Source organism: Salmo salar, chromosome 06 (genome assembly GCF_965601325.2).
Source record: "Salmo salar chromosome 06, fSalSal1, whole genome shotgun sequence".
NCBI lineage: Eukaryota > Metazoa > Chordata > Actinopteri > Salmoniformes > Salmonidae > Salmo > Salmo salar.
Window position 1 is genome coordinate 56,159,942 of NC_138296.1, and position 144,179 is coordinate 56,304,120.

General features: G+C 43.0%; 2 protein-coding genes and 1 pseudogene across 2 annotated transcripts in view; 1 reads left to right on the top strand and 2 right to left on the bottom strand.

Annotated features, from left to right (window-relative positions):
- LOC106607554 (translocating chain-associated membrane protein 2) overlaps nt 1-10,326 on the top strand; it is a 19,741-nt gene extending 9,415 nt beyond the window's left edge. The window contains exons 7-11 of the mRNA XM_014204593.2: nt 2,779-2,849; nt 6,365-6,469; nt 8,607-8,750; nt 8,931-9,088; nt 9,290-10,326. Of these exons, the coding sequence (XP_014060068.1) occupies nt 2,779-2,849; nt 6,365-6,469; nt 8,607-8,750; nt 8,931-9,088; nt 9,290-9,366 (555 nt within the window). The 3' untranslated portion in view covers nt 9,367-10,326. The remainder of the gene's footprint in view (nt 1-2,778; nt 2,850-6,364; nt 6,470-8,606; nt 8,751-8,930; nt 9,089-9,289) is intronic.
- A 27,543-nt stretch (nt 10,327-37,869) lies between these two features.
- On the bottom strand, nt 37,870-120,057 carry LOC106607552 (protein eva-1 homolog A). The gene is made up of 4 exons (XM_014204590.3): nt 119,524-120,057; nt 75,272-75,415; nt 42,568-42,747; nt 37,870-40,620 (listed from the first exon to the last, which is right to left on the bottom strand). Exons 3-4 carry the CDS (start codon nt 42,650-42,652, stop codon nt 40,232-40,234), a joined length of 474 nt encoding a protein of 157 aa, XP_014060065.1. The 5' UTR covers nt 42,653-42,747; nt 75,272-75,415; nt 119,524-120,057; the 3' UTR covers nt 37,870-40,231.
- LOC106607546 (trafficking protein particle complex subunit 8 pseudogene) lies at nt 106,365-108,908 on the bottom strand (annotated as a pseudogene).
- Nucleotides 120,058-144,179: the final 24,122 nt, after the last annotated feature.

Genomic DNA, 144,179 nt, shown 5'->3' on the forward strand with positions numbered 1-144,179 from the left:
TCAGCATATGTAGGAACTCCTTCAAAACTGTTGGAAAAGCATTCCAGGTGAAGCTGGTTGACAGAATGCAGGCGAGCGAGCACTGGGCATCTTGTTATGACATGGATTATCTCAATGTCTTTGACATTGTCAACTTCAGAAAGTTGGCTTAACGTTGGAACAGCTAGCTAACTAGTTAACAAGCTTGTGCAGAGCGGCACCACAATTTAAATAAAAATATGTAGTTAATAAATCCAATGTTAAACATGATACCTATAGCACCCTTAACTAGTATAGAAAAGGTTTATCCATTCTTTAATATAACACTTCTGAATCAAGCTTTTAACGTCAGTAGGCTCCTAGACTATGCTTTGGAGGGGGAAAGGCCTACACACACACTGGCAAAATATTTCAGCTGGCAGGCAGACACTCGAATTCATTTCTGAGTGAGGGCGTTGCATAGGCACATTTCTTTTACATATATAAACTCAGCAAAAAAAAGATTCACTTTTTCAGGACCCTGTCTTTCAAAGATAATTCGTAAAAATCCAAATAACTTCACAAATCTTTATTGTAAAACGTTTAAACACTGTTTCCCATGCTTGTTCAATGAACCATAAACAGTTAATGAACATGCACCTGTGGAATGGTCGTTAAGACACTAACAGCTTACAGACGGTAGGCAATTAAGGTCACAGTTATGAAAACTTAGGACACTAAAGAGGCCTTTCGACTGACTCTGGAAAAACACCAAAAGAAGCATGCCCAGGTTCACTGCTCATCTGTGTGAACGTGCCTTAGGCATGCTGCAAGGTGGCATGAGGACTGCAGATGTGGCCAGGGCAATAAATTGCAATGTCCATACTGTGAGACGCCTAAGACAGCGCTACAGGGAGACAGGACAAACAGCTGATTGTCCTCGCAGTGGTAGACCATGTGTAACAACACCTGCACAGGATGGGTACATCCGAACATCACACCTGCAGGACAGGTACAGGATGGCAACAACAACTGCCCGAGTTACATCAGGAATGCACAATCCCTCCATCAGTGCTCAGACTGTTCGCAATAGGTTGAGCGAGGCTGGACTGAGGGCTTGTAGGCCTGTTCTAATGCAGGTCCTCACCAGACAACAACGTCGCCTATGGGCACAAACCCACCGTCGCTGGACCAGACGGGACTGGCAAAAAGTGGTCTTCACTGACGAGTCGCGGTTTTGTCTCACCAGGGGTGACTGTCGGGTTTGCGTTTATCGTCAAAGAAATGAGCGTTCCACCAAGGCCTGTACTCTGGAGCGGGATTGATTTGGAGGTGGAGGGTACGTCATGGTCTGGGGTGGTGTGTCACAGCATCATTGGACTGAGCTTGTCATTGCAGGCAATCTCAACGCTGTGCGTTACAGGGAAGGCATCCTCTCTCATGTGGTACCCTTCTTGCAGGCTCATCCTGACTAGACCCTCCAGCATGACAATGCCACCAGCCATACTGCTCGTTCTGTGTGTGATTTCCTGCAAGACAGGAATGTCAGTGTTCTGCCATGGTCAGCGAAGAGCCCGGATCTCAATCCCATTGAGCATGTCTGGGACCTGTTGGATCGGAGGGTGAGGATTGGATCGGAGGGTGTTCCCTCCCCCAGACTTGCAGGTGCCTTGTTCCCTCCCCCAACTTGCAGGTGCCTTGGTGGAAGAGTGGGGTAACATCTTACAGCAAGAACTGTCAAATCTGGTGCAGTCCATGAGGAGGAGATGCACTGCAGTACTTAATGCAGCTGGTGGCCACACCAGATACTGACTGTTACTTTTGATTCCCCCCCTGTTCAGGGACACATTATTCAATTTCTGTTAGTCACATGTCTGTGGAACTTGTTCAGTTTGTCTCAGTTGTTGAATCTTATGTTCATACAAATATTTACACATGTTAAGTTTGCTGAAAATAAACGCAGTTGACAGTGAGAGGACGTTTCTTTTTTGCTGAGTTTATATATTTCCCTTATTACCCTACCACCCCTTCCCATATTGGAGCAAACTAGTGAACAACAACACTTAGGCCTGTATTTCCAGCTTATACATACTATATACATTTTATGGACAGTCTATTTTACATTAGTTTTATTTTGTTTGTTTTTAACTCTTGTCCTTCCTCAACCTCTCCCATATATTTATGATGCCCATCCAGTTTGATTTCTATTTTCCATATCTTTCAAACTGTAATCCTACTCTATTCATAGTTTTATGGGCATGGTATGTTTTACATTAGTTATCTTATTGTTATTAGTCCCAACCTTCAGCTCCATTCAACCCCTTCCCATCTATCTCTTAACACCATCCTTATTGGATTTCTATTTGCCATATATTTTTCAACTGTGATGTGATGTTTCACAAAAGCTCTGAACCTTTCCATTGTCATTGTTTCTACAGAATGTAAATGGAAAATATTTTTGCTAAAAGTATTATTATTTTATTGATCGATTGACTGACTTTTCAGATCATAGACACTCTGTTGCGTTTTTTGGTGGGACTGGAAAAAAAATATCCGGAACGTAAAATAACGTTATTAACTGATTCCCCTGTTTTTAAAGTAACGGTTCTGTTCTGGAACTGTATAGATCACTTTCATTCATGGTTCTGAATCTGTTTCATGACATTTTTGTTATTTTCCAGTGTTCTGTTCCCTGAACCGGTTCCAAACCCTGGCCATTACCACTAAATACAGAATTTTAAAAACCATCAAGTTGTGCCATGGTTCAAAAAAGGTTGGGAACCCACTCCTGATGTGACTGCTCTGTGTTGTTGTCCTCAGGAAGAGGTCCCTCGCCAGCTGCAGTACATCTGTCTCTACCTACTGCACATCTCTGCAGCATACCTGCTCAAGTAAGCACATGTAGAAGCTACAGTTGGGATGTGACAAATGTTCGTTTAAACTGCCATTTAAAAAAAATAAAAAATAAAATAGTTTCTACATGGCATCTTGTAGTCTGGCTCTAGACATGCCATTGACAATGGCTGCATATCAACCGCAATCATTTATGTAATCAGTGCTGTGAAATTTCTCATTCCATCCCTTATCGCACTGCTGCCAGCAACAGGTGGGTCTCACGGTGCCTCCCTTTCAGCATTGCACCTGTACTGCCACTGTAGCTCAATTCTACCCCACAAAGTTTGCATTTCACAACCTTCTTATTTAACTTCTCAAAGCATTGCCATACAGGTCTTCGCTGCTGTCACTTCCCTGTCTCACGCTGCAATTTTTCAATTGTTAACGAGGATGACTTGCTGAGCAAATCATTTGAAAGATGAATATCTCCTAACGTTACAGCATTGTTGTTAGGCATTTGTCGAATGTTTCTTTTTCCCTTGATGATGATCGGGACCTGTTCGTTTTTTGGTAACTGCCCTGTGATTTTAATTATTTTAATGTTTTTCAGTTAGCGTTTCTTTTAAAACGTTAACAATTTCATTTAAACGTGACATCCTTAATAGAAGCACGTGTAAATAAGTGCCTAATATTAGCACAAATGCATATAAAGCATATTTAATCACATGAGCACCCAAAACATAGAAGCATAGATAAGCACATACAGTGCCTTCAGAATGTATTCACACCCCTTCATTCTTTTCACATTTTGTTGTTAGAGCCTGAATTTAAAGTGGATTACATTGAGGTTTTGTCACTGGCATACATACAATACCCCATAATGTCAAAGTGGAATTATGTTTTTCACAATTTCTACAAATTCATTAAAAATGAAAAGCTGAAGTGTCTTGAGTCAATAAGTATTCAACCCCTTTGTTATGGCAAGCCTAAATAAGTTAATGAGTAAAAATGTGCTTAACAAGTCACAAGTTGCATGGACTCTGTGTGCAATATGTGTTTTACATTCATTTTGAATGACTACCTCATCTCTGTACCCCACACATACAATTATCTGTAAGTTCCCTCAGTCGAGCAGTGAATTTCAACCACAAAGACCAGTGAGGTTTTCAATGCCTTGCAAAGAAGGGCACCTATTGGTAGATGGGTCAACAAAAAAAACAGACTTTGTAATATCCTTTTGGGCAATCCCTTTTGAGCATGGTGAAGTTATTAATTACACTTTGGATGGGGTATCAATATACCCAGTCACTACAAAGATACGGGGATTTCACCATGAGGCCGATGGTGACTTTAAACAGTTACAAAGTTTAATGGCTGTGATAGGAGAAAACTGAGGATGGCTCAACAACATTGTAGTTACTCCACAATACTAACAATGGAGTTGTACTTGCTTAAGGACTTCATAACACATGCATAACGTGTACATGGACTTGCTTACCAAGATGACATTGTATGTCCCTGAGTGGCCTAGTTAGTTTTGCCTTAAGTCAGCTTGAAAATCTTTGTCAAGACTTAAATGGCTGTCTAGAAATGATCAACAACCAACTTGACAGCTTAAATATATATTTTTTAAGAATAATGTGCAAATATGGTACAATCCAGGTGTGCAAAACACTTGGAGACTTACCCAGAAAGTGTCACAGCTATAATTGATGCCAAAGGTGATTCTAACATGTATTGGACTCAGGAGTGTGAATACTGTATTGACTCAGGAGTGTGAATTGTTTTTTTGTATTTCATTTTCAATACATTTGCAAAATTGTCTCCAAAACATGTTCTCACTTTGTCATTATGAGGTATTGTGTGTCAACAGGTGAAGAAAAAAAAATATTTAATCCATTTTGAATTCAGGCAGTAACGCAACAAAATGTGGAGTAAGTCAAGGGGTATGAGAACTTTCTGACGGCACTTTACATTAGCATATATAAGCACCTATACCTTAACCTGTTGAGGACAGACGTTCCGCTAGCAGAACCCCGTTCCGCCTGCGGAACCCCTAGCCAACAGCCAATGGCATCGCAAGGTGCGAAATACTAAACCAACTAAAATACCACAATTCAATTTCTCAAACAATCAACTATTTTACACCATTTTAAAGATAAGACTCTCGTTAATCTAACCACATTGTCCGATTTCAAAAAGGCTTTACAGCGAAAGCAAAACATTAGATTATGTTAGGAGAGTACATGGACACAAATAATCACACAGCCATTTTCCAAGCAAGCATATATGTCACATAAACCCAAACCACAGCTAAATGCAGCACTAACCTTTGATCTTCATCAGATGACACTCCTAGGACATTATGTTATACAATACATGCATGTTTTGTTCAATCAAGTTCATATTTATATCAAAAAACAGCTTTTTACATTAGCATGTGATGTTCAGAACTAGCATACCCACCGAAAACTTCCAGTGAATTTACTAAATTACTCATGATAAACGTTCACAAAATACATAACAATTATTTTAAGAATTATAGATACAGAACTCCTTTATGCAATCGCGGTGTCAGATTTTAAAATAGCTTTTCGCGAAAGCACATTTTGCAATATTCTGAGTACATAGCTCGGCCCTCACGGCTAGCTATTTTGACACCCACCAAGTTTGGGACAACCTAAACTCAGAATTACTATTAGAAAAATTGGATTACCTTTGCTGTTCTTCGTCAGAATGCACTCCCAGGACTTCTACTTCAACAACAACTGTTGTTTTGGTTCCAAATAATCCATAGTTATATTCAAATCGCTCCGTTTTGTTCGTGCGTTCAGGTCACTATCCGAAGGGTGACGCGCGAGCGCATTTCGTGACAAAAAAAATCTAAATATTCCATTACCGTACTTAGAAGCATGTCAAACGCTGTTTAAAATCAATTTTTATGCTATTTTCTCATATAATAGCGATAATATTCCAACCGGGCAACGTTGTATTCATTCAAAGGCTGAAAGAAAAAAATTGAATAGTCTCGTGACCGCGCTTCTCCAGTGTCGCTGACCACTTACAAATTCTCCTGCTGTTCTTCGCCCAGAGACAGCAGACACCCCATTCCACTTTCTGGCGGCTTTAGAGAGCCAATGGAAGCCTTAGAAATGTCATGTTACAGCAAGATGCTGTAATTTCGATACAGATGCAACAGAAGGACAACAAATTGTCAGACAGGGCACTTCCTGTATGGAATCGTCTCAGGTTTTGGCCTGCCATATGAGTTCTGTTATTACTCACAGATATATTCAAACAGTTTTAGAAACTTTAGAGTGTTTTCTATCCAAATCTACTAATTATATGCATATTCTAGTTTCTGGGCAGGAGTAGTAACCAGATAAAATCGGGTACGTTTTTTTTTTATCCGGCCGTGAAAATACTGCCACCTATCCCAAAGAAGTTAAGAGCACCTGAGAGTTGCCATATTCATATTTACTCAAAATTTGTACTTGCATAAGGACTTCGTAACCCATGCCTGACCATGTCCTTCTCCCTCACCGCCCCCTCCTCTCCTCCCCTCCCTCAGTTTGAGTCGTGTGGGCCTGGTGCTCCTCTGCCTCCAGTACCTGTCTGAGATGGGCTTCCACATCGCAAGAATGTTCTACTTCACTGATGAGAGCCACCAAAAGATGTGAGTTCATACTTCCAACACCGTGTCCTTGTGCTTAGTGTCCGTCCTGAGATTGTAAGGTTGGGGGGGTTTGATCCCTGGTTGAGTCATACCAAAGACTCTAAAAATGGTGCCCGATGCCTCTCTACTTGGCACTCAGATGGATTTGGGCTAATGGCCTGTGATTGACTATCGACCTGTCCAGGGTGTACTTGTACATCATGCTGCTTCACGTTGCAGAATCAGGAGATAGTGCAGGAACCTATGGCTACTTACTAATACTTCCAACTGCAAAACAACATATGTTGCGGGGTCTACCTTTTTAATGAAGTGCTATTCATATTTTAATGTGATATACAGTTGAAGTCGGAAGTTTACATACACCTTGGCCAAATACATTTAAACTCCGTTTTTCACAATTCCTGACATTTAATCTTAGTAAAAATTCCCTGTCTTAGGTCAGTTAGGATCACCACTTTCTTATTTGAAGAATGTGAAATGTCAGAATAATAGTAGAGAGAATGATTTATTTCAGCTTTTATTTTGTTCATCACATTCCCAGTGGGTCAGAAGTTTACATTCACTCAATTAGTATTTGGTAGCATTGCCCTTAAATTGTTTGACTTGGGTCAAATGTTTCCGGTAGCCTTCCACAAGCTTTCCATAATAAGTTGGGTGAATTTTGGCCCATTCCTCCTGAAAGAGCTGGTGTAACTGAGTCAGGTTTGTAGGCCTCCTTGCCCTCACAGTTTTTCAGTTCTGCCCACACATTTTCTATAGGATTGAGGTCAGGGCTTTGTGATGGCAACTCCAATACCTTGATTTTGTTGTCCTTAAGCCATTTTGCCACAACTTTGGAAGTATGCTTCGGGTCATTGTCCATTTGGAAGACCCATTTGTGACCAAGCTTTAACTTCCTGACTGATGTCTTGAGATGTTGCTTCAATATATCCACATTCTCCTTCCTCGTGATGCAATCTATTTTGTGAAGTGCACCAGTTCCTCCTGCAGCAAAGCACCCCCCACAGCATGATGCTGCCACCCCCGTGCTTCACGGTTGTCCCCATGTGCAGTTGCAAACTGTAGTCTGGCTTTTTTATGGCGGTTTTGGAGCAGTGGCTCCTTCCTTGCTGAGCGGCCTTTCAGGTTAAGTCGATATAGGACTCGTTTTACTTTGGCTATTGATACTTTTGTACCTGTTTCCTCCAGCATCTTCACAAGGTCCTTTGCTGTTGTTCTGGGATTGATTTGCACTTCGCACCAGAGTACGTTCATCTCTAGGAGACTGAACGCGTCTCCTTCCTGAGTGGTATGACGGCTGCGTTGTCCCATGGTGTTTAAACTTGCATACTATTGTTTGTACAGATGAACGTGGTACCTTCAGGCGTTTGGAAATTGCTCCAAAGGATGAACCAGACTTGTGGAGGGCTAGAATTTTTTTTCTGTGGTCTTGGCTGATTTCTCTTGATTTTCCCATGATGTTAAGCAAAGAGGCACTGAGTTTGAAGGTAGGCCTTGAAATACATCCACAGGTACACCTCCAATTGACTCAAATGATGTCAATTAGCCTATCAGAAGCTTCTAAAGCCATGACATAATTTTCTGGAATTTTCCAAGCTGTTTAAAGGCACAGTCAACTTAGTGTATGTAAACTTCTGACCCACTGGAATTGTGATACAGTGAATTATAAGTGAAATAATCTCTCTGTAAACAATTGTTGAAAAGATTACTTGTGTCATGCACAAAGTATATGTCCTAACAGACTTGCCAAAACTATAGTTTGTTAACGAGACATTTGTGGAGTGGTTGAAAAACGAGTTTTAATGACTCCAACCTAAGTGTATGTAAACTTCCGACTTCAACTGTATAAACAGCACTTCATTAAAGGTAAACTATGCAATGTGACATCACCAGACAGTGTGTTGACTTCCTGAAATACAACCTGCCAAGACTCTCACTATTGGTTCTTCCCAATATCTACATTCTTGGCAAATCTCAATTTTGTTGTTTTCTAAAAATGCTGTAAATCTCCCTGATGTGTATAAGGACATCTTATTGCTGACTCTACCTTTAATGGCACTGCATGCCATATGCAACCAATCCTAGCATAATCACAATCCATTTATGTCATGTACTGATGTGTTCGGTGTGTGTCCAGGTTTGACGTGTGGGCGGTGTGCTTTGTGTTCACGCGGATGGTGACCCTTACCCTTATGTTCCTGGCTGTGGGCTTTGGATTGGCCCGCGCCGAAAACCAGGGACTGGACTGGGACTTGGGCAACTTTAACACTGTGCTGATACGGTAAGGGATTTTTGATGGCTGTCTTGAACAGCGTACTTCTATGTCTAATGTACACAAACTGCTCCACACACACACACACACACACACGTGTGCACACTAATACTATGTCTCTCCCTCTCTCACACAAACGCAGACACACCACTCTCTCCCTAACCCTCTCTCTATCATCCCTCTGTATAGGATGACTGTGCTGTTGCTGGTGTGTCTGACCCAGTCCTGGCTCCTGTGGAAGTTTATCCGTTTCCAGCTGAGGCGGTGGCGAGAGTTCAGACACGAACAGGCCTCTAGGAAGAGGGTCGCTGCCAAGCAAACCCCCCGACCTCTTAAGAGAGACTCCCGTGAGTGGACACACACTTTAGAATGGGTTTATAGCACCTCTTATGCCATTGTTCAAGATCAGTAGAGGATTTATGACAAGTTATCAAGTTAGAAGATAGTCAATGGTAAGAGTTGAAGCCATTCTATTGCAGCTAACAATAACATGTTGATTACTATTTGTTAATGTGTGTATGCCCTCCTCTCCTCCCTCCCTCTTACAGTTGGCCAGCATGAAAATGGCGTGATCAAAGCCGAGAATGGAGCATCTCCTCGGCCCAAGAAGATCAAGGCCCCCTAATGTCTCTACCCGGAATGGCTGCCCTAACAGTGGCCCTGATTATATGGCTTATCAATCAGAGGAACAGGAAACTGGTCCCACACGGTTCATCCTCTTCCTGTTTTGCGTGTTCCGGAGGTGACGCGGGGCCTGGGTCTGTCGCTATGGACACAACACGGCTTTAAAAATGCTGGATGAAAATCCAAAACCAAACCCCCCTTGAGCCCTGAACAGACATTTACTCTCTCTCTCTCTACTCTAATATCAGTATTTTTTTTTTTTATACACCCACACCGCCTGCTATGGCCACTCTGTTTTTGGAGCTCCCTTTGTATACAGAACGATGAATATGTTGTTTGTTTGGCACACTGTATGTGTCATATTGAATGTGATGCCTCATACGTTAAGTACTGTACTGGTGTAGTGTTTGTCGAAATGTCACCGCAGCTGATTTTGAGCTCTGTTGTCGCCGTTGAAAGAGCTGGCTTCGCTTTTTGTTTTTAGCATTGGTCGTATTCATTAGGCACCAAATGGATTGAAACATTGAGGCACTATTTGGACTTGTCCAATAAGAAACGCACATTTTCGGTTTCCGTTGATAAATGTTTTGATGTTTCCTGCCCTAATAAATACGACCCTCGTAATGTGGTGCAGGAAGGATGTTGCTGATACTACGGTGGCCCTAGAGGGACATCTAAATGTGCTGGCTTTGATGCTACCCAGTCAGTGATGGGTAGTGTGTAGAATGGGCGGGACAAGGTTGATATTGGACCAATCATGGGGCTCTGGTTAATCCTTGGCACTTTCTTCTGGGTCATGGTCGGTGTTACTCGGACCGCGTTGTGCTCATGCTGTGGTCACTTCACACAAACCATGCCCATCCTGATGACCATGTATGTTGGATAATACCGCATGCCATTCCCATTGTTTTTGTTAAAGAAGTATCTGTTATTACTTAATTAAATAATGCATTTTTCTCAATTGTGGTGGTCTGGACTTATTTTTTACCTTAGATGAATCTTTCAACCATAACTGATGTGTGGTACACTACACACTAAAATATAAAAATAACTGATAATTTGCAATTATCATGATGTGAATCTGTTTTGTATGGCTGTTAAATCCTTGCAACCTCCTTCCTTGCTTCCTCAATGTATCTGATACCTCATTGGAGGAGGACTGAGGGGGGAGCTGGACAGGCAAGGGACAGTTAATATATTTTTTTGCCTTAATGACTCACTAACCACATGAAATACACTGCTCCAAAAATAAAGGGAACACTTAAACAACACAATGTAACTCCAAGTCAATCACACTTCCGTGAAATCAAACTGTCCACTTAGGAAGCAACACTGATTGACAATAAATTTCACATGCTGTTGTGCAAATGGAATAGACAACAGGTGGAAATTATAGGCAATTAGCAAGACACCCCCAATAAAGGAGTGGTTCTGCAGGTGGTGACCACAGACCACTTCTCAGTTCCTATGCTTCCTGGCTGATGTTTTGGTCACTTTTGAATGCTGGCGGTGCTTTCACTCTAGTGGTAGCATGAGACGGAGTCTACAACCCACACAAGTAGCTCAGATAGTGCAGCTCATCCAGGATGGCACATCAATGCGAGCTGTGGCAAGAAGGTTTGCTGTGTCTGTCAACGTAGTGTTCAGAGCATGGAGGCGCTACCAGGAGACAGGCCAGTACATCAGGAGACGTGGAGGAGGCCGTAGGAGGGCAACAACCCAGCAGCAGGACCGCTACCTCCGCCGTTGTGCAAGGAGGAGCAGGAGGAGCACTGCCAAAGCCCTGCAAAATGAACTCCAGCAGGCCACAAATGTGCATGTGTCTGCTCAAACGGTCAGAAACAGACTCCATGAGGGTGGTATGAGGGCCCGACGTCCACAGGTGGGGGTTGTGCTTACAGCCCAACACTGTGGAGGACGTTTGGCATTTGCCAGAGAACACCAAGATTGGCCAATTCGCCACTGGCGCCCTGTGCTCTTCACAGATGAAAGCAGGTTCACACTGAGCACATGTGACAGACGTGACAGAGTCTGGAGACGCCGTGGAGAACGTTCTACTGCCTGCAACATCCTCCAGCATGACCGGTTTGGCGATGGGTCAGTCATGGTGTGGGGTGGCATTTCTTTGGAGGGCCGCACAGCCCTCCATGTGCTCGCCAGAGGTAGCCTGACTGCCATTAGGTACCGAGATGAGATCCTTAGACCCCTTGTGAGACCATATGCTGGTGCGGTTGGCCCTGGGTTCCTCCTAATGCAAGAAAATGCTAGACCTCATGTGGCTGGAGTGTGTCAGCAGTTCCTGCAAGAGGAAGGCATTGATGCTATGGACTGGCCCACCTGTTCCCCAGACCTGAATTCAATTGAGCACATCTGGGACATCATGTCTCGCTCCATCCACCAACGCCACGTTGCACCACAGACTGTCCAGGAGTTGGCGGATGCTTTAGTCCAGGTCTGGGAGGAGATCCCTCAGGAGACCATCCGCCACCTCATCAGGAGCATGCCGAGGCGTTGTAGGGAGGTCATACAGGCACGTGGAGGCCACACACACTACTGAGCCTCATTTTGACTTGTTTTAAGGACATTACATCAAAGTTGGATCAGCCTGTAGTGTGGTTTTCCACTTTAATTTTGAGTGTGACTCCAAATCCAGACCTCCATGGGTTCATAAATTGGATTTCCATTGATTATTTTTGTGTGATTTTGTTGTCAGCACATTCAACTATGTAAAGAAAAAAGTATTTAATAAGATTATTTCATTCATTCAGATCTAGGATGTGTTATTTTAGTGTTCCCTTTATTTTTTGAGCAGTGTATATAATCTTCAGAAATTACTTTGTCAAAGCAACAAGGGTGTACTTACCTTGGTTCATAGTCTGAGGGAAGGGAGTAAGGATGTTCTGTTAGGGAGTAAAGAGGAGAAAAGCTGTAGGGGAGTGATATCTTTTATGACATCAAGAAGAGGGTTCCACTCTGATGTCATCTGAAGAAAGAAGGGAGAGGAATGAGTGTACTGTTGGAGCGGTCTGGTTTATATGCATGCACCCACACACACATCTGATAAAATAATCCCAAATCAAGTATTCCAGGATAATGTGTCACCCTGGCAACAGCTGTTGAAATGTAGGCCCTTACCTGACTGAGGGTCAGCGTGGGTCTCCGCTCCCTGGTCAGCCATCCATAGGCCGATCCTCTGCCTCAAGGAGGTCATGGTGTGAGAGGGGATCTGGTCTGAGATGGACTCCAGGTACTTTAGCATGTAGTGGTCAGCACAAAGCGGTATCTGAAAACTGAGGAAGAGAGACAAAGACAAGGGGTCATAAGAGTGGGCTACCAATGTGGGTGGTTGTACTATGGGTAAAACATTTTGTTGAGATACTTACGAACTGAGGCAACAGGGTTTATAGAATAATATCAATGTTCTCTGTTTCACTCAAACTGTGAAATACATCTGTTTATGGTTGGAAGAAGGTTCTGTTCCAAATGGGCTGAAATGTCAATGAGACAATAATTAATTCGGTTCCAGATCTGCCACGTCAATGGCCATAGGAGTTGGCAAGACAAACAGATCTGGGACTAGGCTAACATGCTGACCACACTAGTCACGTCGCGTGCGTGAGCGTTGCACAATAAATGTACACACGTTATTCAATCATTGCACCCACACTGCTCGCGCGTGCCAACGAGCATCTGAGTTGCCAGGCGCTAAAATAGAAGCTGATTCTATTTGTAACGCAGAACGCGCTGCAAGTCCTGCCTCTCCCATCTCCTCATTGGTTTTTAGAAGCATATACCCACGTGCCATCTTCTCATTGGTTTTTAGTAAGATATACCCACGTGGGTGATTGAAAGATGAACTGAGGTCGGTTGTGGTAATGCACCTTTATTGCCAATCGCCATATGAAGTCCAAAGAAGAAAAAGAAGCCTTGAGAGAGGACTAGAAACGATTCGGTTGACCGTTTTATGTGTGGAGTATATGTCCGACTAGAGGACCTCGTGCATTTCAGGTAAAATAACAACACAATGTTTATATCCCAGGACAAATTAGCTAGCAACAGCAAGCTAGTTAGCTAAATAGGACAAATTAGCCAGCAACTGCAAGCTAGCTAGCTAAATTGCCATAAATATTTAATGCTTTTTGACCTGTCCCCAAATTAATATACAGTTGAAGTCAGAAGTTTACATACACCTTTGCCAAATACATTTAAATTCAGATTTTCACAATTCCTGACATTTAATCCTAGTAAAAATACCCTGTCCCTGTGAAATGTCAGAATAATAGTAGAGAATGATTTATTTCAGCTTTTATTTTGTTCATCACATTCCCAGTAGGTCAGAAGTTTACATACACTCAATTAGTATTTGGTAGCATTGCCTTTCAATTGTTTAACTTGGGTCAAATGTTTCAGGTAGCCTTCCACAAGCTTCCCACAATAAGTTGGGTGAATTTTGGCCAATTCCTCCTGAAAGAGCTGGTGTAACTGAGTCAGGTTTGTAGGCCTCCTTGCTCGCACACGCTTTTTCAGTTCTGCCCACACATTTTCTATAGGATTGAGGTCAGGGCTTTGTGATGACCACTCCAATACCTTCACTTTGTTGTCCTTAAGCCATTTTGCCACAACTTTGGAAGTATGCTTCGGGTCATTGTCCATTTGGAAGACCCATTTGCGACCAAGCTTAAACTTCCTGACTGATGTCTTGAGATGTTGCTTCAACATATCCACATAAGTCTCCTTCCTCATGAGCCATCTATTTTGTGAAGTGAACCAGTCCCTCCTCCAGCAAAACACCCCACAACATGATGCTGCCAACCCGTGCTTCACGGTTGGGATGGTGTTCTTCGGCTTGCAAGCCTCCCTCTTTTTCCTCCAAACATAACGATGGTCATTATGACCAAACAGTTCTATTTTTGTTTCATCACACCAGAGGACATTTTTCCAAAAGGTACGATCTTTGTCCCCATGTGCAGTTGCAATCTATAGTCTGGCTTTTTTATTGTGGTTATGGAGCAGTGGCTTCTTCCTTGCTGAGCGGCCTTTCAGGTTATGTCGATATAGGACTTGTTTTACTGTGGATATAGATACTTTTGTACCCGTTTCCTCCAGCATCTTCACAAGGTCTTTTGCTGTTGTTCTGCGATTGATTTGAACTTTTCGCACCAAAGTACGTTCATCGCTAGGAGACTGAACGTGTCTCCTTCCTGAGTGGTATGACGGCTGCGTGGTCCCATGATGTTTATACTTGCGTACTATTGTTTGTACAGATGAACTTGGTACCTTCAGGCATTTGGAAATTGCTCCCAAGGATGAACCAGACTTGTGGAGGTCCACATTTTTTTTCTGTGGTCTTGGCTGATTTCTTTTGATTTTCCCATGATGTCAAGCAAAGAGACACGGAGTTTGAAGGTAGGCCTTGAAATACATCCACAGGTACACCTCCAATTGACTCAAATGATGTCAATTAGCCTATCAGAAGCTTCTAAAGCCATGACATCATTTTCTGGAAATGTCCATGCTGTTTAAAGGTACAGTAAACTTAGTGTATGTAAACTTCTGACCCACTGGAATTGTGATACAGTGAATTGTAAGTGAAATAATCTGTCTGTTAACAACTGTTGGAATAATTACTTGTGTCATGCACAAAGTAGATGTGCTCACCGACTTGCCAAAACTATAGCTTGTTAACAAGTAATTTGTGGAGTGGTTGAAAAACGAGTTTTAATGACTACAACCTAAGTGTATGTAAACTTTCGACTTCAACTGTACATAACATTTTTTGTTATTAGAGTATTTAATTGCCTTAAAATACAGTTCAATTTATTTTTGTAAGGTAAGAAAATGTGGTGTTTTGTTTGTGATTTTACATTTGTGAATATGAAATTTGGCCAAAAGAATATTGAAATGAATTACATAAAATTGTTTCAGCTTATTTCTATTGTAGGTAAGGAATCCAAGTAGTACATCTCTCCACAATAGTGTAACATCTTCATAAATGTGTTCAATTATAAATTTACTGATGTCTTGCCACAGTTTTCTTACATTAATACAATGTAAAAAAAAAATGCAACACCGTTTCTGGGTGGTCATTACAAAAGGTACAATTTGACTTTATGTTTTTCTTAAACTTCTTCATATAGTGATTGGCAGGATAATATTTATTAATAATTTTAAAGGAAACCTCCTTAATTTTGTTAACAAGTAGGTATGTGTCTGGCAACATCCAAACTTTTTCCCAACAGATATTATCAATAAATCCATTCCAATAAGGCATGACATAAGGTATAGATACAACATCCTGCTGAAACAAGGTTCGTATCACTCTGTTGTTGAATGGACCAAAAGAGAAACAAATCTTTCCTACCGATGAGTCAACAGGGAAGGTAGGCTCTGAGGGTCAGGTCTTTACATGTTCCTGAATAATAAAGCAACACCTGAGGGAATGGCATCTAAAACAATTGCAAAATCTTTAGGTGTTACAGGGACCTTGTAAAGTGATAAGAATTCCTTATAACTAAGTAAAAGACCCTCTGCATTTACCATTTGGCTCACCAATAGGATATTATTTTGGAACCAATATTCTAAAAACAAATAAGTATTTTTATACAATTTATCCCGATTATTCCATATATAATATCTGTGTGGAGAAAAGTTATGCTTATAAATTAAGGACCATGACAAGAAAACCTGCCGATGAAAAGCAGAAAGTTTCACTGGAACTTTGTCAAAATTATAATTGCAAACCAACATGAAGTTAAGGCCACCGGAAGTAGAGAAGACATGAGCATAAAATTCCATATAGAAGTGGGTCTTCTTAGGAATTGTTTATCCAATTGATCTTAAAAGTATTATTTAAGGTAGTAAAGCCCAGAAAATTCAGCCCACCATTCTCATAAGTGTTCATTACAACAGTTTTCCTTATGTAATGGGTACGGTTTCTCCACAGAAAGTTGAAAAGCATCTGGTCTATCTCCTTGCTTATTTTACCATCAAGATATAAAGATAGAGCGCCATATGTTAGTCTAGAGATACCTTCAGCCTTGGTTATTAGGACTCTTCCTTTCAAAGATAAATCCCTCTGTAGCCATTGATTTAGCTTCTTCTGTTTTTTTTACAAGAGGGTTAAAATGTAGTAAGCCTCTAGACTTCTGATCCTTTGTAATGGTTATGCCTAAATATGTAAGTTCTTCTTTCACTGGAATACCATAATATGAAGGTGTCACACAATCTTTGACAGCCATGAGTTCATATTTATTCATGCTAAAATATAGACCAGATGCTTTGGAAAAGGATTGATCAATATGGGAATCGAAATATATATTATCCAGTTGATTTAATCTATATATATTATCCAGTTGATTTAATCTATATATATATTATCCAGTTGATTTAATCTATATATATTATCCAGTTGATTTAATCTCTCTATATTATCCAATTGATTTAATCTATATGTATTATCCAGTTGATTTAATCTATATGTATTATCCAGTTTATTTAATCTATATATATTATCCAGTGATTTAATCTATATGTATTATCCATTTGATTTAATCTCTATATATTATCCAGTTGATTTAATCTATATATATTAACCAGTTGATTTAATCTATATATATTATCTGTTGATTTAATCTATATATATATTATCCATTTGATTTAATCACTATATATTATCCATTTGATTTAATCTCTATATATTATCGAGTTGATTTAATCTCTATATATTATCCAGTTGATTTAATCTAGAGCTTCCGGCGACAGTTCCCCGTCCAGAGCTTCTGGCGACAGTTCCCCGTCCAGAGCTTTCGGCGACAGTTCCCAGTCCAGAGCTTTCGGCGACAGTTCCCAGTCCAGAGCTTCTGGCGACAGTTCCCAGTCCAGAGCTTCCGGCGACAGTTCCCAGTCCAGAGTTTCCGCCGACGTTTCACAGTCCAGAGCTTCCGGTGACGTTTCACAGTCCAGAACCTTTGTCCCGCACCAGAACCGCCTCCGATGCGGGAGGATCCGCGGGATGAGAAGGTTCTTCGTCCTGCACCAAAGCCGCCACCAACATTAGACACCCTCCCTAACCCTCCCTTTTGGTTTCAGGTTTTGCGGCCGGAGTCCGCACCTTTGGGGGGGGGGGGGGGGGGGGGGTACTGTCACGTCCTGACCATAGAGAGCTTGTATTTTTCTATGGTAGAGTAGGTCAGGGCGTGCCTGGGGGGTTTGGTCTAGTTTATTTATTTCTATGTTGGTTCTAGTTTCTTTTTTCAATGTTGTGCTTTTTGTCTAGTTAAATTTTCTATGTTGTGTTCTAGGTTCTTTTTTCGATGTTGGGTTTTTTGTCTAGTTTAAATTTTCTATGTTGTGTTCTAGGTTCTTTTTTCTAGGTTGGGGTTTGCGTATGATTCCCAATTAGAGGCAGCGGGTCATCGTTGTCTCTAATTGGGGATCATATTTAAGTTGTTGTTTTTCCCACTAGTGTTGGTGGGAGATTATTTTGAGTTAGTGTATGTTGCACCTCTTCGTCACGGTTTGTTGTTTTTGTTAATTAGTTTATTGTATGTCTTGCATAGTTTCACAGTTAAATAAAGATGTGAAACGATACACACGCTGCGCTTTGGTCTCATTCAGACGACGACCGTGACAATCTTCTCCTCCCCTGAGAGGCCGGCTGGGGACCTCTGAGAAAGGGAAGTTATCTTAATGATCACCTTTTCCTCCTCAGCTCTTCTGGTCTTAGCAACATTAATACCATATTTTCTAAGTTATTTGGACACGTCAAATTTAAAGAGCCTCCAGTTCTTGCAATAAGATTTTTCTTCACAAGCCCTTTCCCAAAAGTGTGAGAGCAGATCTTTAACCTCAACCTTAACTATATCATTATTTAATAACGAGCTATTTAGCTTCCAGTAGGATGCTCTGCCAAGGTTAGTATCAGGGGTAAATATTTTGATATCAATGTAAATGGGCCTATGGTCTGTGAGGGGAGTAGTACAAATATTTGTAGTAACACACTCACTATCTATACATTCGGATATAAGCCAACAATCTATTCTGGACTGTCTGGAACCTGTTTTTTTACTCCAAGTGGATGATCTGTCGGCTCGGAAACCTCTCTCTCTCTCCATATATCAGTAAGATCAATCTTTTCCATAAAAAGTATTAAACCCAAATTCGGATTGGTTGGGGGCCATCTATCAGTTGAATTATCTATAGTAATGTTAAAGTCCCCTCCTATCAATAATAACGAATTTGGAAATGTAGATAACCAATATGTTTCTTTATACTGTAGATTCAAGCAACTCATCATTCTCATGTTTGGTGTTGTACCCGTAGAAGTTTACAGTAATGAGCGTAATGTCATTGTATCTGATCACAAGACAAATAAAGTGACCAAAGGGGTCACATTCCGAGTGTAGAATATTACCACCAAAGGTATATTTCATTGTAGTGACACCAGCGGAGCGTTCAGATCCATGGGAAAGCCAAATATTGTTGCCCCACTGTGACCTCCAGAAGTTGGCATCAGCCGAAATTGAGTGAGACTCTTGAAAAAAGCTAAAATCTGTTTGAAATTGTTTAGAAAATAAAAATAAGGCCTTGTGCTTCACGTTGTTTCGTAATCCCCTAGCATTAAGAGAAACTATAGACAAAGACAAAACAACAAAGATTGTAGGATGAGTCAAAAACGTAGGAGCAGTGAACGTAAGCAACAACGAACCGAGATCTGCACCATTTAAGTCAACTTAAAGTGAAAATAGCTTATACCATAAACTCTGAGCTAGTTGTTTGAAATTCAACTCAACAGAAAATTATGTTCAAGACCAAACCAAGGGTTCTGTCACGGTTGTCGTAGGGTAAAGTGGACCAAGACGCAGCGGGGAAATGTGCAGTCATCTTCTTTTATTAATCGGACAAAGAAGGTGAACCAAAATAAATACGTACACAAAAAAACACAACGACTAATAACAGGCCGGTAAGGCAACAAAGCTACACCCAGCACAATCTCCCACAAAACACTAAAACAAACACATACCTATATATAGGACCCTCAATCAGAAGAAACTAGAAAACACCAGCCTCCAATTGAGAGTCCAATACCCAATTAACTAAACATAGAAATACCAAGAACTAGACTAAACATAGAAATACATTAACATAGACCAGTGCCCAAAACCCGGAATAATAAATCAAACACCCTACTAAACACACAACCACCCCGAACGGCTCCTGTGCTACACCCCTCCCCAACTAACCTATACTGGAGGTGGCTCAGGCTCAGGTCTTCTTCCACCACCCAACCTGTCCACCCCTGCTGAATGCTCAGGGCTGTAGAGCATCTCTGGGCGGTCGTCGTCGCCGGCCTACTAGCCGCCGCTGATCCCTTTTCCCTTTTCGGTTGGTATGTCTTATTGTTTGCACCTGTTCCTTATTTGTGTCTCTTGATTTATGGTTATTTAAGCCTGTTTAGCCCGCCCAGGTTTGTGCGGGATTATTTTCGTCAGAGTGCTTTTTGTTGGATGTGCTGGCGATCTGCCTGTGTTATTTTCTGTGCGAACTGTGGACCCGTTGTATAGGGGTTGGGCACTTCGTTATTCACGCCGGTTGTGTTGGCGTCGACCGTTGTCGTACAATAAGGAATAAACACATTTTTTCTTACCTCTGCTCTCTGCGCCTGACTCCTACCACCACTCCTAGCAATCGCTGACAAATACATTAACATAGACCAGTGCCCAAAACCCGGAATAATAAATCAAACACCCTACTAAACACACAACCACCCCGAACCACATGAAACAAATACCCCCTGCCACGTCCTGACCAAACTACAATAACAAATAACCCCTTCTACTGGTCAGGACGTGACAGGTTCTCTGTAGTAAGAGAGACTAAAAACCCTCTTTAGTGGAATCAGGAACTATTCTGAGAAATAAAATACAAAATAATAATTGAAATATAAGGGTACCTACTATCTTAAGTGCATATGAAAACTGATCATAAAAAAAAGATAATATTTTGTTTTACATATACACGTTCCTAAGACCTTTTTCACTTGGAAATAAATATTAATAATAATAAAAAAATTGAACAATTACCGTGTGAAGTCAGAGCAGACCTGTATGCCCTTTAACCTCTATGGGCTAGGTGGGACGCTTGCGTCCCACCTACTCAACAGCCAGTGTAATCCCATGGCGCATTATTCAAATTCCTCAAAAATGCAAAAACTTCAATTTTTCAAACATATGACTATTTTACACCATTTTAAAGACAAGACTCTCGTTAATCTAACCACACTGTCCGATTTCAAAAAGGCTTTACAACGAAAGCAAAACATTAGATTATGTCAGCAGAGTACCCAGCCAGAAATAATCAGACACCCATTTTTCAAGCTAGCATATAATGTCACATAAACCCAAACCACAGCTAAATGCAGCACTAACCTTTGATGATCTTCATCAGATGACAACCCTAGGACATTATGTTATACAATACATGCATCTTTTGTTCAATCAAGTTCATATTTATATCAAAAACCAGCTTTTTACATTAGCATGTGACTAGCATGTGACTAGCATTCCCACCGAACACTGCCGGTGAATTTACTAAATTACTCACGATAAACGTTCACAAAAAGCATAACAATTATTTTAAGAATTATAGATACAGAACTCCTCTATGCACTCGATATGTCCGATTTTAAAATAGCTTTTCGGTGAAAGCACATTTTGCAATATTATCAGTAGATAGCCCGGCATCACAGGGCTAGCTATTTAGACACCCAGCAAGTTTAGCACTCACCAAAGTCAGATTTACTATAAGAAAAATGTTATTACCTTTGCTGTCTTCGTCAGAATGCACTCCCAGGACTTCTACTTCAATAACAAATGTTGGTTTGGTTCAAAATAATCCATTGTTATATCCAAATAGCGGCGTTTTGTTCGTGCGTTCAAGACACTATCCGAAAGGGTAAATAAGGGTGACGAGCATGGTGCAATTCGTGACCAAAAAATTCTAAATATTCCATTACCGTACTTCGAAGCATGTCAACCGCTGTTTAAAATCAATTTTTATGCCATTTTTCTCATAAAAAAGCAATAATATTCCGACCGGGAATCTGCGTTTAGGTAAACAGACGAAAGAAAATAAAGCATGGGGTCGACTCGGGCACGCGCCTAAGCCCATAGTACTCTGATCGGCCACTTGCCAAACGCGATAAAGTGTTTCAGCCAGAGGCTGCCTCGATATCGTTCAGCTTTTTCCCGGGCTCTGAGAGCCTATGGGAGCCGTAGGAAGTGTCACGTTAGAGCAAAGATCCTCAGTCTTCAATAAAAAGAGCCAAGATGAAACACAACTTGTCAGACAGGCCACTTCCTGCATGGAATCTTCTCAGGTTTTGGCCTGCCATATGAGTTCTGTTATACTCACAGACACCATTCAGACAGTTTTAGAAACTTTAGGGTGTTTTCTATCCAAAGCCAATAATTATATGCATATTCTAGTTACTGGGCAGGAGTAGTAACCAGATTAAATCGGGTACGTTTTTTATCCGGCCGTGTCAATACTGCCCCCTTGCCCTAACAGGTTAAAACAGTATCATAGTTACTATATACATAAAAAATAAATACAACTTCTTCGTAAGTTTGTAAACAAAATAGGCCTTCTGGTCTGGTTATACAAGAACAAACTAATAAATTGAGGTAGCTGAGTGTTCTGAAACATAGTCACCTGATGCTTGTTAGGTGTCGTTAATCAATACAAGGAAAATGAGAATACCATGGTTGAAACCATCAATCTTTTCCTTCTGGTGAGATTCTAGGGAGGAATATGGATTTCCAAACCATTGCTGAAGCCTCGTCCTCTGACGAAGTAAGCAGCCTTTCCCTCATTTCGTGCTTTCTTGATCATTGGCCACAACTTGTTCCTTCTTTCTATGTCCTCCAGGCTGAGATGCTCGGCGAAACGCAGACCATGGCTCTGAAGGAAGGCGTTCTTCCTAGTAGATAGCATCCCTGTAGATTCTGGCAGCGAAAAGGATGATGATACCCCTTGGTCTTGAATCGTTTTGCTGTTGCTTCTTGCCGAGGCGATGCACAACACGATGGTATCACCAACTTTGTTCTTCTCTGTAGGCATAACTTCTTGGCAGATGCTGATAGCCTCTCGTCGCACATCCTAATTCTCCACCTCTGGCACACTGTAGAGTCTCAGGTTCCATCTTCTTGTGTATTGTTCCAGATCAGTGAGACGTCTATGGTAGACATTGTTATTCTTTTCCATCTTTTCCACACTTTTTCCAACTTTTTCCACTCTCATTTTCACATCCTTGATTTCACCACATGCAAACTCCACAGTCTTTTTCAAGCCTTCGATAACCATGGTGTTAACCATGGTGTTCGCCCCTACCATTTTCTCAATGGCATCAGACATGGAGTTGATGAGTATGGAGAGGGTAGCCCCGATGTCAGAGTTCATGTTTTTTTATTTTTTGTAGGGTGGAGGTTTGCACGGAGTAACCGGTAAAGAGGGGAATTCCTCATATTCAACAGCATTCAAAAGCATGATATTATCTATAGGGCAAGTGTAGTAATGGCAGGTGTCTATAAGCACGTTTCTCTCTTATTGATTAGTAATAGAACGGCTAGTTTCTTCCTTTCTATTTTTGTCACAACTTCGCATGGACATGCCGAAATAAATGATCCAATTCTTATTCCAGTCACAGGAAAGTTCTTATATCTTGAACAAATAAAAACAGTAATAGTAATGACTGTAAACTAGTATTTTTTTCACAATCTTTCTGAAGTGTGGTGCGGAGCTCGGTAAAAAAGCATCTGTTCAAGCCACCATCTTGGCATCTTGGTCAGAGATGGTACATTTTCCATCACCTCCCAAATGACGACGAAGCGAAAAGAAATTGTCTCAAAAACTTTAACTTAAAAAAGCCCCCCAAAAAGTTGTATGTTTGCTTGTTTCACTTTGTTGATAAGACGCCAACGCAGGATAACCCATACCCAACGCTCTTTCTGGGTTATGAGAGGCCACCAGGGAAGAGACGCCGCCTCAGCAGGAGGGTTGATAGACATGTCACAAGAACAGGTATGTCGACTAGTTTTGATATTGCGTGTTTGTCTTCAGTTTTTGTTACTAGAATCTGACTACGATAGCTTCTAGTCAGGGTCTGAAATGAATCTCCTTCATTTCTACCAGCCACTTAAAAAAAAATCTGCCACTTATGAAATCTATGTTTAACGCTTTATAATTGTAAACACTGAGTCAGTGGTAGGCTACCTGACATTAGAAATAAGGTACATATTGTTTAACCTTAATCCATGACTATTCTTAATTTATAATAATATTAATAGAAGAATAACCTATTTATTTTTGAAAATATTAAACCTAGTCTATGTATCCCACTGGGTTTAGAGTGCTTATTTGCAGTAGAGAATAGTCTGATAAACACTATAAGTAAGGCACAGGGAGTTTAATATGTTTTTAAAATTATCCCTAATTTGCTTTTCCAGATCCTTACCCAATAATCTCATTAACTAATCATCTGTATTCATATTCATATTCAACTAATCACCACCTTCAGATGAGCCTGGTGTGGTGGAGGTTTCTGAGTAGCCAGGTCCTATTTCAAAGACCTTACATGATGCCCAAACACAGTGGTCAGACCCAGCAATGGAGGACCCCACCTACTCCAAAGGACCTATCATCACATGACGACTGCACCATCCCCCTGAGAGGTCACTGTCTGGTGCAGATGTTACATTGAAAGATGATGCAGACTCTCTGCTGTACACAGGGATTCCACTATTAAAATTCAACACTCTTGTGTCTTGCTTACAAGATTTTGCCCCCATATCATCAACAATTCTGGTTGTAGACCAAATTCTGTTGACACTAATGAAACTTAGACAGAACTTTGTTATAGCTGATTTAGCAAGACACTTCAAAAGGTCACCCGGGTCAGGTCAGTAAAACATTGAAATTCTGGATAGATGTCATTGCTGAGCACACCAAGGATCTCATTCCATGGCTGCCTCGTGAGACGATAAAGGCTACTATGCCACAGGTTTTCAGGAGAATTTTTCAAACACAATTTATGTTATTGACTGCACAGAAAGTGTTTTGCAGAAGGCAAAAAATCTGGACTCAAGAACTGAATCTTAGTCACTACTATGCCAGTAATACTGTAAAAGATCTAACTGCTCCATCAGGAATGGTTATGTTCATTTCAGAGGCTTATAGTGGGAAATGTAGCGATAGGTTCATAACACAGAACTCAGGGTTTCTCGATCATTTGCGTGCTGGAGATGAGGTGATGGGGACCGTGGCTTCACAATTAGGGACTTGCTAGAGGAACGGAATGTACCCTTCGTCTTACCAGCATTTACATGCAAGCAATACCAGTTGACAAATGAGCAGGTCACTCGCACCCAACGCCTTACTAATGTACGTATTCATGTGGAACGAGCAATAAGATTCTCTCACAAACTGTGCCTATTAGTTTGGTCCCTAAAATTGACAACATACTTAACATTTGTGCAGCTCTTGTAAATCAGAGAAGAGAGCTTATTTCTATCAAATAGACACAATGTCAAACACAATCGACATGACTAAAAACCTGCACCGATTGTTTATGTATTCCAGAAATGTACATCACTTCATTCCTATTAATGACCTGCAAAACATTGTCAGCATTTGTAACATTATTTTATTCCAACTGTAAGCTGTATTTGTTTTAAATCATTGTTTTGTCATTGTTTTGTCAGCTCACACAACTGCCTGTACCAACTTGCCTATTTTAACTGGTTCTGTCCTATGAAAAATTGACTTTGTCCTATGAAAAATAAACTGGTGATACATCATTACACTTTGTTTGTGTAGGTATATCTCGTAATAAATGGATTATCTAATATATTAGTATCTTATGTATTATTTAATATATATATTTATTAAAACAGTACTTCATGAAGTAAGTGCACGCTCAAACTAATTGAATTGTGTATGGCCAGCATATTCAATCTATTGCTCACCCCATTTACTTAAAGAGCTCCAGGTACTTTGGGCAGAGATTTATCTTCTTTTCAGCCTAATCATCAGCCAGCCTAGGTAGCATGTGTAAAAAGTAGAACTTCTTCAGCTGTTGCACATGTGCATCTGTGTAGTCTTTATCAAATGGAATGTCCACTTCCATGTGCTCGCTTGGTGTCAAGATGACCAGCTTGCAGCTCTGTAGGCCCAGGCACATCAATCAAATTTCAATCAAATGTATTTATAAAGACCTTTTTACATCAGCCGATGTCGCAAACTGCTATACAGAAACCCAGCCTAAAACCCCAAACAGAAAGCAATGCAGATGTAGAAGCACCGTGGTTAGGAAAAACTCCCTAGAAAGGCAGGAACCTAGGAAGAATCCTAGAGAGGAACCAGGCTCTGAGGGGTGGCCAGTCCTCTTCTGGCTGTGACGGGTGGAGAATATAACAGTACATGGCCAAGATTTTCAAACGTTCATAGATGACCAGCGGGGTCAAATAATAATAATCATAGTGATTGTAGAGGGTGCAACAGGTCAGCACCTCAGGAGTAAATGTCAATTGGCTTTTCATAGCCGATCATTCAGAGTTAGAGACAGCAGGTGTGTAGAGAGAGAAAGTCGAAAACAGCATGTCCGGGACAAGGTAGCACGTCCGGTGAACAGGTCAGGGTTCCATTGCCGCAGGCAGAACAGTTGAAACTGGAGCAGCAGCACGGCCAGGTGGACTGGGGACAGAAAGGAATCATCAGGCCAGGTAGTCCTGAGGCATGGTCCTAGGGCGCAGGTCCTCCGAGAGAAGAGAGAAAGAGAGAGTTAGAGGGAGCATACTTAAATTCACACAGGACACCGGATAAGACAGGAGAAATACTCCAGATATAACAGACTGATCCTAGCCCCCTAACACATACAGTGAGGGAAAAAAGTATTTGATCCCCTGCTGATTTTGTACGTTTCCCCACTGACAAAGAAATGATCAGTCTATAATTTCAATGGTAGGTTTATTTGAACAGTGAGAGACAGAATAAAAACAAAAGAATCCAGAAAAACGCATGTCAAAAATGTTATAAATTGATTTGCATTTTAATGAGGGAAATAAGTATTTGACCCCCTCTCAATCAGAAAGATTTCTGGCTCCCAAGTGTCTTTTATACAGGTAACGAGCTAAGATTAGGAGCACACTCTTAAAGGGAGTGCTCCTAATCTCAGTTTGTTACCTGTATAAAAGACACCTCTCCACAGAAGCAATCAATCAATCAGATTCCAAACTCTCCACCATGGCCAAGACCAAAGAGCTCTCCAAGGATGTCAGGGACAAGATTGTAGACCTACACAAGGCTGGAATGGGCTACAAGACCATCACCAAGCAGCTTGGTGAGAAGGTGACAACAGTTGGTGCAATTATTCGCAAATGGAAGAAACACAAAATAACTGTCAATCTCCCTCGGCCTGGGGCTCCATGCAAGGTCTCACCTCGTGGAGTTGCAATGATCATGAGAATAGTGAGGAATCAGCCCCGAACTACACGGGAGGATCTTGTCAATGATCTCAAGGCAGCTGGGACCATAGTCACCAAGAAAACAATTGGTAACACACTACGCCGTGAAGGACTGAAATCCTGCAGCGCCCGCAAGGTCCCCCTGCTCAAGAAAGCACATATACATGCCCGTCTGAAGTTTGCTAATGAACATCTGAATGATTCAGAGGACAACTGGGTGAAAGTGTTGTGGTCAGATGAGACCAAAATGGAGCTCTTTGGCATCAACTCAACTCGCCGTGTTTGGAGGAGGAGTAATGCTGCCTCTGACCCCAAGAACACCATCCCCACCGTCAAACATGGAGGTGGAAACATTATGCTTTGGGGGTGTTTTTCTGCTAAGGGGACAGGACAACTTCACCGCATCAAAGGGACAATGGACGGGGCCATGTACCGTCACATCTTGGGTGAGAACCTCCTTCCCTCAGCCAGGGCATTGAAAATGGGTCGTGGATGGGTATTCCAGCATGACAATGACCCAAAACACACGGCCAAGGCAACAAAGGAGTGGCTCAAGAAGAAGCACATTAAGGTCCTGGAGTGGCCTAGCCAGTCACCAGACCTTAATCCCATAGAAAATCTGTGGAGGGAGCTGAAGGGTTCGAGTTGCCAAACGTCAGCCTCGAAACCTTAATGACTTGGAGAAGATCTGAAAGGAGGAGTGGGACAAAATCCCTCCTGAGATGTGTGCAAACCCGGTGGCCAACTACAAGAAACGTCTGACCTCTGTGATTGCCAACAAGGGTTTTGCCACCAAGTACTAAGTCATGTTTTGCAGAGGGGTCCAAAACTTTTTTCCTTCATTAAAATGCAAATCATTTTATAACATTTTTGACATGCGTTTTTCTGGATTGTTTTGTTGTTATTCTGTCTCTCACTGTTCAAATAAAGCTACCATTAAAATTATAGACTGATCCTTTCTTTGTCAGTGGGCAAACTTACAAAATCAGCAGGGAATCAAATACTTTTTTCCCTCACTGTATCTGTACTTATTGGTGGCACAGACGCTGTTTCATCCTTTCCTACACTTAAATTACCCTTGCCTAACGATTGCGTCTGAAGCTGGTCTTGCAGCACGGCTATCTTCACCGTAACGCGATCGTTCTCCTGTATATAATGAATACAACGACTGCAATTAGAAGGCATAATGCTAATGTTACTACTTAGCTTCGGCTGGTGAAGGTCATGTAGAACCATGTCCAGATAAAGCGTCCAGGGTGAAAAAGTTGAATGAAAAAAGTTGAGCGAGGGGAAAAAATTAAAATATAAAACGTAATTAAAAACTAAAAACCGAAAAGTTGGCAGGTAACAAAGTAACGTTAGCAACAAACCGCACAGCAGCAGCACGTAACAAGTCCAGAAGTTGTGACATCATGGCCACTTGTGTCTGAAAGAAGGACTAAGAAAGCACATTGCCACAAAATTCTGATTAGTATGAGTAACAATACAATGTTCAATACTTGTAATAATACAGCTAATAATCTATTTTCTTGAAAACACTTTTACCCACCTGAAGGTAGTATCCATCTTTTCCATTGGGACGAATTAGGTTCTGTCCATCATCCAAGCTTTTGATGTCACCATTTGGCCGACTTAGAAATTCTGTCAGAGATGTGGAACTCTTGAAGGGGCACTTGATCTCAAGGAGCTGTGTTGCATCATTTGGGGACTTGGTTTTTCGTTTGGGGACTCGTTTCGCTATGCTGGCTGTTAGACGCAGCTTCCTAGCATCATGCCATAGCTGTGAAGCACTTTGGCTCTTGGTTTCTTCCATCAATGTAGCTGCCTGTACGGGGGATCATTTGATGTAGGCCTCATAAAACATTGTGCACTTCCTACAGGTTAGTGTTGTGCTGTGTTCAGTGTGACAGTGTGTTCGTGTGGGCTGAATCATGTTGGCTTGGGCCTGCGTTGCTGCTGCTGTCTACATCTGCTCTGTAACTTAGCTGAAGAAGACCATTTGTCTGGAGCCGAAATAGTGGGGCCATACCGAGGAGTTGATGTGGCTTGTGAACTCTGCATGGTTCCTAAAAAGGCGGGGGGAGGTTGTGGAATCGTCCTGTGATGATGTTGATGGGCCTGGATATGTGTGGTGGGGTCTGTGGTGTTTAAAATTAATGTGTTTCGCCTTCCTCAGCACTACATTCTTCCTCACACCTGAGTGCCAATTTCTTTGCACATCGATGCATGCCATTCCTGTTTCGCCTTGCCTGACCGCACTCTCAACCTACATTGAAGAAAATAACTCAGTGTTTCCCAAACCTCTCCTGGAGTAACCGTTGTCCTGCACTTTCACATAATTTTTTGTTGTTACTTTACTGACCTTCCACAGAATTGCTGCGGCATGACTACAAGGGCATCCTGGCTCTGCAATACATGAGCAACCCGCTGTCTGTATGACACCTGTCGTTGATGCTAGTACCCACGCCTTGTGATGAGATGCGTGCAGGCTCTGACTCGGCTCTATGTCTGCTTTTAGGTAGACAAGGTCATCTCCAACATCCTTCAATAACACCCAACCGACTTTGTTACTGTGTAGGTATTGGTACGCCTCCAAACTTTTTAAGTTGCTCATCGCCTTATCATCGCAAGTTACGGATTCAACAACGTAAGAAACTATGCTACCGTACGTGATACAAGGCCACTTATTCACATCATCTTCCCAACCAACAATTACGGAGAGTAAAGGTAAGCTTTGATTACCATTTTTGATCTCCATCAGGTTGTGTTCCCACATCATTATTACTTTGGCAAGCTCTTCATGAATGATTGCCTGGTAACAGTGACCAGGAAATCAGGATATATAATAAGCAGAGTATCAACAGTATAAAGTGCATTCAGAAAGTATTCAGACCCCTTGACCATTTCCACATTTTGTTACGTTACAGCCTTATTCTAAAATGCATAAAAAAAATGTCCCTCATCAAAAGACACAAAATACCCCATAATTACAAAGCAAAAGCTGGTTTTAGAAATTTTAACAAATTAATGAATAATTTACATAAGTATTCAGAACCTTTACTCAGTACTTTGGCAGCGATTACAGCCTCGAGTCTTCTTGGGTGTGAAGGTACAAGCTTGGCACACTTGTATTTGGGGAGTTTCTCCCATTCTTCTCTGCAGATCCTCTCAAGCTTTATCAGGTTGGATGGGGAGAGTCGCTGTACAGCTATTTTCAGGTCTCTCCAGTGCTCTGGAGCAGGTTTTCATCAAGAATCTCTCTGTAGTTTGCTCCGTTCAATTTTCCTCAATGCTGACTAGTCTCATTGCCACTGAAAAACATCCCCACAGCAAAATGCTGCCACCACCATGCTTCACTGTAGGGATGGTGCCAGGTTTCCTCCAGACGTGACGCTTGGCATTCAGGCCAAAGAGTTCAATCTTGATTTCATCAGACCAGAGAATCTTGTTTCTCATGGTCTGAGCGTCCTTTAGGTGCCTTTTGCCAAACTCCAAGCAGACTGTCATGTGCTTTTTACTGAGGAGTGGCTTCCGTCTGGCCACTCTACCATAAAGGTGTGATTGGAGGAGTGCTGAAGAGATGGTTGTCCTTCTGGAAGGTTGACCCATCTCCACAGACAAACTCTGGAGCTCTGTCAGAGTGACCATTGGGTTCTTGGTCACCTCCCTGACCAAGGACCTTCTCCCCCGATTACTCAGTTTGGCTAGGCGGCCAACACTATGAAGAGTCTTGGTGGTTTAAACTTCTTCCATTTAAGAATGCTGGAGGCCACTGTGTTCTTGGGGACCTTCAATGCTGCAGAAATGTATTGGTACCCTACCCTTCCCCAGATCTGTGCCTCAACATAATCCTGTCTCTGAGCTCTACGGACAAATCTTTCGACCTTATGTCTTGGTTTTTCCTCTGAAATGCACTGTCAACTGTGGGACCTTATATAGACAGGCGTGTGTCTTTCCAAATTATGTCCAATCAATTGAATTTACCACAGGTGGACTCCAATCAAGTTGTAGAAACATCTCAAGGATGATCAATGGAAACAGGATGCAGCTGAGCTCAATTTCACGTCTCTTAGCTAAGGGTCTGAATACTTATGTAAATAAGGTATTTCTGTTTTTCATTTTTAATATATTTACCAAAATTTCAAAAAAATGTTTTCGCTTTGTCTTTATGAGGCATTGTGTGTAGATTGATGAGGAAATTATTATTTTTTTAATCCATTTTAGAATAAGGCTGTAACGTAACAAAATGTGGAAAAAGGGAAGGGGTCTGAATAATTCCTCTGTGCACTGTATGTGAAGAGTGTGTGTGTGTGTCTATCTGTGAGTGTGTGTGTGTGTGTGTGTGTGTGTGTGTGTGTGTGTGTGTGTGTGTGTGCGTGTGTGTGTGTCAGTGTAGTATGCATGAGTGTGTGGGTAGAGTCTAGTGAGTGTGCATAGAACCAGTGCAAGAGAGTCAGTCCAAAAAATTCAGATAAATAAAAAAAATAACAAAACAACACCTTCCCAGACCTATTCATTGAGTAAATTTACTGAGATGTCACTGTGACTGACTCCCCCAGTAGTTCAAAGGAGGCATTACAGATGTATGCAAACCACAGGAACATGTACATAATGCAGTTCAATTGTGGAGAAAATAATTCAAGCTGTAGGAAGTCAGGGAAGCAAAGTTATCCAAACAATAGCATTACTTGTTGAGTCACACAATCGGCATGTCCATGCGAAGTTGTGACAATCACAGCCTAATTTAATTCATAACTTTAGTCTTAGAAATTATGGGGTGGTCACATCAGAGTCAAAGCAAAATAGCAGTTACTGGAATTATTACACTTGAGGATAAAGTTCTTAACATAAATAAAACATGGAAATATACAAGACATTAAATAATAAATGTTTTTTAATTCACACCAGCTCACATAACGGTAATTCTTGCGATAACCATTTCAACAAAGTTGATTGGAAGCTAATACAAATAAACAAACAAAAACATTAGACAGTAAAAACAATATCATAAAATAAATATCAAAACATCCATAAAAGCATTCATATTTGATTAACACATTCGAGGGCCTTCAGCCATGACTCAGTGAAACATAAGATATTACAGTTTTAATGTCCCATTGGTAGGATAGTTTTGATCATAGATAATCCAGTTCACTTTCCAGTGATTGCACATTGGCCAACTGTGGAGTGTGGGGTGCGATTGAGATTGCGTCATTAGTGGATTGCGTCATTAGTGGATCTGTTGGGGCGGTATGCGAATTGGAGTGGGTCTAGGGATTCCGGGATTATGGTGTTGATGTGAGCCATGACAAGCCTTTCAAAGCACTTCATGGCTACCGACGTGAGTGCTATGGTGCGGTAGCCATTTAGGAAGGTTACCTTCGCTTTCTTGGTCACAGGGACTATGGTGGTCTGCTTGAAACGTAGGTATTACAGACTCGGTCAGGGAGAGGTTGAAAATGTCAATGAAGACATTTGGTCTGCGCATGCTCTGAGTACACACCCTGGTAATCTGTCCGGCCCCGCGGCCTTGTGAATGTTGACCTGTTTAAAGGTCTTGCGCACATCGGCTACAGAGAGCGTGATCACACAGTCATCGGGACCAGCTGGTGCTCTCATGCATGCTTCAGTGTTGCTTGCATCGAAGTGAGTATAAAAGGCATTTAGCTTGTCTGGTAGGCTCGTGTCACTGGGCAGCTCGCGGCTGGGTTTACCTTTGTAGTCTGTAGCTCATTGAGTGCGGTCCTAGTGCCAGCATTGGTTTGTGGTGGTAAATAGACTGCTACAATGAATATAGATGAGAACTCTCTCGATAGATAGTGGGGTCTACTGTTTATCATGAGTACTCTACCTCAGGCGAGCAATACCTCGAGACGTCCTTAATATTAGACATCGCGCACTAGCTGTTATTGACAAATAGACACCCTGCCCCTAGTCTTACCAGACGTTGCTGCTCTGTCCTGCCGATGCACAGAAAACCAAGCCACCTCTATATTATCCATGTTGTCCTTCAGCCACGACTCAGTGAAACATAAGATATTACAGTTTTAATGTCCCATTGGTATGATAGTCTTGATCGTAGATAATCCAGTTCATTTTCCAGTGATTGCACATTGGCCAACAGGACGGATGGTAGTGGCAGTTTGCCCACTCTCCGTCGAATTCTCACAAGGCACCCCGACATCCGCACCGGGTATATCCATCTTTTCTTCATGCAAATGATGGGGATTTGGGCCTGGTCTTGGGAAAGCAGTATATCCTTCGTGTCAGACTCATTAAAGAAAAAATCTTCATCCAGTTCGAGGTGAATAATGTCTGTTCTGATGTCCAGAAGCTCTTTTCGGTCATAATAGATGGTAGCAGCAACATTATGTACAAAATAAGTTACAAACAATGCGAAGAAACAAACAACATAGTACAGTTGGTTAGGACCCTGTAAAACGGCAGCCAACCCCTCCGGTTCACACAGGGAGATAGATATAATAGGAGCAGTGGTGACTTATATGTCCCGGGTTTCTGTGGTGTAGACGGGTTACTGTAAAAGCACTTTGTGACAATTGCTGAGATAAAAAAATGCTTGATTGATTGTATATTAAGTAAAAGTGATGACCTACTACCCATCATGTAGGAAGTAGCTGTGCCAACACTGGCAAGTGGCTGGGATGTCCTCCACAGAGTCCACCATCCTCTCCACCCCAAACATCTCCACCCCTTCCACTCCCGCTGTTTGCAGTCTGCACCCCAGCTCCCTCTGACCACAGACAGACCATACCTTAACCACACAACATGGTCAATACACTGTCAAATCGAACACAACTGAGAACACACAAGCTTTATAGAAGTCTCTCAAAAAAGTTTATGAGTAGACTAAAACAACTGACACACATACACACAAAAAGGAGAGGAAGGTCATGTTTTCCGGGACGTTCTTCCTCAGAGGGAGCAGAGGTAGAGTAGCAGGTTAGAGCCCTCACACACTTACCCTTTCAGAAAGGACAGAGGGTATGACACGGTCTGCCTCCCCACCTCTTACACACACACACACACACACACACACACACACACACACACACACACACACACACACACACACACACACACACACACACACGCGTCTCCTTCCTTCTTTCTCCCCTATCTTACCAGTAATGGCTGTACCACAGGGAGTGTTGTCGATAGCACCATGGCTGTGTTCATGCAGTATAACAGACTGCTATTCTCTGTGACACGGAGGCTCTCCGCACTGCCAAAGCTGACTCTCTCTCTGTTCACATTGTCCTAGATCTATCCACTGCCTTCGACACCGTGAACCATCAGATCCTGCTCTCCACCCTCTCAGGGCTGGGCGTCTCAGACTCTACACTCTCTTGGATTGCATCCTGCCTGGCAGGCCGCTCCTACCAGGTGACGTGGAAAGGATCTGTGTCTGCACCACATATTATCACTACTGGTGTCCCCCAGGGCTCGGTTCTAGGTCCTCTCCTCTTCACTCTATACACCAAGTCACTCGGCTGCACCATAGCCTCACATGGTTTCTCCTATCATTGCTATGCGGATGACACTCAACTTATTTTCTCCTTCCCCCTTCTGACACCCAGGTGGCAACACAAATTCTACATGCCTGGCAGATATCTCAACTTGGATGTCGGCCCACCACCTCAAGCTCAACCTTGACAAGACGGAGCTGCTCTTCCTCCCGGTAAAGGCCTGCCCGCTCAAAGACCTCTCCATCTTGGTTGACAACACCACATTGTTGCCCTGTCAGAGTGCAAAGAACCTTGGTGTGACCCTGTTGTTCTCTGCAAACATCAAAGCAGTGACTCGCTCTTGCAGGTTCATGCTCTACAACATCCACAGAGTAGTTGGACTACTGCAACTCTCTGTTGGCTGGGCTCCCCGCTTGTGCCATCAAACCCCTGCAACTTATCCAGAATGCTGCAGCCCGCCTGGTTTTCAACCTTTCCAGGTTCTCTGATGTCACCCCACACTCCACTGGCTTCCAGTCGAAGCTCGTATTCACTACAAGTCCATGGTGCTTACCTACGGAACAGCAAAAGGAACTGCCCCTTCCAACCTTCAGGCTATGCTCAAACCCTATACCCCAACCCGAGCACTCCGTTATGTCACCTCAGGTGTCCTGGCCCTCCCACCCCTATGGAAGGGCAGCTCCCGCTCACCCTGGTCCAAGCACTTCTCTGTCCTGGCACCCCAATGTGGTTGAACCAGCTTCTTCCTTAAGGTAGGAAATCAGAGTCCCTGCCCATCTTCCAAAAACATCTGAAACCCTACCTCTTCAAACAGTATCTTAAATAATCCTCCTACTCACCTCGAACCCCCCCACCCCAAAAATATACTGCTCAAAAAAATAAAGGGAACACTTAAACAACACAATGTAACTCCAAGTCAATCACACTTCTGTGAAATCAAACTGTCCAGTTAGGAAGCAACACTGATTGACAATACATTTCACATGCTGTTGTGCAAATGGAATAGACAACAGGTGGAAATTATAGGCAATTAGCAAGACACCCCCAAAAAAGGAGTGGTTCTGCAGGTGGTGACCATAGACCACTTCTCAGTTCCTATGCTTCCTGGCTGATGTTTTGGTCAATTTTGAATGCTGGCGGTGCTTTCACTCTAGTGGTAGCATGAGACGGAGTCTACAACCCACACAAGTGGCTCAGGTAGTGCAACTCATCCAGGATGGCACATCAATGCGAGTTGTGGCAAGAAGGTTAGCTGTGTCTGTCAGCGTAGTGTCCAGAGCATGGAGGCGCTACCAGGAGACAGGCCAGTACATCAGGAGATGTGGAGGAGGCCGTAGGAGGGCAACAACCCAGCAGCAGGACCGCTACCTCCGCCTTTGTGCAAGGAGGAGCACTGCCAGAGCCCTGCAAAATGACCTCCAGCAGGCCACAAATGTGCATGTGTCTGCTCAAATGGTCAGAAACAGACTCCATGAGGGTGGTATGAGGGCCCGACGTCCACAGGTGGGGGTTGTGCTTACAGCCCAGTTTGGCATTTGCCAGAGTACACCAAGATTGGCAAATTCAACACTGGCGCCCTGTGCTCTTCACAGATGAAAGCAGGTTCACACTGAGCACATGTGACAGACGTGACAGAATCTGGAGACGCCGTGGAGAACGTTCTGCTGCCTGCAACATCCTCCAGCATGACCGGTTTGGCGGTGGGTCAGTCATGGTGTGGGGTGGCATTTCTTTGGGGGGCCGCACAGCCCTCCATGTGCTCGCCAGAGGTAGCCTGACTGCTATTAGGTACCGAGATGAGATCCTCAGACCCCTTGTGAGACCATATGCTGGTGCGGTTGGCCCTGGGTTCCTCCTAATGCAAGACAATGCTAGACCTCATGTGGCTGGAGTGTGTCAGCAGTTCCTGCAAGAGGAAGGCATTGATGCTATGGACTGGCCCGCCCGTTCCCCAGACCTGAATCCAATTGAGCACATCTGGGACATCATGTCTCGCTCCATCCACCAATGCCACGTTGCACCACAGACTGTCCAGGAGTTGGCGGATGCTTTAGTCCAGGTCTGGGAGGAGATCCCTCAGGAGACCATCCGCCACCTCATCAGGAGCATGCCCAGGCATTGTAGGGAGGTCATACAGGCACGTGGAGGCCACACACACTACTGAGCCTCATTTTGACTTGTTTTAAGGACATTACATCAAAGTTGGATCAGCCTGTAGTGTGGTTTTCCACTTTAATTTTGACTGTGACTCCAAATCCAGACCTTCATGGGTTGATAAATTGGATTTCCATTGATTATTTTTGTGTGATTTTGTTGTCAGCACATTCAACTATGTAAACAAAAAAGTATTTAATAAGATTATTTCATTCATTCAGATCTAGGATGTGTTATTTTAGTGTTCCCTTTATTTTTTGGAGCAGTGTATATAAAATAAAAATTAACGAGCACTTGTACTTGAAAGGTTCCATTTCTTAGCTCTGGTCCATGGAATAGTGCGCATTCCTCCTCTAATAGTGGAGGAATATAGTGGAGGAACGTGCCACATGCCCTGGACCAGAGCTAGTCGGTTTCTATGAATTGAGGATAAGCAGGAATTCACAGGAAAATCAGCAGGGAAATCAAATCCCTGGGGTAGTTTAAAGTTAATGTTTTTGACTTTGACCTCAATGGAATGGCTAGTTTATGAGGTGACTTGGAAGAGTCAAATATGTTTGGCATGTTGACCTTAACAGCAGAGGTATACAGCTTAATGGTTTTACACCATCATTTGTAGCCATTTCTAGTGTATCAAGTTGCAGTAAGTAATGTTAATCATTCAAACAGGGGAGGCTTATACAAAACTTCAATCAAATATAACAAGATGAGAAAATAGCTTATTGTGCTATCTATCTATTTGTCATTTCACACTGGGTTTAATTTGCAATACAAAGAATGCCACTGCACAATCCACATTCCAAGGGCATCAGAGCTCGATGTAGTCTTTTTGTTGCAATCGAACAAGTGTAAGCCACAGCGTGATAGATAACGACGCGTTACATTTTTGTTGCAGGTTTATTTTCCATGATCGGCTCAACTACTTGGCCTGTAACATCCCGAAAGGTGTTTCCTGGCAAAATGGCAAGCCAGTGGCAATGTCCAGAGTTTACCAACATTGCTTGTAATATTGTAATAGTGCTTATTGTCCATTGGAAACCATGGACAATTACTGAACAGAAACTATAAGCTTTGGCCAGCAGGATATTCACCTTTTATTCAATCGAACTCCCATGGAAATCTGGTTTAAATATGGTGATGTGACTAAGGAAACAGGAATAGTTTCAGTTGCCATGGGAAATATAAACAAAACTTACATCACTCAAAAAAAATGAGCGAAAGCTGCATGTTTCGCCACCAGATGGCGCACAATCTTCATGATACACTGAACAGTGGTGATGTGGATCAAATAAATACTTGTGTGAATTCAGATAACTTGGTAAAAATAAAACATGAGTCAAAACCTTATTTTCAACACAGTTTATTCCAAGCACAGGAGTTATATTTTGGTCTCACTTACCAGCTATTGTATTGGCATATTTTCTGTCCCATACAAATTGAAAGACAAGCCTTTTCAATAAAAAGACATAAAGGATTGCAGTTGGAGTGAAGATTCTTCACTGACTTCTCATTTCACCTCTCAGTCAAGAAAATCCCAAACTTCTTATGATAAACCATGATTCCTACGGTTCACCCAGTGCAACTGAACTGTATTGATAATATCTTATATCATTAACAACATGATCATTACAATAATACCTGACAGATTGCCCAACAGTGTCATGTGAGGGTTAACCCTAGTATTGATGACCACAGTAATATTTAGGAAGCTCTTTCACTGGTAGGCAAATTAACAGGATTTTGTTCTGTAGCCATTTCCTTGCCTGTGGTCCTAGATCTTTTTGTGCTGTCTTGACAAGTCCTATGGCCACTAGCCTGTTTGACAAAGTGAGAAAAAGATTATTGCAATTGATTGATCGATTCTAATATAACAGCTTGACTGGGTTACCTTTTCCACCAATAGACATCCTTGTTGCCAGGTAGGGCACTGCACTGTGCATATTAAAACATAAGAAATAAGCTTATTAAATCGCTTGACCTCTTCGAGGTGTTTTACATGGTGTTTTTTTATTTTATAAATGGGAAAGGGGGATACCTAGTCAGTTGTACAACTACATTTAACTTTCAAATTTTAAAATTACACATTTAAAGCATTTAACTGAAGTGTCTTCCACATTTAACTCAACCCCTCTGAATCAGAGAGGTGTGGGGGGCTGCCATAATCAACATCCACGTCTTCGGTGCCCGGGGAACAGTGGGCTAACTTCCTTGCTCAGGGGCTGAACGACAGATTTGTACCTTATCTGCTTGGGGATTCGATACAGCAACCTTTCGGTTACTGGCCCAATGCTCAAATGCTGACACATCTGGAGTATTGTATAGGGACTGTATTCATGAAGTGACTCAGAGTAAGAGTGTTGATCTAGGATCAGTTTTGCCTTTTATATCATAATGAATCAGATTACATGGACATGGGGGACCTGATCCTAGATCAGCAATCCTACAATGAGAAGCTTAATGAATTCGGGCCCCAATCCTCTTCTTAAGAAGCAAATAGAAACTACCATTCACAGAAACACTAGGGGCTACATCCAAAACTGCACCCTATTCCCTATGTTGTGCACTAATTTTAGCCAGAGATTTGCCAGACCCTTATAAGGTTCTAGCCAAAAGTAGAGCACTATAAAGGAAATAGGGTGCCATTTTGGACTCCCCTAGGATTGCATCCCTGAGGTGCCAGACAAGCTTTGATAACCGCAGTATAAAAATATCTCATAATAATAACCGTAAAGAAAAAAATACACAACAATACAACTATTAAATATTATATAAAATAGATTTCATAAAATGTTTGAGTAGAATTTCAAAAAACACATTTTGGGTTCAAAGTTCAAAAGACAGCGTTGGTTGACCATGGTCATTTTCCTATTAAAGATTGTAACGTTGTTGGTCCACTGTCCCACTGTCCAATTTTACTGTAAGTGTTACGCTGTAAGTTTCACTTTGTGTAACGCTGTCCGTTTCACTTTGAGTGTTACGATGTCCTTTTAACTATAAGTGTTACGCCTCTCCTAAAGCCATTCGACCATTTGAATACTGGAGGGTGAGTGAGCATAAAGCAAGCTGCACGCTTTCAGATTTGCCCAATTCTCAATATCCACTAGGCAACACAGGAGTAACATTGGCAACTGTCCTTAAGTCACCTTTGACCTTTCAGACTTCACAGCCTCAGCATCCCAAGATCCTCCACTTCAGGAGGGTGCGATGAGGTAAAATGTGAGGCAGTGCAGTTAGCTGACCTTTCACCTTCAGCCTCCACCAATGAGAGGCAGGCTCTGGGTTAAGCTTACCATGCTGAGAAGTAGGAGCTTATTCTCACTGCATTAACATAGTTTTTTTTGCTTTACAGTACCCACACGGACACAGACTGACAGACAGAAAGAGGGGGATATTTATCCTTCCTGGTCTGCAAGCGTCACTGTTCCATAGTGCGGTTCCAAACCCCCACAGTCCAAAGTCGTCCTATTGTGGTCATGCACACCTCCGAAAACCAGGTCCGGTGGTGGGGTCCCTTCCCCCTATCCCCAAACCCTAGTGGTGCATTTGTGGTCCTACACATCCCATCTCAAGTACTGCACTCCAACCTTCACAGCCCCCTTTCTAGATCTAGTAGAAGTTAATTTACGGTCCTGCCTCAATAATAGCGGTTGAGGCTGCGCGTCCCGGGTTCATCTAGATCTAGTAGTGGTTCATTTACGGTCTTGCCTCAATAATATCGGTTGAGGCTACGCGTCCCGGGTATGTCGGGTTGACCGTTCATCCAGATCTCTCGTATGATCCTCTCCCTCTCCTCCAGCCGCTGTGCCCGTTCCAGCTCTTCCGCAGACGTGAACACGTTCATGTTGAGCGTGCGCTCGAAGCGGCGGTGGCGGCGCGCGGATAGATCCGACGTGGTTTCCCAGTCTGAGTCTGAGTCGCTGGAGTCCGATGAAGAGTCGGTGGGCCGCAGGCGGTTCTTGGTGGTGGTGCCGGGGCAGCGGCGGCGAGGCTGGCAGTCGGTGCGGCACGAGATCTGGACCACCAGAGCAAACAGGATGAGGAAAAGGCCCAGGCACACGCCGCACACAAAGTAGAGCGCTGCTCGCTCTGGGTGGTCTGTAGGGAGAGAGAGCAGGAGAGAGAGGGGGGGGGGAGAGACAGAGAGAGAGAGAGAGAGAGAGGAGGGGGGAGAGAGATAAAAAATCAAATACTGTCATATATAGAGCCAAATGTAGTTCATACATTTCAACATCTTGCCTTTGAAAGCAAAAACTAATTTAACTCTGACTTGCTTTGCCTGCTTTGGTGGATTTACTCATTCTGGCCTTACACAACTGCTCAGTAAATCATTTTGAACACAGAGAGGCACAGTTTGAAATGAAATAATCTGTACTTCTGCTCCCATGACCACAGAGATTGGGACAAAAAATAGCGATTTAATCACCAGGGGAGATCACACAGGCTGATAGAGAGAAAGACAGAGGAAGATGGAGGGAGGGAGAGCGAGAGAGCGCTAGAGTGTGTGTGTGTGTGTGTGTCTGTGTGTGTAAGAGAGGGAGAGAAAGAGCATACAGAACATTTTACCTCACTGAAGTATCTACCTCTCTTTTATATCTATTTTACATCTCTAAAGCTACAGCACTGTGTCCCCTCCTGTATATGTTTGTGTGTATTTGTGCTAATCCCAGGGTTAAAGCAGGCTGCAATTCCTAGCCTTCAGGGCTATGTACAGTACTGTGGTGTGTGTACTGTATGTTTATTTGACTGTGTGTCCTGTATGTGTGTCTACCTCACCATGCAGTAACTGTGTTTATTTGTCCATATGAGTGGGAGGTAAAGGAACAGGAAATACTGTGTTCTCTCTCTCTCTCTCTCTCTGTTTTAGCAGCTGGCTGGAGCAGGTGACGGACGGGAACAGGCGTAATGTGTGTGTGTGTGGGCACGTGCGTGCGCGTGTGAGAGCGAGAGAGAGAATGTGTGTGTGCCTGTGTGCATATACTGTATGTGTGTGTGACAGTGTTCATGTGTGTGTGTGAGTGAGTATGAGGGGGATTTTACAGGGGAAGCTATCTCTACTTTACATCTGCATTCCTCCAGTCCATATTTAGTAGCTCCTCTCAGTCACAGTGGAGAGGGAACCTCAATCGAGATTAGTGTCTGTACCACCCACATACAACCTAACGGAAACTATACACTGAAATGTCAATGTAAACCCACTACAGGGCCCTAGCATCAACAAGTGTTGATAGTAGCCCTTTCCTGTAGTCAAATGACTAGTGCCCTCATGGGTGGAATGTTATTCATATTTTTCATAATTTCATAATTAATCAACTTTATTTCAAAATACATGCTGAAAATCTGGTATTTATATGTCAAATGGTTTTGATATGTTTCAGTCCTCTGTGATGTATATAAAGTGTAATATTGGAATGCAAACTCAAAATGGAATACATTTCAACTCTATATCTGACCTGCTACCGGTGCCTTCTTTTAATAACCATGTGTGTGAGCTGTATACTTTGGTTTCAAAGTAAATTTGTTTAAGACTACCATGAAACACTTTGTGTGACCTGATTTAGCCCACTGCAGTAAAAGGTTCCTCAGAGCCCAACCTTAACCCCTTCTCTACCTCACTGTCATCTAAGAGATTGTGTGAATGTTTCTGTACATGCAAAGTTGTTATAATGTTGTGTGAATGATGATGTACATGCAAAGTTGCTTTAATGTAGTGTAAACTTAGCTTTACATGCAAAGTTGCTGTAATGTTGTGTGAACCTGTACCTGCTCTGACGCTGTAGGATGCGTGAATGTTTAACCTGCTATAAAGGTGTACGTTGTGTGAATGTTGTTCTTGCTTTGTTGGTGTAACATTGTGTGAACGTTGCTGCATTTGCTATGTTGGTGTAATGTTGTGTGAATGTTTTTGTACCTGCTTTATAGTTGTAGGTTTTATGAGCATTGTACAATTTTTGTTGCTGTAATGTTGTTTGAATGTTGAACCTGCTATGAAGGTATAAGTTGTGTGAACGCTGTAATTGCTATGTTGCTGTAACTTTGCTGTACCTGCTATACAGTTGTAGGCTGCCAGTGAGCTACTGATAAGGGACATGTCGGTGCTGCCCGTTGTAGCATTGATCACAGGGTTCATGTCCGGCGGCCGGGGGGCTTTGTCCTCCACTCCTCCCTCATTTGTCTTCACCTCCCCAGAATAGGAACCAAACTCCCTCCCTCGCTTCTTCTTTCCTGGGGGGATAGCAAACGGGACATTGGCATTGATGATGTATATAAACCATGGATTGCTGATGCTATGTATTGGCCAATGAGAGGCTTTAAAGCCACCAGTCGGCCATATTAAGATGTTTTTATTGTCACATTCACCGGATAGGTGCAGTGAAATGTGTTGTTTTACAGGGTCAGCCATAGTAGTATAGTAGGTGCAGTGAATGTGTTGTTTTACAGGGTCAGCCATAGTAGTATGATATGTGCAGTGTAATGTGTTGTTTTACAGGGTCAGCCATAGTAGGACGATAGGTGCAGTGAAATGTGTTGTTTTACAGGGTCAGCCATAGTAGTATGACAGGTGCAGTGAAATGTGTTGTTTTACAGGGTCAGCCATAGTAGTATGATTGGTGCAGTGTAATGTGTTGTTTTACAGGGTCAGCCATAGTAGTATGATTGGTGCAGTGTAATGTGTTGTTTTACAGGGTCAGCCATAGTAGGACGATAGGTGCAGTGAAATGTGTTGTTTTACAGGGTCAGCCATAGTAGGACGATAGGTGCAGTGAAATGTGTTGTTTTACAGGGTCAGCCATAGTAGGACGATAGGTGTAGTGAAATGTGTTGTTTTACAGGGTCAGCCATAGTAGGACGATAGGTGCAGTGAAATGTGTTGTTTTACAGGGTCAGCCATAGTAGGAGGGCACATCTGGCACACCCCAGAAGAGGCAGTCCTCCATAGGAATGAATGGAGTTCTATAGTATGTCATTTAAATATTTAAAGGACATCATGTTTTGTTGTAGTGGTGACAGTACTATAACTTTCAACAAATTATACTCTAAAGAAAATGTAGACATTAATAAATGCATTTCTACAGCTTCTAAAATATATTTTACAATGGTGGGTTAGTCCCAACTTGGAGTTGTGGTGGCTTCAGTCATCCATATATAAATCATTGGCAGGCAGGTATGTACGTAAACACACACACATACATTTTCACAAACAGTGCTATGAAGATACAGTGCCAGAGGATCAACATTCATTCACTGAAAATCTCACTGAGTCAAACTGCACATTTGTATTGCACATCAACTGCTCGGCCTCCAACCACAAGGCACTACAGAGGGTAATGTGTACGGCCCAGTACATCACTGGGGCTAAGCTGCCTGCAATCCAGGACCTCTACACCAGGCGGTGTCAGAGGAAGGCCCTAAAAATTGTCAAAGACCCCAGCCACCCCAGTCATAGACTGTCCTCGCTACTACCGCATGGCAAGCGATACCGGTGCGCCAAGTCTAGGACAAAAAGGCTTCTCAACAGTTTTAACCCCCAAGCCATAAGACTCCTGAACAGGTAATCAAATGGCTACCTGGACTATTTGCATTGTGTGCCCCTCCCAACCCATCATTTACGCTGCTGCTACTCTCTGTTAATCATATATGCATAGTCACTTTAACTATACATTCATGTACATACTACCTCAATTAGCCCGACCAACCAGTGCCCCCGCACATTGGCTAACCGGGCTATCTGCATTGTGTCCCGCCACCCACCACCCGCCAACCCCTCTTTTACGTTACTGCTACTCTCTGTTTATCATATATGCATAGTCACTTTAGCCATATCTACATGTACATACTACCTCAATCAGCCCGACTAACCGGTGCCTGTATATAGCCTCTCTACTGTATACAGCCTCGCTACTGTTCTTTTTTTAAACTTTGATTTGATTTGTAATTACTCCAGATAATCAACACTTGAAGACAACCTAATATGGCTGCCAACGCTTTGTATGATTCAAAGTGAAACGTTATATTAACAGCAAGTACTTAGCACTCAAGAATGTGTGTTGTCATATCTATAGCTGTGTTTCATTCAGTGATTAGTAAGAGTCAAGTGTTTCCAGAGTACTGTGGTTGGACAACTGAGTCACACACATACACACTTCCTCTGTGGCTGTGGTCTCCCTCTCGACATATGGTCCGTTTACTACTCTGCCTACACTGTGTAACTGTATATGACACTACTACTACTAGTGACTCAGAACTCAGCATTCCACTTGGTTCTGTCCAGCTCAAATCAAATGTTATTTATCACACGCGCCGAATACAACTGGTGTAGACTTCAGTTAAATGCTTGCTTACAAACCTTTCCCAACAACGTAGAGTTTAGAAATAATCCAAAATAAAATAGTAACTAACACAAGAGGAATAAAATACACAAGAATGGAGCTACAGTATATACAGGGAGTACCAGATCAATGTGCAGAGGCACTTGAGGTAGATACAGTATGTACATGAAGGCAGGGTAAAGAGACTAGGTATCTGCACGTGTCAAACTCATTCCACGGAAGGCCGAATGTCTGCGGGTTTTCGCTCCTTCCTTATACTTGATGAATAAAAGTTACTAATTAGTAAAGAACTCCCCTCACCTGGTCGTGTAGGTATTAATTGAAAGGAAAACACTAAAACCCGCGGACACTAGGTTCTCCATGGACTGAGGTTGACACCCCTGGGCTAATGCCATCATACTGCAGGCCAGTGGTTCCCAACTTCGGTCCTCGAGTACCCCCAACAGTACACAGTTTTATTGTAGCCCCGGATAAACACACCCGATTCAACTTGTTAACAAATCATCAGGCCCTCAATGAGTTGAATCAGGCGTATGCCATTATCAGCTGCATAATGGGTTCACATGGCTGATATCATGAAAAAAAGAGTGACAATCAAATAAAACTAACTGGAGAGATTAAGACTGAACAAAAAGGTTATGTTCATTTGAGAATAGAACAGAGAAACAGACATTAGAGACAGATTTAAAGTAGACGCTGGGAGTCGAGAAGCAGGTGGTGAGTTTAATAATAAATAATACATTCGTAAAAATCCAAATAACTTCATAGATCTTCATTGTAAAGGGTTTAAACACTGGTTCCCATGCTTGTTCAATGAACCATAAACAATTAATGAACATGCACCTGTGGAATGGTCGTTAAGACACTAACAGTTTACAGATGGTAGGCAATTAAGCTCACAGTTATGAAAACTAAGGACACTAAAGAGGCCTTTCTACTGACTCTGAAAAACACCAAAAGAAAGATGCCCAGGGTCCCTGCTCATCTGTGTGAACGTGCCTTAGGCATGCTGCAAGGAAGCATGAGGACTGCAGATGTGGCCAGGTCAATAAACTGCGATGCCCATACTGTGAGATGCCTAAGACAGTTCTACAGAGAGACAGGAAGGACAGCTGATCATCCTCATAGTGGCAGACCACGTGTAACAACACCAGGGCAACAACAACTGCCCGAGTTACACCAGGAACACACAATCCCTCCATCAGTGCTCAGACTGTCCGCAATAGGCTGAGAGAGGCTGGACTGAGGACTTGTAGGCTAGTTGTAAGGCAGGTCTTCACCAGACATCACCGGCAACAACGTCGCCTATGGACACAAACCCAGCATCGGTGGACCAGACAGGACTGGCAAAAAGTGCTATTCACTGACGAGTCGCGGTTTTGGCTCACCAGGGGTGATGGTCGGATTCGCGTTTATCGTCGAAGGAATGAGCGTTACACCGAGGCCTGTACTCTGGAGCGGGATTGATTTGGAGGTGGAGGCTCCATCATGGTCTGGGGCGGTGTGTCACAGCATCATCGGACTGAGCTTGTCATTGCAGGAAGTGCGTTACAGGGAAGACATCCTCCTCCCTCATGTGGTACCCTTCCTGCAGGCTCATTCTGACATGACCCTCCAGCATGACAATGCCACCAGCCATACTGCTCATTCTGTGCATGATTTCCTGCAAGACAGGAATGTCAGTGTTCTGCCATGGCCAGCGAAGAGCCTGGATCTCAATCCCATTGAGCATGTCTGGGACCTGTTGGATCGGAGGGTGAGAGCTAGGGCCATTCCCCCCAGAAATGTCTGGGAACTTGCAGGTGCCTTGGTGGAAGAGTGGGGTAACATCTCACAGCAAGAACTGGTAAATCTGGTGCAGTCCATGAGGAGGAGATGCACTGCAGTACTTAATGCAACTGGTGGCCACACCAGATACTGACTGTTATTTTTGATTTTGACCCCCCCTTTGTTCAGGGACACATTATTCAATTTCTGTTAGTCACATGTCTGTGGAACTTGTTCAGTTTATGTCTGTTGTTGAATCTTATGTTCATACAAATATTTACACATGTTAAGTTTGATGAAAATAAACGTAGTTGACAGTGAGAAGACATTTCTTTTTTTGCTGAGTTTATAATGAGCATGGAACGATACAAGAGTAACGTCTAGATGTGAAACAGTCAATACTGCCTGGTGAATGGAACTAAGGGAGTGACAGATATAGGGGAAGTAATCAGTGAAGTGATGGAGTCCAGGTGTGTCCAATGACGAAGTGCAGGTGCGCGTAACGAAGGTGCCAGGTGTGCGTAATGATGTTAGTCAGAGCCAGTGATTAGTAAACCGGCGAGAGGAGGAGCGGGAGTAGACGTGACAGTCTACAGTCAGCCATGTGGACGATTGGAGGGCTTCCCCACCAGACTGATTCTGGTCTTCCAACATGGTGCCTGGTGTGGTTGCTATGTGATTTGTGACGCAACTGCAAGCCATCTATAGTCCACGATCAGCTCCTTGGTCTGACTGACGTTGAGGGAATAGAGTCACATCACTACGGGAATAGATATTAGGGGAATTTCAGGAGACATTTCCGGAGTCTGCTGAATTGTGTTCCATACATTTACAGCTGGAAACATGTTCATATGATCATAGTGAGTTCTCTCACAGTTTAAACTACTTTCACAATACACAATATTTGCCACAAAGGTCATGTTCGACATCGACTCTCCAAATTTGATACTAGGACTATTGAGTATTGTGTACTGTGAAAGGATTGAGAAAATTGTGCAGTGTAGGTGGTTTTAGACTCTTAAGTTTAGGTTTTCTAAACTAAAGGTGAGCTGAGGTTGAGTTGTTTGAGTAGTAGTTGAGCACACGATTATCTGATTACTTAGCTCCATAATGAACACTGTGCAGAGGTCCCCCTGAATTCATTTATCCAACAAACTGTCTGCATAAGTCTGTATATCCCCTCTGTACTTAGTCATATATAAAGTAGAGGTGGGCTCACTCTATAATCCAACACTGACATGTGAAACAGATCTGGTCTACGTTTGTTCGATGTTTGTGTGCAACGCTTCAGTGAAAACACAACAACTCCACCAGACAGCGGGGATAAACACAGAGATGGAGGGTAGAGACTTAAATCAACCCAACTGAGTGGAGGGTATGTGTGTGTGTACACTCAAACCCCCTAATTGCAGGATCTGTAAGGTGTGTCGGGCACACAGCCTTTATCTGATATATGTAGTTTAGAGAGGAACTGCTGACTGAGTAGGTAAGTGTTTCCACCTGGACCGAATGCAGTGTAACACATTGGCTCACATTCAACCGGTACATCACAGACCAGTACCTATTAGGCATAAAGAGGGATATACTGCTCTTTTATAGAATAAAGTCTGGAAAATATATGGATCGAACAGAGATATTTGATCATTTCATAAGAATATACACTATGTACAAAACATTAGGAACACCTTCATAATATTGACTTGCACCCATTTTTGCCCTCAGAACAGCCTCAATTAGTTGGGGCATGGACTCTACAAGGTGTCGAAAGCGTTCCACAGGGATACTGGCCCATGTTGACTCCAATGCTTCCCACAGTTGTGTCAAGTTTGCTGGATGTTCTTTGGGTGGTGAACCATTCTTGATACACACGGGAAACTGTTGAGCGTGAAGAATCCAGCAGTGTTGCAGTTCTTGACACACTCAAACCAGTGCGCTTGGTACCTACTACCATACCCCACTAAAATGCACTTAAATATTTTGTCTTGCTCATTCACCCACTGAATGGCACACATACACAATCCATATCTCAATTGTCTCAAGGTTTAAAAATCCTTCTTTAACCTGTCTCCTCCCCTTCCTCTACATTGATTGAAGTGGATTTAACAAGTGACATCAATAAGGGATTATAGCTTTCACTTGGATTCACCTGGTCTGTCTATGTCATGGAAAGACCAGGTGTTCCTAATGTTTTGTACACTCAGTGTTTGGAGCATGTACTATTGTTATCCCTTGCTTCATGCAACAAAAAAACGAAACAAAGAGAAGTGATAGATGACATGGAAAGATTTGGTAAACTTACGATTAATGGAGAAAGTGTGGTTGTCTTACTGGATTTACGATCGAAACAGCTTCTTCCAGAAGGGTGGCGTGAGTGAGGCTAGTGTGTGTATGTTTCAAATTGTATTGTCATGTGCACAAGTACAGTGAAATGCCTTTCGTTCAAGCTCTTTCCCAACAATGCAGTACTCAATATCCATAGGACTATAAAATAAAGTAAAGTAAAACAAAAACACACAAGGAATAGAAATCAGAACATGAGAAAGTAGCTAAGCTATTACAGGGTCAGTGCCAATACCATATTAACAATATGCAGGGATGCTGGAGTGGTAGGGGTAGATATGTATAGGGGTGAGGTGACTAGGCATCAGAATATGATCAGCAGAGTAGCAGCGTACATGTGTGTAAAGTCAATATGGATGTGTGTGCATGCTATGTGAGTGTGTGCATTGGAGTATTAGTGTGAGTGTGCATAGAGTCAGTGCAAAAATATAAATAAAATAAAAGGGTTAATGCAGATAGACTGTGTAGCTATTTTGCTAGCTATTTAGCAGCCTTATGACTTGGGGACAGAATCTGTGTAGGAGCCTGTTGGTGTAAGACTTGTTGCTCTGGTACCGCTTGGAGTGCGGAAGCAGAAAGAATAGTCTATGGCTTGGGTGGCAGGGGTCTTTAAAGGGTAGGTAGCATAAACGTAACCACATCTAACATATGGATTTGCATTAGTATACACATCAAAAGTCCCAATGCAAAGTTACACCTCACTTATACATTTTTCAAGTTATTATATAAAACCGATGAGAATTACGTAACTGTTGGCATGCATTGAAACGCTTGGCCTTTTCGTGGCTTTCTTTTGCAAATGACTATGAACTAACATATTTATTTCCTAAAACTTGTCAAATACTAAACAACATATTAAGGTGTGGAACATTCATTGTGTGACAAGAAATAACTAGCAGGTATATTAGGCTTGAGCAGCAAGAATTGATCCGTCCACAATTCAACTGTGAGAACATGGCGGCTCTCAACCCCAGCCAACAAAAAGAGCTGGCCGCTACTATGAGAGATTGTTTGTGAGGAGATTACAATTAAACAATTAAAACTGTTAAATGAAGAATTGTCAGTACTCACTGCTAAAGGGGATATCTAGTCAACTAAAGATGAACGTTTTCAGAAGACAGCCAACGCGACAGAGGTGCGACTCCATGACCTGGAAACAGCACCAGCTAAGTTGGAAGGGATGATCAAACTCTTAAAAGATGAAGCGTAATCAATCGAAAATCATTCCCGTAAATGCAATGTGCGGGTCACAGGACTTGAAACTAGAGTGGAAGCAGGCAATCCAACTTCCTTCATGAGCAATCTTTTCTATGAACTGTTAGGGCAAGAGAAGCTGGGTCCCATGCTGCTGATTAACATTGCGCACCACACAGCTCAACTCTTGCTGTATGATTGTATGGATGCACAGCTTTGAAGTCAAGCGGCGAATTGTTAGCCTTGCAGCGATATTTGGGAGTCTGACCTATGCAGAGAAGAGGATCAGCATCTACCAAGACCTGAGTGCCGAACTGCTAAAACAGAGGGAGACCTACACCGAGGTGAGATCCCAGCTATGCAAGCTAAACCTGAGATGCGGCTTCATCCACCCAGCAAAACTCATCTTGACCTTCCAGAACACAACACACACGTTTTCCACAGCCAAGGAGGCTCTAGACTGCTTGGAGAAGCACATCAAACCCAACACACATGGGGACAAGCCGACAGATGAATACCCATGACTGGCTCATTACTCAGGTATGCTATCCATGCACAACCATGCACAGTTTCTTTTATACATTTGAATATTTGTAGCTCCTTTTTAAGTAAATACCTGCAGTCAACTTGTACATAACGTGAGAAAAACCAAAGGGGGATACCTAGTCAGTTGTACAAATGAATGTCTTCAACTGAAATGTGTGTTACAAACATACCCATAACATGATGCAGCCACCACTATGCGTGAAAATATAGAAAGTGGTACTCATTAATGTGTTGTATTGGATTTGCCCCAAACATAACACTTTGTATTCATGACAAAGAGTTAATTGTTTTCCACATGGTTTCTTTGTCAATTAGGCTAGTATTGTAGAGTAACTACAATGTTGTTGATCCATCCTCAGTTTTCTCCTATCACAGCCATTAAACTCTAACTGTTTTAAAGTCAACATTTGCCTCATGGTGAAATCCCTGAGTGGTTTCTTTCCTCTCAACTGTGTTTGGAAGGACGCCTGTATAATTGTAATGACTGGGTGTATTGATAATTAATAACTTCACCATGCTCAAAGGGATATTCAGTGTTTGCTTTTTTTACCCATCTACCAATCGATGCCCTTCTTTGAGAGGCTTTGGGAAACCTTCTTGGTCTTTGTGGTTGAATCTGTGTTTGAAATTCACTGCTCAACTGAGTAACCTTACAGAGAATTGTATGTTTGAGTCCATGCAGCTTATTTTGTGACTTGTTAGGCACATCTTTACTCATGAACTTCTTTAGGCCTGCCATAACAAAGGGGTTGAATACTTATTGACTCAAGACATTTCAGCTTTTCATTTTGAATTAGTTTGTAAACATTTCGAAAAAAATAATTCCACTTTAACATTATGGAGTATTGTGCGTAGTCCAGTGACAGAACATATCAATTTAATCCATTTAAAATGCAGGCTGTTACACCACAAAATGTGGAAAAAGTCAAGGGGTGTGAAGGAAATGTAAAACATAACCATAGACCAAAAGCAAAGAGTGAGCAGAGACTTACAGATTGATGGCTGGCGCCCATCCGTTGCAGGCTGAGTTAGCTACAAAAGAGAGGGGAGGCAAGCCCCTCACCGGGCCGAGGGAGAGTAAGTGAGGGAAATACAATAGCTATATAGCCGATATGGGACCAAGTCACTATTATTCAAGTCACAAGGAAGTGTCAAGTCAGATGGTCCAAGTCTTAAGTTGAGTCCCAAGTAGAACGGGTCGAGTGTCGCGTCAAGTCCAAGTCATGCATTCTAAGGGCAAGTCAAGTCAAGTCTCAAAAATCTACACTGGCAATGACTTGTCCAACTACAAATCTTTGCCTATTTATTGAGGCTACCAGACAGACCTTTTCATTATTTGTCTAAAACATTTTGATTATGTAAGAATACATTTTAGCAACAAATTCCAAACGCAAGCTTCATAAGTAAATTATGAATTTCAAGAAATGTTGACACACCAAAAGACCAGTAGGTCTATGCTAGTAATTGTTGCTTGAAGCCCCATTCTGGTGGGCTTGCAAAGTAAACGGTTCATATTCTTGATCACCAAACATATTAATTTATGGCAATCCTCTCTTCCTACAATTTGATATCCTACAATTTGACCCCCAAAAAGGAGTAGTTCAAAGCTTGCAACCCCTGCGCATGCACAGGCCGTGCGTGTGCATTTATGTTAGCAGTCAATATCAACTAGGGATATCATGTCACATTGTCACTTCTCTGGAGTCCAGAGCAAGCAGGATCATACGGCCAGTGGTAGAAAAAGCACCCAATTGTCATACTTGAGTAAAAGTAAAGATACCTTAATAGAAAATGACACAAGTAAAAGTGAAAGTCACCCAGTATCAAATCAAATCACATTTTATTGGTCACATACACATAATTAGCAGATGTTAATGTGAGTGTAGCGAAATGCTTGTGCTTCTAGTTCTGACAGTGCAGTAATATCTGACAAGTAATCTAACAATTCCACAACAACTACATTATACACACACACGTAAAGGGATGGAATAGGAATATGTACATATAAATATATGTATCATTGATGGCCGAGCGGCATAGGCAAGATGCAATAGATGATATAAAATACAGTACATACATATGAGATGAGTAATGTAAGATATGTAAACATTATTAAAGTGGCATGATTTAAAGTGACTAGTGATCCATTTATTAAAGTGGCCAATGACTTGAGTCTGTACGTAGGCAGCAGCCTCTCCGTGTTAGTGATGGCTGTTTAGCAGTCTGATGGCCTTGAGATAGAAGCTGTTTTTCAGTCTCTCGGTCCCAGCTTTGATGCACCTGTACTGACCTCTCCTTCTGGATGGTAGCGGGATGAACAGGCATAGGTTCGGGTGGTTGTTGTCCTTGATGATCTTTTTGGCCTTCGTGTGACATCGGGTGCTGTAGGTGTCCTGGAGGGCACGTAGTTTCCCCCCAGTGATGCGTTGTGCAGACCACACCACCCTCTGGAGAGCCTTGCGGTTGAGGGCAGGGCAGTTTCCGTACCAGACGGTGATACAGCCCGACAGGATGCTCTCAATTGTGTATCTGTAAAAGCTTGTGAGCGCTGTTGCGCCTTTTTCATCAGACTGTCTGTGTGGGTGGACTGTTTCAGTTTGTCCGTGTTGTGTACGCCGAGGAACTTAAAACTTTCCACCTTCTCCACTGTGGTCCCATCAATGTGGATATGGGGGTGCTCCCTCTGCTGTTTCCTTAAGTTCATGATCATCTCCTTTGTATTGTTGATGTTGAGTGAGAGGTTGTTTTCCTGACACCACACTCTGAGTGTCATCCCCTCCTCCCTGTAGGCTGTCTCATAGTTATTGGTATTCAAGCCCACTACTTTTGTGTCGTCTGCAAACTTGATGATTGAGTTGGAGGCGTGCATGGCCACGCAGTCATGGGTGAACAGGGAGTACAGGTGTGGGCTGAGCATGCACCCTTGTGGGGCCCCAGTGTTGAGGATCAGCGAAGTGGAGATGTTGTTTCCTACCTTCACCACCTGGGGGCGGGGTTAACCTGTTGGGGGTAGGGGGCAGAATTTACACGGCCGGATAAAAAACGTACCCGATTTAATCTGGTTATTACTACTGCCCAGAAACTAGAATATGCATATAATTATTGGCTTTGGATAGAAAACACCCTAAAGTTTCTAAAACTGTTTGAATGGTGTCTGTGAGTATAACAGAACTCATATGGCAGGCAAAAACCTGAGAAGATTCTGAACAGGAAGTGGCCTGTCTGACAAGTTCTTGTTCATCTTGGCTCTTTTTATTGAAGACTGAGGATCTTTGCTGTAACGTGACACTTCCTACGGCTCCCATAGGCTCTCAGAACCCGGGAAAAAGCTGAATGATATCGAGGCAGCCCCAGGCTGAAACACATTATCGCCTTTGGCAAGTGGCCGATCAGAGGACGTGTGCACGAGTCGACCCAATGCTTTATTTTCTTTTGTCTTTTTACCTTAAACGCAGATTCCCGGTCGGAATATTATCGCTTTTTTACGAGAAAAATGGCATAAAAATTGATTTTAAACAGCGGTTGACATGCTTCGAAGTACGGTAATGGAATATTTCGAATTTTTTTGTCACCAAATGCGTCGTGCTCGTCACCCTTCTTTACCCTTTCGGATAGTGTCTTGAACGCACGAACAAAACGCCGCTATTTGGATATAACTATGGATTATTTTGAACCAAACCAACATTTGTTATTGAAGTAAAAGTCCTGGGAGTGCATTCTGACGAAGAACACCAAAGGTAATAACATTTTTCTTATAGTAAATCGGACTTTGGTGAGTGCTAAACTTGCTGGGTGTCTAAATAGCTAACCCTGTGATGCCGGGCTATCTACTGAGAATATTGCAAAATGTGCTATCACCAAAAAGCTATTTTAAAATCGGACATATCGAGTGCATAGAGGAGTTCTGTATCTATAATTCTTAAAATAATTGTTATGCTTTTTGTGAACGTTTATCGTGAGTAATTTAGTAAAAGTTTAGTAAATTCACCGGAAGTTTGCGGGGGGTATGCTAGTTCTGAACGTCACATGCTAATGTAAAAAGCTGGTTTTTGATATAAATATGAACTTGATTGGACAAAACATGCATGTATTGTATAACATAATGTCCTAGGGTTGTCATCTGATGAAGATCATCAAAGGTTAGTGCTGCATTTAGCAGTGGTTTGGGTTTATGTGACATTATATGCTAGCTTGAAAAATGGGTGTGTGATTATTTCTGGCTGGGTACTCTGCTGACATAATCTAATGTTTTGCTTTCGTTGTAAAGCCTTTTTGAAATCGGACAGTGTGGTTAGATTAACGAGAGTCTTGTCTTTAAAATGGTGTAAAATAGTCATATGTTTGAAAAATTGAAGTAATAGCATTTCTAAGGTATTTGAATAACGCGCCACAGGATTCCACTGGCTGTTATGTAGGTGGGACGATTTCGTCCCGCCGACCCTAGAGAGGTTAAGGAAGTCCAGGACCCAGTCGCACAAGACGGGGTTAAGACCCAGGGCCTCCAGCTTAATGATGAGCTTGGAGGGTACTATGGTGCTGAATGCTGAGCTATAGTCAATAAACAACATTCTTACATAGGTATTCCTCTTGTCCAGATGGGATAATTTGTTTATTAATAACTTTTCATGTTCAACATTGTGCACTCTCCTCAAACAATAGCATGGTATTCTTTCACTGTAATAGCTACTATAAATTGGACAGTGCAGTTAGATGAACAAGCATTTAAGCTTTCTGCCAATATCAGATATATCTATGTCCTGGGAAATGTTCTTGTTACTTACAACCTCATGCTAATCACATTAGCCTACATTAGCTCTACCGTCCCGTGGAAGGGACACTGATCCCGAAGAAGTTTAAATGTCTTACCCACATTGGCCACAGAGAGGGGGGGGGGGGGGGGGGGCGCAGTCCTTAGTAGTGGGACGCGTCGGTGGCACTGTATTATCCTCAAAGTGGGCAAAGAATGTGTTTAGTTTGTCTGGAAGCATGACATCGGTGTTTGTGACGTGGCTGGTTTTCTTTTTGTAGTCCGTAATTGCCTATAGACCACCCCACATACGTCTCGTGTATGAGCTGTTGAATTGTGACTCCACTTTGTCCCTATACCGACATTTCACTTGTGGAGGGAATAATAACACTGTTTATATACAGCCATATTCCCAGACATCTTTCCATGGTTGAATGCAGTGGTTCGCGCTTTCAGTTTTGCGCGAATGCCGCCACCTATCCATGGTTTCTGGTTAGGGTAGGTTTTAATAGTCGCAGTGAGTACAAGATCTCCAATGCACTTCCTTATAAACTCACTCACAGAGTCAACGTATCAATCAATGTTATTCTCTGAGGCTTCCCGGAACATTTCCCAGTCCGCGTGATCAAAACAATCTTGAAGTGTGGATTCCGATTGGTCAGACCAGCGTTGAATGGTTCTAGTCACTGGTACATCCTGTTTGAGTTTCTGCCTATAGGACGGTAGGAGCAAATGGAGTCGTGGTCGGATTTGCCGAAGGGAGGTCGGGGGAGGGCCTTGTATGCATCGGTGGAAGTTAGAGTAGCAGTGGTCCAGTGTATTGCCCGCGTGAGTGCTACAGTCAATGTGCTGATAGAATTTAGGTAGCCTTGTTCTCAAATTAGCTTTGTTAAAATCCCCAGCTACAATTAACCTGTTAGGGCTAGGGGGCAGCATTTGCACGTCTGGATAAAAAAAATGTACCCGATTTAATCTGGTTACTAATCCTACCCAGTAACTAGAATATGCATATACTTATTATATATGGATAGAAAACACTCTAAAGTTTCTAAAACTGTTTGAATGGTGTCTGTGAGTATAACAGAACTCATTTGGCAGGCAAAACCCTGAGACATTTTCTGACAGGAAGTGGATACCTGATGTGTTGTATTGACTTTAAACCTATCCCATTGAAAAACACAGGGGCTGAGGAATATTTTGGCACTTCCTATTGCTTCCACTAGATGTCACCAGCCTTTACAAAGTGTTTTGAGTCTTCTGGAGGGAGATCTGACCGAACAAGAGCCATGGAACGATGATGTCCCATTAGACACCTGGCGCGCGAGTTCATGTTGGGTACCCTCGTTCCAATACGTTATAAAAGAGTATGCATTCGTCCACCTTGAATATTATTCATGTTCTGGTTAAAAAAGGCCCTAATGATTTATGCTATACAACGTTTGACATGTTTGAACGAACGGAAATATATTTTTTCCCCTCGTTCTTGACGAGAAGTCCGGCTGGCTTAGATCATGTGCTAACAAGACGGAGATTTTTGGACATAAATGATGAGCTTTTTTGAACAAAACTACATTCGTTATGGACCTGTGATACCTGGAAGTGACATCTGATGAAGAGAATCAAAGGTAATGGATTATTTACATAGTATTTTTCTGGGCGCAGTGCTCAGATTATTGCAAAGTGTGATTTCCCAGTAAGGTTATTTTTAAATCTGGCAAGTTGATTGCGTTCAAGAGATGTAAATCTATAATTCTTTAAATGACAATATAATATTTTACCAATGTTTTCTAATTTTAATTATTTAATTTGTGACGCTGACTTGACTGCCGGTTATTGGAGGGAAACGATTTCCTCAACATCAATGCCATAGTAAAACGCTGTTTTTGGATATAAATATGAACTTGATAGAACTAAAAATGCATGCATTGTCTAACATAATGTCCTAGGAGTGTCATCTGATGGAGATTGTAAAAGGTTAGTGCATCATTTTAGCTGGTTTTATGGTTTTGGTGACCCTGTCTTTGACTTGACAAAACATTACACACAACTCTTGTAAATGTACTGTCCTAACATACTCTAAATTTATGCTTTCGCCGTAAAACCTTTTTGAAATCGTAAAACGTGGTTAGATTAAGGAGATGTTTATCTTTCAAATGGTGTAAAATAGTTGTATTTTTGAAAAATTTGAATTTTGACATTTATTTGGATTCAAATTTGCCGCTCTTGAAATGCACCTGCTGTTGATGGAGTGCACCACGGGTGGCACGCTAGCGTCCCACCTAGCCCATAGAGGTTAATGCAGCCTCAGGATGGGGGGGTTATACATGGCCGTGACTTTAATCGAAGACAATTCTCTTGGGAGATAATGTGGTCGGCATTTGAATGTAAGAAATTCTAGGTCAGGTGAACAGAAGGACTTGAGTTCCTGTATGTTGTTATGGTTAAACCATGAGTCATTAATCATGAAGCATACACCCCCTTCTTCTTCTTACCAGATAGATGTTTGTTTCTATCGGTGTGACACATGAAGAAACCCGGTCGCTGTACAGACTATGACAACATAGCCATGTTTCTGTGAAACAGAGAATGTTACAATCTCTGATGTCTCTCTGGAAGGCAACCCTTGCCCTAATTTCGTCCACCTTGTTGTCTAGAGACTGGACATTGGCGAATAATATACTCGGAAGCGGTAGGTGGTGTGCAAGCCTTCGAAGTCTGACCAGGAGGCCACTCCGTCTACCTCTCCTGCGGCGACGTTGTTTTGGGTCGGCATCTGGGATAAGATCCAATGTCCTGGGTGGTGGTCCGAACAAAGGATCCGCTTCAGGAAAGTCGTATTCCTAGTCGTAATGTTGGTAAGTTGACGTCGCTCTTATATCCAATAGTTCTTTCCGGCTGTATGCAATAACACTTAAGATTTTCTGAGCTAACAATGTAAGAAATAATATATAAAAAAACAAAATACTGCATAGTTTCCTAAGAACTCGAAGCGACGCGACCATCTCTATCGGTGCCATCATCTTAATATAAAATACTACTTGAACAAAAGTCTAAAAGTATTTTGTTTTAAATATACTTAAGTATCAAAAGTAAATGCTGAAATATACTTAACCTCTCTAGGGTCGGCGGGACGAAATCGTCCCACCTACGTAACAGCCAGTGGAATCCTGTGGCGCGTTATTCAAATACCTTAGAAATGCTATTACTTCAATTTCTCAAACATATGACTATTTTACATCATTTTAAAGACAAGACTCTCGTTAATCTAACCACACTGTCCGATTTCAAAAAGGCTTTACAACGAAAGCAAAACATTAGATTATGTCAGCAGAGTACCCAGCCAGAAATAATCACACACCCATTTTTCAAGCTAGCATATAATGTCACAAAAACCCAGAAGACAGCTAAATGCAGCACTAACCTTTGATGATCTTCATCAGATGACACACCTAGGACATTATGTTATACAATACATGCATGTTTTGTTCAATCAAGTTCATATTTATATCAAAAAACAGCTTTTTACATTAGCATGTGACGTTCAGAACTAGCATACCCCCCGCAAACTTCCGGTGAATTTACTAAAAATGTACTAAATTACTCACGATAAACGTTCACAAAAAGCATAACAATTATTTTAAGAATTATAGATACAGAACTCCTCTATGCAGTCGATATGTCCGATTTTAAAATAGCTTTTCGGTGAAAGCACATTTTGCAATATTCTAAGTAGATAGCCCGGCATCACAGGGCTAGCTATTTAGACACCCAGCAAGTTTAGCACTCACCAAAGTCAGATTTACTATAACAAAAATGTTATTACCTTTGCTGTTCTTCGTCAGAATGCACTCCCAGGACTTCTACTTCAATAACAAATGTTGGTTTGGTCCCAAATAATCCATTGTTATATCCAAACAGCGGCGTTTTGTTCGTGCGTTCAAGACACTATCCGAAGTGTAAATAAGGGTCGACGCATTTCGTGACAAACGACGCATTTCGTGACAAAAAAAATCGAAATATTCCATTACCGTACTTCGAAGCATGTCAACCGCTGTTTAAAATCAATTTTTATGCCATTTTTCTCGTAAAAAAGCGATAATATTCCGACCGGGAATCTGCGTTTAGGTAAAAAGACGAAAGAAAATAAAGCATGGGGTCGACTCGTCCACACGCCTAAGCCCATTGTCCTCTGATCGGCCACTTGCCAAAAGCGATAATGTGTTTCAGCCTGGGGCTGCCTCGATATCATTCAGCTTTTTCCCGGGCTCTGAGAGCCTATGGGAGCCGTAGGAAGTGTCACGTTACAGCAAAGATCCTCAGTCTTCAATAAACAGAGACAAGAAGAACAAGATCTTGTCAGAGATGGCACTTCCTGTAAGGAATCTTCTCAGGTTTTTGCCTGCCATATGAGTTCTGTTATACTCACAGATACCATTCAAACAGTTTTAGAAACTTTAGGGTGTTTTCTATCCAAAGCCAATAATTATATGCATATTCTAGTTACTGGGCAGGAGTAGTAACCAGATTAAATCGGGTACGTTTTTTTATCCGGCCGTGTCAATACTGCACCCTACCCCCAACAGGTTAAGTATCAAAAGTAAAAGTAGGAATAATTTCAAATTTCTTATATTAAGCAAACAAGATGGCACCATTTATTAGAATTTTTTTTAACACTCAGACATCATTTACAAACTAAGCATGTGTGCTTAGTGATTCTGCCAGGTCAGAGGCAGTAGGGATGACCAGCGATGTTTTCTTGATAAGTGTGTGAATGGTACAATTTTCCTGTCCCGCTAAGCATTCAAAATGTAATGAGTACTTTTGGGTGTCAGGGAAAATGTATGGAGTAAAACGTATATTATTTTCTTTAGGAATGTTGTGAAGTAAAAGTTGTCAAAAATACAAATAGTACAGATACCCGAAAAAACTACTTAACCTCTTGGGGCTAGGTGGGACGCTAGCGTGCCACCCGTGGTGCACTCCATCAACAGCAGGTGCATTTCAAGAGCGGCAAATTTGAATCCAAATAAATGTCAAAATTCAAATTTTTCAAAAATACAACTATTTTACACCATTTGAAAGATAAACATCTCCTTAATCTAACCACGTTTTACGATTTCAAAAAGGTTTTACGGCGAAAGCATAAATTTAGAGTATGTTAGGACAGTACATTTACAAGAGTTGTGTGTAATGTTTTGTCAAGTCAAAGACAGGGTCACCAAAACCATAAAACCAGCTAAAATGATGCACTAACCTTTTACAATCTCCATCAGATGACACTCCTAGGACATTAAGTTAGACAATGCATGCATTTTTAGTTCTATCAAGTTCATATTTATATCCAAAAACAGCGTTTTACTATGGCATTGATGTTGAGGAAATCGTTTCCCTCCAATAACCGGCAGTCAAGTCAGCGTAACAAATTAAATAATTAAAATTAGAAAACATTGGTAAAATATTATATTGTCATTTAAAGAATTATAGATTTACATCTCTTGAACGCAATCAACTTGCCAGATTTAAAAATAACCTTACTGGGAAATCACACTTTGCAATAATCTGAGCACTGCGCCCAGAAAAATACGCGTTGCGATACAGACTAGACGTCATGTTGGGGAGATCTAAAATCGAAAATACTATGTAAATAATCCATTACCTTTGATTCTCTTCATCAGATGTCACTTCCAGGTATCACAGGTCCATAACGAATGTAGTTTTGTTCAAAAAAGCTCATCATTTATGTCCAAAAATCTCCGTCTCGTTAGCACATGATGTAAGCCAGCCGGACTTCTCGTCATGAACGAGGGGAAAAAATATATTTCCGTTCGTTCAAACATGTCAAACGTTGTATAGCATAAATCATTAGGGCCTTTTTTAACCAGAACATGAATAATATTCAAGGTGGACGAATGCATACTCTTTTATAACGTATTGGAACGAGGGTACCCAACATGAACTCGCGCGCCAGGTGTCTAATGGGACATCATCGTTCCATGGCTCTTGTTCGGTCAGATCTCCCTCCAGAAGACTCAAAACACTTTGTAAAGGCTGGTGACATCTAGTGGAAGCAATAGGAAGTGCCAAAATATTCCTAAACCCCTGTGTTTTTCAATGGGATAGGTTTAAAGTCAATACAACACATCAGGTATCCACTTCCTGTCAGAAAATGTCTCAGGGTTTTGCCTGCCAAATGAGTTCTGTTATACTCACAGACACCATTCAAACAGTTTTGGAAACTTTAGAGTGTTTTCTATCCATATATAATAAGTATATGCATATTCTAGTTACTGGGTAGGATTAGTAACCAGATTAAATCGGGTACATTTTTTAGTACTTAAAAGTAGTACTTTAAAGTATTTTTACTTAAGTACTTTACACAACTGCATACAGCCTACCTGTATGCAGCAGAGGTTGCAGGATCGGATGGAAAGAATGATCTGTCTGTAGGCTTTTTATTCCTCCCAAATATTGTAATTAATTTGCCAGAATGTTACATCTTCATCCCATAAGTATTGAAGGTAGTGTGATATTACAGTTATCTTTAGACATATAGCCAGTACCACCACAGAGGTATATAATTATAAGCCACCCAAACTAGGCCTATCTGAAATATGAAAATTATCAATGAAATCAGGTGGGCGCCCTCATGCACGGCTTTGTGTTGTTTTTGTCGAAGCACGCATAAAATTCATTCAGTTCGTCTGGTAGAGAGTCATCGTTGGGCAGATCACAACTGGGTCTTCCTTTGTAATCAGTAATGGACTGTAACCCGTGCCACATGTGGCGGGCGTCGGAGCCTGTCTAATAGGATTCCATCTTGGTCCTATATTGTCCTTTGTTTGTTTGATGGTCGTAGCACGACTTCATGTACTTGTTTGCGTCCTCAGCAATAGCCTGGGGGTTGGCTGTGATAGTCTCATGGAATGTAGGCATACATTGAACACCACACATTGTCTGCTACTGTAGGCTAAATGATAGAACAGCTATTTCCATGTTAAAATGTTATGGGATGCATTTTCTCTATAGTTTTTTATGGTAGGCCACTCTGGTAGGCCTAGATTATGATCAAATAGCCACAGTAGCCTACTTGGCCACTGTTAACCTGTTAGGGCTAGGGGGCAGTATTGACACGGCCGGATAAAAAACGTACCCGATTTAATCTGGTTACTACTCCTGCCCAGTAACTAGAATATGCATATAATTATTGGCTTTGGATAGAAAACACCCTAAAGTTTCTAAAACTGTTTGAATGGTGTCTGTGAGTATAACAGAACTCATATGGCAGGCCAAAACCTGAGAAGATTCCATGCAGGAAGTGGCCTGTCTGACAAGTGTTTGTTCATCTTGGCTCTTTTTATTGAAGACTGTCATGACGTTGGCCTCTTTGAGTACAGGGAGGACAGTTGACCCCCTCCCCCCTTGCACCATCCCTCAACCTACCTTCCCCCACCCAGGCCCTGTGTGAAAGGGTTGTAAAAACTCTAAGAGGAGAATCTCTTGCCACATGGCCCATAGAGAGACACAGGAAATTCTTCCAACTCACAGAATTGGGGAGCCAAGCGACATTTGTGTTCTGGAGAAGGTATGAAAGATTGGTGAAGAATCCAGCTACGAACTGGTCCACTAGGTACAATTTTGTGATACTCAGAAGAGACAATATAGCCATATTACCATAAAACGGTTTATATAATAGCCTCAGCGATGAGACTTGCATCCACATGGTTGTATAGAATGTATTAATAAGGATAAAGCTATTTGTAATACATTGAGATGCTATGTACTGATGTTAATGTGATACAATTCTATTTCTGTACCAAGCTTAACTCAGTCATCGGCACGCCCCCAGGGACACAGACAGGACCAGGCGTCATTTGACAAGCCTGTTCTATGTTCACTATAAAACCCCCCCTGACTTACTAGTCTAACAGACCCGGCCTCCACTCCATTGCGAGTTGGCCAATAGGTTTGACCATCCAAGTACTCTACTGAAAGTGAACTATACCACGTGGTTAACTTTAGACTATTGATACCGACAGAATAAGAACAAGTCTTTGATATTAATTATTAGTCTGCAGCTAAGTAAATTATATCATTGAACGCGAAGACCAACGAAACATCCATTCTGTAACGACATTAATGAATGTCGCTTTGAAAGATCCATTCTAACCGAGAGAGAGAGAGAGAGAGAGAGAGAGAGAGAGAGAGAGAACGCGGACAAAACTCTCCAACAGAACGACGCTCTAACAAGGATCCCGACGACACACTGAGCGTAAATATATATTGATTGCAATTGTTCCCGAATGAGTGAGCGTTCAATTGTCAATTGTTAATATTAATGAACTCTGTGTACCTCCTCAGCTGAACATTTTATGACCCATTGTTCTACAAGACACCAGCCATGCCTGTTAGCCAGTAGGGCACATTACTCTACCAATTCTTTGTGATGATAATTACTGTTTGTATACTTTATGTGAATTACTTAGTTTAGTAAATAAATGATTTTAAGACAATTGATGTATGGATGACTCTTAGTAAAGACTGGGTTCGTGCAGATAAAACAATTTACGACGTTTGGAATGAGACTGGACGCGAGGTAAAATACACCATTTAAACCAGAAGATAATCGGCCTATACTATAATAGAATATAATATATAATGTTATAATATAGGAAAGTTATATTAGGAAAATTATAACTTTGTAATCTGAATATTTTCCTTGGTGCCCCGATCTCCTAGTTAATTACAATTAAACGATGAATCAGTTTGATCACGTGATAATAATTACAGGGAGTTAATTGATAAACATGTCTTCAGTTTAATGGTACCCCAAAGACACGACAAGACTGAGGATCTTTGCTATAACGTGACACTTCCTTCGGCTCCCATAGGCTCTCAGAGCCCGGGAAAAAGCGGAACGATATCGAGGCAGCCTCTGGCTGAAACACATTATCGCTTTTGGCAAGTGGCCGATCAGAGTACTATGGGCTTAGGCGTGTGCCCGAGTCGACCCCATGCTTTATTTTCTTTCGTCTGTTTACCTAAACGCAGATTCCCGGTAGGAATATTATCGCTTTTTTATGAGAAAAATGGCATAAAAATAGATTTTAAACAGCGGTTGACATGCTTCGAAGTACGGTAATGGAATATTTAGAATTTTTTTGTCACGAAATGCGCCATGCTCGCCACCCTTATTTACCCTTTCGGATAGTGTCTTGAACGCACGAACAAAACGCCGCTGTTTGGATATAACAATGGATTATTTGGGACCAAACCAACATTTGTTATTGAAGTAGAAGTCCTGGGAGTGCATTCGTCCCACCTAGCCCATAGAGGTTAAAACAGTAAATTGAAGCGGTTACAGCCTCAATGTTCACAGTAAACACGCACCAACATTTGGGCTCATCCAACCTGAAGTTTGCTCAGTGCCTAAAAATATTAGAAGGAACATTGGTCATGGGTACTCACTGTTTTAGCTTCTGCTTGTAGACAGGAAGCAGGAGTATAGAGTCATAATTGAAGAGGGGATGAAGAAGGGTCTTGTATGCTTGCTTGCTTGTGGGTAGAGTAACAGTGGTCTAGGACTACCGCCCCTAGTGGTGAAGGAGATGTGTTGATGAAAGTTGGGCATCGCGTCTCTTAACTTCTTTGGGATAGGGGGCAGTATTTTCACGGCCGGATAAAGAATTTACCCGATTTAATCTGGTTACTACTCCTGCCCAGAAACTAGAATATGCATATAATAGTAGATTTGGATAGAAAACACTCTAAAGTTTCTAAAACTTTTTGTATGGTGTCTGTGAGTATAACAGAACTCATATGGCAGGCCAAAACCTGAGAAGATTCCATACAGGTAGCGCCCTGTCTGACAATTTGTTGTCCTTCTATTGCATCTCTATCGACATTACAGCATCTGTGCTGTAATGTGACACTTTCTAAGGCTTCCATTGGCTCTCTAAAGCCGCCAGAAAGTGGAATGGGGTGTCTGCTGTCTCTGGGCAAAGTACAGCAGCAGAGTTTGTAAGTGGTCAGCCTGGGGACAGTGAGACTGAGATGCGCATTCACCGGACTTCACCATTTTTTTCTTTCAGCCTTTGAATGAATACAACGTTGCCCGGTTGGAATATTATCGCTATTTTACGAGAAAAATTGCATAAAAATTGATTTTAAACAGCGTTTGACATCATTCTAAGTACGGTAATGGAATATTTAGACATTTTTTTGTCACAAAATGCGCTCGCGCATCACCCTCCGGATAGTGACCTGAACGCACAAACAAAATGGAGGTATTTGGATATAACTATGGATTATTTGGAACCAAAACAACATTTGTTGTTGAAGTAGAAGTCCTGGGAGTGCATTCTGACGAAGAACAGCAAAGGTAATCCAATTATTCTAATAGTAATTCTGAGTTTAGGTGACCCCGAAGTTGGCGGATGTCAAAATAGCTAGCCGTGATGGCCGAGCTATGTACTCAGAATATTGCAAAATGTGCTTTCGCCGAAAAGCTATTTTAAAATCGGACATAGCGATTGCATAAAGGAGTTCTGTATCTATAATTCTTAAAATAATTGTTATGTATTTTGTCAACGATTATCATGAGTAATTTAGTAAATTCACCGGAGGTTTTCGGTGGGTGTTCTAGTTCTGAACATCACATGCTAATGTAAAAAGCTGGTTTTTGATATAAATATGAACTTGATTGAACAAAACATGCATTTATTGTATAACATAATGTCCTAGGAGTGTCATCTGATGAAGATCATCAAAGGTTAGTGCTGCATTTAGCTGTGGTTTGGGTTTATGTGACATATATGCTTGCTTGGAAAATGGCTGTGATTATTTGTGTCTATGTACTCTCCTAACATAATCTAATGTTTTGCTTTCCCTGTAAAGCCTTTTTGAAATCGGACAATGTGGTTAGATTAACGAGAGTCTTGTCTTTAAAATGGTGTAAAATAGTTGATTGTTTGAGAAAATTGAATTGTGGTATTTTAGTTAGCGGAACGTCTGTCCTCAACAGCTTAATGAACTGGAATTATAATCACCGGAACCGAGAAAACCAGCCTCCTGGTGTATGGTTTTCTGCTTGTTTATAGCCTCGTAAAGTTCGATAAGTGCCAGCTTATTGTTTTTCTTGTCCTGAGGTGGAATATATACAGCAGTCACGTTAACTCTTACATCTAGACGTTCCGCTCCAATATCCAATGATAGGCGTGGCGCGAATTACAAATTCCTCAAAAATACAAAAACTTCAATTTTTCAAACATATGACTATTTCACAGCATTTTAAAGACACGATTCTCCTTTATCTAACCACACTGTCCAATTTCAAAAAGGCTTTACAGCGAAAGCAAAACATTAGATTATGTCAGCAGAGTACCAAGCCAGAAATAATCAGACACCCATTTTTCAAGCTAGCATATAATGTCACAAAAACCCAGAAGACAGCTAAATGCAGCACTAACCTTTGATGATCTTCATCAGATGACACACCTAGGACATTATGTTATACAATACATGCATGTTTTGTTCAATCAAGTTCATATTTATATCAAAAAACAGCTTTTTACATTAGCATGTGACGTTCAGAACTAGCATACCCCCCGCAAACTTCCGGGGAATTTGCTAACAATTTACTAAATTACTCACGATAAACGTTCACAAAAAGCATAACAATTATTTTAAGAATTATAGATACAGAACTCCTCTATGCACTCGATATGTCCCATTTTAAAATAGCTTTTTGGTGAAAGCACATTTTGCAATATTCTAAGTACATAGCCCAGCCATCACGGGCTAGCTATTTAGACACCCGGCAAGTTTAGCACTCACCAATATCAGATTTACTATTATAAAGGTTTGATTACCTTTTGTTGTCTTCGTCAGAATGCACTCCCAGGACTGCTACTTCAATAACAAATGTTGGTTTGGTCCAAAATAATCCATCGTTATATCCGAATAGCGGCGTTTTGTTCGTGCATCCCAGACACTATCCGAAATGGTAAATCAGGGTCGTGCGCATGGCGCAATTCGTGACAAAAAAATTCTAAATATTCCATTACCGTACTTTGAAGCATGTCAACCGCTGTTTAAAATCAATTTTTATGCAATTTATCTCGTAAAAAAGCGATAATATTCCGACCGGGAATCTCCTTTTCGGCAAACAGAGGAAAAATCACAAAGACGGTGGCAGCCAGGGCACGTGCCTAAGCCCACATTCCCTTGATCGGCCACTTGAGAAAGGCGATAATGTGTTTCAGCCTGGGGCTGGGATGACGAAATTCTGTTTTTTCCCGGGCTCTGAGCGCCCATGGAAGACGTAGGAAGTGTCACGTTAGAGCAGAGATCCTTTGTAAAAGATAGAGATGGCAAAGAAGTTCAAGAAATGGTCAGACAGGCCACTTCCTGTAAAGGAATCTCTCAGGTTTTGACCTGCCATTTGAGTTCTGTTATACTCACAGACACCATTCAAACAGTTTTAGAAACTTTGGAGTGTTTTCTATCCAAAGCCAATAATTATATGCATATTCTAGTTACTGGGCAGGAGTAGTAACCAGATTATATCGGGTACGTTTTTTATCCAGCCGTGAAAATACTGCCCCCAAGCCATAACAGGTTAATCTCGCCAGGACTCCCCTCTCCTGCCTCTTTTTTGCTGACATATCCTCCTGGGTTGTCTGAAAATTGGCTCGGAATTACACAAAAAACTCTGGGCAGATGAGTCGAAGTCAAAATTGAAGTTAGTAATTGCTGATGAAAAGTTTTTAACAATCATAAGAAATGATAGCGGATACATTTCGTTTAAAAAAAGTTAAGATCAACGTCAAAATAATCACAAAATAGCAAAGTTGGTTCGCAGCTCTTTCTCCTCCTTCTATCCCTCTCTTATTCTATTCTCCTAATCAGTGTTCGACTGGTGGGTAGGCCTATGTAGGGACCGTAATTAGTGTTTTGGACTCTGCCCATCCTACCTTCAATAATTTTGCTTTGTTTGTGTATCCTCCTCTCTCTCTCTAGCTCTCTAGCTCTCCATCTCTATATCTGAATTTCCCTCTCTCTCTCAATTTCCCCCCTCTCTCTCTTAATTTCCCCTCTCTGTCTCTCAATTTCCCCTCTCTCTCTCAATTCCCTCCTTCTCTCTCTTTTAATTCCCCCTCTCTCTCCCAATTTCCCATCTCTCTCTCTCAATTTCACCCCTCTCTCTCATGCTGTCTCAATTTCCCCCCTATCTCGGTCTCTCTCTCTCAATTCCCTCCTTCTCTCTCTCAATTCCCCCCCTCTCTCTCTCAATTTCCACCCCCTCTCTCTATCAATTCCCCTCCTCCCCTCTCTCTCTCTCAATTTCCCCTCTCTCTCAATTCCCCCTCTCTCAAATCCCCCCCTCAATATTCCCTTCTCTCCCTCTCTCAATTTCCCTCTCTCTCTCCCGCTCTCTCCCTCTCAATTTCCCCTCTCTCTCTCGCTCTGTACCAATTTCAACCCTCTCTCTCTCTCAATTCCCCCCTCTCTCTGTCTCTCTCTCAATTTCCCCTCCCTCTATCTCAATTTCCCCCATCTCTCTGTCTCTCAATCCCCCTCTCCCTCAATTTCCCCCCCTCTCTCTCAATTTCCCCCATCGCTCTGTCTCTCAAACCCCCCTCCCTCAATTTCCCCCCTCTCTCTCAATTTCCCCACTCTCTCTCTCAATTCCCCATTTCTCTCAATTCCCCCCCTCTCTCTCTCTCTCTCAATTTCCCCCCTCTCAATTTCCCCCCTCTCTCTGTCTCTCAATCCCCCCTCTCTCTCAATTCCCCCCTCTCTCTCTCAATTTCCCCCTCTCTCTCTCTCTCTCTCTCTCTCTCTCTCTCAATTTTCCCCCTTTCTCTGTCTCTCTCTCTAAATCCCCCCTCTCTCAATTTCCCCCCTTTCTCTGTCTCTCTCTCTAAATCCCCCCTCTCTCAATTTCCCCCCTTTCTCAATCCCCCCCTCTCTCTCAATTTCCCCCCTCTCTCTCAATTTCCCCCCTCTCACTCTCTCAATTTCCCCCCTCTCACTCTCTCAATTTCCCCCTATCTCTCTCTGTCTGTCTCAATTTCACCCCTCTCTCTCTCAATTTCTCCCCCCTCTCTCTCTCTCTCTCTCTCTCTCTCTCTCTCTCTCTCTCTCTCTCTCTCTCTCTCTCTCAATTCCCCCCCTCTCTCTCTCAATTTCCACCCCCTCTCTCTATCAATTCCTCTCCTCCCCTCGCTCTCTCTCTCAATTTTCCCTCTCTCTCAATTCCCCCCTCTCTCAAATCCCCCCTCAATATTCCCTTCTCTCCCTCTCTCAATTTCCCTCTCTCTCTCGCTCTCTCCCTCTCAATTCCCCCTATCTCTCTGTCTCAATTTCAACCCTCTCTCTCTCAATTCCCCCCTCTCTCTGTCTCTCTCTCAATTCCCCCCCCCCCTCTCAATTTCCCCATCTCTCTGTCTCTCAATCCCCCCTCCAATTTCCCCCCCTCTCTCTCTCTCAATTTCCTCCATCTCTCTGTCTCTCAATCCCCCCTCCCTCAATTTTCACCCCCCTCTCTCAATTTCCCCCTCTCTCTCTCTCTCAATTTCCCCCCTCTCTCTGTCTCTCAATCCCCCCTCTCTCTCTCAATTTCCCCCTCTCTCTCTCTCTCTCTCTCTCTCAATTTCCCCCCTCTGTCTCTCTAAATCCCCCCTCTCTCAATTTACCCCTTTCTCAATCCCCCCCTCTCTCAATTTCCCATTTTCTCCCTCTCTCTCAATTTCCCCCCTCTCACTCTCTCAATTTTCCCCCTCTCACTCTCTCAATTTCCCCCTCTCTCTCTGTCTGTCTCAATTTCACCCCTCTCTCTCTCAATTTCCCCCTCTCTCAATCTCCCTCTCTCTCTCAATTCCCCCTCTCTCTCTCTCTCTCTCAATTTCCCCCATCTCTCTCTCTCTCTCTCTCAATTTCCCCCATCTCTCTCTCTCTCTCTCTCAATTTCCCCCATCTCTCTCTCTCTCTCTCTCAATTTCCCCCCTCTCAATAGCTCTCTCTCTCTCTCTCTCAATTTCCCCCCTCTCAATAGCTCTCTCTCTCTCTCTCTCAATTCCCCCCTCTCAATAGCTCTCTCTCTCAATTTCCCCCATCTCTCTCTCTCAATTTCCCCCATCTCTCTCTCTCTCTCTCTCTCTCTCTCAATTCCCCCCTCTCAATAGCTCTCTCTCTCAATTCCCCCCTCTCAATAGCTCTCTCTCTCAATTCCCCCCTCTCAATAGCTCTCTCTCTCTCTCTCTCTCAATTTCCCCCATCTCTCTCTCTCAATTCCCCCTCTCAATAGCTCTCTCTCTCTCTCTCTCTCTCAATTCCCCCCTCTCAATAGCTCTCTCTCTCTCTCAATTCCCCCCTCTCAATAGCTCTCTCTCTCTCTCAATTTCCCCCATCTCTCTCTCTCTCTCTCTCTCTCTCTGAGTGCTGGTAACTTGATGAAATGACATCAGTAATTGATGATAATACAAAAAAGGAAAGGAGCCCAACATTCTGATGTACATATAACAACCCATTCATGCTAATGAAAATAATGTTCTCTCTCTGACTTGCTAGACAAATAACAGAACTAAAATTACTGCACATGCTGGGGCATATATTTAAACTCTGACTTCAAATAGGAGTATATTTGAACCATGAATGACCCATTCTCTCTATTCTCTTGTTGAGAATATATGTTTGGGGGTGCCGGAGTCTGGTTAAGTGTAATTGCTGCCGACTCCGGACCCCCCCCCCCCCACGAGCCCCATCCTGGCTGCCCTGTGTAAGCCCTGCTAACATCTAGCTCCCTCTGTAATTTCCTTCTGTCCAATCAAAAAGTTAATGTCCAAATTATGAAATATGATTACCATTTTCTTTAAAGGAAAGAAACAAATATGTATGGGGGCTGTTTAGTGTAAAGTGGTCCCCTGAGAGAGATGTGTGTGTGTTTGCATATGCGTGAGTGTGCATGCATGTGTGCGTGTCTGTGCACATGCAGTATGTGTACGTGTGTATGCACATGCATTTGGGTATGTGTGACAGTGTCTCTGCATACACATATCTACATCTGTGTGTGTGATCTCTCACCTATGTGTGTGTGTGTATGCCTGCGTATGCCTGCATACTGCAATTAGCAGTACTATAGAAACTATATACATTACAACGGAACGATTTGACTAGTGTAATGTTAGCTAGCTACATAGTTGTCTTTGTATCAAGATAAAGGCGTAGTACAGAGTAACTATCGAGGTTAGCTAGCCAGCTACATTTTCTAACATAGTCTACAACGCGCCCACTGCTAGCTAGCTAACCCTACCAGCTAGCTGTATCATTTTTAGTCAATAAGATTTTTGCAACGTAAGCTTAACTTTCTGAACATTCGAGATGTGTTGTCCACATGTGTAGCTAGCAGGACTGACTTTGTGTTAACTAGCCAACGTTTAATTACTTCTGCGTTATGAACTAGACACGGACACGAATGATCCATTGGTTGCTTGTTGTTACCAAGTATTGGTGCTAACCGTGTGTTATAGGATGCTAGCATGCTAGTTAGCTAGTTAGCTACGGCGTCATAGGATACGGTGCACTAGGTGGGTTTTCACGGAAGAATACTGTACCAAGTTATCTAGCGGAATAAACTAAGTTTGAGCCTATTCCTGGAAACATTGAACCACTGTAGTTTACATCAATGTTAATTTCTAGTGGTAGCTAGAAAAGTTATATTTTAGTGTTTTAGTGTTTCAGTGAATTGTTAGTGAGGGAGGCCCTGCTCTCTCGCTTCCCCAGTTGTTTAGTTCATTTTTCATGCCAATCTCCTTTGCATTAGCGTAGCCTCTTCTGTAGCCTATCAACTATGTGTCGGTCTATCCCTGTTCTCTCCTCTCTGCACAGGCCATACAAACGCTTCACATCGCGTGGCCGCTGCCACTCTAACCTGGTGGTCCCAGCGCGCACGGCAGGTCTCCGGCAGCCTCTGGAACTGCCGGTCTGCGGCCAACAAGGCAGAGTTCATCTCAGCCTATGCTACCCTCCAGTCCCTCGACTTCTTGGTGCTGACAGAAACATGGATTACCACAGAAAACACTGCTACTCCTACTGCTCTCTCCTCGTCTGACCACGTGTTCTCGCACACCCCGAGAGCATCTGGTCAGCGGGGTGGTGGCACTGGAATCCTCATCTCTCCCAAGTGGACATTCTCTCTTTCTCCCCTGACCCATCTGTCTATCTCCTCCTTTGAATTCCATGCTGTCACAATCACTAGCCCATTCAAGCTTAACATCCTTACCATTTATCGCCCTCCAGGTTCCCTTGGAGAGTTCATCAATGAGCTTGACGCCTTGATAAGTTCCTTTCCTGAGGATGGCTCACCCCTCACAGTTCTGGGTGACTTTATCCTCCCTACGCCTACCTTTGACTCATTTCTCTCTGCCTCCTTCTTTCCACTCCTCTCCTCTTTTGACCTCACCCTCTCAACGTCCACCCCTACTCACAAGGCAGGCAATACGCTTGACCTCATCTTTACTAGATGCTGTTCTTCTACTAATCTCACTGCAACTCCCCTCCAAGTCTCCGATCACTACCTTGTATCCTTTTCCCTCTCGCTCTCCTCCAACACTACTCACTCTGCCCCTACTCAGATGGTATTGCGCCGTCGCAACCTTCGCTCTCTCTCTCCTGCTACTCTCTCCTCTTCCATCCTATCATCTCTTCCCTCTGCTCAATACTTCTCCAACCAATCTCCTGATTCTGCCTCTTCAACCCTCCTCTCCTCCCTTTCTGCATCCTTTGACTCTCTATGTCCCCTATCCTCCCGACTGGCTCGGTCCTCCCCTCCTGCTCCGTGGCTTGACGACTCATTGCGAGCTCACAGAACAGGGCTCCGGGCAGCTGAGCAGAAATGGAGGAAAACTAGCCTCCCTGCGGACCTGGCATCTTTTCACTCCCTCCTCTCTACATTTTCCTCCTCTGTTTCTGCTGCTAAAGCCACTTTCTACCACTCTAACTTCCAAGCATCTGCCTCTAACCCTAGGAAGCTCTATGCCACCTTCTCCTCCCTCCTGAATCCTCCCCCCCCTCCTCCCTCTCTGCGGATGACTTCGTCAACCATTTTGAAAAGAAGGTCGACGACATCCGATCCTCGTTTGTTAAGTCAAACGACACCGCTGGTCCTGCTCACATTGCCCTACCCTATGCTTTGACCTCTTTCTCCCCTCTCTCTCCAGATGAAATCTTGCATCTTGTGACGGCCGGCCGCCCAACAACCTGCCCGCTTGACCCTATCCCCTCCTCTCTTCTCCAGACCATTTCCGGAGACCTTCTCCCTTACCTGACCTCACTCATCAACTCATCCTTGACCGCTGGCTACGTCCCTTCCGTCTTCAAGAGAGCGAGAGTTGCACCCCTTCTCAAAAAACCTACACTCGATCCCTCCGATGTCAACAACTACAGACCAGTATCCCTTCTTTCTTTTCTCTCCAAAACTCTTGAACGTGCCATCCTTGGCCAGCTCTCCTGCTATCTCTCTCAGAATGACCTTCTTGATCCAAATCAGTCAGGTTTCAAGGCTGGTCATTCAACTGAGACTGCTCTTCTCTGTGTCACGGAGGCTCTGAGCACTGCTAAAGCTAACTCTCTCTCCTCTGCTCTCATCCTTCTAGACCTATCTGCTGCCTTTGATACTGTGAACCATCAGCTCCTCCTCTCCACCCTCTCCGAGTTGGGTATCTCCGGCGCGGCTCACTCTTGGATTGCCTCCTATCTGACAGGTCGCTCCTACCAGGTGGCGTGGCGAGAATCCGTCTCCGCACCACGTGCTCTCACCACTGGTGTCCCCCAGGGCTCAGTTCTAGGCCCTCTCCTATTCTCGCTATACACCAAGTCACTTGGCTCTGTCATATCCTCACATGGTCTCTCCTATCATTGCTACGCAGACGACACACAACTAATCTTCTCCTTTCCCCCTTCTGATAACCAGGTGGCGAATCGCATCTCTGCATGTCTGGTAGACATATCAGTGTGGATTACGGATCACCACCTCAAGCTGAACCTCGGCAAGACGGAGCTGCTCTTCCTCCCGGGGAAGGACTGCCCTTTCCATGATCTCGCCATCACGGTGGACAACTCCATTGTGTCCTCCTCCCAGAGTGCTAAGAGCCTCGGCGTGACCCTGGACAACACCCTGTCGTTCTCCGCTAACATCAAGGCAGTGACCCGATCATGTAGATTCATGCTATACAACATTCGCAGAGTACGACCCTGCCTTACACAGGAAGCGGCGCAGGTCCTAATCCAGTTCTCTCACGTCACCCCGCTCCTCAGCACACTCCACTGGCTTCCAGTTGAAGCTCGCATCTGCTACAAGACCATGGTGCTTGCCTACGAAGCTGTGAGGGGAATGGCACCTCCGTACCTTCAGGCTCTGATCAGGCCCTACACCCAAACAAGGGCACTGCGTTCATCCACCTCTGGCCTGCTGGCCCCCCTACCTCTGCAGAAGCACAGTTCCCGCTCAGCCCAGTCAAAACTGTTCGCTGCTCTGGCACCCCAATGGTGGAACAAGCTCCCTCACGACGCCAGGACAGCGGAATCAATCACCACCTTCCGTAGACACCTGAAACCCCACCTCTTTAAGGAATACCTGGGATAGGATATTGTAATCCTTCTAACCCCCCCCCCCCCCCCCAAAAAAAAAGATATAGATGTACTATTGTAAAGTGGTTGTTCCACTGGATATCTTAAGGTGAATGCAACAATTTGTAAGTCGCTCTGGATAAGAGCGTCTGCTAAATGATGTAAATGTAAATGTAAATATGGGTATGTAGCAGCTCACCTGAGAGCAAAGACTCTGAGGTTATGACCGAGGTCCCATCAGGGGGGGCGCTGTATCCAACCACGTTTGGGTCATTGGCACTGGGTGACGGGGGGTACACTGCCACTCTGGGGTTGGGCTCTTGCAACAGCAACTTCTTTGGGACTGGAGAGAGGGAGGGAGGGATGGAGGGAAAGTTTGAATTTCAACCCAAATTGATTAGAAAAATATATGATTCTCTACTCCCTGACAGTGAGATGGATAGTGAGAGAGAGTGAAGTTTTAACCTCAAACCGAATATCAAATACCTCAAACCAAATAGCCCAACATACATTGAGTGTACAAAACATTAGGAACACCTTCCTAATATTTAGTTGCACCCACTTTTGCCCTCAGAATAGCCTCAATTCATCAGGGTATGAACTCTACAAGGTGTTGAAAGCGTTCCACAGGGATGCTGGCCCATGTTGACTCCAATGCTTTCCACAGTTGTGTCAAGTTGGCTGGATGTCCTTTGGGTGGTGGACCATTCTTGATACACACAGGAAACTGTTTAGCATGAAAAACCCAGCAGCGCTGCAGTTAACACACTCAAACCGGTGCGCCTGGTGTCTTGCCCATTCACCCTCTGAATGGCACACATACACAATCCATGTCTCAATTGTCTCAAGGCTTAAAAATCCTTCTTTAACTTGTCTCCTCCCCTTCATCTACACTGATTGAAGTTCATTTAACAAGTGACATCAATAAGGGATCATAGATTTCACCTGGATTCACCTGGTCTGTCTATGTCATGGAAAGAGCAGTTCTTAATGTTTTGTACACTCAGTGTATGTCATGCTCTGCTCATGTACAGAGAAAGAGAAAGATAAAAGGGAGAGAGAGAGACACAGGGAGGGGGGGGGGGCTCGGAAGGAGGGCGGAAGGACAAACAGAGTCACAACCCGTGATTCACCCACTTCTTCTGACCCCGCAGAGGGCTATTCCAGAAAGTTACGCTTCTCTCCCCTCTAACCTCCCCCTTCATACCACGTCACAACATCCTGTGAGTCAGGGAAAACCGCACTCTCGACCCAGACATACACACAGGACCCACAATGCAACGGGGTAATACATTCCTTCCCCTCACATGTGGTTTTACGAGTCCGACCTGACTGCAATCTCTGGTCACCGTGTCTGTCCCTATCACGGATGATTTATTGCCTACAAAACCGTCCGCGTGTCTGTCTGTCTGCCTGCCCTCCAATTTCCATTGGCCCGCACAAAAACAACTAAACTCTGCAGTAGCACAGGCACTAATAATGAAAACTCATACAACAAAAGACAAATTCAAAATGTGATTCGGGGAGAAAAAGGGAATATTTGTTTGAAAGCCCTTGGTGTATAAACAAACTGATCACATTTCCTGAGACATTATTGGGCTGCGCTCCAAGAAAGATACAATAAAAGACCTGGCCCAGACCTCACATAGCCCATAGAGGCCTTAATTTCTCTGCAAATTAATTGAAAATAAAATACAGAAATATTATCTCATTTACATAAGTATTCACACCGCTGAGTCATGTTAGAATCACCTTTGGCAGCGATTACAGCTGTACGTCTTTCTGAGTAAATCTCTAAGAGCTAGATTGTACAATATTTGCACATTATTCTTTTCAAAATTCTTCAAGCTCTGGTTGTTGATCATTGCTAGACAGCCATTTTCAAGTCTTGCCATAGATTTTGAAGCCGATTTAAGTCCAAAACTTTAACTAGGCAACTCAGGAACATTCAACGTCGTCTCGGTAAGAAACTCCATTGTATATTTGGCCTTGTGTTATAGGTTATTGTTTTGCTGAAAGGTGAATTCATCTCCCAGTGTCTGGTGGAAAGCAGACTGAACCAGGTTTTCCTCTAGGATGTTGCCTGTGCTCAGCTCCATTCCCTTTATTTTGTATAATAAAAATCTTCCCAGTCCTTAAAGCTACCATATGTAACTTTTTGTGCGACCGAGACCAAATTCACATAGAAATGTGAGTTATATATCTTTCATTCTCATTGAAAGCAAGTCTAAGAAGTGGTAGATCCGTTCTTTTTGTGCTATTTCTATGCTTACTGTTCTTAAGTTTGAAATACAATATTTTTGGTTATGGAAAATATATTTCTCACCGGTTTAGATGGTACAATGAGTCTCTACACTAGACTTGCTTGTTTTGTCACATAAACTGAAATTAGGAGAACTATTATAATTTTAGCAACCAGGAAATGGTGGAACGATTTCTGCATAGTGCACCTTTAACAATTATAAGCATACCCATAACATGATGCAGCCACTTGAAAATATAGAGAATGTTATGCCTGTATCTTTGTAGTGACTGGGTATATTGATACACCATCCAAAGTGTAATTAATAACCATTCTCAAAGGGATATTCAATGTCTGTTTTTTTTACACATCTACCAATAAGTGCCCTTCTTTGCAAGGCATTGGAAAACCACCCTGTTCTTTGTGGTTGAATCTGTGTTTGAAATTCACTGCTCAACTGAGGGACCTTACATATTTTTGTATGTGTGGGGTATAGAGATGAAGTAGTCATTCCAAAATCATGTTGAACACTATTATTGTCCATGAAACTTATTATGTGACTTGTTAAGCAAATGATTACTCCTAAACTTATTTAGGCTTGCCATAACAAAGGAGTTGAATACTTATTGAATAAAGATTCAGCTTTTCATTTTTTATTCATTTGTAAACATTTCTAAAAACACCAATCCACTGACACTATGGGGTATTGTGTGTAGGGCAGTGATACAACATCTCAATTTAATCCATGTTAAATTCAGGATGTAACACAACAACATATGGGAAAAGTCAAGGGGTGTGAATATTTTCTGAAGGCACTGTATAACCCCAAACAAATAAAATAACATTTTCTTTGTCACAAGCTTCGTAAACAACAGGTGTAGACTAACAGTGAAATGCTTACTTACGGGGCCTTCCCAACAATGCAGAGAGAAAAAAAATGTAATATTAGAAAAATAAGAACACAACGAATAAATACATACAGTGAGGGAAAAAAGTATTTGATCCCCTGCTGATTTTGTACGTTTGCCCACTGACAAAGAAATTATCAGTCTATAATTTTAATGTTAGGTTTATTTGAACAGTGAGAGACAGAATAACAACAACAAAAATCCAGAAAAACGCATGTCAAAAATGTTATAAAAGGATTTGCATTTTAATGAGGCAAATAAGTAAAAGGGACATTTTTCCCTCACTGTACATACAATGCACGCTCATATATAACCTCAAGCATGCAGTACCCAATCATATATAACCTCAAATATACAGTACTGTACGCACTCATATATAACCTCAAACATACAGTACTCATATATAACCTCAAGCATGCAGTACCCAATCTTATATAACCTCAAATATAAAGTACTCATATATAACCTTCAATATACAGTACACACTCATATATAACCGCAAACATACAGTACTCATATATAACCTCAAACATACAGTATACACTATAAACTAGGACTATTAATTAACTATCTTTTAGGCTATGGCGCATGTTCACCACATACAACAAAATTTTCAACAGTGATCTCAGTTTCACCCTTTTGAAGATCCTTACAACAGAACTCTGTACATTGTAGAGTATTGTTCACCACAAACAAAGCTTCAACCATTACCTCAGTTTTACTTTTCTGAAGACTTTTACAGCATGATCTATTCCTGTTAAACGTTCAGGCTCCCATTCAGTCCATTCAATTCAATGGTTGTGGTGTGTATAGGGCTAGCCACAAATTGAGATGAATGTCCAAGAAAAGACAATCTTGCAGTGAGAACGTAATGATATAATGATGGGGTATATTTTGTAGGTGAAATGTGCAACAGCAAAGTTGAACACTCAGTCGCAAAACTCCATAGACTGCAGAAAACAAAGAAAACATTTAGAAAAAAGAGCTCAGCTGAATCTTACTCCAGCCCCAACCACCATATGGAGTGGTGGGGGGCAAGACCAACCCTACCATTAGCAACGCGCTTTCCCCACCCACCGGAGGATCTGTCTTTTTCAGCCATCTAGAGTATTTCCTGTGTTTGAGAGGTGCAAAATAAACTTGTCATTTAAATCTTGCTGGATTGACTGCTTTAATTTTACTCCTGCGACTCTTTCATACTCTTGCTTCTTCTGCCTGTCGATTTTTTTCCCCTGTTAACGTTCCGAACACAGAAATGTTTGTAATGACCTGTCAAACACACCCCGGGAATGGCTGAAATGGGCTCAATGGAATACATTGTCTTTCCGTAGCATCTATAAGAAAGCTAAAGCTTCGTCTGGGAATTAACGCATCGTCTCGACACTTGCGTCACAACAGAGAAGAAAGATAACTTTATTGAGGAAGGGTGTAAATGTTTTTGTTTACAAATGAGGTGCACTGAAATGAAAGCTACTTCTGAAAATGAACACTCAGATTATTTTGATATTATGTCTGATCTCGCAAACAATATAAAGTATGTATAGATAGGTGTAATCTAGAGCCAAGTGTGTTGATCTTTTATCTGAGGGTATTCTGCTATTGACACACAATTATGAAACAGAACATGACAACAGGAGTAATTAACGAGGCAGTCTAGATAGCGCAGGTGAGTGTAGGTAGGCGTGGGACAGGGCGGGTTTGTGGTGGTTGCTGCCCGGTTCCACCCCTTTATGTTCATTTATTCATATATGCACATACACCCAGTGCATTTATGCAAAAAAGGCACATCATATTTTCATTATTTTAACAAAACAAATAAGTGAAATTTGACATACATTTAAGACCTGAATTCCCACCAAAATCCCTGAACTCCATTATTTGTCCGTGCCAGTAAAATGTCCTATAATTCAGTCAATAGCTGATGGATAATTTTTTGGGAAAATGTGCAGTATCTTCCTTCATCCATTGTCCAACTATACATTTATTAGGATTGTTTTTAAAACCTGAATAATTTTGATGAGCGTTGCTATCACCATACACAAATCAAACAAAGCAAATCAGCAGAACGGGGAAAATAGTGAGAGGGAGAGAAATATGATTCCTGGCCTCCCCCTCCCTCCCCTGTACTCTCTCATCAGTTTGACACACTAATCATGGGTCGGCCCCTCCCCCCACCCTCATTACAGGGCTCTGATTGGTCCTAATTGGCAGCACATGTGGCCTCAGGTCACAGCTGGGAGACGCTGGGTGATGATGGCCCTGCTGTCACTTCGTGAACACACACAGACGAGCATGTACACACACACACACACAAACACAAACACACACTTGCACGTTCTTACGTATGTACCTATGCACGCACACACAGACACACACGCACACACTTTCAATACTCCCAACTTCACAAACTCACTCATATTCTTATGTTCCTGTTCACACAAAAAGATCATGCGTTACAATTCATAAGACAACTACACACATGACTGTGAATTCTTAGTGTGCTGACAATGCTGACTTGTCACGAATCCCACCGAAGGTGGCTCCCCTGCCTGCTCGGGCGGCGCTCGGCGTCGCCGGCCTACTAGCCGCCGCTGATCCCTTTTTCCTTTTCTGTTTGTAATGTCTTATTGTTTGCACCTGTTCCTTATTTGTGTTTCTTGATTTGTTGTTATTTAAGCCTGTTTAGCCCGCCCAGGTTTGTGCGGGATTATTTTACATCAGTGTGCTTTTTGGATGTGCTGGCGATCTGCCTGGATTATTTTCTTTACGGACTGTGTGCCCGTTGTGTATGGGTTGGTCATTTAGTTCACACACCTGTTGTGTTGGCGTCGACCATGTCGTACCAGAGAAAATAAATCTTATTTTTTCTTACCTCTGCTCTCTGCGCCTGACTCCTACCACCACTCCTAGCATTCTTGACATGACTACTAGGAATCAGCAAGGACCACATTTTTAAACGACTGTCGGTTGTATGGGAAATAATGGTCAACAGTAAAACTACTTGACTTGGACTGTTGGATGCAGCCAGCAACACTTAACATATTGCCAAGTAATATAGATCCAGCACGAGAGAGAAAATGTGTTTGTGTGTGTGCAAAAGTGCAAAAGTGTTTAAGTGTTTGTGTGCGTCTGTGTCTGTCTGTACGTGTGTGTGTTACACAGTGAGAAACACAGCGCATAAATCTCTCCAACGAGGCTGCCAGTTCTGAAATGACACTCCAACTTCCCAAAACAGCGATCCTACCTTCTAATTCCCTACTCTATCGGTGCAGCGGGAGCCCATTCTGGAACACCACAGGGAGTGGGAATATTAGACAGGAGAATGCGAAAGAGAGAGAGATCAGTGTTCAACATCATAGTGCCCACGAAGCTCATCACTAAGCTAAGGACTCTGGGACTAAACACCTCCCTCTGCAACTGGATCCTGGACTTCCTGACGGCCGGCCCCAGGTGGTAAGGGTAGGCAACAACACGTCTGCCCCGCTGATCCTCAACACTGTGGTCCCTCAGGGGTGTGTACTTAGTCCCCTCCTGTACTCCCTGTTCACCCATGGCTGCGTGGCCAAACACGACTCCAACACCATCATTAAGTTTGCTGACGACACAACAGTGGTAGGCCTGATCACCGACAACGATGAAACAGCCTATAGGGAGGAGGTCAGAGACCTGGCAGTGTGGTTCCAGGACAACAACCTCTCCCTCAATGTGAGCAAGACAAAGGAGCTGATCGTGGACAACAGGAAAAGGCGGGCCGAACAGGTCCCCATTAACATCGACAGGGCTTTAGTGGTTCGGGTCGAGAGTTTCAAGTTCCTTGGTGTCCACATCACCAACAAACTATCATGGTCTAAACACACCAAGACAGTCGGGCATGACAAAACCTTTTCCCCCTCAGGAGACTGAAAAGATTTGGCACAAGTCCCCAGATCCTCAAAAAGTTATACAGCTGCACCATCGAGAGCATCCAGACTGGTTGCATCACCGCCTGGTATGGCAACTGCTCGGCATCTGACCATAAGGTGCTACAGAGGGTAGTGCGTACGCCCCAGTACATCACTGGGGCCAAGCTTCCTGCCATCCAGGACCTATATAATAGGCGGTGTCAGAGGAAAGCCCATAAAATTGTCAGGACTCCTGTCACCCAAGTTCTCTGCTACCGCAAGGCAAGCAGTACCGGAGCGCCAAGTCTAGGACCAAAAGGCTCCTTAACAGCTTCTACCCCCAAGCCATAAGACTGCTGAACAATTAATCAAATGGCCACTGGCCTATTTACATTGACCCCCCCCCCCCCCCCCTCCATTTGTTTTGTACACTGCTGCTACTCGCTGTTTATTATCTATGCATAGTCACTTCACCCCTACCTACATGTACAAATTACCTGACTCGGTTCCGGTACCCCCTGTATATAGTCTCGTTATTGTTATGTTATTGTGTTACTTTTTATTTTTACTTTAGTTTATTAGGTACATATTTTCTTAACTCTTCTTGAACTGCACTGTTGGTTAAGGGCTTGGAAGTAAGCATTTCACGGTAAGGTCTACACTTGTTGTATTCGGCGCATGTGACAAATAACGTTTGATTTGATTTGAGAGAGAGAAAGAGAGACAGAGAGAGAGAAAGGAAAATAGAGGGGGAGAGAGGGATCAGAATGGTTACTGGAGGCGACCCTAGAGTGTATAACAATAGACTGTGTTGATACTGGCACAGCTATGGTTTGTTTTTACTGGACTCAGGAGTACAGCAGTGGGTGTGTGCATAACGGGGGCATATGCTGACTGGTGCAGAACACAACAACCCTGATACAAAGCCATTCTCTGAGCCAGAGGAGTACTATGGTATAGTAACGCACTATGACTTAGTAACTTTTCAATTTTTAGCAGACCTTTTTATCCAAAGCGACTTATAGGCATGCATGCATTTTACTTTGAGGTGGTCCTGGGAATCAAACCCACTATCCTGGAGTTGCAAGCACCATGAACTACCAACTGTGCTACAAAGGGCCATAACTCCCTATAGCAACACCCTGACAAAGACCATGTTATTCGAAAAGTTGCTTCTCCATCACCTTAAGCTCACTAGCTCAAGATGACTTATTGGTAGAAGCCATAGCAGTGATAAGGATCTGTGTTATTCATTGTGGTCTAAAAAGCAAAACTGATCATATTACTCCAGATCACAGAGAACTATCTCTGAACAGCTGCAATATGGAGAAGGACATTCATTCTACGAGAGAGAGAATGCGTAAGGAAGGAAAGAGAGAGAAGTGTGTAAGAGAGGAGGAATAGGAGAATGAAAGGAAAAGGGAGGGAGAGAGAGATTGGCAGCTGAGCATGGCGGACAAAGAGACAGACACACACACACACACACACACACACACACACACACACACACACACACACACAATAACTCACAGCTAATAGCATTCCAGAGGAACGACATAGGCTAGGTGAACAGAGCAGGAGCCTAAGGTGTTGAAATTGTACTCTTCTTTTTTTCCCATATTTTTTCTTGTCACCCTCCCTTCTTCCTTCCATCTCTCTCTTCCATCTCTCCCTCATCGTAGCAATTCTTATGTTTTCAGAGTGTCAGAAAGTCTCACCGGGGCATTTATTTAAAGCACGTTTTAACAGTATCCAGCTGACAGGAGTTGATTGGGGCAGCATGTGTGTGTTTGGGGTGGATGGGCAGAGCATAGGTGGTATGAAAGACGGAGAAACAAGATGGAGAGAGGAGCCTTAAGTTTAGAGGTGGGGGTAGTTATGAATAAGGATTGGGGGATTGAGTGCTGAGTGAATCGGGGTAGGGTGTGTATTTGTTTGTGTCCGAGTGTATATGTGTGTGTGGTTTTGGGGAAATACGGACCTATATGACCCTAGCCAAGCTTTGGCATGAACCTCATGTTTATTCTCCCCCCAGCTGAGTACTCCCCTCCATCTATCATAGCACTCACACTGTGAGAATGTGTGTGTGTGTCTGTGTTTGTGTGTGAGTGTATGTGTGTCTCTGTGTATGTCTGCATCAGTATGTGTGAGTGTTTGTGCGTGTGTGTGCGTGCGTGTATGTGTCAGTGTTCATGTCTGCATTAGGTGTGTGTGTGTGTGTGTGTGTGTGTGTGTGTGTGTGTGTGTGAACGTCTGCATTAGTATGTGTGTGAGGGCATGATACACTCATTACACACTCCTTCTCGTTGTGTGTGTATACATACATCAGCACCTACACAGGTTTCTGGACTGGGTAATTTGAGCAGTACCGGGGTCCAATGATGAATTCATCTACTGGGCTGTCTTGACCCTTTTAGGTGATGGAATGTGTTTTGGCTGTGATCAAAAGGCTAAACATGGAGACTGGTGAAAGCACTCGACTTTTAGGGACCTATATCCCCTACCATATAGGCAAGGAAGGCCCCCGCCTAAAACGTGTTCAAAAGGCTACAATTTTGTTGCCTGGGTGGTGCTCTGTAAGGCCTTTGATCCACACCTGGAAATCAACTGAGGTGAAAGACTGACCTATTGTACTATGGTCTGACCTTGGACTCATAACCGGTGGTAGAAGTAGGGTACATTCCAGGATGGAGCAAGAGGAGAGCTTACCTTACCTCCAATATACACACACAGCTGTGCCCCCTGCCCTGGATTCAATTGCATAGTATTTTTTCTCTCCAAATGCTATATTGCATACCACACATCCCTTTGGCTGTGAGCACGAGAAAAAAACACACATAAGCCCCCCACACACACACACACACACACACACACACACGCTCACAGATCCACATGTGCACACAGATACACAGAGCATAGACCATAGCTACTCCCACTCCACTACAATCATTTCTCCCGCTCCATGATCCCAGCTGTTTTAGTCATTGAACCTTTATTTAACAAGGCAAGTCAAGAACAAATTCTTATTTACAATGACGGCATTCGCTTCACTACACTTCTGAAACACAGTTGCTGCCATTAAAGGGATACTTCGGGTTTTTGGTAATGAGGCCTTTTATCTACTTCCCCAGAGTCAGATGGACTCGTGGATGCCATTTGTATTTCTCCTTGTCCAGCATGAAAGAAGTTACAGGTAGTTTTGCGTGCCAATGCTATTTAGTGTAAGCGCAATAATGGAAGTCTATGGGTTTCTGCTCGTATGATAGCAGATAGCACAATGACTGGAAGTCTATGGGTAACTCTAGTTAGCAATTCCACAAGCGCTAGTTAGCAACTTCCTTCAAACCGCACCCAGAGACATAAAAAAGGTATCCATGAGTTCATCTGACTCTGGAGAAAATCCTGAAGTATACCTTTAAGAAACATACACCAAAATAGCTGACCCGTTGACAGGAGGAGGACATAATAAAGCGCTTGAAAATGACACGATTTTAGAGTCCAGTAGACCTCCCAAACAGAATACACACAATAGTACAAACATCTCACACACACAGACACAAATTCCATATATTATAGTGGACTACTTATAGGGATTAGGGTGCCATTTCAGACACAACTAGTGTCTCAGTGTCCTCACTCCCCATGAACTTTGACCCCTCTCCAAACCAAACGACCTAACCAAACAGTGGCTTGGCGGGGTTAACTGTTTGTGTTTCATTCTCTTTATTGGGCTGGTGTGTGTGTGTGCTTGTGTGTGTTTATGTTGTCAATTTATTGGATTAGTGTGGGAGACAGAGAGGAAGGACGCTACTGCAACTGAGTCAACACTCTCATGACTCTTTCGCTAGGTGGGTCAACAAGGATGTGCCTAAAATGCCATGACATCAAAGTGCGCCTTGCCCTGAACTCACTCTCTCCCTCGTATCAGGCTTATATATGAGCTCATCACACAAGCCCAATTTAGCCATTCTGTAAGTCACTTCATATCAAACGTTTCTTATTGAGTGAGAGCTCCTGATGGTGGTAAAACAAGGCTTTCATTAGCTGACATAAATGTGAAGGAAATTAAGGCAAAGACAATGTGAGCCTTGTTCAGTCTGATGTTGGTGGCTTCTTCTAACCCAAACAAGTCATTATCTTTAGAGCGAGCCGACAGCTGAGACATGAATGAGACGAGAATAAAGCTTGCTACAAAGTTCACAGCCTCTGAGCAGTGGTATCCTGCGTTCCATTGTGACATATGTGACATACAGTACTCAATATCAGCCAATCAAATAAGGTTAATAAATATGTAATAATGAGCCTTTCGGCCAACAGGGTTTATGCACTTATTATTATTTTTTATTTATTTAACCTTTATTTAACTAGGCAAGTCAGCCGTGTTCTACAATATTGGACCGTTGGCTTTCATACTTTTGGAATTCCCAGAGCGCTATTTCAAGCAATTTCTTCAACCGTCAAAAAAAAAGGAGCTGATCATGGACTACAGGAGACAGAAGAGAGAGCATGCCCCCATCCACATCGACGGGGCCGCAGTGGAGAGGGTCAAAAGCTTCAAGTTCCTTGGCGTGCACATCACTGAGGTCATGAAAAGGCCCGAAAGGTAGTCAAGGGCTCCAGTCACCTGAGCCACGGACTGTTCACTCTGTTACCATCTGGCAAGCGGTATCGGAGTATAGGATCTCGGACCAACAGGCTCCGAGACAGCTTTTACCACAAGGCTGAAAAGCTAAACCAAGCTGTCTCCCTGTACAGAACTGCACCTTGAAGACTCTTTGCACCGGAGAAACTATATGTACCTTAGAAAGAATTTGCACTGACTACCCATACATTCAACCCTTACAAACAAACACCCATAAACACACACACACACACACACACACACACACACAACGCTGCTGTTCTATTATATAATATTGATTCCACTACCCACTCTATAAATACAGTCCATTATTACTATGGATACTACCTCTTCTATTACTTGTTATTTTTGACATAATTAACTCTTTTCATTTTTATTATTGATTAATGTACTGCATTGTTGAGGGAGCAAGCACATAAGCATTTCGCTGTACCTTTTATACGTGCTGTAAACTGTCTATGTGACAAATACATTTGTTTTGATTTTTGAAGAAGGCACAACAACACCTCTTTAACCTCAGGAGGCTGAAGAAATTAGACATTATAATTCTCACAAACTTCTAAAGATGAGCATTCTGTAGGGCTGGTTCGCCACATGGTTCTCCAGGGGTGGTGCGGTCAGCCCAACACATCACCGGAGGAACACTGCCTGCCCTCCAGGACATTTACAAGACTCGGTGTCAAAGGACTCAGCTACCTTCCCAGTACTCAGGCATGCACCTTGAGACTAATGCCCCATGTATAAAGAGTAATTCAATGCTGGACATCCTCATATTCTACATTAAGATTTTAGTAATTTAGCAGATGCTCTTTTCCAGGTGCGACAACCACATATCATAGTAAGTACATTTTTCCTCATTAAATTAGCTATCAGCAAAGGGGGAACAAAAAGTAAAGTGCGAGATTTAGTTATAAAAGTTTTTATTTTTTATTTCATTTAGATTTTTACAGGGGCCGAGGAGGAAAAGGTGGGGGGGGGGGGGGGGGGGGGGGGGGGGGGGGGGGGTCTGGGTTGCTGTGGGTTTATTTAAGATACACTTTGAAGAGGTAGGGTTTCCAGATGGTTTCGGAAGATGGGCAGGGACAAAGAAGAGCTTTGACTGGGCTGACCGGGAACTGCTCTCCCGTAGGGCCAAGAGATGAGAGGTGGCAGAACGGAGTACTCCAGTTGAGGTGTAGAGTTTGCACATAGCCTGAAGGCAGGGAGGGTCAGTTACTCTTGCTGCTCCGTAGGAAAGTACCATTGTCTTTACCCTGATCTTGTCAAGAATTCTGTTTATATACTGTTTTTTATTCAGTGTGTATGTATAGCCTGTATTAGTCACACCCTGATCTGTTTCACCTCTTCCTGTGATTGTCTCCAACCCTTCCAGGTGTCGCTTATTTTCCCCAGTGTATTTATCCCTGTGTTTCCTGTCTCTCTGTGCCAGTTTGTCTTGTATGTTTAGTCAAGTCAACCAGTGTTTTTTTCCGTACTCCTTTTTGCTCCTTTTTCTAGTCCTCCCGTTTTGGACCCTTGCCTGTTTCTGGACTCTGTACCCACCTGCCTGACCATTCTGCCTGCCTTGACCACGAGCCTGTCTGCCACTGTAACTCCTGGACTGATTTGGTTTTGACCTTTTTGCCTGTCCACAACCATTCTCTTGCCTACCCCTTTGGATTATTAAACATTGTAAGACTCCAACCATCTGCATCCTCTGTCTGCATCTGGGTCTCGCCTTGTGCCTTGATAGTATTCTTGACATAGCTCAACCAAATATACACTACATGACCAAAAGTATGTGGACACCTGCTCGTCGAACATCTCATTCCAAAATCATGGGCATTAATATTGAGTTGGTCCCCACTTTGCTGCTATAACAGCCTCCATTCTTCTGGGAAGGCTTTCCACTAAATGTTGGAACATTGTTGCGGGGACTTGCTTCCATTCAGCCACAAGAGCATTAGTGAGGTCGGGCACTGATGTTGGGCGATGGGCGATTAGGCCTGGCTTCCCAAACTGGGAAAGGCCTTTTGCCAAAAAGTTGGAAGCACAGAATTGTCTAGAATATCATTGTATGCTGTAGAGTTAAGATTTCCCTTCACTGGAACTAAGGGGCCTTGCGTGAACCATGAAAAATAGCCCCAGACCACTATTCCTCCTCCACTAAACTTTAGAGTTGGCACTACGCATTCGGGCAGGTAGGGTTCTCCTGGCATCCGCCAAACCCAGATTAGTCTGTCGGACTGCCAGATGGTGAAGAGTGATTTATCACTCCAGAGAACGCATTTTCACTGCTCCAAATTCCAATGGCGGCGAGCTTTACACCACTCCAGCCGGCGCTTGGCATTGCGCATTGTGATCTTAGGCTTGTGTGTGGCTGCTTGGGGTTGGAAACCCATTTCATGAAGCTCCCGATGAACAGTTATTTGACTAATTGACTTGATGGAAAGGTTCCACGTTGAAAGTCACTAAGCTCCTCAGTAAGGACATTCTACTGCCAATGTTGGTCTAAAGAGATTGCATGGCGGTGTGCTTGATTTTATACACCTGTCAGCCCGAAACCAGTAATTTGAAGGGGTGCCCACATACTTTTGTAAATATAAACTCAGCAAAAAAAGAAACGTCCCTTTGTCAGGACCCTGTCTTTCAAAGATAATTTGTAAAAATCCAAATAACTTCACAGATCTTCATTGTAAAGGGTTTAAAAACTGGTTCCCATGCTTGTTCAATGAACAATAAACAATTAATGAACATGCACCTGTGGAACGGTCGTTAAGACACTAACAGCTTACAGACAGTAGGCAATTAAAGTCACAGTTATGAAAACTTAGGACACTAAAGAGGCCTTTCTACTGACTTTGAAAAACACGAAAAAAAAGATGCCCAAGGTCCCTGCTCATCTGTGTGAACGTGCCGTAGGCATGCTGCAAGGAGGCATGAGGACTGCAGATGTGGCCAGGGCAATGTCCGTACTGACATCTAAGACAGCGCTACAGGGAGACAGGACGGACAGCTGAACATCCTCGCAGTGGCAGACCACGTGTAACAACACCTGCACAGGATCGGTACGTCCGAACATCACACCTGCAGGACTGGTACGGGATGGCAACAACAACTGCCCGATTTACACCAGGAACGCACAATCCCTCCATCAGTGCTCAGACTGTCTGCAATAGGCTGAGAGAAGCTGGACTGAGGGGTTGTAGGCCTGTTGTGAGGCAGGTCCTCACCAGACATCACTGGCAACAACGTCGCCTATGGGCACAAACCCAGCGTCGCTGGACCATACAGGACTGGCAAAAAGTGCTCTTCACTGACGAGTCACGGTTTTGTTTCATCGGGGTGAGATGGTCGGATTCGCATTTATCGTCGAAGGAATGAGCGTTACACTGAGGCCTGTACTCTGGAGCGGGATCAATTTGGAGGTGGATGGTCCGTCATGGTCTGGGGCGGTGTGTCACAGCATCATCGGACTGAGCTTGTCATTGCAGGAAGTGCGTTACAGGGAAGACATCCTCCTCCCTCCTGACATGACCCTCCAGCATGACAATGCCACCAGTCATACTGCTCGTTCTGTGTGTGATTTCCTGCAAGACAGGAATGTTAGTGTTCTGCCATGGCCAGCGAAGAGCCCGGATCTCAATCCCATTGAGCACGTCTGGGACCTGTTGGATCGGAGGGTGAGGGCTAGGTTCATTCCCCCCAGAAATGTCTGGGAACTTGCAGGTGCCTTGGTGGAAGAGTCGGGTAACATCTCACAGCAAGAACTGGCAAATCTGGTGCAGTCCATAAGGATGAGATGCACTGCAGTACTTAATGCAGGTGGTGGTCACACCAGATACTGACTGTTACTTTTAATTTTGACCCCCCCTTTGTTCAGAGATACATTATGACATTTATGTTAGTCACATGTCTGTGGAACTTGTTCAGTTATGTCTCAGTTGTTGAATCTTGTTATGTTCATACAAATATTTATACATGTTAAGTTTGCTGAAAATAAACGCAGTTGACAATGAGAGGGCGTTTCTTTTTTTTTGCTGAGTTTAGTATACCTATAGTACATTCTACTGCACTGTTGGAGCTACTTAACCTGTTAGGGCTAGGGGGCAGTATTGACACAGCCGGATAAAAAAACGTACCCGATTTAATCTGGTTACTACTCCTGCCCAGTAACTACAATATGCATATAATTATTGGCTTTGGATAGAAAACACCCTAAAGTTTCTAAAACTGTTTGAATGGTGTCTGTGAGTATAACAGAACTCATATGGCAGGCCAAAACCTGAGAAGATTCCATGCAGGAAGTGGCCTGTCTGACAAGATGTGTTTCATCTAGACTGTTTTTATTGAAGATTTAGGATCTTTGCTCTAACGTGACACTTCCTACGGCTCCCATAGGCTCTCAGAGCTCGGGAAAAAGCTGAAGGATATCGAGGCAGGCTCTGGCTGAAACACTTTATCGCGTTTGGCAAGTGGCCGCTCAGAGTACTGTGGGCTTAGGCGCATGCCCGAGTCGACCGAATGCTTTATTTTTTTTCGTCTGTTTACCTAAATGCAGATTCCCGGTCGGAATATTATCGCTTTTTTACGAGAAAAATTGCATAAAAATGGATTTTAAACAGCGGTTGACATGCTTCGAAGTACGGTAATGGAATATTTAGAATTTTTTTGTCACGAATCGCGCCATGCTCGTAACCCTTATTTACCCTTTCGGGTAGTGTCTTGAATGCACGAACAAAACGCCGCTGTTTGGATATAACAATGGATTATTTTGGACCAAACCAACATTTGTTATTGAAGTAGAAGTCCTGGGAGTGCATTCTGATGAAGACAGCAAAGGTAATAACATTTTTCTTATAGTAAATCTGACTTTGATGAGTGCTAAACTTGCTGGGTGTCTAAATAGCTAGCCCTGTGATGCCGGGCTATCTACTGAGAATATTGCAAAATGTGCTTTCACCGAAAAGCTATTTTAAAATCGGACATATCGAGTGCATAGAGGAGTTCTGTATCTATAATTCTTAAAATAATTGTTATGCTTTTTGTGAACGTTTATCGTGAGTAATTTAGTAAATTCACCGGCAGTGTTCGGTGGGAATGCTAGTCACATGCTAGTCTCATGCTAATGTAAAAAGCTGGTTTTTGATATAAATATGAACTTGATTGAACAAAACATGCATGTATTGTATAACATAATGTCCTAGGGTTGTCATCTGATGAAGATCATCAAAGGTTAGTGCTACATTTAGCTGTGGTTTGGGTTTATGTGACATTATATGCTAGCTTGAAAAATGGGTGTCTGATTATTTCTGGCTGGGTACTCTGCTGACATAATCTAATGTTTTGCTTTCGTTGTAAAGCCTTTTTGAAATCGGACAGTGTGGTTAGATTAACGAGAGTCTTGTCTTTAAAATGGTGTAAAATAGTCATACGTTTGAAAAATTGAAGGTTTTGCATTTCTAAGGTTTTTGAATAACGTGCCACGGGATTGCACTGGCTGTTACGTAGGTGGGACGATTTGGTGCCACCTAGCCAAGAGAGGTTAAATATAGGCATTTCCCTGCACTTGCATATCTGTGTAAGCAACAAATAAACTGAGATTTGATTTGATCCATGTACATGAAGCCGTGTTAGTTGGGAATTTCGGGGAGGTGCACAGCAGCCTGTGCGTCCCCCGCAGACGGTGGTTTCAGAGACAGGGTAGCTATGTCACAATGGGCCGCCAGACGATCGCGACTTTGGACTCCGAAAAAGCCTTTACACAGCTGAGACATGAATGAGGCATGAATTAACTCAGAGATGCTAGTTCTAGGTCCCAAGAAACAAAGAGATCTGAGGTCGGATCTGACAATGAATCTCTGGTTGTACATTAGTCTCAAATAAAACTGTGAAAGACCTCGGCATTACTCTGGACCCTGATCTCTCTTTCGACAAGTATATCAAACTCAAGAGTAGCCTTTTTCCATCTTTGCAACATTGTAAAAATGGTGTCATGTGTGATCTCTAAGTCTCCAATCTCTTTCTCTTTCACCTCCCGGAGGACCTGAGCCCCAGGACCATGCGTCAGGACAATCTGGCCTGACGACTCCTGGCTGTCCCCGTCCCCAGTCCACCTGATCGTGCTGCTGATCCAGTTGCTGTTGATCCAGTTTCTGCTGTTCTATGTTCTGCCTCCCCCCACTCAGCTATGAAAAGCCAACTTACATTTACTCCTGAGGTGCTGACCTGTTGCACCCTCTATAACCACTGGGATTATTATTTTACCCTGCTGGTCATCTATGAACGTTTGATCATCTTAACAAACAATCTGGCCTTAATGACCATGTACTCTTATAATCTCCCCCCGGCACAGCCAGAAGAGGACTGGCCACCCCTCAGAGCCAGGTTCCACTCTAGGTTTCTTCCTAGGTTCCTGCCTTTCTAGGGAGTGTTTCCTAGCCACTGTGCTTTTACATCTGAATTGCTTGCCTTTTGGGGGTTTTAGGCTCGGTTTCTGTCTAAGCATTTTGTGACAACTGCTGATGTAAAAAGGGCTTTATGAATCAATTTGATTGATTTAACTGTACTCAACTCCATTGGCCTATTCGGACCGAGGTAGTCAGTTATCTTTAGCAAGAGCAGCTGTGCCATGAGCAAACTGTACATGGGACTTGAATAAGTGGGAGCTAACAGCTGACACATGAATGAGACATGAATAAGTTCAACTCAACTCTATAGGGCTGTTGGGACCTAGGGATTAATAGAGCTAGTCAGACAAAGCAGCAAGTCCAGCTAATATTAGCAAATTGTTCTCTGTAGTCTGTTCTTTGTTTCACTACCCCAAGGTTCTTCCAATATTATGTTTTAGTCTATTAAGCATAAGTAACAAAGAATTTCACTGTTAGTCCACACCTGTAAACTGCATCTGCACTATCATCTTCTTCCGTTTGTGACGTTAACACAGACAGTCATAGAATGCTGGCTGTCCACATTCTCTCTCCATCACTCTCTTTCTCTCTGCCTCTCTCTCTTACATCTATCTATCACCTGGGTGGCATCTGGTGCATCCAAACGAAAAACAAAAAAATTCAAAAGAACTTTGTCAATCAGTGGTGACGTTTTGAATCCCGTTTCGAATCCCGCAGCCAGAACCCAGACAAATCCCGCAGCCAGAACCCAGGCTCTTCTGATCAAATCACTAAGGTTTCCTGGATACTGTAGTTGCAGATAGGGCCACACTTGATAAAGCATGTCTACGTAATCATGGTTCAGTCAAGTTTGGCTCATCCATTCTTTCCTGGTTTTCTGAGGATTTTTTTTGTTGAGGCATGACAAGGTGAAAAGTGCATAGTTTCTAGGCCTCTCTACACTACAATAGCAGGTTACCATAATGGTTGATGAATGACAAATCATGTCTGTGACTTCATGGGGTCATTGCGGCCAGCTCATTTGTGTCTTTCTGGCTGGTAGTACAGGTATACAGTATATGTACAGACCAAATAATAAAATAAAACAATTTAGTGTTGAACTTCCTGCTTTTACCTTTGGGAACAGGTATACTCAATATGGCGGCCGGTCCACCCATCACGGAACGTACAGTCTATTCGAGTCATTCTATTTCTATGAGTTTAGACATGGTATAAAGTATGCCTATAGAGAATAAGCCTAGCCTAAACCTAGCAACAGTATGATCACAGTCACATTCAGAGCAGCACACACATACAGACCACATCCCCATAAGATTGCCATTCAGTCCAACAGGAGAAATGGCCTAACTAGATAAGATTAGAGATGCCACCGTTCTCATATGTCTTAAGCCTTTAATGACATGGCTCCAATTATATCTATAGTTTCCGTATTTTAGGATGTGTGAATTGTTTATCAAGTGCTGTAAGTCAGCCTTTTATCTTTTAACCCCCAGGTATGAACTCCAGGGGTGTATTCATTAGTTCACACCGTAGGGAAACATTTTGCTACGGAAAACATTTTGCACAGAAAATGTGAGTTTCATATTGGACAAGATCAGCCTACTTGCTTCCGTTTGGTTCTTAGTGATGTATGTCTGAGGTTTATACCCCAGGTATACTTTAGAATAACACTAAGCACTGTAACAGCTGTCTCCTATCTCTCTCATCCACCTCTGGTTTATGTCTGAGGTTTATACCCCAGGTATACTTTAGAATAACACTAAGTACTGTAATAGCTGTCTCCTATCTCTCTCATCCACCTCTGGCTCTGTATCCTGTTGTTAGACGAGGTAGGTAGATAAACATTATCCAAAGTGATGTGGGTTCCCCTCTAATCAAACTCCAACAGACAGACATGGTTGTACCCATAAAATGTACTAAATGAGCCATGTTTAATGAAAGTAGGTAACAGCAGGGTGAGTGCGTGTGTGAACTGTACACAACAGTAAAAATGTAACATTTACCGACAGTGTGTGTGTGTGTGTGCTCATTTCTTAAACTATGTGTGTTTGTGTGTGATTGTGAGCTCACCGCTTGAAAGAACATATGTGTGTGTGCTCAATGCTTGAACATGTGTGTGTGTGTGTTCTCTGCTCGCTTACGTATGTGTGTTATACTCCACTAAGGCCCTGCCACACTCCACTCCACAGTGTGTTGACGTTATGACTGGGTAAGCTTTTCCAGGTATAATTACAGAGCACAGAATCTGTCCTCACCTCTAATTAATGACATCGAGGAGGTTTTTGTTTAGTCCTTCACTCTACTGTCCTCCCTGGCACTGTCCTGTATACCCTGTCACTATACTGTCTCCCATGTTACCGTCCTATAACAGAGCTACGATAATACTCCTTTAGTGCCTTTATTAGAGCCAACTCCTAAAATAGATGTCTGTGAGCGGAGCTCTGCGCTAACACAAGCTATGCTAGCAGCTGGTTTTGATCAAGGAGCAAGGAGATAGGATCAGCCTACGTGTGTATACCTTATGTTTATTTATTTTATGTAACCTTTAATTAACTAGGCAAGTCAGTTAAAAACACATTCTTATTTACAATGACGGCCTACCAAAACGCAAAAGACCTACGGGGATGGGGGCTGGGATAATTTTTTTTTTTTAAATAAATAAATAACATAAATATAGGACAAAACACACATCACGACAAGAGAGACAACACTACATAAAGAGAGACCTAAGAAAACAATATGGCAAGGCAGCAACACATGACAACACAGCATGGTAGCAACACAACATGACAACAACATGGTAGCAAAATAACATGGTAGCAGCACAAAACATGGTACAAACATAAACATTATTGGGCACAGACAACAGCACAAAGGGCAAGAAGATAGAGACAACAATACATCACGCGAAGCAGCCACAACTGTCAGTAAGAGTGTCCATGATTGAGTCTTTGAATGAAGAGATTGAGATAAAACTGTCCAGTTTGAGTGTTTGTTTCAGCTCGTTCCAGTCGCTAGCTGCAGCGAACTGAAAAGACAAGCGACCCAGGGATGTGTGTGCTTTGGGGACCTTTAACAGAATGTGACTGGCAGAACGGGTGTTGTATGTGGAGGATAAGGGCTGTAGTAGATGTCTCAGATAGAGGGGAGTGAGGCCTAAGAGGGTTTTATAAATAAGCATCAACCAGTGGCCCATACATGAGCATGTGTACACGCTCATTAAAGAGTTTGGCAGGACCGGCACAGCTTGGGAGGTCTACTTGGCACACAGTCTCTCTCTTTCCTACTTTAGATCCATCTGTGACTCCTCTCTTCTATGGTCCTTAAACAGCATGCAGCACAATACACAGAGTGTGTGTGTGTCCTCAGGGCTCAGCAGAGAGATAGATAGAGAGGGAGAGAAAGAGAGATAGACAGAGAGAGAGACACCCATACACACACACTTCCCCCACACATACACTTTTATTAGTGTCTTTAAAATAAACACCTGCTACCAGGCTGCCAGTCCCCCCCAACCAACAACTGGTCTGAGTGCAGTTCCTACAGATATGAGATAACGTTAACCCAGTTTTCCCCACAAACACAGACCAGTGAAACGCTGATCTGAGAGCAGTTCCTACCACAGTGATGAGATAATGAAATAGAGCCAACCCAGAACATTGAAATGCTTGTTCATCTCCTGATGACTCAATTACCACTGTGACATCTCCATTACACAGATTACAACGCATTGGGAATCAAGGCCTCCGAGGCAACCAAAGGACATATTGCCCCTTTAAGTCTATCAAAAGTGTGCGAGTTTGAGCATGAATTAGATTGAGCAATAAAAGACACCCTGGTGCCATGACCAATATGACCAATATATACTGCTCAAAAAAATAAAGGGAACACTTAAACAACACATCCTAGATCTGAATGAAAGAAATAATCTTATTAAATACTTTTTTTCTTTACATAGTTGAATGTGCTGACAACAAAATCACACAAAAATAATCTATGGAAATCCAATTTATCAACCCATGGAGGTCTGGATTTGGAGTCACACTCAAAATTAAAGTGGAAAACCACCCTACAGGCTGATCCAACTTTGATGTAATGTCCTTAAAACAAGTCAAAATGAGGCTCAGTAGTGTGTGTGGCCTCCACGTGCCTGTATGACCTCCCTACAACGCCTGGGCGTGCTCCAGATGAGGGGGCGGATGGTCTCCTGAGGGATCTCCTCCCAGACCTGGACTAAAGCATCCGCCAACTCCTGGACAGTCTGTGGTGCAACGTGGCGTTGGTGGATGGAGCGAGACATGATGTCCCTGATGTGCTCAATTGGATTCAGGTCTGGGGAACGGGCGGGCCAGTCCATAGCATCAATGCCTTCCTCTTGCAGGAACTGCTGACACACTCCAGCCACATGAGGTCTAGCATTGTCTTGCATTAGGAGGAACCCAGGGCCAACCGCACCAGCATATGGTCTCACAAGGGGTCTGAGGATCTCATCTCGGTACCTAATGGCAGTCAGGCTACCTCTGGCGAGCACATGGAGGGCTGTGCGGCCCCCCAAAGAAATGCCACCCCACACCATGACTGACCCACCGCCAAACCGGTCATGCTGGAGGATGTTGCAGGCAGCAGAACGTTCTCCACGGCGTCTCCAGACTCTGTCACGTTTGTCACATGTGCTCAGTGTGAACCTGCTTTCATCTGTGAAGAGCACAGGGCGCCAGTGGCGAATTTGCCAATCTTGGTGTTCTCTGGTAAATGCCAAACGTCCTGCACGGTGTTGGGCTGTAAGCACAACCCCCACCTGTGGACGTCGGGCCCTCATACCACCCTCATGGAGTCTGTTTCTGACCGTTTGAGCAGACACATGCACATTTGTGGCCTGCTGGAGGTCATTTTGCAGGGCTCTGGCAGTGCTCCTCCTGCTCCTCCTTGCACAAAGGCGGAGGTAGCGGTCCTGCTGCTGGGTTGTTGCCCTCTTATGGCCTCCTCCACGTCTCCTGATGTACTGGCCTGTCTCCTGGTAGCGCCTCCATGCTCTGGACACTACGCTGACAGACACAGCAAACCTTCTTGCCACAGCTCGCATTGATGTGCCATCCTGGATGAGCTGCACTACCTGAGCCACTTGTGTGGCTTGTAGACTCCGTCTCATGCTACCACTAGAGTGAAAGCACCGCCAGCATTCAAAAGTGACCAAAACATCAGCCAGGAAGCATAGGAACTGAGAAGTGGTCTGCGGTCACCACCTGCAGAACCACTCCTTTATTGGGGGTGTCTTGCTAATTGCCTATAATTTCCACCTGTTGTCTATTCCATTTGCACAACAGCATGTGAAATGTATTGTCAATCAGTGTTGCTTCCTAAGTGGACAGTTTGATTTCACAGAAGTGTGATTGACTTGGAGTTACATTGTGTTGTTTAAGTGTTCCCTTTATTTTTTTGAGCAGTGTATATTGTCCTGCTAATAGCTCATCCTAGAAACGTTGTTTGCAGAATTCACAGCCGGCTACGCTTGTGAAAAACAGGGTTAATAATAATACTTTTTCCCCCTTCCACATGTTAAAGGTTCCAATTGATAACCTAACAAAGAAATACATTTGACCATACAATTCTCTCCCTATCCTCCTTCTTAGCAAGAGTCTATTGTCCTGCTAATAGCCCGTAATGGCGCTGTACAACGTGACCGGTAGGGAGTAGGCTACAGTACTACAGTAAGAACAAAATAATCCTAACATTTCCACACCCTAATTGTAGTCTAACCCTAATTACAGTCCTAACCCTGGAACGGGTAGCACCATAGAAATAAGATGGCTGTCACGCCCTGATCTGTTTCACCTGTCCTTGTACTTCTTACTGTAAATAAAAACATAGCATCTTGTTGACATTCTTTATTGTAACCACAATGTCACAAATAATTTGTATCTACCTTTCCAATTACTTTTAGAGTTTGTGATTTACATATGTGCGCTTTTCATGTTATTTTTAGTAAGCAATATGCTACAGTCCAGTTACAGCTTGTTCTGATCAAGTAGAAACAAAAAAAGAAGTGTATTTTGGGGGTGTGCGTGCAGGACAGAGGAATAGTAATTCTTACACTATTGTTCAGGAGGAACGGAAAATTGTATGTCAATTCATAAACCATGTGCCATCAAAAATCTCTTCCCAACTATTTTGCAATCTATATGGCTCTCCTCCAGTAGTTACATTTAGAGGATTGGAGGATTCTAAATTAATATCTAAGGGTCATTTTTTGTTAGGGCAAATCTGATCTGTGAGAATATCTAAGGGGCTTTTATATAATTCTAAATTAATTAATAATAATAATAATAATCGCTTTGTTTAAAAAGTAACGACATTATTTCGTTTTCAAATAACCGAAAGTGAGCGATTGCAATCTGAATAAAGGGAAAGAGGCCATTCTTGAACATGAGGTGAGACATTCTTACCAATTTGTAAATAAAGCCAGTTTGTTATTTAGAATTATTTATTTCTGTTTTTAGAGGGAGAGAAACCAAAAGCTCACCATGCCAATTTTTTGGACAAATCTTGTTGATTTATCAAGACCAGTCCCAATTGCAGTGTTGTCTTGACTTCTGAATGCTGTCTTTTCCCTCTTCCACTTGCCTCTTCCATTAATTTTGAAAGAGTATTTTCCAGTAAGAAACAATTTGTTTACCTTCATTAGCCTACTTTGTTCCAATATTTCTGTCATTCAGTGATATTTATTCGCATAGTAATTTGTTATGGATCCATGGAAAATGACATGTGCAAGAGACGGTGGTAATATTTTTCATTTTAGTTTCTACGATACATGGTGTCCAGGTTAGGATAGCCTTTAATAAAGAAACATTATTAAAGGCTATCAGAAAGAATGTTGGTACTTATTTATTTTGATCCAAAGCTATGAATGAGTGAGTCACTCAGCTTTATGTAGTTGCCGAGGCTATATGACTGCGCCATCAACTTGATTATTTAGCAGACGTCACTTGCTTATATTCAGTCAACACCTATATCTTAAGAATATCAATGAATATAATTGAACATTTTAGTTTCTCTTAGAATAAGAACCTTAGTGTAACAACAGTTTTGTAAGTAATACTGACATGTAGAAACAAATAGGCTGTGCGCGTGCAGGACAGAGGAATAGCAATTCTTACACTATTGTTCCAAATTCAATCACCTTCTTCATCCTCATCATTCAGTTAATTGAAATTCAATTTTGAAGTCGTGCACAATTATCAGTTTCTATTTGGTTTATGTCGCCCATTCATTTTCAGTCAGAGACATATTAGCGCCTTGGGACCCAAAAGCATAATCAGTGCTCTAATGCCCCCTTGTGCTGGTCTGGAGCAATGAAGCAGTGACGCAAGGTACCGTTGAACTAAGCTCATGAGGCATTTATAAGTTATATTCCTCAAGAATCATATCCATTGATTCTTGAAGAATATAACTTATAAATGCCTCATGAGCTTAGTTCAACTGTCACACTCCATGAGAACCCGAAATATAAGCTTGTCTTTCTCCAATGTTTGTAAACATTGTAAATGTCAACAAACACTGTACAGCCTCATAACATGGTTAAAACAATAATGTTAAATATCATGGCTGGTTAGTCCTTGAATCCATAACATTGTCTATTCATCTGAGAATGGTTACATTTCTCCAGGTCCATCCCTCAGCTTTTTACCAAAACAGAGACGGGGCAACGATTTTGTTATTGTTTCATCTGTGGATTTGCTCTTTAAACAGCTGCATATTATCAAGATATTAAAGTGTCACCAACAAAAAGGTAAACAATAGTCCTATAGCAAATGCAGCATATTGTCACGCCCTGACCATAGAGAGCCTTTGTTTCTCTATGGTGAAGTAGGTCAGGGCGTGACTGGGGGGTATTCTAGTTTATTATTTCTATGTGGGGTTCTAGGTTATTATTTATATGTTGGTGACTTGTATGATTCCCAATTAGAGGCAGCTGGTAATCGTTGTCTGTAATTGGGGATCATATTTAAGTAGTTATTTTTCCCATCTCTGTTTGTGGGATCTTGTTTTTGTGTAGGTGGCTATTTGCACTTCACTGTCTTCATGGTTTGTTTGTTCATTTATTGTTTTTGTATTTTGCTAAGTTTCACATTATAATAAAGATGTGGAACGCTACTCACGCTGCGCCTTGGTCCAATTATTACGACGATCGTGACACATATGGCATTAATTTTTCACATGCAAATAGCACTTTTCAATAGTGCTCAAAGCATGCCATTCCATGAGCGGAGCATTTATTTTTCAACTCGAATCAGAGCCCAATCAGTCCTCCATGATAACAAAATCATAAACAACAGGCTAAAAAGTCCTTCGTTTTGGGGTTATGCTCAGATAAAACAATTTGGCTAATCTATACTTCCATATTTCCAAATCCTGGACAGGTAACAAGTAACTGTAACGGATGACATTTAGAAAGTAACCTACCCAACCCTGAGTACAAACATAGTTATTATCTATATTTTTTACATATATACATATATACATATATATATAGTGTATGTGGACACCCCTTCAAATTAGTGGATTCGGCTATTTCAGCCACACCCGTTGCTGACAGGTGTATAAAATCGAGCAGGGTAGGGCTGAACTGCTTGTTGCAATTTCGATGAGGCTCTCTTGTTCAGATATCGGTAAGTGGACTGGAGGCAGGGCATGAAAGGGATAACGAATCCAGTTGTTTGTGTCATCTGTTTCGGGAAAGTAATTGCGCACCCAACTCACTCAGGTGCTTCGCTATATCCCATTTGACATTGTCTGTAAGCTTGAGTTCATTTGCACACAAAAAATCATACAATGATGGAAAGACCTGTGTGTTGTCCTTGTTAATGCAGACAGAGAAGAGCTCCAACTTCTTAATCATAGCCTCAATTTTGTCCCGCACATTGAATATAGTTGTGGAGAGTCCCTGTAATCCTAGATTCAGATCATTCAGGCAAGATAAAACATCACCCAGATAGGTCAGTCATGTGAGAAACTTGTCATCATACAAGTGGTCAGACAAGGGAAATTATGGTCAGGAAAGAAAACTTTAAGCTCGTCTCTGAATTTAAAAAAAAACGTGCCAATACTTTTCCCCTTGATAACCAGCACACTTCTGTATATTGTAAAAGCATTACATGATCGCTGCCAATATCATTGCATAGTGCAGAAAATACCCAAGAGTTCAGGGGCCTTGCTTTAACAAAGTTTCACTGTAGTGTCCAAAACGTCTTTCAAGCGGTCAGGCATTCCCTTGGCAGCAAGAGCCTCTCGGTGGATGCTGCAGTATACCCAAGTGGTGTCGGGAGCAACTGCTTGCACGCGCATTACCACTCCACTATGTCTCCCTGTCATGGCTTTTGCACCATCAGTAGAGATACCAACATGAGCACCAGCTACGTTAGTGGAATTCCCGGAAGCGAGTAACGGTTAATGTGATTAGATGTTATTTATTTGACTAGGCTACCTGTATTTGACATTGTGTTGTTATTTCACTGAACACTAGATGGTTTAATTTTATTTTTGGCAGCTACATTTTGATACGGGGGTCGCCAAAACAGAAAGAGAAACGCAACACTGTTTTGATTATCCCGTTGAAATCTATTGCACGAGAGGGAGGAGATGAGGTTGCAAGTCATGTTAAAACTAACACAGCTCAAAAAACACACAGAATCTGGAAATAATGTGTACATCAATGGTTAGAGGACAATCTGTAGAAGACAGCTAGCTACATTTTGAAGTGTTGCATTTTGATTCAAGTGGGTAACCAATGCGATAAGTGTAAAACAACAGTTTTTTTAGTTAATCGCTTCCAACGATATCACGCTGAAATCAATAGAACAGGGGGCAAACATTTGGGGTGTAGCTCTGTTTAAACTAACACTATTCCTAGGCCATGAGGAAACTTGGAATAACCTATAAATGGTTGGTTAGATGAGAACTTGTAGAAGAAGGCTTATATCTACAGTATTGGTCAAAGTTTTAGGACACCTACTCATTCAAGGGTTTTTCTTTATTTTTACTATTTTCTACATTGTAGAATAATAGTGAAGACATCTAAACTATGAAATAACACATGAAATCATGTAGTAACCAAAAAAGTGTTAAACAAATGAAAATATATTTTATTTTTTAGATTCTTCAAATAGCCATCCTTTGCCTTGATGACAGCTTTGCATACTCATGGCATTCGCTCAACCAGCATCACCTGGAATGCTTTTCCAACAGTTTTGACTGTCGGAAAAGGGAGCTGCACTGAGAGAAAGATAGACAGAGAGAGGCAGAGAGAGAGACAGACACAGAGAGAGGCAGAGAGAGAGAGACAGACAGGAAGACACAGAGAGAGCGAAATAAAGAGAAAGAGAGCAAGATCGAGACCAAAGCTGATTGTCAAGCTGATTGCCTCCCTCCCTCCCTCCCTCCGTGTTTTGAACCTCTAGATCCTAATCAGGGTTAATACTATCCATCACAGTAGGGTCAGATGCTGTATCTCACGAGAAATCTGGTCATACTACAATAGTATCTGTTGGGATCTGCTTCCCCTCAACACTTCTTTGAGTCATCAATGACAAGCAGATGGTAGAGTGTTAATGTTTTTGCTTGTTTTGGGCTTGTTTTGTTGTTTACCCCGTTGCAGTAAAGGTTGGGACTTCGGTATGGAGTACTGAAAAGTTTTTATATTGAGCATTAGAAGGGATGGGAGACTGAAACAAAATACATCCCTCATAGAGGTCTAACAACAACACTTTCTCAGTATGTTGAACCCATAGGAATAGATTTATTATTTTTTTGTGATGGGTGGACTGGCAGCCATATTGAGTGCACCCATGAGTGGACCAGTCAAATTGCAATGTCTATGGAGGGGATTTGTCCCTTCTAGTAGTTCTATTTCTATGGTTCGGCCTATGTAAAGCATGCATTGACAGCTATCCAGGGGTTTATTCATTATAACACACTGTAGTAAAACGTTTTTCCAGCAGAAAATGAAAACAAGCATTTCTTATTGGATGAGTCCTGGTAGTCCCTCCCGATTTCAGTCTATATTGTTCTATTTGGTGCCTAATGAACATGACCCAGATGTCCCTCTCCAAACCAACATCAACCATCTGATAATTTCTGTAGACAACCCGAGAGCCAAACTAGCGGCTGCAGCGATTTAATGCTCCATTCGGTACTCCCTGGGTTGTAAACTGCGCCGGCATCATTAAGGTTGTCTGCTAATTTTCTAAATATGAAATATGGGAGCGATTAACCGGCTATAGCGACGCAACACAAAACACGTTTACTGTATGTACAGTGTGTTTTTGAATCCGTCTGCAACACAACCCAAAACTTCCTTACATCGAAACTTCATCTCACAACTACGACAAACAGTCAAATCAACAACACACACTCTGACTCTAGCCTATTCTTAATTCTTAATTACATGATTAAACGATACAACCCCCCCACCCCACACACACACGTTATTGAAAGTGAGAGGAGAATAAGTTGTATTAGATTGTTACGAGATGTGTGGGTGCTTTTATCAACTTTATTGACGTGAAAGAGACCATGCAATGTCTCCAAAGCAATACACAATGATTAGAAAGCAAGTAATTAAAAATGGCTTTAAAATCATAGAGTTACAATGCAAGTCACAGCTCAAGTAGCATATCTCTCTCTCCCTCTCTCTCTCTTCATCCTGTTCCACATGTTTCTGGGCACACAGTGATCCCTCGCTACTCAGAAAAAAAGGAGTTTAATGAGGGAGGGAGAGAGAGAGGAGAGCCAGTAAAAATACACCATATGCTTCGTGCCAGGGCCAATCAGACATACAGCAGACTGAGCCCTATAGACTCTGTCACTGGGTTTTACCTCAAGGTGCACACAAAGACATGTACTGCTGCACGGTGGCATGCTAACAGAGGCACACACAAACAAACTGAGATGGACAACACACCCACACACGCACACAAACTCATATGGAAAAAACCTACGCATGACATGGTGACATGCATTCCCACACGCACATACATGGAAAAACATAAACACACATGCAAACATACAGGAGCAGTCTCTACTAGAGCACAGGGTCTTTCTCTCCTTTCCCCGTGGTGCAGCGTTCTGGTCTAATTAGAACCTAGATCAGTGAGCCAAAGGAAGGGGTGTGCCAAAGAGCCAGCTTCACACACAAACACCACACGTACTCAAGCAGGCAGGCACACACGCAAACACTCACACACACACAGTCACGCACATACGCACATGGCTACAGTATACCCCACCCTGAACACTAGATCCCAGGACTAGGAGATGTGAGCAGACTGCCAAAGAAACACTTCAATGGCTTTATTCACCAATACCCTTAAAAAAACTCCTTGCCACACAGCAACATTTATTTTCTCGCTTGTGACCCCAGGTTCCTCCCAAACAGGCCCCTCGGAAGCACACTGCATCTCAGTGTGTGCATGTGTGCGTGTGTCCGTAACTGGTGTGCGTGTTCGTAGCTGGTGCGTGTGTACAGTATCAAATCAAAGTTTATTTGTCACGTGCGCCGAATACAACAGGTGTAGACCTTACAGTGAAATGCTTACTTACAGGCTCTAACCAATAGTGCAAAAAAGGTATTAGGTAAACAATAGGTAGGTAAAGAAATAAAACAACAGTAAAAAGACAGGCTATATACAGTAGCGAGGCTATAAAAGTAGTGAGGCTACATACAGACACCGGCAGGCTGATTGAGGTAGTATGTACATGTAGATATGGTTAAAGTGGCAATGCATACATGATGAACAGAGATTAGCAGTAGCGTAAAAGAGGGGTTGGTGGGTGGGACACAATGCAGATAGCCCGGTTAGCCAATGTGTGGGAGCACTGGTTGGTGTGTGTGTGTGTGTGTGTGTGTGTGTGTGTGTGTGTGTGTGTGTGTGTGTGTGTGTGTGTGTGTGTGTGTCCGTCTGTTACTGGTGTGTGTGTGTGTCTGTAACTGGTGTGTTTATATGTGCTCACCTGTGTGTGTGTATCTACGCGCGTGTGCATATGCATATGTGTCCGTGTGTGTAGCCGGTGTGTAGTAGATCTTACAGCATTCCCACACACCCAGACGACCTGTAAAGCGGATAGTGTGGGCTTAGGGAGAGCACCTCGCTAGAAGATATACGACCTCCACCATAAAGCTGCAGATGCTCAAATCTCCATTCTACAACTCACTCTGGACAATAACAAAGAAGAGAAAAAACAGGAAGTAGTATGAAGGATGTTCCTTACAGTCATTTATTTTACATTTTTTACTTTTTTGTCATTTAGCAGACGCTCTTATCCAGAGCAACTTACAGTAGTGAATACATACATTTCATACAATTTCATACATCTTTTTTCCTGTGCTGGCCCCCCGTGGGAAACGAACCCACAACCCTGGCATTGCAAACACCATGCTCTACCAACTGAGCTACAGGGAAGGCCCCGCAATAACACGACAGCATTGACATTCACAGATAACAATGTGTTTTCTCCACATACCAGTTCATTCCCAAGGCTCAGGTCTGCAAATGTGTATTTCTCTACTGCCTTCAAAGGAACTTGCAGGGGTTTGCATCGTGTTGCTCTGAAGCACAGCTTTCCTCTCTCTCTGCTGGTGAGTTTGCAGTCTTTGTCTTCTGCTGTGTTTATACACTTGTGTAGTCACCACTGTTTACTGCTGCTAGAGACTTGTGCAATGTGAAACTCACGCACCCCAGCCTCGCTCGAGTTGATGTTCTCCACGTCAACAAAGACCAGCATGCTGCCGTTCCTCTCCTCCTCCTCCTCAGGCAGTGTGTTACTACGGCAAGCTGTGGCCCGAACAGACAGCGAACGACTGGCACAAATAAATACTGTGTGACGCAACACCCTGTGACTGATCTTGCCTCCCTGCTCAGCGCTCTCGTAGTAGAACAGGAAGTGGATCTCGTGGACTCCTTCTTGGTCTGGTCCTCTCAGCCACAGGGGCAGCTGGGTAGATTCTCCAGGCTTTAGTGTCCCCTCTCCTAGAGGGATCTCCGTTATCCCTTTACCCCCCGTGCCGGACACTCCTCCTCCCCTCAACCCTATCCCTGATCCAAAGTCCCGCTCTGAAACCAGTGTCACCGCGGCAACGGACCCGGGTGTGGCGCCAGGGGGTGTGGCCAGGGTCTTGTAGGCGGAGCAGTTTTCAAAAGAGGTGGGGCTGAGGGGGGTGAGAGGTGTGGCTAAGGAGGAGCTTCCAAAGGTAAAGAAGTCTGGGTGCGTGGACGCCACCCGCAGACCACACAGGGTAACGCGATTCACGTTACAGAACTCTACGTAAGCCTTCCTGATCTCACCACATAGCAGGGCAGTAGGGAACTGGAGGAAGAATACCTCTAGCAGGGGCATGGGAGGAGTGATGGTGGGGTCAAGACGTCGGTCAGGACCGTGGCTAACTGAGGTCTTCTCCTCTTTGGTCTGGTTCAACCGCGGTCCCTGGATCTCTAGGTCCTGTCGACCACGAACTGATGTCCCCTCTGCCGCTGAGGGACCTTCGCTCTGTGAGGCTGCGGTGCTGTTGATAGTAGTGTCTCCAGTAGAGGAGGTAGAGGCCAGGTTATAGACTAGACCCAGGATGTTGAGCTGACCTGTCTGGTGGGGCAGCAGCTTCAGACGAGCCAATTTTGTCTCCTCAGGGCTCAGGTAGAACTCTGGGATGACTTCTGTGGCAATGACGTCATCTTTCTGTGGGGTCCTGGGAACGCTGGCCTCCTTCTCGTTGCTGATGGCCACAGCATCTCCGACCGAGTCTTCCTGCGGTTGCGGTCGATTGAAGTCTTTGAGTGTGAACTTCCAGAGCAGCGAGAGGTCAGAGAGAACCAGTGGAAACTTCAGAGGGTTCCGGAACACCACCTCAACTACGATGGGTTCCTCCACAACAGCAAGTGGGAAGCGGAGGTTGTCCGTCTGACTGTTCAGGCAGCACTGGGTGGGTTGAAACGTTGCTGGAACGACCCCACGTTTTGCGGCGGCAACCACCTGTTCCTCGAGGTCCTGCCACATGGCAGCTAGGTCCCGGTCAAACTCCTGGTCCAAGGACACGTGGGTGGCTGCCTGCTTCTCACCCTCTGCCAGGCGGCGTTCATGGCCGAAGTAGACCCTGGTGGCAGAGCTGTTGATGCAGGGTAGGGGCAGCTGGGGTAGCGCCACCTCACATGCCCCCGTAACATTCTTGTAGATGTAGAGGTATTCCCGGAGGAAGGCTCCCTGCTGTGTGGAGGTCTGCTGGCTGTCATTGGTGAGGATGTGTCTGAAGGCTGTGACAGCGTTCTCTGGTTGGCGCAGGGTGAAGGACTGGCGGCCAATAGTGAAGTTGATATGGTCCTCAGCCAGGGACCAGCCTTTACCCTTATACACCTGCATGGCCTGGCAGTAACACCGCAACGCATGGCGCTTCTGCCCTGCCTTGCTGAAGCGGTGTCCTGCCAGGATCATGTGGAAGGCAAACTTCCTGACCATGGGGTTACGCATGTTAATGAAACAGTGGGCTGCCTGCTCCAATAGGAGGGTAGAACGCAGGTCAGAGTCCTCACTGGTCATCTTGATGAGGAGGGTAGCAGCGTCAGAGTACTTGGCCTGACTCTTTAGTACCTCAGCACTGAGCAGAGCACAACGTTCAGCTAGGATCATGTTCTTGGACACATCTCTGTAGGTCTGTATTGCCGTGTCCATGTAGTGTGCTGGATACGGCCTTGGAGCCCCAACTTGTAGAAAAATTTATAAACTGGGTAGTTTGGATACTGGATGCTGATTGGCTAGAACAACATTTAGCCGTGTGTATGTGAGACCGTATACCATGACTATGACGTTTAGCCTTTTCACCTTGATATTATTGCACCTTTTCACCTCGATAAAATGGCTACATCAACAATAGTACAACATGCCGATGTAGAAAAGAAGCGTTTAGATGAACTTCACAGAAATCGAAACTAAAAGAACACCGTGAAACAAACAAAGTGGGCACTTAACTGTTTCACTGACTGGTGTCCAAAAAAAGTGATACATTTTGAGTTTGGAAATACAACAAAACAGAGCTGAACGTCATTCTACGGGACTTTTATGGTTCAGTGAGAAACACGAATGGCAAAGAATATGGGATTAGCAGCTACACTGGACTCATGCTCATCTGGAACCGACATATCAGCGATCCCCTCTCAGTTTGGCATGGCATATACATAAGGACACCGAATTCACAATGAGCAACAATGTATCTGTCGGCGTAATTAAAAAGTTGAGGAAAGAGGGGCGTGACAAAGCTGCCCACCAGTGAGCGGATACATTTGGTATACAACTGTTAGCTAGCTACCTAAATCATTTTACCTTGACAACATAACCGGTAGCTATGTAGGCCTAACTATTAGCTACTGTTATTTTGTCTTATATATTTCAGGTACACAAAAGAGCCAACTGGAGTGAACACTCTCGCAAAAATGCTGCCAAAGATCTGCAAAATAGCTGGCCCGTCGCAGATTTACACAAACCACTGCGTACGAGCCACCATGATCCAGAAACTGTTGGATGCTTGACTAGTGGCATGATAAATACTGTCTGTCAGAGGACACAGATTCGAAACCTCTCTTCAAAGTTACCAGAGGCCAAATCTGAAAGCGAGCAAGCGGGGAAACACTATTCTCTCTGACAACACAGCAGCTAACTAAAAGAACGGCATCCATTTCCATCAGTGGGAGCTAATGAATGACAACATGGGCAAGCCAACAACAAATGATAACATGGGACAATTTTCTAATTTGTGCAAAATAAATGGAAACATTCCGATCAACATTAATATATAACTGGCATGTGTTAGTCACTCTAGAATTGGCGCTAATGCTCGGTTTTTGCATACATTTAATGTAAGCTTGCTAGCTAGCCTGTGTTTATGTTGCATAGCAACCAGTCTAGCACCGAGACTTTTGTCCAGACTACATTTTATGGCGGAATGTATTATTATGAATTTATTTATTAAAGCAACATTTTCAATTTAGATGTGTAGTTCCTTGCCTTACTGTGTTGGCAACCGGTTTCTAAAAGCAATAAGGCACTTCAGGGGTTAGTGGAATATGGAAAAAGGAAAAAGATGGCGCCGATAGAGATGGCAGCTTCACTTCTAGTCCTTAGGAACCTGGCAGGATTTAGTTTTTTTATGTATTATTTCTTACATTGTTAGCCCAGAAAACCTTAAGTGTTATTACATATAGCCGGGAAGAACTTTTGGATATCAGAGTGGTGGTAACTCACCTGCACAACCAGCACTACGTCCAGGAATACGACTTTCCCAAAGCGGATCCTTTGTCTGCACCTCCCAGGGCATTTGAACTGACTCTAGAGGCCGACCCAAAACAACGCCGTCTAAGGAGAGGGTGCCGGAGCGGTCTTCTAGTGAGGCTTCGGATGCGCGCACACCACCCACCGCTTCTAAGTATATTATTCGCTAATGTCCAGTCCCTAGCTAACAAAGTTGACGAAATTAGGGCAAGAGTTGCTTTCCAAAGAGATATCCGGGATTGTAACGTACTCTGTTTCACGAAGACATGGCTAGCTGGGGATATGCTGTCAGAGTCCATACAGCCAACAGGATTTCCAGTGCATAGCGCCAACAGGAAGAAACATCTCTCTGGTAAGAAGAAGCGTGGGGGTGTATGTTTCATGATTAATGACTCATGGTGTTATTGTAACAACATACAAGAACTCAAGTCCTTTTGTTCACCTGACCTAGAATGCGGACTGCACAACGCATCACCAGGGGCAAACTGCCTGCCCTCCAGGACAGCTACAGCACCCGATGTCACAGGAAGGCAAAAAAGATCATCAAGGACAACAACCACCCGAGCCACTACCTGTTCACCCTGCTTCCATCCAGAAGGCGAGGTCAGTACAGGTGCATCAAAGCTGGGACAGAGAGATTGAAAAACAGCTTCTACAGATGAATTCGGAAGTTTACATACACCTTAGCCAAAGACATTTAAACTCAGTTTGTCACAATTCATTACATTTAATCCTAGTAAAAAGTCACTGTTTTAGGTCAGTTAGGCTTACCACTTTATTTTAAGAATGTGAAATATCAGAATAATTGTAGAGAGAATGATTTATTTCAGCTTTTATTGCTTTCATCACATTCCCAGTGGGTCAGAAGTATACATACACTCAATTAGTATTTGGTAGCATTGCCAATAAATTGTTTAACATGGGTCAAATGTGTCGGGTAGCCTTCCATAAGCTTCCCACAATAAGTTGGGTGAATTTTGGCCCATTCCTCCTGGCAGAGCTGGTGTAACTAAGTCAGGTTTGTAGGCCTCCTTGCTCGCACACGCTTTTTCAGTTCTGCCCACTAATTTTCTATATGATTGAGGTCAGGGCTTTGTGATGGCCACTCCAATACCTTGACTTTGTTGTCCTTAAGCCATTTTGCCACAACTTTGGAAGTATGCTTGGGGGTCATTGTCCATTTGGAAGACCCATTTGCGACCAAGCTTTAACTTCCTGACCGATGTCTTGAGATGTTGCTTCAATATATCCACATAATTTTCCTCCATCATGATGCCATCTATTTTGTGAAGTGCACCAGTCCCTCCTGCAGCAGAGCACCCCCACACTATGATGCTGCCACCCCGTGCTTCACGGTTGGCCTTTGAGGTTGTGTCGATATAGGACTTGTTTTACTGTGGATATAGATACTTTTGTACCTGTCTCCTCCAGTATCTTCACAAGGTCCTTCGCTATTGTTCTGGGATTGATTTGCACTTTTCGCACCAAAGTACGCTCATCTCTAGGAGACAGAACGCGTCTTCTTCTTGAGCGGTATGACGGCTGCGTGGTCCCATGGTGTTTATCCTGTTTGGGCTAGGGGGCAGTATTGAGAATTTTGGAAAAAATATGTGCCCATTTTTAACTGCCTCCTACACCAACTCAGAAGCTAGAATATGCATATTATTGTTCAGGTTTGGATAGAAAACACCCTAAAGTTTCTAAAACTGTTTGAATGGTGTCTGTGAGTATAACAGAACTCCTATGGCAGGCAAAAACCTGACAAGGTTTCATGCAGGAAGTGGCCTGTTTGACAAGGAGTCGTGCGTCTTGCATCTGTTTATTGAAGAGTAAGGATCTTAGCTGTAACGTGACAATTCCCAGGGCTCCAATAGGCTCTCAGGACCCGGGAAAATCATGAAGGTTGACGAGGCAGCCTCAGGCTGAAACAGATTATCACCTTATCCAAGTGTCCCATTAGGTGACAATGGAATGAGGCGCGTGCGCGATTAGCCCCCGTGGAGTATTTTAATTCGGCTGTTTAGTTTATTGCAGATTCCCGGTCGGAATATTATCGCTTTTCTACGAGATAAATGGCATAAAAATTGGTTTTAAACAGCGGTTGACATGCTTCAAAGTACGGTAATGGAATATTTAGACATTTTTTGTCACGCCATGCGCCATGCGCACGACCGTGGATTACCATTCGTATAGTGTCTAGAACGCACGAACAAAACGACGCTATTTGGATATAACTATGGATTATTTGGGACCAAACCTACATTTGTTATTGAAGTAGAAGTCCTGGGCGTGCATTCTGACGAAGAACAGGAAAGGTAAGAACATTTTTCTTATAGGAAATGTTATTATGGTGAAGGCTAATCTTGCCGGGTGTCTAAATAGCTAGCCGTGATGGCTGGGCTATGTACTTAGAATATTGCAAAATGTGCTTAATCCGAAAAGCTATTTTAAAATCGGACATATCGAGTGCATAGAGGAGTAATGTATCTATAATTCTTAAAATAATTGTTATGCTTTTTGTGAACGTTTATCGTGAGTAATTTAGCAAACTGTTAGTAAATTCCCTGGAAGTTTGCTTTTTCTGAACGTCACATGCTAATGTAAAAAGCTGTTTTTTGATATAAATATGAACTTGATTGAACAGACATGCATGTATTGTATAACATAATGTCCTAGGTGTGTCATCTGATGAAGATCATAAAAGGTTAGTGCTGCATTTAGCTGTGGTTTGGGTTTTGGTGACATTATATGCTAGCTTGAAAAATGGGTGTCTGATTATTTCTGGCTGGGCACTCTCCTGACATCATCTAATGTTTTGCTTTCGTTGTAAAGCCTTTTTGAAATCGGACAGTGTGGTTAGATAAACGAGAGTCCTGTCTTTAAATAGCTGGAAAATAGTCATATGTTTGAGAAATTGAAGTAATAGTATTTCAAACGATTCAAAAATCGCGCCACTGGATTAGACTGGCTGTTACGTAGGTGGGACGAATTCGTCCCGCCTAGCCCATAGAGGTTAAACTTACGTACTATTGTTTGTACAGATGAACGTGGTACCTTCAGGCGTTTGGAAATTGCTCCCAAGGATGAACCAGACTTGTGGAGGCCTACTATTGTTTTTCTGAGGTCTTGGCTTCCCATGATGTCAAGCAAAGAGGCACTGAGTTTGAAGGTAGGCCTTGAAATACATCCACAGGTACACCTCCAATTGACTCACATGATGTCAATTAGCCTATCAGAAGCTTCTAAAGCTATGACATAATTTTCTGGAATTTTCCAAGCTGTTTAAAGGCACAGTCAATGTAGTGTATGTAAACTTCTGACACACTGGAATTGTGATACAGTGAATTATGAAATAATCTGTCTGTAAACAATTGTTGAAAAAGTACTTATGTCATGCACAAAGTAGATGTCCTAACTGACTTGCCAAAACTATAGTTTGTTAAGAAGACATTTGTGGAGTGGTTGAAAAACAAGTTTTAATGACCCCAACCTAAGTGTATGTAAACTTCCGACTTCAACTTTATCTCAAGGCCATCAGATTGTTAAACAGCCACCACTAGCACAGAGAGGCAGCTGCCTACCTACAAACTTGATATTATTGGCCACTTTAATAAATGGAACACTAGTCACTTTAATCATGCCACTTTAAGAATGTTTACATATCTCACATTACTCATCTCATATGTATATACTGTATCCTTCACTATCTATTCTTTACTATCTATTGCATCTTAGCCGCTCTGTCACTGCTCATCCATATATTTTATACTTATATATTCTCATCCCATTCCTTTACTAGATTGTGTGTATTAGGTTTTGTTGTGGAATTGTTAGATATTACCTGTTAGATACTGCTGCACTGTTGGCTCTAGAAGCATAAGCATTTCACTACACTCACAATAACATCTGCTAACCGTGTGTATGTCACCAATAACATTTGATATGGCTTATATACTCCACGTTGACACGTGCTTAAAAACAACCCTTAGCCGTGGTAGATTGGCCATATACCACACCCCCTCCGGCCTTAATGCTTAAATAATCTACTGGCGAGTTGATGTAGTTGTAGGTGAACAGGGGATCTTTGGAAAGAGGCTGAGTTTAAAGGTGATCATAAATGTAGGGTATTCTGGGGGTATGCAAGAGGTGGGAACACACTATAATGGAGGAAGTCTTGAGTACATGTGTGGTATGGCTAAGACACACAGTGAGGGTGGGAGCAGGGCTAGTGCTAGGAAGTAGTGGTCAAAGTATGGCTGAGATATGTGGGTGTGTAACGGTCGTCATACGTAGTGGACCAAGGCGCAGTGGGTTGAGTGCTCATAGTGACTTTATTGAACACGTAACAAACAAAACAAGAAAACGATCGAACGAACAGGATTGCAGGCTAAACACACAGCTATGCAACCACAACTTCCCACAAAGGGACAGGTGAAAACAGGCTACCTAAGTATGACTCTCAATCAGCAACAACGATGATCAGCTGTTCCTGATTGAGAGCCATACCAGGCCAACAAAGAAATACACAACATAGACAGAACATAGAAATACGAAATAAAGAACATAACCCAAAAACCCCGGAATACTCTAACCAAACACCCCTCTACATAAACACATATACTAACAAACCCCGAACCACATAAAACAAATACCCCCCTGCCACGTCCTGACCAAACTACAATAACAAATAACCCCTTTACTGGTCAGAACGTGACAGTGTGACTTAAGGTAGTGGGGATAAGGTTGGAGGACTAGGAATGGGGAGGAAGGACCAGTGGTGGGGAACTAGGAAAGAGCTATGAGGTAGGAGAGTCGAAGTATGGCCTCGATATGAAAGAGGGTAGTGGGGGTAAATTACTTACACTAGCAGTGGGGGTTTGGATGTAGGGGGTGGGGAGACAACCAGTACCCCAACATGAAGCAGCTGCTTGTTGGCATTAAAGAATGCCAGGAAGTTCCGCCTTGCACCGGCCACATCTGCTTTCCCTATTCGGAGAACCCCGAAATACTCCTACTCTAGTGAGAGGATTAAACACTGCTGGATATGACAGACAGACAGACAGACAGACAGACAGACAGACAGACAGACAGACAGACAGACAGACAGACAGACAGACAGACAGACAGACAGACAGACAGACAGACAGACAGACAGACAGACAGACAGACAGACAGACAGACAGACAGACAGACAGACAGACAGACAGACAGACAGACAGACAGACAGACAGACAGACAGAGAGAGAGAGAGAGATGGAAAGGGCTGGGGAAGGGTGGGTTTAGAAAGAGAGAGGGAAAGGGGTGGGGAGAGAGATGGAGGGAGAAAGAGATAGAGGTATAGAGCGCGAGAGAGAGGAAAAGAGAGCAGGAGAGAAAAGAGGTGGAGAGTGAGAATGAATGGTAGAGAGGAGAGTGGGAATAAGCTCGCCTGGGAAAACGAGGGAGGAGAGGAATGCAGCATGCTAAGTTTCAAAAACAGAGGGAGAGAAGAAAAAAAAGTCAAATCAGCAATGGTAGGAGGGAGAGAGGGAGAAAAAGGAGGGAGGGAGAGAGGCCAAAGCAAGAAGCCAGGTTCCACACTCTAGACAGAGTGAATAAATCAATTTCTACCTTGAAAGGTAGAAAGAGAGGGATTGACAGAAATAGACAGATAGTTCCAGACAAGGGGTTGGAGTAATAAAGGGCTATGTGGATGAAGGGATAAAAGGAGAGAAAAGATAGAAAGAGAAGCAGAGCACATTTCCTGTCATTGAGACATTACCAAGTGTCGATAGTGAGCTAGTATTTATGGATCTATACAACCTCCTTTATCAGATGGCCAGACACACAGCTCCCTGTAGATAAACAGACCCAGTGTGTGTGTGTGTGTGTGTGTGTGTGTGTGTGTGTGTGTGTGTGTGTGTGTGTGTGTGTGTGTGTGTGTGTGTGTGTGTGTGTGTGTGTGTGTGTGTGTGTGTGTGTGTGTGTGTGTGTGTGTGCGTGTGTGTGTGTGAGAATATTGAATGTGTGTGTCACATAATATGTGTAAGAGAGATAGCATAATTCATCTTCCCTTTTTTCTACCATTGTCTGACACTGTCTTTTTATTTAAAAAAGGATGTCCAGAACACTAATCAAAAAAGAAATAACACAGTACACACACACACACAAACACACAGTGGCATAGACAGTTCCTGTGCAGTCACACAGGTTAAGGGATAACGGGCTGCCCATGCAAATCGGTGCTGCAGGGCACGGATACGCATCATTTCAAGGGAAACCTGGCTGACAGGAAGATTGGAGCGGCTGTGGCACACACACACACGGGGACACACACACAAACACACACAAGCACAGATAGACATGCACGAACACAGGCAGGCAGGCAGGCAGGCACAAACACACACACCCAAGGGGACCAATCTAGACACTTATATTTGACACTGTAGAAGCCACACCACTATTTGAACTGCCCCATAGTCTGGTCTAAGTGTCTGAACTGAAATGGCTGGTGGCACGCTCGTAGTATATGACCGTAAAAGGGTGCATGGGAGGTTGAGTGGTTGAGTGTTCAAGCTGTGGTCAGATAGAAGTACATCATTGCAGAAGGGCCTCTTCAATGTCTGCAGTGATGAGAGCGAGAGAGAGAGAGAGCGAGAGACAAAGAAAGACAGCCAGACAGACAGCCAATCATCCATCCGTCCATCCATCCATCCAGCCATCTATCCAGATCAATCCATTCGCCTATCCATCCATCCAGTCAAGCAGTTTCAGGCCACCACATACCATGCCTGCTCTGTGGGAAAATAATATAAAGCCAGACAGACAGACAGATAGATCCATCCAGACAGACAATATCAGGCCACCACATCCCATGCCTGCTCTGTGGAAATGTAATATAAAGCCAGACAGACAGATAGATCCATCCATCCATCCATCCAGACAGACAGACAGTATCAGGCCACCACATCCCATGCCTGCTCTGTGGAAATATAATATAAAGCCAGACAGACATACAGTATCAGGCCACCACATCCCATGCCTGCTCTGTGGGAAAATAATATAAAGCCAGCCTGGTCCAATAATGGAGCCAGTGGAGCCTGCTCAATAGACCAGCACCTCATTAGTGACCACACTGACCATCTACGGCCCTAACATCCCTCTAGTCTATCCCTCTCTCTCTCCTCCCCTATCTGTTTTGTTCTCTATCGGTCTCTTTCGTAATCCACAATCACATGCCAATCGTCATTCTCTCTCTTTCATTTACCCTCCCTCCCTCTCTCTCACTCATACCCAAACAACTTAAGTCTGACCGGTCCTGCAAATAGGCACTGCCAACACATGCTATATGTAGTATTTTAGGATGGTAGCTGTCTCCCACAGTTGTTGGTAACTCTCGCTCATGTGTCCACACCATGTCTCGCCCCTGGTTCGCTGTCGGAGTAATAATCCACTCACTCGCAGCCTGTAAATCTCGTACTGAACACTTGTCCCTTCATGTCCCATAGGAATCCTCCCAGAGACGTGTGCTGACGGATGACTTCACACCAGCATGGCTTCACCCCCAGTGAGGTCTCAGTGAGCCAAACTGAGCTCTAAGTAAGCAATAACATGAGAGATTTGATTTTGAGCCCTCAGTGAGCAACAAAGCATTATTCGATACTGAAACTTCAGTAAGAAGTAACAAGTGAGACAATAATGAGCTTTAAGTTGGCAATAACATCAGATATTTAACTGAGCTGTCAGTGAGCAATAACAAGCGTTATTTAAAAAAAATTATATTATTATTAGAATTTATAAAAATTTTACAATCCAATACCCCATATACTTTTGGACAAATATCTATTTTAATATACAGTATTTTCCTTCTTAATTATTTTCTCCATCATCCTTCCCCTAATTGGAGTAAACTAATGGACAACAATACTTAGGCTTCTACTTCCAGCTTATACATACTATATACATTTTACGGACAAAGTATGTTTTACATTAGTTAACTTGTTTTTTTGTTGTTATTTTTGTTAGGTTTAGCTTCACCCTTCAGTTCCCCTCAACCCCTCCCATCTATCTTCGAACACCATCCACTCTGGATTTCTATTAGCCATATATTTTTCAACTGTGCTGTGATGTTTCACAAAAGTCCTGAACCTTTCTTTTCTCATAGTATATACAGATTGTAAATGAAATATAAAATGTTTTGTTAAGAGTATTATTATATTATTGATTAATCGACTATGACTTTTCAAATCACCCAACAGTGCTATTTGCAGTTAGAAGTAACAAGTGAGACAGTAGTGAGCTCTAAGTTAGCAATAACATATTTAACTGAGCTCTCAGTTAGCAATAACATATTTAACTGAGCTCTCAGTTAGCAATAACATATTTAACTGAGCTCTCAGTTAGCAATAACATATTTAACTGAGCTCTCAGTGAGCAATAACATATTTAACTGAGCTCTAAATGAGCAATAACATATTTAACTGAGCTCTCAGTGAGCAATAACATATTTAACTGAGCTCTCAGTGAGCAATAACATATTTAACTGAGCTCTAAGTTAGCAATAACATATTTAACTGAGCTCTAAGTTAGCAATAACATATTTAACTGAGCTCTCAGTGAGCAACAACAAACGCTATTCGATACTGAGCCTTCAGTGACGAATAACAAGCATTATTGGATACTGAGCCTTCAGTGAGCACTAACAAGCGTTATTCGATACTGCACCTTCCATGAACAATAACATGCGTTTCAAATGAACTCTCATTGAGCAATAACAATAACAACAGACTCAATACTGAACTCTCAATAAGCAATAATATGAGAGATTCTTCAACAAGAAGTAACAGATGAGAGAAGTCAGAGTTCTCCTCTTGTGAGAGATTTGAACTCTTACTGTACACACTGCACTGTAGCCTATAACAAGTGTGCCATATTCAACAGAGAGAACGACTAAACACAACTGCATGTAAAACGGAAGTTAGGGACATTCTTCAAACGAGGACAAAGTAACATGCTTCACTATTCTAGGAACAGGGGGTGACAAAAAAAGTCGACAAACTAGAGAGAAGTGTAAATGTTGAAAGAGAAGAAACGGAATGACACTTACACACACATGACTGAGTGGAAAATCCTCCGGGGCCCAGGTAGTAAGTTTCTCTCTGTGTCCGTGAGTGTTCGTTCTTCCCCCTTCCCTCCCGGAGAGCTCGGCTAGGGTCTGCCAGAGGCACCGTAAAAACAAGAGCTCACGTGAGCATTACTCCACGGAGGGTCCCACAAGAAAAGGAGTGTGCAGCCCAAAAAAGGAGAGATGGAGAGTGGAAAACTATTTTTTATTGCCCCATTAAGAAGGTACAGTCCTTTGCAATGTGACTACTCCCGCCTTTAGACCAAAAAAACACTTTGGACAGAGTTTCTAATTCATTCCTTAGGATCCGGAAAGAAAGAGAGCGAGAGAGAGAATGAGAGAGCGACAGAGTGAGAAAGAGTACACCATGGAAGGCTAGAGTAGGCGGAACTCGTCTTTTGCTGTGCTTTTACTTCTCTTTGAGCTTTTTCCTTCCTTCCTCCTCTCGTGGGTAGCAAAAGTTAAACCCCAGGCTTCTGAGCACTGGAATGTGACAGCAGGAGAGAGAGAGAGAGAGAGAGAGAGAGCGTGAGGCATGTGGTGTCCACCTACACACCACAGGAGGTTGGCAACCACCTTAATTGGGGAGAACAGGCAAGTGGTAATGGCTGGAGCAGAATTAGTGAAATGGTATCAAATACGCCAAACACATTGTTTCCATGTGTTTGATGCGATTCCATTTGCTCACTTCCAGCCATGTATATGAGCCGTCCTCCCCTCAGCAGCCTCCACTGCTACACACCCCATCACTGTGAGAGCAGAAGAGAGGAGAGAGAGAGAAAGAGGGGGGAAGGGAAAGTCAGCATGCAGAGACAGGAAATGACCAGAGAATTTCATTCAGCTGAAATTTGTGAATGTGGGAATGTTGGTCTGTCAGGGACTGTCTTGGGAATTCTCTGCCGGACTTCTCTCTGTCAATTCAATTCAATTGTTCAATTTAAGGGCTTTATTGGCATGGGAAACACATGTTAACATTGCCAAAGCAAGGGAAGTAGATAATAAACAATAAAAATGAACAGTAAACATTGTACTCACAAAAGTTCCAATAGAAAATACATTCAAATGTCATATTATGTGCAAATTGTTAACGTACAAAAGGGAAAATAAATAAACATTAATATGGGTTCTATTTACAATGGTGTTTGTTCTTCACTGGTTGCCCTAAACTTGTGGCAGCAGGTCACAAATCTTGCTGCTGTGATGGCACACTGTGGTATTTCACCCAATAGATATCATTTGCACATCTATCACTCCAGTATTAATGCTAAATTGTAATTATTTTCGCCTCTAGGGCCTATTTATTTCCTACCTCCCTACTCTTCTACATTTGCACACACTGTACACAGATTTTTCTATTTTTATTTTATGTTATTGACTGTACGTTTGTTTATGTGTAACTCTGTGTTGTTGTTTTTGTCGCACTGCTTTGCTTTATCTTGGCCAGGTCGCAGTTGTAAATGATAACTTGTTCTCAGCTGGCCTACCTGGTTAAATAAAGGTGAAATAAAACATTTAAAAAGATATGGGAGTGATTCAAAATTGAGTTTGTTTTCAAATTATTTGTGGATCTGTGTAATCTGAGGGGAAATATGTGTCTCTAATATGGTCATACATTTGGCAGGAGGTTAGGAAGTGCATCTCAGTTTCCACCTCATTTTGTGGGCAGTGTGCACACAGGTCTGCCTACGGCGGCCTTTCTCAATAGCAAGTCTACGCTCACTGAGTCTGTACATAGTCAACGCTTTCCTTAAGTTTGGGTCAGTCACAGTGGTCAGGTATTCTGCCACTGTGTACTCTCTGTTTAGGGCCAAATAGCATTCTAGTTTGCACAGTTTTTTTGTTAATTCTGTCCAATGTATCAATGTACCTTTTTGTTTTCTCATGATTTGGTTGGGTCTAATTGTGAACTGCTGTAGGCCCTCTTGGTTGGGGACAGAAGCACCAGATCAACAGCAAACAATAGACATTTGACTTTCAGATTCTAGTAGGGTGAGGCCGGGTGCTGCAGACTATTCTAGTGCCCTCACCAATTCGTTGATATATATGTTGAAGAGGGTGGAGCCATGCTAAAAACTAGGCCTTGTTCCTCAAAGATAACATTCCCCCATCTGGGAAAAAAAACACCTCGAAAAGTACTTGTGGTTGTAAACTATGATACCTACTACTCTCATGCAGTTGTCAGTTTGAACCTGTAGCCAAATTCACTATTAAATGACTTTACTTTTGGGCCAATCAGTGCCCTGTGCTGCATAAAAACATATATATTGAACTATACTAATGACAAAATGTGTGAAGGTTTGCTGAAAGGTCACTGTGTTACAAATACCTGGGTCCAACATTTTTTTACATAATTTTCTTACATAATGAGGCCGTCTCCCCCCACGGCCCTGTGGAAAGAAATGTGTGTGTTTTTTGCCAATTTTAACTGCAGACTTGTTTGTGTACATGGATTTTATAATGTCGTATGTTTTTCCCCCAACACCACTTTCCATCAACTTGTATAGCAGACCCTCATGCCAAATTGAGTCAAAAAAAACATTTGAAATCAACAAAGCATGAGAAGACTTTGCCTTTGTTTTGGTTTGTTTGTTTGTAAATTATGGTGTGCAAGGTGAATACGTGGTCTGTCGTACGGTAATTTGGTAAAAAGCCAATTTGACATTTGCTCAGTACATCGTTTTCACTGAGGAAATGTACGAGTCTGCTATTAATGAAAATGCAGAGTATTTTCCCAAGGTTGCTGTTGACGCATATCCCATAGTAGTTATTGGGGTCAAATTTGTCTCCACTTTTGTGGATTGGGGTGATCAGTCCTCGGTTCAAAATATTGGGGAAGATGCCAGAGCTAAGGACGATGTTAAAGAGTTTAGGAATAGCCAATTGGAATTTGTGGTCTGTATATTTTCTCATTTCATTGAGGATTTGTATTTGATCATGTATATGATTTTGCTGTTTGTTCTTTGTTATAGGGACAAAAAGATTGGAGAAGTGGTTTATCCATACATCTCCATTTTGGATAGACAACTCCTCGTGTTGTTTGTTTAGTGTTCTTTTTTGTTAGTCTATGAATTCTTCAATTACATTGAGCAGATTTCTGACGTGCTGCAACTTCTTTTTTCATAGTGTATTTCTGTATTGTTTTAGTGATTCACCATAGTGAAGGCGTAGGCTCAGGTTTTCTGTGTCTCTATGTTTTTGGTTGGATAGGTTTCAATTTCTTTCTTAGGTTTTTGAATTCTTCATCGAACCATTTGTCATTGTTAATTTTCTTCGGTTCTCTGTTTGAAATTTTTTGATTTGATAGGGAAGCTGAGAGGTCAAATATATTGTTTAGGTTTTCTACTGCCAAGTGTAAACCTTCACTATTACAGTGAAATGTTTTGTCCAGGAAGTTGTGTAAAAGGGATTGAATTTGTTGTTGCCTAATTGTTTTTTGGTAGATTTCCACACTACTTTCCTTCCATCTGTAGCATTTCTTAATATGATTCAGTTCCTTTGGCATTGATGCCTCATGATTGAATATTGCTCTGTTCAAGTAGACTGTGATTATGCTGATAGGGGTGTCAGTAGACTGACTGTGAACGCTCTGAGAGACTCTGGGTTGAGGTCAGTGATAAAGTAGTCTACAGAACACTGCCAAGAAATGAGCTATAGGTTTCCCTACCGTAGGAGTCCCCTTGAAGCCTACCGTTGACTATGTATATACTCAGCGTGCGACAGAGCTGCAGGAGTTGTGACTCAATTTTGCTGGTTATGTTGTCATAGTTGTGTCTAGAGGGGCATACGGGGGAGGGAATGCTGTCACCTCCAGGTAGGTGTTTGTCCCCCTGTGTGCTGAGGGTGTCAGGTACTTGTTCAGTTCTGAGATTTAGGTCGCAACGGACTAGTACATGTCCCTGGGCCTGGAAATTATTGATTTCCGCCTCCAGGATGGAGAAGCTGTCTTCATTAAAGTATGGAGATTCTAGTGGGGGGATATAGGTAGCACACAGAAGGACATCTCTGAGATACTTTCTTTCAGAATTTCTAGCCAAATGTAAAATGTTCCTGTTTTGATTAATTTAATAGAGTGAGTTAGGTCTGCTCTATACCAAATTAGCATACCCCCTGAGTCCCTTCCCTGTTTCACACATGGTAGTTTGGTGGATGGGACTACCAACTCTCTGTAACCTAGAAGGCAACCAGTGGGTCCATCTCCTCTATACCATGTTTCTTGTAGGATGACAATATCTGTATTTCTGATTTCTTTGGTGAAGTCCAGGTTCCTGCTCTTCAAGCCAAAGGCAGATGACCTCAGGCCTTGGATATTCCAGGATGAGATAGTGAAGGCTTTGTGTTCCATAAAGTCTCCAATGTTGTTAGTCATGTGGTTTGGACTCAGACCAGTATGTGTGAGCAGAGCCTGCTGAGCATCTGGTACAAGCCATTGGCTTGGGATAGTGTAAGACTTGGGGTCTCTCTCTCTCTCTCTCTCTCTCTCTCTCTCTCTCTCTCAAAGAAACCCAAAACCAGCTATTGACTGGAAATCATTAGTGTCTCTACACAACACGTCACACTCAAACTTTGTAACAAAAATGAGAAGACTTGCTTAGGGCATCGTGAGGACCATTTCAGTGTGTTAGGCTACTATTGTATGTCCAGAGTTTTCCCGACTTTCCAGACCAACAAAGACACCATTGGGAAACACATTTGGGAAAATAACTGAGGTGAAAAACCACAGTGCCTGTGTGTATATATGTGTGTGCACGTGGGTGTGTGTTCCTTTTGTCCCATTTCTAAAGCTTTTGAGGACAACACAATGGCTTATTAATAGAGAAATGAGAGCTCTCCCCTCACTGGAAAAAACACAACACTTATTTGTATATTAGATCAGAGACAAGGAGAGGGAGCTGGAACTGTGACAGGGGGATGGAACACACAACACATGGGTCTTTGACTAGAACCAGGGCCACCGGAGTAGCCCGTCTCTAAAATGACCATCTGATAGGCCCCGTGGAAACAAAAGGCAGAGGCCCTGCACACAGCAGTGTGTCTACTGTACTGCATCTGGAAGGACAAAACCCCACTTGGAGAGATAATGGCCATGTGTTTTATTTTCTTTAAGCAGCAAAGTGCATACAAATGTAAACAATGTACCTATTGAATCAAGGTTGGACGTTTTTTTTTTTTTTTAAGTCTTCACAGGGTCCCCCTTTTTGTGTCCCATAGCAACCGCAACCATGCCCTCTGATCTCCATGACCCCGCACTATGATTGGGCGAGGTAGGAGAGACAAGATAAGCGCATGATGGCGGAGACATGGTGGAGATAAGATAAGATTGGTGGGCAGGTGGATAAGGTGGACGCAAACCCCCACACAAAACCCCCCGCTCTCTGTGTTCCAGCCCCGCCATGTTTACCAAGTCGTCTGTTGATAGATCAAAGCCTCTATCCCTCCATCCGCTGGCATGGAACTTTGTTCCCCTGATTTTCATAATAGACCATCAAAGGCAACGCAAAGCTAGTCAGTCGTCTGTCGCTAGACTAGGGCAGCATCCCAAATGAATACCCTATTCCTTATATAGTGGACTACTTCTTCTGGTCAAAAGTAGTGCACTATGTGGGGAATAGGGTGCTATTCCAGACACAGCCTAGGCCTGGCCAGACTGACTTCTTCTTGGCGCTCCACAATCAACCGCTACTGTTAGATTAGCTTTGTACTCTACAGTGCATACACCCTCAGCCAGGGTTGATCCGTTATTGTACAGTGCTAATTAAACATTAGTGGGTGATTATATAGATTATATATGTGGTTTATTCTACTTTTATGGTATGAACATGAAATTAAACAAAAGTCACATTTGCAACAAAACAAGCTCTCGTCATTTACATTGAACAGAGGGTCCACGATGGAACTGTCCTTCACAGAGACTGAATGGTGAAAGAAAAAGTGAGAGATAGAGAGAGAATCAAAGAGAGAATCAAAGAGAGAATGAGTGAATGAATGATTGACTTGGAGAATGAGTGAGAGAACTAGAGAGGGTAAGAGAGAAGGAGAGATTTCCTCATGGATCTGATTTGATTAGCATTGACGGGAATAAACAAAAGGTTTGGACATTTCCTAACATAAGGACGCCATTGTTTACTGTATCCAAACCACCCAAAGAGAACCAGCCAGAGAGACACAGAGAAGAAGAATGTGTGTGAGCGAGAGAGAGAGAGAAAGACAGAGAGAGAGAGAGAGAGAGAGAAAAGAGAAGAGAAGAGAAGAGAGAGAGGGGGGTACAGAGAGAGAGACCGAGAACAGAGAGATCAAATAGAGAGAGCGACACACAGGGAGTGAGAGAAAGAGAGATAGAGAGATGGGTACAGAGTGAGAGAGATTTACAGGCGAGGGATACAGCGAGAAAGAGAGATGGGTACAGAGTGAGAGAGTGTTACAGAGAGGGAAACAGAGAGAAACAGAGTGACTGAGACACAGACGCAGTGAGAGAAAGAGAGATGGAGAGATGGGTACAGAGTGAGAGACTGTTACAGCGAGGGATACAGCAAGACAGAGAGTGACTGAGACATAGATGCAGTGAGAGAGGGATACAGCGAGGGATACAGAGAGAAAGAGAGATGGAGAGATGGGTACAGAGTGAGTGTTACAGCGAGGGATACAGTGAGATAGAGAGTGACTGAGACACAGATGCAGTGAGAGAGGGATACAGAGAGGGATAGCAGAGAGAAATGGAGAAACTGAATATGTTTTAGAACCCACTAGAACATTACATGGAATATAGGGCATTAAACACCTTTTAACATGTAATCCACTTTGTAAAAAAACACTCTAATCTGATCAAAGCTCTTACTGTATGGAACCAAACACCGATCCCATATAAAGTGTATTAAACTGAGAGCTGTAGAAAGTACATTGTGTTGTGTGTTAGGTGTGTGTGTGAGTGTGTGTGTGCGTGTAAGAGAGGCAGAGATTGAGAGAGAGAGAGAGAGAGAGAGAGAGTCCGTGCGTTTGTGTGTGTGCGCATGTACGTACAGTATGTGTGTGCGTGCATAGTTGCATAGGCACGTGTCCGTGTGTGTGGGTGTGTGTGTGTGTGTGTGTGTGTGTGTGTGTGTGTGTGTGTGTGTGTGTGTGTGTGTGTGTGTGTGTGTGCCAGCCGCTACTGGATAATGTGAGTAAGCTAGTTTGTGTGGGAGCAGGACAGACATCAGCTGACAAAAAATGCTGACCAAGCACAATCCCCTGACCACCTGGCATCAGCAAATCACCATGACAACCACCCACTCAGCCGCCCATCAACGAGCGCCAAAACGCCTCCAGTGCCTTCCTCCGTGTCTGATTCGCTGACGGGGGAGCTTGGGTAAAGTGCACAGCCCTCAGCCACAGCGCAACGCTTAACTGAAATAAATGCAACTCAGCTCAATAGATAGTCGGACTCAATTTGATATGCTGTATTAAAATTTTTCACATGCTTTTGAACGTTACTTTCTTGCTGAAAAGTTGATGTTCCTGCTAAAAGGTCAGCTTTGTGGACAGTAATTTGCTAAAAAATAACACACAAAACCAATGTGTGTGTGTGTGTGTGTGTGTGTGTGTGTGTGTGTGTGTGTGTGTGTGTGTGTGTGTGTGTGTGTGTGTGTGTGTGTGTGTGTGTGTGTGTGTGTGTGTGTGTGTGCCAGAGAGAAACAGGAATGGCGTTACCAATTGGATTCACTACCTTTTATGGGCAATGGTATCCAGCCACACACACACACACACACACACACACACACACACACACACACACACACACACACACACACACACACACACACACACACACACACACACAACCCCACCCCCCAACACCCTCACACACAGCCAGGTAGAATGTCTGGTCAGAGTCGCGGGGTCATACACTATACAGTGTATACAAAACTATATGGACAACCCTTCAAATTAGTTGATTTGGCTATTTCAGGCACATCTGTTGCTGACAGGTGTAAACAATTGAGCATACAGCCATGCAATCTGCATTGACAAACATTGGCAGTAGAATGGCCTTACTGAAGACCTCAGTGACGTTCAACGTGGCACCGTTATAGGATGCCACCTTTCCAACAAGTCAGTTCGTCAAATGTCTGCCCTGCTAGAGCTGCCTCGGTCTACTGTAAGTGCTGTTATTGTGAAGTGGAAACGTCTAGGAGCAACAACGGCTCAGCCGAGAAGTGGTAGGCCACACAAGCTCACAGAACGGGACCAACAAGTGCTGAAGCGGGTAGCGCATTAAAATCGTCTGTCCTCGGTCGCAACACTCACTAGTGAGTTCCAACAGTGGCAAAGGTTTGGGAAAGGCCCTTTCCTGTTTCAGCATGACAATGCCCCCGTGCACAAAGCGAAGTCCATACAGAAATGGTTTGTCGAGATTGGTGTGGAAGAACTTGACTGGCCTGAACTTGACTCTTCTACTGCACAGCAAGCGATTCCGATGCACCAAGTCTGGAACCAACAGGTCCCTGAACAGCTTCTACCCCCAAGCTAAATAGTTATCCAGCTACACAAGCATTTCGCTACAAACGCAATATCATCTGCTATACACGTGTATGTGACCAATAACATTTGATTTGATTAGTTAGTTTTATAGGTAACCAATAGCTACCTGGACTATCTGCATTGACCCATTTTGCACTAACTCTTTTGACTCACCACATACGCTGCTGCTACTGTTTATCTATCCTGTTGCCTAGTCACTTTATCCCCACCTATATGTACATATCTACCTCAAATACCTCGTACCCCTGCATATCAACTCGGCACTTGTACCCCGTTATCAATACTCATCGTGTATTTATTCCTTGTGTTATTACTTATCTTTTTTTCTCTCTGTATTGTTGGGAAGGCTCCGTAAGTAAGAATTTCACTGTTAGTCTACACCTGTTGTTTACGAAGCATGTCACAAATACAATTTGATTTGACTACATTCTAAGTAGGAGAAGTAGTAGTGGCTAGTGTGAAAATTTGAACCAGTTGAAGCTGGTGGCAGGCGCTATAGAAGGACAGGCTCATTGTAGTGGCTGGAATGGAACAAACGTTGTTTCCATACGTGTGATGTTTACATTTGACATTTTAGTCATTTAGCAGGTGCTCTTATCCAGAGCGACTTACGGTAGAGTGCACACATTTTCGAACTGGTCCCTGTGATGTGTTTGATACCGTTCCATACGTTCCGTTCCAGACACATCCTCCTACAGCTCCTCCCACCTCCCTCCACTGACTGGAACAGACACTAGGGCTGCAAATAGAGCCCATAGGACGGTGGTTAAAAGTAGTGCCCTATATAAGGAATAGGGTGTCATTTCAGACGCAGCTTAGGATTCTTCTACTTCTCACACTCACAGACAGCTCAAATCAAATCAAATCTGATTGGTCACATACACATGGTTAATGCAGATGTTAATGCGAGTGTAGCGAAATACTTGTGCTTCTAGTTCCGACCGTGCAGTAATATCTAACAAGTAATCTAACAATTTCACAACAACTACCTTATACACACAAGTGTAAAGGAATGAATAAGAATATGTACATAAAAATATATGGATGAGCGATGGCCGTGCGGGATAGGCAAGATGCAGTAGATGGTATAGAGTACAGTATATACATATGAGATGAGTAATGTAGGTTATGTAAACATGATATAAAGTGGCATTGTTTAAAGTGGCTAGTGATACATTTATTACATCCAATTATTAATTATTAAAGTGGCTACAGATGAGTCAGTAAGTTGGCAGCAGCCACTCAATGTCAGTGATGGCTGTTTAACAGTCTGATGGCCTTGAGATAGAAGCTGTTTTTCAGTCTCTCGGTCCCAGCTTTGGTGCACCTGTACTGACCTCGCCATCTGGATGGAAGCGGGGTGAACAGGCAGTGGCTTGGGTGGTTGTTGTCCTTGATGATCTTTTTGGCCTTTCTGTGACATCGGGTGGTGTAGGTGTCCTGGAGGGCAGGTAGTTTGCCCCCGGTGACGTGTTGTGCAGACCTTACTACTCTCTGGAGAGCCTTACGGTTGTGGGCGGAGCAGTTGCCGTACCAGGCGGTGATACAGCCCGACAGGATGCTCTCGATTGTGCATCTGTAAAAGTTTGTGAGTGTTTTTGGTGACAAGCCAAATTTCTTAAGTCTCCTGAGGTTGAAGAGACGCTGCTGTGCCTTCTTCACCACGCTGTCTGTGTGGGTGGACCATTTCAGTTTTTCCAAGATGTGTACGCCGAGGAACTTAAAACTTTCCACCTTCTCCACTACTATCCCGTCGATGTAGATAGGGGGCTGCTCCCTCTGCTGTTTCCTGAAGTCCACGATCATCTCAATTTGTTTTATTGACATTGAGTATGAGGTTATTTTCCTGACACCACACTCCGAGGGCCCTCACCTCCTCCCTGTAGGCCGTCTCTGTAAGAGGTGCGTGACTGGCTGCAGGGAAGTCAGGTGCAGGAGTGCAGAACTGGGTAAAAACCGGAGCAGTTTAATATGCCAAACCAACGGCACCCAGAACAACAAAATATAGGTACAAATAACCCGTCGCGAACCAGTCAGAAGTGCCCATACACTTTACAACAAACAATTCCGCACACAGACATGGGGGGAACAGAGGGTTATATACACGACAAGTAATGAGGGAATGTAAACCAGGTGTGTGGGAAAACAAATGGAAAATGAAAGGTGGATCGGCGATGGCTAGAAGACCATTGACGTCGATCGCCAAACGCCGCCCGAACAAGGAGAGGAACCGACTTCGGCGGAAGTCGTGACAGTCTCGTAGTTGTTGGTAATCAAGCCTACCACTGTAGTGTTGTCTGCAAAGCTCAACAGGCAACAGAGACCATATAACCACTAGAGACCTGTGGTTAGAGCTCTAGATGTATGTGTGTTTAAACTGTAGTTGGTATTTTATTATGATCCCCATTAGCTACTCTTCCTGGGGTCCCAAAACATGAAACATGACATAACACAGAACATTCATAGACAAGAACAGCTCAAGGACAGAACTACATGTATCTATAACAGACAGGATGCAGAACATTCATAGACAAGAACAGCTCAAGGACAGAACTACATGTATCTATAATGCAGAACATTCATAGACAAGAACAGCTCAAGGACAGAACTATATGTATCTATAACAGACAGGATGCAGAGGCAGAGGGAGGCCCAGTGGACCCATTGCTGCCTAGCTGGCCTGCAGTTGAACACACACACACACACACACACACACACACACACACACACACACACACACACACACACACACACACACACACACACACACACACACACACACACACACACACACACACACACACACACACACACACAGCCCTCCTCCCTCAGGTTTTAAAACCCCATGGACTTATCAAGATAAAGTCTCCCTCTATAAACTTCCAAACTTCCAATAGACTTCCCCTCACTGCGCTCTAGCGTAATGGATATCCCCGAATGGCACTCTGAATGCCAGAACAAGTCTGTGGATGAGTGCAAGTTAGTTGTAGGTTTCTACAGGGGATAAAAAGGAATGCCTATTAAACGCAGGTGATTGGTTACAGGAAATTGATTAATTGCAGCACTTAAGTGGCTGAGATCAGATCAGATAGAGAAGAGAGGAGGGGAGGCCTGGGTTGAAGACTGGGGACAGGAGCATGCTACAGGCTGGAGGCTAGCACAAGAGGCTAGGACCCAGTGAAGTAGATAAGGTGGCTACGCTGGTGTTAGGTATACTGAAGAAAGGGTTCAACGGATTTCTTCACATGCGTACACACACACACACACACACACACACACACACACACACACACACACACACACACACACACACACACACACACACACACACACACACACACACACACACACACACACACTGCCACTTAGTCTCTGGTGTGTTTGTGTCAACGAACAAACAAATTGTGGAAACAGGCGGTCACCGGCAGGGCGGGCTTGATGGTCAGGTTCAGTCGTCAGGGCAACAGTTTGTTTTCTTCCAGGAGGTGAGTGGGGGTGAGTGTGTGTGTGTTTATTGCTCTAATTTCTCTGAGGAACTCTGGAGAGATCTTAACGCTTCCCTTGAAGCTAGAAGTAGATGAGGTCTGGCGTGTGCCATGCTATGCAGGGCTTTAGTACCAATTTACACACACACACACACACACATATCAGGAAACCCTGTGGCTGTGTCTCTCTCTGTGTGCAGGAGGCCATGCAGGCAGTGTTTGGCCCCAGAGAGGAAGGAAGTGGTGGTGAGATAAGAAGAGTGGCCATCTGGGAATGGAAGTTCTGAGACAGTAGGGCTGAGGGGTCTGGGTCACTGGGACCCCCACAGCCAACACTGACCCCAATACAGGAATATACTGCCACACAATAGCCTGCGGCAGTCCAACTTAAACACTTTATTAGGCCTAAATACAGTGCATTCAGACCCATTGACTTATTCCCCATTTTTTTTACGTTACAGCCTTATTCAAAAATGGATTAAATTGTTTCCCCCACCCCGCATCAAACCACACACAATACCCCATAATGACAAAGGAAAAACAGTTTATGAAGAAAAATGTCCAAATTTATTCAAAATAAAAACCTGAAATATGACATTTACATAAGTATTCCGACCCTTTACTCAGTACTTTGTTGAAGCACCTTTGGCAGCGATTACAGCCTCGAGTCTTCTTGAGTATGACGCTACAAGCTTGGCACACCAGTATTTGGGGAGTTTCTCCCATTCTTCTCTACAGATCCTCTCAAGCTCTGTCAGGCTGGATGGGGAGCGTTGCTGCACAGCTATTTTCAGGTCTCTACAGAGATGTTACATTAAATGTTAAATGTTAAATGTGGCTGGGCCACTCAAGGACATTCAGAGATTTGTTCCAAAGCCACACCTTTAACAGAATGTGACTGGCAGAATGGGTGTTGTATGTGGAGGATGATGGCTGCAGTAGATATCTCAGATAGGGGGGAGTGAGGCCTAAGAGGCTTTTATAAATAAGCATCAACCAGTGGGTCTTGCGACAGGTATACAGAGATGACCAGTTTACAGAGGAGTATAGAGTCCAGTGATGTGTCCTATAAGGAGCATTGGTCGCAAATCTGATGGCCGAATGGTAAAGAACATCTAGCCACTCGAGAGCACCCTTACCTGCAAATCTATAAATGGGGTGAAAGAGGAGCGATTTCGATAGAGGAAACTAAGTCTAGATTTAACTTTAGCCTGCAGCTTTGATATGTGCTGACAGAAGGAAGGTGTACCATCTAGCCATACTCCCAAGTACTTGTATGAGGTGACTACCTCAAGCTCTAAACCCTCAGAGGTAAAAATCACACCAGTGGGGAGAGGGGCATTCTTCTTACCAAACCACATGACCTTTGTTTTGGAGGTGTTCAGAACAAGGTGAAGGGCAGAGAAACTTGTTGGACAGTAAGAAAGCTTTGTTGTAGAGCGTTTAACACAAAATCCGGGGAGGGGCCAGCTGAGTATAAGACTGTATCATCTGCATATAAATAGATGAGAGAGATCCAACTGCCTGAGCTATGTTGTTGATGTAAATTGAGAAGGGGCCTAGGATTGAGCCTAGGGGTACTCCCTTGATGACAGGCAGTGGCTGAGACAGCAGATTTTCTGACTTTATACACGGCACTCTTTGAGAGAGGTAGTTAGCAAACCAGGCCAAAGACCCCTCATAGACACCAATATTCCTTAGCCAGCCCACAACAATGGAATGGTCTACCATATCAAAAGCTTTGGCCAAGTCAATAAAAATAGCAGCACAACATTGCTTAGAATCAAGGGCAATGGTGACATCATTGAGGACCTTTAAGGTTACAGTGACACATCCATAACCTGAGCGGAAACCAGATTGCATACCAGAGAGAATACTATAGACATCAAGAAAGCCAGTCAGTTGTTTATTGACAAGTTTTCCAACACTTTTGATAAACTGGGCAAAATAGAAATACAGTGAGGGAAAAAAGTATTTGATCCCCTACTGGTTTTGCGCGTTTGCCCACTGACAAAGAAATGATCCGTTTATAATTTTAATAGGTTTATTTGAACAGTGAGAGACAGAATAACAACAAAACAATCCAGAACAACGCATGTCAGAAATGTTGTAAATTGATTAGCATTTTAATGAGGGAAATAAGTATTTGACCCCTCTGCAAAACATGACTTAGTACTTGGTGGCAAAACCCTTGTTGGCAATCACAGAGGTCAGACGTTTCTTGTAGTTGGCCACCGGGTTTGCACACATCTCAGGAGGGATTTTGTCCCACTCCTCTTTGCAGATATTCTCCAAGTCATTAAGGTTTCGAGGCTGATGTTTGGCAACTCGAACCTTCAGCTCCCTCCACAGATTTTCAATGGGATTAAGGTCTGGAGACTGGCTAAGCCACTCCAGGACCTTAAATGTGCTTCTTCTTGAGCCACTCCTTTGTTGCCTTGGCCGTATGTTTTGGGTCATTGTCATGCTGGAATACCCATCCACGACCCATTTTCAATGCCCTGGCTGAGGGAAGGAGGTTCTCACCCAAGATTTGACGGTACATGGCCCCGTCCATCGTCCCTTTGGTTCGGCGAAGTTGTCCTGTCCCCTTAGCAGAAAAACACCCCCAAAGCATAATGTTTCCACCTCCATGTTTGACGGTGGGGATGGTGTTCTTGGGGTCATAGGCAGCATTCCTCCTCCTCCAAACACGGCCAGTTGAGTTGATGCCAAAGAGCTCCATTTTGGTCTCATCTGACCACAACACTTTCACCCAGTTGTCCTCTGAATCATTCAGATGTTCATTGACAAACTTCAGACGGGCATGTATATGTGCTTTCTTGAGCAGGGGGACCTTGCGGGCGCTGCAGGATTTCAGTCCTTCATGGCGTAGTGTGTTACCAATTGTTTTCTTGGTGAATAAGGTCCCAGCTGCCTTGAGATCATTGACAAGATCCTCCCGTGTAGTTCTGGGCTGATTCCTCACCATTCTCATGATCATTGCAACTCCATGAGGTGAGATCTTACATAGAGCCCCAGGCCGAGGGACATTAACAGTTCTTTTGTGTTTCTTCCATTTGTGAATAATCGCACCAACTGTTGTCACCTTCTCACTAAGCTGCTTGGCAATGGTCTTGTAGCCCATTACAGCCTTGTGTAGGTCTACAATCTTGTCCCTGACATCCTTGGAGAGCTCTTTGGTCTTGGCCATGGTGGAGAGTTTGGAATCTGATTGATTGATTGCTTCTGTGGACAGGTGTCTTTTATACAGGTAACAAGCCGAGATTAGGAGCACTCCCTTTAAGAGTGTGCTCCTAATCTCAGCTCGTTACCTGTATAAAAGACACCTGGGAGCCAGAAATCTTTCTGATTGAGAGGGGGTCAAATACTTATTTCCCTCATTAAAATGCAAATCAATTTATAACATTTTTTAAATGCATTTTTCTGGATTTTTGTTGTTGTTATTCTGTCTCTCACTGTTCAAATAAACATACCATTAAAATTATAGACTGATAATTTCTTTGTCAGTGGGGAAATGTACAAAATCAGCAGGGGATCAAATACTTTTTTCCCTCACTGTATAACAGTTAGGATCAGCTTGATCTCCCCCTTTAAATAAAGGACGAACCATGGCTGCCTTCCAAGCAAAGGGAACCTCCCCAGAGAGGGGAGACAGGTTAAAAAGGTCAGAGATAGGCTTGGTGATTATAGGGGCAGCAACCTTAAACAAGAAAGGGTCTAAACCATCTGACCCAGATGGTTTTTGGGGTCAAGTTTCAGGAACTCCTTTAGCACCTCGGACTCAGTGACTGCCTGCAGGGAGAAACATTGTAGCGGGGCAGGGGAAAGGAGGCAGAAGCATTGGGGATAGTCGCATTAGAAGGGGTGGGAGATGAGGAAATGTTGGACAGGCAAGGAGGCATGGCTGAGTCAAATACGAATCCTGACTTAATGAATTGGTGATTAAAGAGCTCAGCCATATGCTTCTTGTCAGTAACAACCACATCATCAACTTTAAGGGACATGGGCAGCTGTGAGGAGGAGGGTTTATTCTCCAGGTCTTTAATCATTTTCCAGAACTTCTTGGGGTTAGACCCACAGAGAGAGAACTGCTCCTTAAAGTAACTAACTTTGGCCTTCCGGATAGACTTAGTGCATGTACTTCTCATTTGCCTGAACGAAAGCCAGTTAGCCTCAGTATGTGTGTGCCGAGCCTTTCGCCAAATGCAATTCTTGAGGTGGAGTAACTCTGCAAGATCACGGTCGAACCAGGGGCTGAACCTGTTTTTAATTCTCATTTTCTTTATGGGGTGTGCTTGTTAACAGTACCACTGAAAATCTAAAAACAGAGGTACAAGCGTTTTCAACAGAGGGGATCAAGCTGATTCTTTACCATTTTACAGAGGCCAGTTCATGAAGGAAGGCTTGCTCATTAAAGTTTTTTAGCAAGCGTCTATGACAAATCAGGACAGGTCATTTCACTGAGCAGCCATTACAAACACAGGCTATAAAACAGTGGTCACTGAGGTCATTACAGAAAACACCAGACTGATACCTATCAGGATTATTTGTGAGGATAACATCAAGAAGAGTAGCCTTTTCTGGGTGTTTGGAGTCATACCTTGTGGGATTGACAATAATCTGAGAAAGGTTTAGGGAGTCCCATTGCTTTAGGACTTGGTCAGGTGGTTTAAGCATGTCCCAGTTTAGGACACCTAGCAGGACACATTCAGACTTAGTGTAAGGGGCCAGGAGAGAGCTTAGGGCAGGTAGGGTACAGGCCGATGCTGATGGAGGACGATAGCACCCAGCAAAAGTCAACAAAGAGCTATTTGAAAGTTGAATACTTAAAACCAGCAAATCAAATTGTTTGGGGACAGACTTGGTGGAGACAACCGAGCACTGAAGGTGATCCTTGGTAAAGATTGCCACTCTCCCGCCTTTGAAAGATCTGTCTTGACGAAAAACCTTATAACCAGAAAGGTTAACATCAGTATTCAAAACACTCTTCCTTAACCACGTCTCAGTAACGACCAACACATCTGGATTGTGAACCCACACTTTCAATTGATCCATTTTAGGTAATAAACTTCTAATGTTAACATGCAAAAAACCCAGGCTTTTACGAGAGCAGAAATCAGTGAAGCAGATATCAGAGCACAAGTCAGAATTGGGGCTTGCAACAGTAGATGGGCCAGGGTGTACATGCACATTTCCAGATATCATCAACAGTAATACAATCAAGGCACGGCATAGGATAGGGAGAGCTCTGCAGTGGTGATTTATGACATCTGAATGTGCATCAGATGGCAACAAGATCATATTGTACAGCAATTTTCATCAGGTAACATGAATACAAAGCCGGCGAGAGGTGGTTAGAATGGGATGGGAGGCCAAAAGTCTGTGTAACCAATAGAAAGTCAGAGTCCCGAGTGTGAGAACAAACAGTCTGTCCCACGGTTGGGTAAAGAAAGTTCGTAGTCAACAAAGCATGCCGGAGTCATGAGGCAAATAGCAAAATACACAAGAACATTTTTAAATATATAACAACTTGGGGCTAGCCATTGTAAGTTCAGAGTCTCTCGCCCCAACTGTGTCTGTGTGCTGGAGGTGAGAAAAAGCTTGGGAGAGAGGGGGGTGGGGAGTGTGGTGGGGGTACCTGTACCAGACAGGGGGAGACAACCCAGGGCAGACGGTGAACAGATCGCCAGGTGGAATCCAAGCAGCAGTGTGGCAGACAACGGGAGTAGATGTCACACCCACTTGGGAGAAGCTTTTATTTCTGGAGGCAGACTTCTTATAGAAAATGCCAGTGGATGGTCTCTGAACAGCAGGAGGGTGCTTCAAGGCCTCTGGATTTGGGTGGGGTAGCCTGCCATATGTCAAGCTCAAAGGCATCGACACCTCACGCTTCACACGTCAGTGCTAATTGAAGTTGTATCTCTTTGTCCTATCAAGCTTGGTTGCCTTAGCATTCAGTCCTTATAAAGTAAAATATATCATTGTAATGTATTTTTCTTCTTGGCTTATGAAAGTAAAAAATAGCTTCAGATTAAGCATTACTCACTCAGTTCTAGGTTGGATGGTGTTTTCAGGTTTTTGTTTGTTTGCCAGAGCATTTGCTGTATAGTTTGGGAATAATAATCCTTGGGTTTATGAAGCATTCCAGGTAATTCCAGGTAATTCCGTCCAAAATCAGGTTGTAGGTTTGGAATTTTGATTTGGTGTGAAGGTTATGTTGTTTAGGGTAGCATCCTGTATACAGTGAGGGAAAAAAGTATTTGATCCCCTGCTGATTTTGTACGTTTGCCCACTGACAAAGAAATGATCAGTCTATAATTTTAATGGTAGGTTTATTTGAACAGTGAGAGACAGAATAACAACAACAAAATCCAGAAAAATGTATGTAAAAAATGTTATAAATTGATTAGCATTTTAATGAGGGAAATAAGTATTTGACCCCTCTGCAAAACATGACTTAGTACTTGGTGGCAAAACCCTTGTTGGCAATCACAGAGGTCAGACGTTTCTTGTAGTTGGTCACCAGGTTTGCACACATCTCAGGAGGGATTTCTCTTTGCAGATCTTCTCCAAGTCATTAAGGTTTCGAGGCTGACGTTTGGCAACTCGAAGCTTCAGCTCCCTCCACAGATTTTCTATGGGATTAAGGTCTGGGGACTGGCTAAGCCACTCCAGGACCTTAACCTTAATGTGCTTCTTCTTGAGCAACTCCTTTGTTGCCTTGGCCGTGTGTTTTGGGTCTAAAGCCTCAAGCTCCTGGTGATTTCATGTCTACTAAAGCTAGAATGATTTCCTCATGCCAAAAGTCACCCCTCTCCCCCTGCCCTACACCCTTTAATTTCCTTGTCCCCCCATTCCCCCTACCTAGCCCCTTCCTGACACTCACACTCCACATCACTGGACGTGTGTGTGTGTGTGTGTGTGTGTGTGTGTGTGTGTGTGTGTGTGTGTGTGTGTGTGTGTGTGTGTGTGTGTGTGTGTGTGTGTGTTTGTGTGGCCCCCTCCTCACACACTCCACATCTCTGAAACTGTCCAACACCACACTCTGGTATTCTGGTTATCAAATACAGATAAGGAGGGTCAGACAGAGATTGAGCCTAAACGTCTCCAATAACATGAAAAAGACCAAAAAGAGTCTCAAATCTGAGTTCCACTGTTACTGTTATGATAGGCACTGGACAGCTGTTGGAGACCATTCAAACAGGATTCGGGGCAGCATTTGATCAGCATTAAGGGGTTGTGTATAAGTGTGTGGGTTAGGTGGGCTTAGAAATTGTGTGTGTGTTTGTTGACATGTCCGGTCTGAGAGGCTCCAGACCCTGGCACTGATGGATTGATTCCCTGGATCAGCAGGTGTCTGGACAACGTGTGTGTGTGTTTTGTTTCAGTTTTTTTGCACTGACACTCTTGCACTGGCTCTATGCACACTCACCGGACTCTACCCTCACACATACTACACTGACACTTCAATGCACACACACTACATATGCTAACAAACACACACATGCATATTGACACCACCCACACACACTCCCACATACACACACTCTCACACTCTTCACATACAGTGCTGCTACTCTGTTTATTATCTATCTGGATTGCCTAGTCACCTAGTGCCTTTACCCCCATAATTACCTCAATTACCTCATACCCCTGCACACTGACTCGGTACCGGTACTCCTTCTATACAGCCTTCTTATTGTTATTTTATTGTTTTACTATTTCCTTGTTGGGAAAGGGCTCGTAAGTAAGCAGTCTACACCTGTTGAATTCGGTGCATGTGACAAATAACATTTGATTTGTGTTTGTCCATTTGTGTTTGTTAATGAATTACTGTGTGACAGCTCAGGATGTGAGAGTGTGTGTGTGTGTCCCTTAGTTTGTGAATGTGTGAGTGTGTGTGTGTTAATGAATTATAGTGTAAAAGTAAATATAAAGAGTCACACACTCAATATATTTATAATCTCCCAGTAACCCTGAAGAAGGCACAGCGATGCCGAAACGTTGGTGTTTTACCAAATAAATTACTGTGAGGTTATAAATATATATATATATAGTTTGTGAATGTGTGTGTGTGTGTTAATGAGTTATAGTGTGACAGCTCAGGATGAGCCTGGGGGTGTGGTGGCAAGGTAGACAGGGAGGAAGCCCCTCTCTCTTCCGTCGAGACAGAAAGCATAAACAAACAGACGAGCACCACTCCAATAAACATCAGAGAGTCATCAGACATTAATGACAAAATAGAGAGTGAGAGAGATAGAATGAGAAAGAGAAAGCGAGAGAGATACTGACAGACAGACGACAGAGCTGAGACAGACAAAAACTTACAGAACGTAGCAGTATCAATCAGCCCCCCATCCACATACATGAGAGAACACCTCCCTCTACTGTCTGCATACGGAACTGCTGACTAGGTGTCATGTAAAAAAACTGCTGCTCAGGTGTTGGTACAACTGGAGACTCACCACATCCGTAGATGACACTGAGATATTTCCTGGTGCCCGAGTAGCAGGGCTCCCCGAACTCTTGCATGGACGCTCGGACGAAACAGCTCCGTTTCCCCTGACAACGTGTCGTCAACACCTGGAGAGCCACGCCCGACTGGCAGTCTGAGACAGAAAGAGGGGGGATGAAAGGGGGAGAGAGAAAAAAAGAGAGAGGCCCAATGAGTCCATAGAGAATACCAGTAAGCAAAACCTGAGGGGTCTCGCATTTACTAAGAATTGACATACACAGGGCAGGGAGGGACTGCACAATCTGTGAGCCATATGGCACCCTTATATCTATGCATTCGGAACAGTCACGCAGGCTACATTCCATATCATTTAGCTGAGTGGAATCTTACATTTGTTCACAGATAACCAGATGTATTGCTCATTCATTCCTCAGTCTGTTAATTTCCACATGAAGTGAAATGCTAACATTGGCAAGTGTCAGCAGATGCAGTGTACATATCACTTCTTCTTTCTCTCTATCTCTATAGGCCTATACATATATACAGTGCCTTCGGAAAGTGTTCAGACATCTTGACTTTTTGTTACAGCCTAATTCTAAAATCGATTAAATAAAAAAAAATCCTCAGCAATCTACACACAATACCACATAATGACAAAGTGAAAACAGGTTTTTAGAAATTTCGTAAATGCATAAAAAAAGGGAAAAAAAGAAATACCTTATTTACATAAGTATTCAGATGCTTTGCTATGAGACTCGAAGTGCATCCTGTTTCCATTGATCATACTTGAGATTATTCTACAACTTGATTGGAGTCCACCTGTGGTAAATTCAATGAATTGGAAATGATTTGGAAAGGCACACACCTGTCTATATAAGGTCCAAACATTGACAGTGCATGTCAGAGCAAAAACCATGCCATGAGGTCGGGGGAGAAGGGCCTTGGTCAGGTAGGTGACTAAGAACCCAATGGTCACTCTGACAGGAGCTCTAGAGTTCCTCTGTGGAGATGAGGGAACTTTCCAGAAGGACAACCATCTCTGCAGCCCTCCAACAATCAGGCCTTTATGGTAGAGCGGCCAGACGGATGCCACTCCTCAGTAAAAGAAACATGACAGCCCACTTGGAGTTTGACAAAATGCTCCTAAAGACTCTCTGACCATGAGAAACAAGATTATCTGGTCTGATGAAACCAAGATTGAACTCTTTGGCTTGAATGCCAAGCGTCACGTCTGGAGGAAACCAGGCACCATCCCTACGGTGAAGCATGGTGGTGGCAGCATCATGCTGTGGGGATGTTTTTTCAGCGGCAGGGACTGGGAGACTAGTCAGGATTGAGACAAAGATGACGCAAAGTACAGAGAAATCCTTGATGAAAACCTGCTCCAGGGCACTCAGGACCTCAGACTGGGGCGAAGGTTCACCTTCCAACAGGACAACGACCCTAAGCACACAGCCAAGACAACGCAGGAGTGGCTTCGGGACAAGTATCTGAATGTTCTTGAGTGGCCCAGCCAGAGCCCGGACTTGAAACCGATTGAACATATCTGGAGAGATCTGAAAATAGCTGTGCAGCAATGCTCCCCATCCACCCTGACAGAGGAATGAGAGAAACTCCCCAAATACAGGTGTGCCAAGCTTGTAGCGTCATATCCAAGAAGACTCGATGCTGTAATCGCTGCCAAAGATGATTCAATAAAGTACTGAGTAAAGGGTCTGAATACATATGTAAATGTGATATGTTCTTAATTAAGATTTTATAAATTAGCAAAAAATTCTAAAAACCAGTTTTTCCTTTGTCATTAACCTGTTTTTCCTTTGTCATTATGGGGTATTGTGTGTAGATTGATGAGGGAAAAAAATGATTTAATCTATTTTAGAATAAGGCTGTAACGTATCAAAATGTGGAAAAAGTCAAGGGGTCTGAATAGGGACAAATATCTTCTCACCCTTTTTTTTTAAACAATTCCCTATTTCGTCTAAAATACGTTGAAATTGAACAAAACTACAGAACCAATTGTATTTTTGTAAACTTAAAGGTTGAGTAAGTAAGATTTGTCTTCACAAATGTACCCACATTTCTATTATGTATATACACTGAACAAAAATATAAACATAAATGTAAAGTGTTGGTCCCATGTTTCATGAGCTGCAATAAAACATCCCAGAAATGCTTCATACGCACAAAAAGCTTATTTCGCTCAAATTCTGTGCACAAATTTGTTTACATCCGAGTTAGTGAGCAATTGTCATTTGTCAAGATAATCCATCCACCTGACAGGTGTGGAATATCAAGAAGCTGATTAAATAGTATGATCATTACACAGTGCTGGGGACAATAAAAGGCCACTCTAAAATGTGCAGTTTTGTCACACAACACAATGCCACAGACGTCTCAAGTTGAGAGAGCGTGCAATTGGCATGCTGACTGCAGAAATGTCCACCAGAGCTGTTGCCAGAGAATGTAATGTTAATTTCTCTACCATAAGCCGCAATGTTATTTTAGAGAATTATGTCCAACCAGCCTCACAACCGCAGACCACGTGTAACCACACCATCCCAGGACCTCCACATCTGGCTTCTTCACCTACGGGATCGTCTGAGACCAGCCACCTGGACAGCTGCTGAAACTGTGGGTTTGCACCACAGAATAATTTATGCACAATCTGTTAGAAACCGTCTCAGGGAAGCTTATCTGGCGGTGAAAGGTAGCCTAATGATTAGAGCATTGGGCCAATAACCGAAAGGTTGCTGGATCGACTCCCTGAGCTGACAAGGTAAAAATCTGTTGTTCTGCCCCTGAACAAGGCACTTAACCCACTGATCCCTGGTAGGCTGTCATTGTAAATAAGAATTTGTTCTTGCCTAGTTAAATAAAGGTTTAAAAATGTAATAAAAATCTATATACTTGTTGTCCAGACCATCAGTCATGCAGTTTGGCGTTGTGTGGGCGAGTGGTTTGCTAATATGAAATCACATTTTATTGGTCACATACACGTGATTAGCAGATGTTATTGCGGGTGTGGCAAAATGCTTGTGCTTCTAGCTCCGACAGTACAGTAATATCTAACAAGTTATATCTAACAAATGACACAACATATACCCAATACACACAAATCTAAGTAGGAATGAATTAAGACTATATACATATGGACAAGCGATGTCAGAGCGGAACAGACTAAGATACAGTGGAATAGTATAGAATACAGTATATACAGTACATATGAGATGAGTAATGCAAGATATGTAAGCATTATTAAGTGAATGAGATACCGTAGAATAGCATAGAAAACAGTATATACACATTTTTTATATTTTTTTATTTAACCTTTATTTAAGTTGTGAAGTCAGTCAAAAACAAATTCCTATTTACAATGACAGCCTACCAGGGAACAGTTGATTAACTAACTTGTTCAGGGGCAGGCTGACAGATTTTGTTTTATCTTGTCAGCTTGGGATTTGATCCAGCAACCTTTTGGTTACTGAGCAAACACTCAAACCACTAGGCTACCTGCCGCCCCACGTGAATGTATCAATGCTGTGAACAGAGTGCCCAATGGTGGCGGTGAGATTATTGTATGGGCAGGCATAAGCTACGGACAACAAACACAATTTCATTTTATCAATGCTAATTTGAATACACGGCGATACCGTGAAGAGATCCTGAGGCCCATTGTCGTGCCATTCATCCGCCACCATCACCTCATGTTTATGAGAGCTGTGATCATGCACAGCCCTATGACGCAATGACCTGTACACAATTCCTGGAAGTTGAAAATGCCCCAGTTCTTCCATGGCCTGCATTCTCAACAGACATGTCACCCATTGCATTGAGCATGGTTGGGATGCTCTGGATCAATGTGTACGACAGCGTGTTACAGTTCCCGCTAATACACGAAACTTCGCACAGCCATTGAAGAGGAGAGGGACAGCATTCAACAGGACACAATCAACAGCCTGCTCAACAGCCTCATTTTCAAGGCACCCAGTACCAGAGGTAGCAAAGCAACCCCACAGTATTATCGGGGCGGCAGGTAGACTAGTGGTTAGAGTGTTGGACTAGTGACCGAAATGGTTGCAAGATTGAATCCCTGAGCTGACATGGTAAAAATCTGTTGTCCTGAACAAGGCAGTTAACCCACTGTTCCTAGGCATCATTGAAAATAAGAATGTGTTCTTAAC

What these genes read in the sequence shown, in the direction of transcription:
- LOC106607552 (XM_014204590.3), bottom strand. Translation starts at nt 42,652, where the DNA reads ATGAACCCTGTGATCAATGCTACAACGGGCAGCACCGACATGTCCCTT. An exon ending in AGCCTACAACTGTATAGCAG is followed by an intron (nt 40,621 to 42,567) that starts GTACAGCAAAGT and finishes CTCTCCCTACAG; the next exon opens with ACCACCCAGAGCGAGCAGCG.